The 119,298-nt window shown below is 46.9% G+C and overlaps 1 protein-coding gene across 3 annotated transcripts; it reads right to left on the bottom strand.

Annotated features, from left to right (window-relative positions):
- Positions 1-18,558: 18,558 nt before the first annotated feature.
- On the bottom strand, positions 18,559-101,292 carry SERTAD2 (SERTA domain containing 2). Of its 3 annotated transcripts, XM_034060470.1 has the most exons (3): positions 101,227-101,287; positions 41,589-41,745; positions 18,559-24,025 (listed from the first exon to the last, which is right to left on the bottom strand). In XM_034060470.1, the coding sequence occupies exon 3, from the start codon at positions 24,019-24,021 to the stop codon at positions 23,077-23,079; it is 945 nt and encodes a 314-aa protein (XP_033916361.1). In that variant the 5' UTR covers positions 24,022-24,025; positions 41,589-41,745; positions 101,227-101,287; the 3' UTR covers positions 18,559-23,076. The 3 variants fall into 3 exon arrangements, with proteins under 3 accessions (XP_033916361.1, XP_033916362.1, XP_005147498.1); XM_034060471.1 differs by lacking the exon at positions 41,589-41,745 and having other exon boundaries at positions 101,227-101,292; XM_005147441.3 differs by lacking the exons at positions 41,589-41,745; positions 101,227-101,287 and adding an exon at positions 40,899-41,211.
- Between the last annotated feature and the right edge of the window lie 18,006 nt (positions 101,293-119,298).

Raw genomic sequence — 119,298 nt, 5'->3', positions numbered from 1 at the left:
AGAAACACAGATAATGGTGAGGTGAGAGGACAGCTGCATTTGCCTGTGTCTTAGCTAGAACCATAGCATTCACTTGATTTTCCCAGCATGTTAGCTTGCACTGAGCTTTTTCAGCAGCAGTCTCTTCAGGGTCTCTCAGTTAACTGTCTGCAGGTAAGGCATGCTCTGGGGGCTGATACTCAAGGTGTTTTGCATGGGCATAGACTCTCCCATGTCTAACCTTACTGTGTGCACAGCTCTTTACGTGCTCAGTAGTCACCACCAGTTCATCACTTGTAGTTCTGAGAAATCTCTGGTGCATTTTCTTACCTCTTCATTGAGGTTTTTATCATCTGACTATGCTCTGGTCAGAAGAGTTAACATTCAGTTTGGTGTCATTAGCTGACAAGCTGAAACGTCCATGCAGAAGGAGGCTCACTCCTTTCTGAAATACCTTTGAGAGGTGAGCACTGGAGTTTCATCTTTGTGAACACAGGAGTTTCTGTGAGTGGTGGCTACTCAGAATTGAAAGAGCAGCTCCTACAGTTGTGATAAAGTTAATTTGCAAAGGCTAAATTGGCCCCTTTACCCTCTAATTAGTATTGCAGTGTACAATGCTGCGGTACCAAAACTGCACCCTGTTGTAGCTGAAAAGGTTGATGAAAAAGCCATCTGCTTTACTGCATCACCCCAAAACACTTCTGTTTGCTGCTTCTGCAGATTGTCATTACAGTATTGACTTCATGCCTGTTACATGTCAAAATCAGCTTTGCTAATCTCACAGGTTAAGCACTGTATTCTGTAGTGCATGCTTATGATATCACTCCATTCTGGTGCTGGGCTGCTGTAGGTTAAAACCAGGCCTTTTGTTTCCATAGCCGTGGCGTGTCCCCCGGAGCCGGAGCAGTGGTATAGCTGCAGCAGAGAGCTATAGCTATTGTTTCAAGGAGAATATGTTTAGGAGCTGACTCATGATCCTTGTCTGGCAGCAAGTGGACTGAAGTATTAAGGAGAGGTGGGGGTGGAAGTGCCAGCTGCAAGTTGATCTTTAGTCTCCTCACAATTGCCTCTAGAGGCAGCTGCCCATTTGTCTTGCAGTCTCCAAGTGCAGTACTGGTGGCCTGCTGTAGAAGGGGGAGGGGGAAGAAATGGCAGGGGGGAAAGGAGATTTCTATTGTGACTGATGTACCAATCTGAAACTTGGTGAAACCTGGCACTACCGAGTGTGTTTATGGGATTTTTAATGCTCTTTTTGCCTCCCCCAAAAAAGCAAATTACATCCCACAGGCCTTTTGTGCTGCTGAAAGACATAAATCTTCCATCTACATCAGCCTTTTTCAGGTGGATGCTGGTTGCCTTAAAACATAGCATTGCTTTTTGTTTCCTGCCTTAAGCCCCCTTCTTTCCTGTTGATTGTGGGGTGGACAGGCAGGCTCTTCTGCCTCTCTCCTCCTCTCTTCTACAGGCAGCTTTGCTCTTATGCAGTAGTTGTGTTTAGCAGATCCAGCCACATCAGGGTTGTCTTTCCATGCGGTTCCCATTGACACAACATGCCTTATCTAGTTTGATCTTGCCAGGAGGTTTATGGGCAGGACTGCAATTGATACTTTCTGCACGTTCCTGTTGCTGTGCATTGTCATCAGATGTGTCAATGTGTATCACATTCACCCGAGAACTCGTGTCATTTAATAGCGAGGCATTTATGTGCCCTGTCCAACAGAAGCAGCAGAGGATGCTTGGTTCAGATGTAATTGCCAGAGCTGGAACGTGGCCATGAAGCAAAGTCCAAAACTCCCACTGTGAAGCGAGCTGCAGGCCCCTGAATGACTGCTAGGAAGAGCTGGGCTCTGCTTGTGTTGTTATCCAAAAGGCTGCACTCTGATGCTCAGTGGTTCAGCACTGACTTATCGGGAGCTTTACCACCTGCTGCAGGTGTTAGCAGTGCTGCACTTCCTGCAGCACTTGAAATGTGAAGACCTTCTCAGAATATCATTAGCATGACACGCTCATTTTGAGAGGCCAGAAATAAAGCTTACGAATAATGCACGTAGATACCCTCAAATGCAATGAGCATGTACTGAAGTTAACCCTTCATCACACTGGGTTGTTGCACAGGATTTTACCTGGCAATGAAACCAGCATGTGGAAAGGTTTGTTGTTGGACTGCTGCACTTGGGCTGAATATCTGGTAGCCTTTATAGAATGTGAGGGAGGCTTAGCTCAGTGTGTTTGAGATGGATCAGCCTTGATCCAACCACTTGCATCTAGATGCATAATTATCTATTCCATTTCAGAGCAGTCTGAAAATACAGGATAGCAGCAAAATACACTTGAAGATAATTTATAAAAGCATATGGCATCTAATATAATTGCATAGCATCTGCTAGGAATTCCTGATACAAAAGCAGAGAAGCTTTTCATAATCTGGCCTCTGTACTGAAGAGCACAGCCTCTCAAGGCAGCAAGCAGCCTTGTCTGCTCCCTTAGGTGAACCTGGTACATAAAGGGAGATGGGAAGAAACAATACAGTCAAATTCAGAGGACTAAAAACAAGGTAAGAGGGAGCTGGAGAAAAATACAAAGCAAGAACTCAGGAGAAGCTCTGAGTGGGGGAGATAAGAAGGTGAAGCAGGAGTCGGAGTGCAGGCAGCTGGGATAGCTATAGGAAGAGCAGGTGGTGGAGAAAGTGGGATTACAAGCATGAGGAGCAGGGGCATTTGGAGAGGGGAGAAAGCCTGGGATGGATTACAGGTGCACACACTGTGTCCACTGGCTGCTCTTCTCCAGAACCTGGAACTGAGCCTCAGAGCCCCAAGTCTCTGTTACTGTGCTGCAGAGAAAATATGTCAGACCCATCGGGTGAGTGTAAGCTGCATGTGTCACAACAGCTTGCCATTGCTATCAATTACTTTTGGGAGGGAGCTGGACTGCAGACATAAGGGGTTTAAATGCAGCTGCTGGTGCCTGTTTCAGCATTGATTCAAGCCCAGATGTTAAAAGACTTGTTTTAGAAACCATCTTTAAATAAGGAGGTACATTACAAGTCCAGACTGCAGGTATAAAATCAAACCCTCAAAAGCTAAGCTCCGCTGCTGTGATTTGGAGCTGCAGCTTCAGCCCTGTCATGCACCTGCAATGTGACACTCATTACTAACATATCATCCTGTCTTCACTCCTTGCCTCGTGCCCTGCATGGATGTGTTCCCTGAATCAGTGTAGTGCAGCAAAACTCTGCAGGGCCCCAGCTTCTTATACCTGAAGAGAAAGGATGGCCTTATGTGGAGAAGGCACAGCAGAGTGTGATGCTCTCCTGGTTTGGAGCAGCCGGCCACAGCAGCTCTCCTGCAGGTCACTTGTGCAGTTCTGGTGCCCAGCAGGAGTTGCTTGATTGGGATGTGTGGAAATGCTAATTTCTCCAGGATGTAGCTTAAGCAGTGTGGAACTTTGCTCATTTGATCCACAATCAAGGCTCTGCGACACCAGGGATCAGGTGCATGTGCTGAGAACCCGAAACTGCTGGAGCTCTCGTTTTCACATTGTCAGCCTGTTCTTAAACCTGAATTATATGTTGTTATCCTCGTTACAGCAGGGTTGCAAAGATCAACTCTGAAACACCATGCTCCTCCTGGTAGTTTGTCAGTGATATCTGAGAAGGGCTCAGCTGATAGAGGCATCGCACACATCCCAAAGGCACAGGGGAAGCTCGCTGTTTCACATCTAGATTCACTACATGGTCCCCCACTTCCTAGTTTAAGGCTCCGAGTCTTCCTCTGCAGATCTGCTGATTTTGTCTTATTGTGCTTACCTAACATCAAGGCATACACCTGAAGAGGTTCCTAACACTGTACTCCATACAGGACCTGGGATTCTGTGCCTTAAATAAGGCTTGGCACTACTTGTACAATGGGATGGGGCAAAAAAAGGCTTCTCATTGAACTAACAGATACAGTGGTCCTATGGAAAACAAAGTAATGAGACTCTAACTGAAGACTAATTTGAAGGTGAGGGAAATTAAGGTGTATTTTTGAGTGTTTGCTTAAGCTGACTTACGATCCTTCTGGCATGGATTTCCTCATGCTTAATGATCTCTTTGGCTCAGTTTTGTATGTTTAGGACATGCACCCATGTGTGCAATAAGCTGAACTGAAATAAAGCTGACCCTCTCAGGCTGTATGTCCTAAGATGCTCTGCTGAGCTCCTAGCCAGGTCCTTGCTGTTTGTGTGACCAGGGTGGCACTGGCTGCTGACCTGCTCCACCTTGTGCCAGCTAAGCTGTTGAGACTGATCCTTACTCGTTAGGGCTGGATCATCAGGGGCTATCAGTACCTATGCATGTGCAGTCCTATGCTGTGAGCGTTTGTGTGGTTGACTCCAGGTCTAGCAAGCAAATCCCCCCAGAATACACATAAGTTTCCTGTTGGGATTGTTGTCATTGTGTGAGCCTCACCTCCTGCATTTAAAGCACTGGAGCTATTAAATGGGCAGGGAGGGGCAGCAGAGGGGCAGTCCCAGCTCAGCCCTGTCTGTGCCTTTGTCTCTGCTTTTCCAATGAAACGTGTCCCAATTGTTTTTCAATCTTTAAGCGATAAAACACTCGGTGTTTGTTTCCCTCCGACAGGGAAGAACTGCAGTGAGGGCAGCGAAGCCAAGTGGGGTTGTCAAGACAGCCCTGACCTTATAAATGGCAGGAAGCATGTGGCCTGAGCTGGTCTTCAGAAGGCATTGCACAAGGGGCGAAAAGCAAGTTCTTTGGATCAGACCTTACTCTGTTGACTGGAGGATGCCTTGTAGAAGAGATGCCCAGCACACCTCAGCCTAGTGCCATAATGCAGACAGCACTGCACACCTTGTGGTACAAACCCTGTGGTGTTCATCTCTGTCCTGATGAGCTGCACAGTGTCAGAGCTAGCCCGGCTCTGGACCTTTTGGACTCAAGAGAACAAGCTCTCCCATCCCATCCCAACCTCTTTGTGGCACCTTGTGCCTCTTTGGGGAATATATCTGTAACAGAGCCCAACTTTAGTAGTAAAAAAGGCAAACTAACTTCTGTGCCAGTGATATTTCTGATTGTTAACTGCAGCCTGTTCATGTAAATACCCAAGAGAACGTGCTAGTCAGGATCTGCCCTATTGCTTGGGATAGCCACAAGCCTTGGCCACAGTGACACAGGGAAGGGGAGGGCAGTCCTGCTGCTCCTGCCACACAGCTTCATCCCAGTGTGCTTTCCCCAAGCCAGCACACAGCTCTGTGGTCAGAGGAGCAGGTTATGTGTGGTGGGATGTGCAGAACACGTGTGTGTGTGTGTGTGTATGTGTGGTTGTGGCAGAGTTGGCTCTGTCTAGTGTCTATTCTGGTGTCCCCTCAGGCTGTCTCTCCTGTCTGCAGAGCTTGTGCTGGTGACTGAATGGTAATTGTTGATGTGGTCAGAGCTGGTTTTTCAGGTCTTTTTTGGCTGGGGAGAAGAAGGGTGTGAAGACACGGCCTGGAAAGGACAAGGGAAGGCTGGCACCCGTGTGCACACACTTCACACATAGCTGGACTGCTGATTTCCCTGTTCCTTTATGCTCGCCAGTGCAAGGAGCTTACAGAAGACGAGGCAACAAGTGCTGCTGGATCTCTTCCTAGGGCCTTTCAACTCCCCATGGCAGCCTTGGAGAAGAGTCTGGGAGCAGCTTCCACAGGAGTTCAGTGTAGGGTGGGAAGCATCCAACAGGCTCTCTCAATGCAAAGCCTGGCTTTGTCCATGGGGCCTTTTCGGGTCGTATTTTGGCTTTATACCTACAGGGAGCTTGAGCACAAATACACAGGAAGGCTGGTTTGGAAACAAACCGAAAACACACAGAGTGCCCCCCACACACCCCTCTAAACCCTCTCTTTCCCTGCCCAGCCCCAAATCTCACCAAAGTCTATCCCAATTTCAGCAGCTTAGACCTGAAACTGTTTGCACAAGAGTCCTGCTACCAAAAAGGGGTTTTGTCTTGGCTGTGTTATTTCACTGGGAGCAGGGGCTGTGTTTTCATTGGGAGCACTAAAGCCTTTTGTCACTTAGTTAATGCTGAGGCGAGTTAAGAATCAACATGCAGCTGGCAATGGGTGTTCTGCAGCTGTTAGGACTATTGCAGGTTCCTCCACTTTCTCTTGGACGGAGCTGCCTCCCTCTGACAATGGCAAAATGAGCAGTTGTATGGCTGCTTTGTGCTCTTAAGGGTACAATTTTCCCTCCTTTTCCATTTAGGAGGGGTGTCTCTCCCTTCCTCTCCATCCTTGGCCACCTCAATGAAGTCTGTTCTGGCAACTTTCCTCCTCTGTTAGCCAGGGAGGAGGAAGCAGGGTGGAAAGGGGGGAACAAACAGCTGTCCTTTAGGTTTAAATCAATGCAGGTCCTTAGCAGGCTGGCAATGTGAGCTCAGTCATTAGGAAAGCTGCTCTTTCATTCAGGGGGCAGCCTGAGCCAATTCTCCCGCAGTCCAGGACCAAGGAGGTAAGGAGCGTGGGCCTTTCCAGCTTGTAGCACCATTGCAGCTGGCACATCCTGCTGTTGCTGGTGCTTCATTCATGCAGTGCACTGGAGGACCGTGTTGGCACTTTGGATGTTAGCCTGTCACAGGGAACCACTGCAGTGCTGCAGCGTGTGTGCTTGAATTCCCATCTCCTCGTGAGAGGCACCTTCCCTGGAGACCGGATGTGGGAGATGTGGATTTTGCCATTGAGCTGCTCAGGTTAAACCTCTGAGTTGAGTAGGTTTTAAGAAAGTGAAATGGATGTGGTCAGCCCCTTGCATGCTGGAGCTGCCCTTCGCCTGCATTGGGGTCCTGTGTGTATGGATAGTGATAGTGAATTCCTGAAGCTCCAGAGTGATTCTGCAGGGCTTGCAGGTCTCACCTCAATCCTGGCAAGAAAGGCAGCATCACTTTTGGCTTCCAAAATATAGGGGCTTGTTGTAAACTGCATGTGGGTCGTGGCTCTGCTCAGCTGATGCGTATTTGGTTGTATTGAATCACAGAATAGTTAGGGTTGGAAAGGACCTTAAGATCATCCAGTTCATCTTGTTATTGTGTCATTTACATGTGCTGGAAAACACTCTGAACCCCCAGGAAAAGATAGACCAGAGCTGGACTGATGCACACATAGATTAGAACCAACCTAGCACTGCCCAGCCCATCCTAACGGTGCTGCAGCTTGGAGGCGATAGTTGAGGACCTGATACCAACCTGTTTCTGAGCTGTTCTGCTCTCTGAAGTGTGTTTTGATCTCAGGGATGTCAGTGGGGAGGATCGCAGCTGAAATCTCATTAGCAAATAATAGCCTTGTGTGCAGAAACCTGCCTCGCTGGCATCTTGATCTTATTCCGCCACTTTCTGATCAGCAGGGTTGAAATCCATTCTGGTTTTGCAATGTCACTGGCGTGGTTTACAGGTGACGGTGGGAAGAGCTGTGGTGTGCAGTGGCAATGGGGATTTTAGCATGTTTAGAGGAGGTATTTTACAGGTTTCCCAGTGAGGGAAGCTCATTTTTGAGGGGTACAGAAAGTGCTGTCTACAACTATAGGATTTGAAAGATAAAGGTGCCTGTAATGAAGCAGCAAATCTCATTCAGAAAGGTTCCTTAGTGGAAGAAGTACATCTTCCTCAGGTGCTCCATTGTTTTCTCCATGGATGGGGGTGTCTGATGCCTTTCTGCCACCTGACATGCTGCAAAGGGTGCCCTGCATCAGTAATGGTCCTCAAATCTGCGAGCTCGTGGGGTGATGACATCCCGACTGGCAACAGATGCAAAATGAAGTAATGCAACAGCACACCACACTGCCCCAGATTGAATAGTTCCACCTTCAAAAGAATAGCCCTGCTCTCCTTAAAGAAACCTTTCCAGGTACTGTCATGCTGCAGTCAGGGATGTATCTGTGGTGTGTTCCAGCAGCACGAGGAACTAGGGACTGCACCTTAGCGCATGTATCCTCAGTGGAATGTGGGAGGAGAAGCTGCACAGCCATGGGATTGCATTGCATTATATAGGGGCACATGATATAGGGGCCTGCGAAGCCTCCTGGTCTTCTGTGCTTGGGAAGGCAGTTACCGGTGGTGCCATTAGCACCAGGTAGGCTTTCCTTGCATTTGGAGGGCTGTAAGTGCAGATGGGCTTTGCAGAGGCTGAGATTAGCAGCACAGTTCTGATTGTGAGGATCTCCCGTCAGCAGCTCTCCAGTTCTGTGAAAAGAAAGCAGAAAAGGACAAAGAAAATGAAAAGGGGGGGGGGGGGGTGAAGCCTGTTTATTCCTCTGCAAGGGCTGAGTCGGCTGTGCAGTGACAACAGGGTGACAGAATACAGCCCAGATGCACTGAAGGTTTCTCTTTGCTGCTTCCCTGCAGTGAGCCCAGCACTGACTTCTCGGAGCAGAAGCATCAGGGTAAAGCTGAAGCACTGGGCGGTGGGCGAAGACTTTGATGTATGCCCTGGTAGGGGCTGTTTAATCTTGGGTCTGCCTCCTTCTCTCATTTTCTGTGTGCGTTGCTTATTCCCATCTCCCTGGGTACCTCTCCCAAGACTTCTTAGCTCATTTGTGTTTAATCTTCCCGATTTGTCTCCTTTGCCGGCTGCTCTAATCTCTGCAGGTCACTGTGCAGTTGGTGTGTTTGTTACTCGTCGGCTGTTTGCTGCCATCAGCACATTGGATCGTGGCTGAGTTTACATCAAAGAGACACCTGACAAAGAAGCAGGTCTGATAATAGGCTCTGGTTTCTTCTCGGCAACCCAAACAGGTAGAGGCGGACGAGGGAGCGCTGGCAGGACCACAGGGGACCTGGTGCTCTACTTTCAATGCGGTGTGCTTCCATCAGACCCCACTGCTGCTGTGGGCTCCCAGGAGCGCAGCTGCTGCTGGAACAGAGGAAAACAAGGCAGAGGAAGGCTCTTCTGCTGCAAAACAGGCCCACACGTGGGGAAGTCTGACTAGGGACAGGGAGGGAGCTGCTCTGCTGCGGCTGCTGTTGTAGCTGCACAAGCACAGCTCCCAAATCCCTGCAAGGAGAGTTGGCTCAAATGCCAGGTTCAAGAGAGATGCTACAGTCACAGTGATTGTTTCCTGAGTTGGTCAAGGAAGAGGCTTCTTAGCAAAGACTTCTCTAGCAAGACACTTCAATTTCAGCATCTAAATAGGGATTTTGCCTTTGCTTTGGTTTGTATCATTTATGCTGCCCAGACCATTTTCACAGTATAGAGTTTGCTGTTGGAGCTGATTTTATATAACGATCATATATAGTTACATACGGTTCCACATAGAGATAGACACATGTGACATTTGGTGCAGCTGGGACTATTCTGTGCAATACTGGATGCTGTTTAGGTTGGTGGCAGGGTCCGGTTTGGGGGTGTCTCATGGGTGCCTTGCTCAGGGTTTTGCAGCACACAGGAGATGTTCATCCTCAGTGTTGTGGTGGTGTTTGGGATGCTTACAGAACCCCAGCCCTTTGTCCTCTGCTGAAAGAAAGCCGGTGGCACCACATCACCTCTCCTGTAGGCTTCCTCTTATGGTGTTCAGGAGCTGGTACCCTCAAGCCACTGTACAAAACCTGGGTGTTTGGGGGGTGCTGTAAACTGGAGGGGAGAAGGGATGAGATCCTCTGGTCTGGCTGAGCTCCCTGGTGCTGGGGCTCCCTGGGGTTCCCCTCTGAATGTGTAGGGTTAAAAGCAGTGTTCATCTGGGGCCAGGTCCACAGGAGGGATGTGGAGCTGTTGGAGCAAGTCCAGAGAAGGCCATAGAGATGCTCTGGGGGCTGGAGCAGCTCTGCTATGGAGCCAGGCTGAGAGAGCTGGGCTGGGGCAGCCTGGAGAAGAGAAGGCTCCTGAAGGGGAGACCTGAGAGCAGCTCCAGTGCCTAAAGGGGCTGATGAGAAATCTGGAGAGGGGCTTTGTGCATGTGCATACATGAGACAGGACAAGGGGGAAAGGCTTTAAACTGAAAGGGGAGATTGAGATCAGACATTAGGAGTAAATTCTTCCCTGTGAGGGTGCTGAGGCACTGTCACAGGGTGCCCAGAGAAGCTGTGGCTGCCCCATCCCTGGCAGTGTTCAAGGCCAGGTTGGATGGGGCTTGGAGCAACCTGATCTAGTGGAAGGTGTCCCTGCCCGTGGCAGGGGTTGGAACTGGATGAGCTTTAAGGTCCCTTCCAACCCAAACCAGTCTGGGATTTCCTTTGGAAGGGCTTCCAAGCTCCTTCCATTGGAGCAGGGCTGGAGACAGCTGCTGTGTCCCTGGTGCGAATGGATGAGGATGGACAAGCAGGACAGCCCTTTGCACCTCACATGCCAGAAGCACCATTGCCCCCCAGAGCAGAGGTGCTGTGCTGGCTGCTGTGGTGCTGGTAGCCAGCCATGTGGGGATTAAAGCTGCTGTTTAGTTAGGAGAAGACAATAATAAATCAAACCTGCCTGCAGTACTGCAGGGACTCCAGCATCCGAATGAACTCATGATAAATGGAAGTATTGGCTCATCAAGCATTGCTTTGGAGTTCGCCCTTGGGAAGGCTCTGGTTTCACAGTGTGGTTGTGATTGACATGGTCCAAGCTCTGCTTTGTTTTGGGTTTGTTTTGGTGTTTTCTCTTTGTCCCAAGGCCCGCTCTGGCTTCAAAGCCACTCTCAGTTGTGAGCTGTTAAAAGCATCTCCAGCAAACTGTCACTGCCCATCCCTGCCTGTTTATGGAGTAGGAAAACCACTTGTGGTTTGTTTTCTACTGTTTTAGACCCAGGCCTGGGTGTGACGTTTGGAATATCTGCTCTTTGCTCCCAACCGTTCCCACTGAGGAGCGTGGAGGGATGTCTGGAAGCTGTGGATTTACAAAGAGAAGCTGTGCTAACATGAAGCAATGGTATTCTGAATGGAAACATGGATAGATGGGATTTATCCAGATGTATTTCTCTGGCCCATGTGTAGTGCACTGATTCTGTCCCATATGTGGCCCCCAGGACATCAGAGCCTTCCAGCAGCCATTAAACTCCCACAAAAGAAGGGTGATGAGGCCATCCCACCTTCTGGAAGTACATATGGATGGATTCCATTTCTTCCTCTGTATCCCAAGGATTTAACCCCTGGCTGCCCTGGGTCTTAACATTTACCTGCTGTATAGATGCATGCAGCTATGGGGCACAAGGAAGCAGAGGCTTCCAATGAAACAAAACAGGGAATGAAACTGGAATCTCACTGTGATGTTAAGTCCTCAAATTGCATTAGTCTGAGTGGGAAGTCAGCATCCTGCATCCTGCGATTAAACATAACACCACTGCCTTCATGGGAGCAGCAGGAATGCTGCTAATGGTTGGGTTAGAGGAGAAGAGCAGGAGCAGGCTGCGGAGCTGGCTCACAATAGCAGCGGCTGTGCCATCATCTCCCGGCTCCTTTCTTGCCTTGCTAATAAAGAGTAAAACTAATTCACTGTTCACAACATCCCAGACCTGTGGCTGTTCAATTCGGAGCCTTAGTAAGGTTCTGCTGCCGAGCCAGGCAAAGCTCAGTGGTTCTCAGCTCACTTTCTTCTCTGGGTTTCAGTGCTGGGACACTTGTGCAGTGCCTGAGCCCTGTTTCTTTGGGAAGCCTGTATTCCTTCGGGATCCCTGAGGTCTGTGTTGAAGCTACCAGAGGTGTGAATTGGTTGGGCTGGGGCTGGGGAAAGTCTTGAGCAAATAAAAGGGAATTTTGGCAAAACGGAAGCATTTTGGGAGTCGTTTTGATTTGCCAAAGCTTTTTTCATGCGGAGAAATGGGACAAAAAGAAACTCCTATTTTGTTTCCAACGAAAGTCTTTGAGTGCTTTCCCTTTGAAGCAACTTTTCCCTTTGAGTGATCTCCAGAGCTCTCTTCTGTAAGGGGCTGCAGAGTCAACACAAAGTGTTTGTTTCACTCGACCCCAAACGGATTCCCCCTTTGTCAGCATTGCCAGCGAACCGAGAAATCAGTTATTCACCCATCTTTGTACCCCCATACACAGATAGAGCCTTGGAGCACCCCAGTGACCGCTCGTGGTGTGCAGCTGCCGCTAAGCCCTCCATTTATGTGTTGGTGAATTACTATGCTCCTCAGGGCTGTGTGAGATGTAAAGCATCAGCAAGCGCCCGGTTTCCTGCCTTGGGTTAAGAAGGAGGTGATGCTGCACCAGATCATAGAATCCCAAGGGTTGGAAGGGACCTCAAAAGATCATCCAGTCCAACCCCCCTGCAAGAGCAGGGTAACCTAGAGTACATCACACAGGAACTTGTCCAGGTGGGCCTTGAATATCTCCAACGTAGGAGACTCCACAACCCCCCTGGGCAACCTGTTCCAGTGCTCTGTCACTCTTACAATAAAGAAGTTCTTCCTGATGTTAATGTGGAACCTCCTATGCTCCAGTTTACACCCATTGCCCCTTGTCCTGTCACTGGATATCACTGAAAAAAGCCTAGCTCCATCATCCTGACACCCACCCTTTACATATTTGTAAACACTGATGAGGTCACCCCTCAGTCTCCTCTTCTCCAAGCTAAAGAGACCCAGCTCCCTCAGCCTCTCCTCATAAGGGAGATGTTCCACTCCCTTAATCATCTTTGTGGCTCTGCACTGGACTCTTTCAAGCAATTCCCTGTCCTTGAACTGAGGGGCCCAGAACTGGATGCAATATTCCAGATGCAGCCTCACCAAGGCAGAGTAGAGGAGGAGGAGAACCTCTCATGAATACACTCCTCACTTGGCTCCCGTTATTAACTTTGGGCCCATGTGCAGTTGCAGGACCTGTTTGATGCAGAAGGTGCGTGTTAACCTCTATGGAGACTTGGCTGCAGTAGGAGAAGGCATCACGGTAGGAGCTGGTGTGAAGCAGAGGGGTTGAGCTCGGCTTTGGGGGGAGCTGCACTTCAAATAGAGGAGAGCAATAACCAAGATCAAGTGCCTCGTTTCGGGGTTAACCACAGTCAAACAGCACAGTTAAAATGTGCTTTTCCTATGGTTACTTGGATAGATTATGCAGAACATGAAGCTATTTATGTAAAACAGGTTGGTTTAGCCCTTTTCGGCAGGGTGTGTTTTCCCTGTATGGAACAGTTGCTTGCTTTCTGGAGCAGGTTCCCTGGTGTTACTGCAGCTGATGGAAAAGAAGTGCGGATTGATCCCTGCAGAACAGAACCAGGATATGGTCCTGCTGGCCCAGCACAGATTGCAGTGTGCTGGGGAGAAAGGAGTCAGGCCAAATAGGTTTGTTCCTGCTGTTTGTCTGGAATCTGAATTTAAGCTTGAAATATCAAGGGCCTTCAGCTGCGAGGCCTCAGCATTTCAGGCAGCACAAAGCAGGCTCCGTGTGTGAAGCGCTCCTGAGGTTGGAGCTTTCCCTTTGTGCCACTGTCCCACTGAGGACTGAGCAGGGTAAAGCTGGGTTTGCATGGGTGCAGATGCTGGGAGGGCTGGAGGCATCAATGATGCTCTATGAGGCATCATTCCTGCTCTGTCAGGCTGGTGAGCAGGGCCAGGAAGGCACTGGCTGGGCTGGGATGACCTGGAGAGGGGTGTGCTGTGGTTTTAAATCTATTTCCTTCTATCCCCACCTCTGGAGAGCTCTGACAAGGCATGAAATGAAGTTAGAGCCAAGCAGATTCACTATGGCCCAGGAGCTCCTGTGGACTCTGGAAGGGTCAGATCTTCTCCCATCCCTTCTGTGGACAATTCGGTTGAGCAAGTCCTGTGTCTTTGAACACTTTCTCCTTCCCCAGAATCATTCACTTCATCCCCTGCATCTCCACTCCCCACAGGTCCTGTTTTCCAGGCTCCTGTTTGATCTGATCCGACATTAGGAGGTAATTGTTCACAATTAGGGTGCTGAGGCCCTGGCACAGGGTGCCCATTGAAGCTGTGGCTGCCCCATCCCTGGCAGTGTTCAAGGCCAGGTTGGACACAGGGGCCTGGAGCAACCTGGTCTAGTGTGATGTGTCCCTGCCCATGGCAGGGGTTGGAACTGGATGACCTCAAGGTCCATCCAACCCAAACCATTCTATGGATCTATGGCCTTGCACATCCCTGCTGTGTACCCGCGGCAGCAGCGGTGCAGGATGACGGCAGCAGCACCTCTGTGAAGCCGGATGCTGCTGACAGACACTGGGGAACAAGCGAGGGCCGAACCACGTCCGTGAATCCCCTGCCACGAATGGATCCAACCGCTGAAGTCCCGCACAGAGCGCAGGGACAGCCCCGGGGCTGTGCAGCCCCAGGGACCGGGGTGGGGAGGAAGGCTCTGGGCAGGAGGGACGGCTCCGCCGTGCGGCCCCGGGGTGCGCTCGGAAGGCTGCAGGTCCCGGCTTGCTCCCGGCTGCGGAGACTGATCCTGCCTCCCTCCCACGCTCCGTGCTCCTGCTGCGACCTCCCTCCTGGCACGGCTCTGGGCAGCCGCTCCCTGCAGCACCCGGAGAGCAGGGAATGGGTTGGGTTGAAGGGACCTTAAAGCTCATCCAGTTCCACCCCCTCTGCCATGGGCAGGGACACCTTCCACTAGACCAGGTTGCTCCAAGCCCCATCCAACCTGGCCTTGAACACTGCCAGGGATGGGGCAGCCACAGCTTCTCTGGGCACCCTGTGCCAGGGCCTCGGCATTCTCACAGGGAAGTTTTTTCCTAATACCTATCCCACACGTAACCCCTAAAGGCTTCCAAGATCCTGGAGCTGCTCCTGTCCCCACCCCCAGAGCCCCTCCTTGGACTAAAGCTCCAAGCCAGTATCAGGTGTTGCTGCTGGAGCTGGGCTCTCTCTGGGCTGCTCTGGCCAGCCCCCTGTGTGGTTTGGGGGCATCACCACTGCCTCCATTGGTACCTGTTTCCCCTGGAGAACGTGGTCTGGGTCCAGACCCTGCTCTTCCTTTCCCCCAGTGAAAGCTGAGGTCTGGCAGTGAGACCTTCCTCGCAGGTAGCTGAAGGCTGTATCCTTGCAGCCATATCCACAGAGGGGAATAAGCTGCTGTGGTGCACCTGCACCTGACCATCTGCTTCCAGAACGGAGCTGCACGGGACAGGTGGGAATGGGCGCTCCTTGCACTGAAATGGGAGCATTCACCCGTGTGCCTCCCATAGCCGGGGGCAGCCATCAGGGACCCTCAGCCCCGTTCGGGGCGGCAGAAACAGCTTCATCCCTGTGCTGGGCACCGGAGCTGTGAGGGAACAGGGCTCGGAGCCACCCCAGCCCCAGCGCTGGTTCCTCTCCTGCCCTTGTCCCGGCTTAGTCTGAGGCTGTGCTGGGCTGCCCCAGCGAGCAGGGCAGCGGGGGGAGATGCGGAGCTCGGTGCGACGGTGCTGGGGGCTCAGGAGGAAGCCAGGGACTGACCCAGGGGCTGCCATGGTGTTAACCCCTGGCAAGCCAGAGGCAGGAAGAAGGCAGTGATAAGAGATGACATTGGAGCAGAGGGAAGGGGGGGTTGTCCCTATGGGCATTCCACCGGTGCAGACCCCATAGCAGGCAGCGTACATATACAATAAACTCCAGTTGGAGCAGCCTGAATGATCCATCCCTTCCTGTGTGAGCTGTGCAGGGAAAGCGAAGCTGAGGTTACCCTGACCAAGCATTGTTTCCTAGCAAACTTCCAGGGGTTCACGGCTTTTTCCTCCCACTTATGAATAGAGGCACAGGATCCATGGCATCCCCGCTCGCACCAGCAAGGGAGATGTGAAGGCAGCAAGAAACGGAGGCTGTAGGCTGAACAAAAGGGAGAGAAAGCAAGGGGAGGAACAGGGGGAGGAAGCCCAGTGAATAGGGGGAAAAGGAGAGGAAACGGGAGAGGAAATAGTCCCGGGGAGAGCAGCACGAGGTGGGCACGGCAGGGCCAGAAGAATGGAAGGAAATCCTTGCAGAAATGGGGGATTTGAAGCCTGTTCCCTCTGTGCCCGCGATGTGCGTTCCCTGGAGCTGGGGAGGAACGGGCTGGGCTGGGAAACAGAGAGGGAAGGAGGGCGAGGAGGAGCCCGTGACCCCGGAGCACCCGGCTTCACCTGGGTCACCCATCCTAGAGGATGGGTTCTGGGGGGTGACCCCAGCCCAGTGCCACACACACACAGATCCCACAGCGCACCAGGGATCACGGCTCTGCGCATCCCAGTGCTCAGAGGAGGAGCAGGGCTGCCAGCGACTACGGCAGGAGGGAGAGGAGCTGCGGGAGGAGGGAGCTGGTGATGCACAAAGGGACCAGGGCAGAGAGGAGCCCACAGCCCCCAGTGATGGAGGCAAGTGGGGCCCTGGGCACAGTGGGAGCGGAGGGGAAGGAGCCAGGAGGGAAGGGGTGAAGTGGAAAAGGGGGAGGACAAGGGAGCAGAGGCTCCTGGCACAGCTCAGCTGTGGATGCAGCATCCCCATGGACCTGCCGCAGCTGATGGGTTAGCGCTGGTTCAGAGCAGTGCTAGGGAGCATTGCCTGTGACTGGAGGGGGGTTATCCCCGATGGCTTTTCCCTGCTGTGTAGACAGCGGATGTGTGTGACCCAGGGATGCTGTGCCAGGAGCTGGGCTCGCTCTGGTTGCTGGTGCTGGAACACGCACCCCTCCAGGCCCGGGTCAGATGTGCAGAGGTTGGAAGCATTATCCCTCGCTGGTGGGGACGGACAAGGTGCCTTCTGCCGTCCCACCCTTGCATCAGTGCCGTGTTTGAGTGTGTTTCTACCCACATGGGGAGGGGTCTGTGAACACTGATGGTGACCTGGGCACAACACTGAATCCTACAACTGCTTGCCCCAGGTTAGGGCATGGTGGCCATTGTCAGCTGCTCGTGGTGACAGGGGCAGCAGTAGGGCTGGATGCAGCCCTTCACCGGCTCCAGGGCATCGCTGCTGGCAAGGAGCAGGGGCTCAGCACTGCGGCTCCTTTGCTTAAACCCTGCTCCTGAGGCATCTGAGGTCCTTCAGCCCTGAGGGCACCCAGGCTCCCATCACCTCTATCTGCTGTGCTGTGGTGTCAGTGGAGGTACCTCAGACCTGAGCCTTGCCCACCACAGCTCAGTACCGGTGCTGAGCCCCAGTCCTGCTCCCCATGGAAGCAAGCTCCAGCAAGGGCTGCCTGCTGCCCTCAGGCCAGGGCAAGCACCAGAGGTGCAGCGCCCTGCATGGGTAACCCCATTTTAAAAGCCCAAAGCATTGCTTTGGCCTTGCTTAGCTGGAGGTTGGAGCAGGTGGGAAGCTTCCACTCATATAGGGAAAGGGTGAGCAGGGCTCTGTGCATGGCCCGGATGCTCTGGGCTGGAGGCATCTCTCACTAACAAGTCCCAGGTGAGGAAACAAGCTCTTCAGAGGTGGCAACAACACCGGGGCAGCTTTGGGAGCACAACAGCAGCATCTGCATGTGTGCTGCATCAGCAGGGAAAGGTCTGCACCGTCTGCCAGCACTTACCATAGCCTGGGAGGGAGCAGAGCCCTTGGGAGAGGGTTCACACCATTGTGCTGGGTACGTTCCACCCCTGCTGAGCAGGCAGGATCCAACCCCCGAGGGGTTCAATTCTCCCTTTGTGTTTCTGGTGTCCCCACAGCCATTGCTTCCCAAGCAAGCAGCAGTTGATGGTCAGGGTCCTGCACTGCTGTGCTGCCTCCTGCGCCAGCAATGCAGGCCAGCTCCTTGCCCTTGCACTGGGATGTGTGGCACGTCGGGATGGGGAAACTGCTGCTTTTGTCCTGGTTTGGGTCGCTGTAAATGCAAACTGGAGCAGTTCTGTCTCTGTGGGTGTAGGAGGGCAGGAGAAGTGTGTGGGGATGGAGACTCGCTGTCCAAAGGGCACTGCTGGCCTGCACACAGATGACCTTAAGGTCCTTTCCAACCCTAACTGTTCTATGATCTATGGCCACAACAGGCTGGAGCCAAAGACAGGGTGAGATCTCCCTCCTGGCTGGCCCTGAAAGCAAACAGCAGTCACCTGGGAGGGGGATAAAAGGAAATAATCGGGCACTGACAAATGAAGCAATGGATTAAGGTTATCAGATGTTTCCTGCTGGGATTTAATGCCCTAAAGGGCTAGTGCATTATATGTATTAAAAGTGGATAGGTTCTGCTCTCACCTAAGCGGCACCCCGGTAACTAACACACAGAGCTGCAGATTGTACTGCATCAGGGCTGAGCATCCCTTGGCACACATCATCCATAAAGGGTGGCAGGACATGGCCACTGAGGGCACCTCTGTGTGCAGAACAGGCGTCACACAAGGTGACCTGTTGTACACGGGGAGGGAGGGGGTGACAGAGAGCAGACTGTCCCTCCTTGTGTGCTCCTGACTCTTTACAAGCAATAGGAGAAGGGGGAATCGCTCTAAACTGATGGGAGATCCAGATCAGACATTAGGCAGAAGTTCTTCCCTGTGAGGGTGCTGAGGTGCTGAGAGCTGTGGCTGCCCCATCCCTGCCAGTGTTCAAGGCCAGGTTGGATGGGGCTTGGAGCAACCTGGTCTAATGGAAGGTGTCTGCCCATGGCAAGGGCTTGGAACTGGATGAGCTTTAAGGTCCCTTCAACCCAAACCATTCTATGATTCCAGACACCCTGTGGTAGATGAGGCCCATGGGCTCTGTCTCCCCCTTCCCATCCCCTTTTGTTGCGGAACAAATCAAAGCCAGGGTTTATTTTAATTGTTTATTGTATAATATAAAACTACAAAAGTAAGACTGCTCATTTCCATGTACATTTGTCCAATTGTTTTTTGATTACAGCCCATACCTACATGTGAATACAGTAATCTGGTTTCAGATGTATATGTCTGTAATATTGCATAGAAAAGGCACAGCTCTAAGGTCTGTGGGAGGGGAAGGGGAAATACAGCCTTTTTTCTTTTTTTTATATATTTTTCTCTTTTTTTTGACAATAACAAGCCCTGTTCAAAAATCCATGCACTGAACATGTCACACTATTTACACTTTATCCAGAATCCTGGCCCCTCCAGGCGCTCGTACGGATAACGCTCAGAACTAGATGGGAGTTGAGGTTGGGATTTTATCTGCAATTGGTGTGTGTCAAGAGGTTCCGGAACTTGCTTTGTTTTCAGGGGGAAAAAGAAATCATCAAGAAAAGGAAAAGTGCTTAAAAAAGAACGAATTTCTTCAACACTGTTCAGTCTCATTCATTAACAGAAGCACTGAAAGCAACTTGCACAGAAGCAGGATCCTGAAACCTGATGGGGGGAGAAAACAAAACCAAACCCAAACCGAAAGAAACCCTGTAACAAGAACAAGAAGTTCACAATGTGCTGGGGTGAATGAAACCGTTTGTCAGACAGGACCCGTTGCGATTGACTCAATTTAATGGTGATAAAAGCACAAACTCCAGGGTTCAAACCCTGGTTTTCAAACAACCCAGGCTGTCACCACACAGCATCGAGGACAAACCAAACTACCTTTCACAAGGTCCAGATTTACTCTCGCAGTGATTGCTTCAGACTGTGGCTCTACCGCGATGCTCTCCTCGCTGCCCGCAAGGAAGGTGCCACTGGTGCAGTTCTCTGTGACACTGCTCTTCAAGAGGGACGTTCCCCTTCCTTTGCATACGGGGCTGTGGTGTCCAAGGACGGGCTGGTCGGACGCACGGGGCAGTGCAGGTGGCTTGAACCCTCTGCCACACGTGCACAGCGCGGTCCTGCCTTCGTGCCTGGCCTCACCTTCTGGCATTGAGGTGGTTGTGGCTCCGTCACCGCTTCTAGGGCTGAAGGGGACATCCTGGGATGCTCTCCAGCCCCAGGACTGTAGCTGGGCTTCCCGTGGGTGACAGAGAGATTCCCCTTTGTCAAACATCAACCAGGCCAGCGCGACGGGGACGATGCGTTAGCTCCTGCCTCCTGCTGTGGACGCCACCAGCGGGGACAGGGTAGGAGCCTGATTAGGATGAATTTTGAACCTAAAACTGTCCCTCATCCATACCTTTTTTTGCATATTTCAAACAACCAGACCCATATTAGAAAAGGAGTGGGGGGAGTTACAAAAATACTCGCGTTGAACCATGCGTATCCTGACTGGAACTCAATTCATGTTCTCTGAATCTGGCTCCCACACCCTTTTCCATAGAGATTTACATTCCTACAAGAGGATACATTCCTACCATACATTCTGTACATGTTACAATCCAGATGTTGTTAGCTTCACAATAAAATAAATATATTTACAGAAGGAAACAAAAGAATAAATAATTTATGAAAAAAAATCACTTCAAATCCAAAGCTCTTTTATTCTGCTCCCACCTTGTCACTTCATTGCACATCAATGTCAATGTCCATCCCTGCTGTGGAGAAATTCCACACGTGGCTGCTGTTCTGCTGTTAGGACCATGGCAAAGGCCACACTAGAGACAGTAAGTGACTGCATGGGGACAAAGCCACAGCTGAGCCTTTCCCGCTGTAGCATGCACTACCTTGCTAACCTTTTGCCCAGTCCCATAGGTTATATCCTATGGGATTCCTCTATGGATTCTGCTACAGGACATGTGCTTCAGCACCAAGGATACACAGACATCATCTTCTGTGTGGAAGAGTGGATTCAGAGATTGGCTCCTGCCCTCTGGATACAAAAGCTGCAACTAACCCCACTTGACAGCACAGCTCTCCAAAATGGGATTGATGTCAACTTTTGCCTGGCATATGATATTTGCTTAAATGCATAAGGAATCCCAAAACCAGGCAGCTCCAGCACGCTGCAGATCAGTTTTTAACCATGGTAAGGCAAGTGCTTACCAAGTTACCATGGGAAACTTGGTAGCATTGAGAGCACTGCCCATGTTTTCCCAGATACTCCAGCTCCAGGAGGTGCAGAATCCAACAGGGCTCTTTGTTTTCCTACAGGGGCTGCAGCTGAGCAAGGCCTAGAGGCTGCTGGGTGTGAGATGGAACTGCCACCCCACCTCCCACCCCACATTTCTGATGGTCCCTAAAGCTACACTTGGTCAATGGTGTTCTGGTTGAAACAATAACTTACTATTTTAAGTCTATGTAAGGAAACTACTTCAAATCCATTGCTCCACTGAGTTCAGCTTGGGAAAAAGAAGAAAGCAAACCCACCCCCTTAGTTATTTCCCACAGCCCCACATCTCACCCTGGCAGATGAATTAGGAGCCAGAAGCACGTTTTGTACTTGTAGATGACGCATTTCCATTAGGAGTTCCTTCATTGCAAACCGTACTTGCTCTCATACTGTGTCTGTGCACACATCCAAGTTACATCTATCTAGATACTAATAAATACATATGGCCTGGTTTAAAGTGCCAATCTATAAAAAGCCGCCTCCTCACAAGGCAGGCGAGACCCAATTTCATCCATGACAAGAAGGGAGCAGAATGGACTGAATATTGCCAAATGACGTAAAACATAATTTAAAATTTCTTAAATAAATAGAAAAGTTATTCCTAAAGAAGCCATAGGCATGTCAACAATATAGGTTGTAACCGGCACTCAACAGCTAAAGTACCATTGGAAAACTAAAATGCCATAGCAACTTCAGCAATAGGCATGATACATTGCAAACATAGGTTCTTAAATTAAATGTACACCACAAGGAACTTAAAAAATGCTATTGGTGCAGTAATGAGAAGACTTCTCAGGTGTTGGGGGGAACGGGACCATGCATAGAAAGCTGTGTCTGTATATTTCTTGTAAAACGGGTCTATAAAGTGTAAAGCAGGTAACACAGTTGATACAAGAAACCAACCCTACGCGAGATGCCAAGTGATGCAACACGACTGGCTCCAGTTTCAACAGCAATGGATATTAAAGCAAGTCCATCCAGTGCAGGTTAAGAGATGAGCTTCACTGCAGTAATACTGAAGTTGCCTTTTTCAGCACTTAGCACAGTGAGGTGGGGAGAGGGAAGGAGAAATGCTCCAAGAAAGGGCGAGTGGATGCTGTCAATGCCAGTCTTCTGCCCGCTCCGCTCAAACGCCCGTCGGTCACGAAGGTTGAGAGCTGGCTCTCGGTGGGCAACGGGCACGTTCCCCCTCAAAACCATTCATTCCCAGGAGTGAGGAATTCCTCACCTTCAGGTGAGGAAGTGCTGATCTGCCGCTGTGTTAAGGCGCTCCACATCACAAGGGACAGACTGGATGCGATGCCCCAGCAAGGGGACACCGGAGCGGGGAGGCTGGAGCCGCGGTGGTGGTGCTCAGGACCTCTCCGGGTGAAGTTCCACAACTGTTTCCTGCCAACTGCTTCACATACGTGTTGGAAAAGGACATGGCTCTAAGTTTCAGGAATCACAGTAGTGCGCAGTGGGTACAGCAGGGAGCAAACACTTGTGAAACTCCGACAGAAGCAGCTCCCAGCCCTTTCTTAAAGCACTTGGTTGGTTGGTTGTTTGCATTCAGGGAAACCGACTGCAGGCTTATTTGATCCAATTTTCTCTTTGCACCATACACATATAAAACATTACAACTCTGTATAAAAGTACAAGTGGTTCTTGTACATCTGAATTATGCAGGAACTATGTGAGCAAATCCTATCAAAATAGCTATTTTTTGTGTGTATAAACAGCATTTGTTTTTTAGAAAAAACAATATCATAAACTGCAGAATCTGTACAAAAATATAAAATAAATTTGGGCAGCAGTTTCTAAACAGCCATGTAAATGCAACACTTAAAGAGGAGCAGGTTAATGCCTCCGAAAGGCTGAATTGCTAAGTCAACCTAGACAGGGCTAAAATGGTATTGAGATTATCTAAATAATAAAATCTTCTTTACCTCTTGCAATAAAACTTATAGAAAAAATAGACAAATATGCACATGCAATTTACAGCTTTCCCCAACATAATCCTTGTGCTTAGCTTTGACATAGTTTTTTTCCCATTTTTTTCTCTCTTTTTTATTTTTTTTGTAGTAACATCCCATTGTCTACAATACATATTCTTCCCTATCCCAGGATATTCGGTCTTCCTTGAGGAACCACTTTAACAAAAATACATTAGAAGTGGTCAGACATGGATGAAGGCACTCCAACTCTGCTTGAAGCAAAAACTAGTGTGATCCTTTTCTCTTCCAAAAAGGCAAGCAAGGACGCATGCACAGTGCTGTGAATTGGGGGTGGGACTATGGAAATACTACCGAGTGTATATATTGGTACTTAAAATAATTAAAACAACAAAAAAAAATTTGCTATATTTCTATGCTTTAAGACCCAACGAGCACCTCCATGATGTGATCCAGTTCTGTGAGGTCCATTTTGAAAGGCTGATTTGGAGTTACTGGTTGACTGCTGTACGGAGCAAGTGTTTTTAGGAGCTCATCTGCTGAGACAGGAGCCATTTTTGAGGCAGCCCCCGTGGCAGACGTGCAGGGGTCAAAATCATACATGGACGTATCAATGTCAGCGAACAGGATATCATCCAGGGTCAAGTCCGTGAGGAACCCTGTGGAAGCTGTTATCTCAAAGTTGCCAGGTAGGGAGTCCATGAGTTTGGATTCAGCCGTTCTGCTCTCCGGGAGGCCCTCAGGCTTTTGGACACTGGACTCGCTGGGGTGATCTTTAGAGTCATCGGCTGCTGCTTGGGCTGCTACTGCCTCTGCGGAGGTAGGTGCTGGACAAAGCTCCTCGATTTCATCCAGGGCTGAGGAGAAGCTGTCCTTTACTGGTTGGAGAGCAGGAGGTGGTGGTTTCGAGGGACCATCGTGCTGGACAGTTGGGGAAGTGCAAAAAGTGTCATCCTCGAGCAAAGAGGCTGGGGTGAGGCAGGACTCCAGGGGCATAGTGCTTACGAAGTCAGTGGGGAGAAGGGGCTGGGAGGCCAGGTGGCTGAACGCCGGCTGTGCCTCGCGGAAGTTGTCGCTGAGAGGGTCGGCAGGCTGCGAAGCGGTCACGAACACGGGCCTTAAGCTGCCTTCTTGTTTGAGTTCTTCCTGGATTCGCCTCAACATGTTGTTAATTAAAACTGTCTTTTGCAAGCTTGGCTCAGTTAATGGCCTGTGGTTATAAAGTTTCATAAGGGAAATGTTGAAGATAGTCTGACGCTGTAAGGTGTAAGACACCTTAGAGGGACCGTCAGTAGGAGATACCACTTTGCCTTCCAACCCATCTTCATGCTCGTCAAACTTCCGCTTTCCTCCTTTCCCCAACATATATCTGAAAGGAAAAGAGTAAAGACTGATGAAGCCAGCAAAGCCTGAAGCCTGTTCTTCCTGCCCAAGTCACTATCCCAATCCAACTACTCCCTTGCACAAGCACTATGGACAGATTGACCACTCCGTCCCCTCCTTACTTACCCCTAATAACAAGGGGAAATCGGTCCACATGAATAACTGACAGCAGACACCTCAACACCATGCTCTGGTCCACCATGGTTCAGCACCACTACACTGGTAAATCACAAGCAGGAATTCAAACAGCATCTATAAAACTCAAACCCTTGCACTCTTGGCAGCAAATTTCCCCCTTGAATATGTTAAATGTATGGTCCCCAATATCCATACACCGGTGCACATGCTACAGATGGTATATAGAACATTTAAATTTCCTGACTGATGCAGTACTATGCTTGGGAACACAAACCTAATAGACCAAAGTTCCTGCAATGCATTTCAATTGTCATTCAAAAGCATGTTCACAGGGCGAAAGGGAGCAAAGCTCAAGCAGTCGTATACTGAGAGAAACCTCCCTGGTGAGGTCAGGATACTGAACCCTTCAGCACACCAAAGCTATATGCATATGACCTTGTGGGTTTATTTACCTGATTGCCTAAGGACTTAACTACAGAAGCAGAAAATGCAGTTGGTACACTCAGAATTAGATAAATTACAGATGAAGATGATGATCCATCAGGTCTTTCAGTCTAATCCCCAAGACCATTCTCCACACTACTCTCTGCTGCTGCAACCAGGGCCTTCAATCCCGACAGTGCCTGGGTACCAGTTGGAGGACAGGGGCATCTGCCTCACAAAGCTTCAGATGATTTTGGCATCTCCTGAACCTCTGAGCATCCCCCTCCAGGGTCCAGACTCTAGGAGCACCCCATGTCCCACATTGTGAATCCATATGGGAGCGCGGACCTGCCTGCACCTTGCACTGGGGTGATGTGCTGCATCCCCACCTGCACGTGAAGCAATGGCAGCTCTGACAGAGGGCTGTGCTCTCAGCCCCTGCTCTTCTGGTTATGGGAAGCATTTTCACATGATGGTGTTTGAAAACCCCAGCTTCTGCCTGGCTAAGGCAATGCCAGCAGCCTTTGCTTCCTCTGGCAAGACTCTCAGGAGCTTGCTAGCCACACACAGAATAGCTTTTGCACCAGAGCAATGATGCATCATTCCGGATGCACCATTTGTCTTTGCTTCCCCCCATCAAAGTGTGTTTCTCACTCAGGGCTACATCCATGTCAGGTTTCACTTGAGAACAAAAGAATGATGGAGGGATTTTTAAGGAACAAAAATCAGCATAAATGTGTGTGCTTCTCTCCTGCTCAAATGGCAGGTTTTGAAGAAGGAAACAATGGGAATTTTACCAAACTTGTCCCTGTATCATAAATAACTGCTGAGCCAGGAGTAAGTAGGGGAGTTCAACCCCTGGTGCTCTCTCTTCCAGGATGTTTCCAGGCGCCTGGAAATGCTCCTCTACACAGCAGTCCCAGCCTCATTTTGTCACCGTTATTTTTGTGACATGAAGATCCCCCCAAACACCAATGAATGAAACAATTGCTGTGCTGTGACAGAAGCACAACCTAATAGTATACACCTGTAGAGGAAGGTGTTAGGGGCAGAAACCCTCTGCCCCACACCACCACTCATCTCCAGTAAGGAGCCAGGGTTTGTTGTGGTGAAACAGCCGCAATCACATAGGTGAAACAGCACAGGCCTTGGGACAGGGACTTCAGTCAGTGCTGGTGAGATGGCAGCTTGCCTCCAACTCTCCCCCCAACTACCTGCATGGGCCCAGTTTCACAATGAAGCTGGTTTATCACACCTACATCAAACTAGAAGGAGCAAAGGCCGTTACTACACTTCACCTGCCCATCCCATAGGCTACATCAGATCGGCCAAGGAAAAGCCCTGCACAAACAGGGGTAGGACTGCAGGCACTGCAGGGCAGCACCCTGGCTGTGCCTGCTTCCATGTCTTAGGGCAAACATTCGGCTTTCCGCATGTCCCCAGGTAGAGCAGTGAGATGCTGGAGCATTAACCCAGCTGCCCTTTCACTGGCACCCCAGACGGCTCCCTGTTCATCCCTGCATCTCTCCCTCCATTTAACAAAACGTTAATGCAATAGCATGAAGATTTCTCTCTCGTTTTAAAGAAGGAAATAAAATGGAAGATGCTTTCCAGCCCCAGCTACCCAGAGAGAAGTTGCAACAGGCACATAGATTTTTAACCCCAAATCTGACTCCTCTCATACAAGCTTTATTACCCAGTTATTGCCTAGCTATCATTCAGGAGACAAAATTTGCCTTCCTTATTTGAGTACAATTCCCAATTCCCCTAAAATGATCTGCACCAAGCAGGCCTGACACCAGTTCAATCATTACAGACTGGTTCTGCAGACAGTCAAAGTGGCTAAGGACTTGCAAACCTCCCCAGGAATGGCTGACAGACATTTAAAAGCAAAGAGCCCTTGAGAAGCAGGAGAAAGGGGCAAAAGAAGTCAGGGTCTCAATGCAGAAAAGGGCTTCAGAAAGCATTTGCTGGCTGTTCAATCCAAAAGGACTGGATGAAATGAGCCTCTTCTGGTCTAAAATAAGTCCCAAATCCAGATCATTTTCTAGCATATTATGCAATTAAAGAAAGAAAGGCAGGGGGGAGGGAACAAGCTGAGCGAGCTGAGGAACAGGTAGGCTGCCATCCAAGCTCCTTGGCCAGCTACCAGCGATCCCCGCGCCTGGAATCTCGGGTGAACAAAACCTCTCACTGCTGCCGAAGCCTGGTTTTTCTCTGCTCCCTAGTGTCGCTTCCATGGACTACTCCAGAGCTGTGCATGTGGGCTTGGGGTGCGAGGGGGGGCTTTGCTGTTCATGATGGACATGCACCCTCTCACTTCAGACGGAGCAAGGAAGGGAGCACCAGGCTTCCAAGAATCAAAACCCCTGCCCAAGTCCAGCAATGGGTAGGAGAGCTAGGAGCTTTCTGTCCCTTCCTCCTACCTCCTCCCCTGAAAGAAGGCAGACTCTGTCCTAAAGACATAGCAATGCTCTTTCCGCAGTGCTCTATTTAAAGGAGACGTCTTTGAATTGCTTGGGGACTATCAGAGCTTCGAAGGTTGTCAGGCTCTGCCAGGAATGCATTAAAATATTCACTCTACAAAGCAAGCCTTTTTCCCCCGATAAAGGAAACAGCCCATCTGGGTGGCCACGCTCCGCTCCCCGGGCTCAGCTATTTGTTAGTATTATCAGTTATTATTACTATTCATCAGCAAGCATTCTGGATGAACCCAACTGAATCCACTTGCATCCAAGGTTGAGGTGCTGGTAGTGAAGACGCTGTTTAAGCTGATCAGTCAGAGCTATGGGATCATCATTAGTAAACACAATGACAGCCCCTCACTACGTCATTTTCCAGGAAGCTTAGAAATGATTCAAGGTTTCCTGTATGTATGACTATGAAGCTTCCACATCTTACTCAGTCTTCACATAACTTGGTTCAGGGCTTGTCCTTTCAAAGGATAAAATAGATCAGGCAACTCCCAATGTTACCTATGAGCTTTTGAGCACAGCTTTCAGTTTCCTTTTCCCCAGTAATGCTCTCTGAAGCGGGTCTAACCATTAAAGGAGCAAAGCAGGATGCCAGCCTAAGCAAGGGGGTTTTATTCCCCCACAGAGGGGGCTCAAATGAGCACGACCAGACTCTCCGCTTTATAAAGTTTCATTTTATTCCCTTCTCCTCCAGCATGCAAAGGGGAATTGTGAAAACATTTTCCCCCAGTTTCCATAAATCCCTTTATTCATTCTAGCAAGGAGGTGGTATCTTTTAGACCAACTGATAGAGCTGGTAAAAACAGACATGCTTTCAGACTTGCAAGCCTTTCTCTGGGTTTCCATAAAGGAGTTTTATAGCTTCTGACCACCAGAGCTTAAGACAACTTTGCTTGTTTGCTCTTTACAGGTCAAATCATCTCTTTTCTCCTTCAATCAGCAGTTTCATGCATACATTTAAGAGATCAGTGTTGTACTTCTTAAGATCTTAAGATACTGAATAACGTTACAAAGTCAGGCTGTACCATGCCAGCATTTGATCTAGCCGAGGTCTGTTCATCTCAAACTTTGTTCCTAGCCTTTTCAGCTGAAGTTCCTGCTGGGAAAAGGAAAACACCAAACTTAACAGATCAGGCTGGCCAAAGATCAGTACAAAAGGAGACAGACCCACACCTTCCCAAGTGGCAGAAGACAGAGTTGGCCTACCAAGTCCTATGGCCATAATGGGACAGTCAGCCAACAACAAGCCACCAAAACAGGAGACTGGACAGGCAGTGACAGACGGTCATGTCCATGGAGGGTCTTCCGGGCATCCATTTTGGCTGAGCAGCAGTCCCAGCCAGATGTATTTCTGCTGTATTTCCATCTGTCTGCCAGCAAGCATCATTTTGGGGCCAAGCGCTAAGAGTTGAGATGGGATGTCACTCTGTTGTTGTTTTAATAAAGGGTGTTGCAGGGTTTTGGTATGCAAGTTAGTTTTCAATGTTACTGAGTTATGTGGAACCAGAAAGCTATTGAAAGGCAACAGAAAAACTGCATTTAGCCAGGGATTGGAAGGGGGGGAGTTGCTTGGAGATCTTCCCCAGTATTACCCACCAGCTGGCTCCAGGTCTGGCAGACCCAGACCCAAAAGCTGAACCACTGCTGCTGCGAAAGCTTCAACTTGCTTTTTTGCCCATTTAGGGCGATTGCACGCGCCTCAGAGCCAGCAAAACCCTAGCATTGTCTGGAAGTTGGCTTTTCTTAATTGAAAAACAAAAGTTAATATATATTTGTATGTCATTTAGCTGCCTGTTATTGGCTCTGCATCCTCTTCAGACAGAGCTGGGGGAAAAAAGTACAGCTGGGGTTCAACAGAAGAGATAATCAGCCTGGAGCGGGTGGTTCTCTGGAGTCACCCATCATAGATTAAACACAGCAAAGCTTGTGCAATGCCTGACTATGACTCTGAGCCCACTCAGTGATGAATCCTTCACTCTCCAGAGGACAGAGGTACACACACACTGTGAGAGAAGTAACGTGTTTATCAGTTGTACTTAGGACATTATACCTTGTCTCTGTTGGACTGTTTCTGAAGTCTTTAATAATTGGGAATTTGCCATAGAGAAGCACTAGGTGTGTAAAAATGAAGGATAAAAGTGATTTGGTTATCTTGCCAATAATAAAAATACCCTTTAATGTAAATTCTCAAAGGCTTTTAATAGTTTAGTTTGCCTCTCAAGACTGAGGGCTTTTCTTGGAACTCAATTCCACAACCCACTAGTCCCTCCCCACTCATCAAGGCAGGCAGGAAGGGGAAAAAAGAAAGAGGAACTGAACACCAAGAGGGACAGCAGCAGAAAAGGGGGTTTAGTAAGTCCTATCACCTGGTCTAGAGGATGAACAGCAGTACAGGGGGGTCAGTTTTAGAATGAACGCCACATTGCTCAAAAACGTAAAAGCATCAAGCCTCAGAGGCCACAGGTCACTATTGCCCCCATCACAGCCCAGTGCTGACAGGCAGACATGAACAGGATGGGCTTGTGTGAGAAATGGAGTTTAAAGCAGGACCAGTTACTTTCCATAATCCTGGGTAATTAAAACAGAAGCGGGGAGACAGAGGACATATACAAGAGTTGACAGAATGTAAGTAAAATACTGCTTCACACACACGTGCACAGGAAAAATGAAACACAAAAGACCCCATAAAAGCCTCCTGAACCACAAACGAAGTACTGAATTTGCACATTTCATTCCCAAAACAAAGTTTCCCAAACCTCAGGTGCAAATGAACCTCACCAGGGTTTAGTAGAGTCTCTAGCCAGTAAATTAAGCACTTTCTGTGTCACTTCTGGCACATGAAGTATTATTTTCCTCTCCTCCATCCCTCACTCCTCATCCTTGAGGGTTGCACTGGCTGTATCCTGGCCCAACCATAGTCAATGAGTGTTCTGTTACTGACTTCAGCAGGATCAGGATTTGGCATAGGTAGCTGCAGGACCAAAATTAAAAGGCCTTTTGTGCCAACTTGGTTCAACCTGCAAGTTGAGAGCTGGATTCTTTCAGGTAGCAAAGGCAGGTTGGGCCTGCCATAGGACATTTCAGTGCTGCCAGAGCCTAAGGGACCACCTGCACTTGTAACCAGCCCTTATGACTTCAAAGTATCTGCTCCCTAGAACTAGGGAGGCAAACCTCTCTCTCCCTGTGCCTGTTTCCACTTCCCCAAGGCCATGGCAGAGTGGCTGGCATCTCAGATAGACCCCCTTGGAGCAGGACCACAGGCTTACCCACCTCAGCACGATGCTCTTTAGCCTGTAGGATCCTGGCAAAGCAGAGCAAACCTGCCCTGGCAGCTGGGAGCTGGCCTGCCCTCCGAGAGCACAGGCATCCTCCTCCCATTCAACACTGGAAAGGAAGAGAAACAGCGGAGGGGAACGCCAGGATAAATCTGGCACCCTCTCCCAGCCTCGCCTAGCACAAGGAAAGCTGAACAGCCCAGGTGCCGAGCTTTTAACTGCAGGCCTGGAGGGAAAGAATCAGCAGCGTGGACTTTGGGAGGCGACAGCCACAGCGTGATGAAAACCCCCATCCCTGAAGATCTCCTCTGTTGACACTGGGGTCTTTAAATCCTGGCTCGGCAGCATCCCTGGGAGCCAGGACAGTGTGTACCACATACAGCTACACTCGCGGTGCTGCAGCTGGCTCGCAGCACGCGCTGATGGATGCTGTGGGGTTTGCTCCTGCCTCTTTTTCCCCCTCTCATTTCTTTTTCCAAGGCTGCTCCTCAGGATCTGATGCAGATTTGACTTGCTCGAGTACAACGCATCCATATTGCCTGGCTGGAGACGACTCCTGGCAGCCACTGCCTGGTAAGAACTGGGTCTCGTGTCACACGTGAGTTAGGAAACAACACCCCAAAACAAGAGGAATGGAGCTGTGATGAGGTTTGTGTCCTCTCCACACCCAGAGCTCAGACATTCCCCATTTAAAAGGTTTGTTTTCCCCAACACTTACATTTTATACTCGCTCTGGCTGCCTTCTTTCTTTCTTTTTTTTCTAACCAAGTGAGGTTTAATAAGCACTTACAAAAGTCTCCTTTACAGCTATATCAAAAAATTGGCCTCCTGGGTAGCTCTGTGCTTCCAGAGAGTACAGGGAATTGTTTTTATGTTCACAAACCCTCACTGCAAGGCTGCTGGTGCCAGCAGTAACTGTAAGCGGCAGGAATTTCTCACATGTATTTTATAGGGACCTAACTCTTCCCATCTCCTGTGGTGGATGGGTGGACCTTGGCTCTTCCAGAAGAAGCAGAGAGGCAAGCAAAGCTGCTCAACACCCCACTGCTGCATTTAGCAAGAAAGGCAGCTTCCCTCTCCCTGTGGAAGCAGAGCCTTTAGGCATTCACAAGTGAAGACTGGGGGAGAGCAATCAGCAAGCTGAGTGTCCTAGGTCTTCTCTAGCCTTGAATTAAAAACCAAAGGAGGAAACCATAGTGAGTGACTTTCAGAGGCCAATCTAAGCAGGAATTAGTTAGGGACTGTGCAAGGAAACCTCCTGGACACATCAGAGGAAGCTCAGACTCTTATCTGAGGAGCATCTAAAGTCACGCAGCTCTCAATAGGGGTTGACTTTGGTGCTCGGAGCCTGGAATCCCCAAGTCCCCGAAGGAGTGTCCATGTTAATGAGGCAGTAAGGTGAAGCCTCCGCTAGCAAATAAGCAATGCAATTATAAAGCCAGTCAATAGTGTAACGCCAGCCAACGTGTTCCAGCGATATTTTGAAACTGTAATCTGATCCTACTGTTTCCATCCTCGTGCCTTGCCTGCTCTCCCTTGTTGCATACTGTACTATTTGAGGCCCAGAGGGCAAAGCAAGCGCTGGCTGTTTGTTAATGATCAGAAACTGCGTTCCGAGCGAGAGGCTGCCTGCGCCGCCCACTGCACTTTCTTGATAGTTCCTTCAACTCGCAGCCTGCACAAGCCCTGTAGAAGGCTTCTCTGCACAACAAAAGTGAGCAAAACAACCCCAAAACACGACTACAAACTCCACTTCTGCCTTCGGTTTCCAGCTCCCTTTTACCGCGCTAAAAAAAGGCAAAGCCGCAGTCTAAGGCAATCTCCAACTCTGCAGTGTGTTAAGTCTTGCAGGAAACATATGCTTCTATTAAATTGGAAACAGCTTCTAATGCTGTCAGTTTGCTAAATGTAACACGTTCCCTTGGAAGAAGTGGAGCAGTTTTAATGTTTTTGACTAACTGCACACACCAAACAGAGTATGTCTGATAAAGCTGGAATGGGCTCCAATAAATATAGCTTAGAATAAATTACTGCCTCATTAAGTAATTGTTTGGAAAAAGGAGAGCAGGTTTTCCAGATTATAGCTGTGTTATTAAGGGTGTTTATAATATTAGGAATTCTATCAGGGTAGCAGAACATAATGCAAGTTTAAATCAGACGAGCACTTGTTAGCTTGTTAAACCATTAAAGCCTACCCTGGCAGAATGAGAAGGCGAACAAGACAGCACAGGTCCTGTGCATGGAAAGCTAGGCAGGCACACTGCAAACCAGCAGTGAGGCTGAGGAGCAGGCTCTGAGCAACTCTTGACAACGTATTTTCTGTACAAAGCAAGGGGGGATGCAGCTTTGTAACGTACCTGGGCTAGAAAACATTTATCCAAAACAGGGTTTATTCATGTACAGGAAGGCAGTTGTCTTTACTGGAAGAAAAGAACAGGTTTGGATTGCCCAGACCTTTCTACCTCAGAGGTCTCACACAGCCAAAATGTCATTCTCACATGTCCTGCTTCAGACAGGACTTCTCATCAGCATCTTTACAATAGCAGCCATCAGATGCAAACAAGACCCCAGGCCATTTTTTTTTGTCTTTTCCTTAACTGGAAGCTTTATGAAACAAGCCTTCTACAACTGCTAATGCCACCTCAGCCCTTCGCAGGCCTAGTGCAGATGCAGTCCCGTTGACCACCAACTACAGCAGTACCTGCTTTGAGCCAGACTGGGGTGCAGGATTCCCCCTTCCCACTCCCAGGAGCTGTTTTATTAGGGTTCATCATTGGGGGGAAGAGAGGTTTATGGTAGGATGGCAAAGCTGCCCTCTCCTTGGGTCACCTTTGTGCCCAGTCCTCTTTGTACCCTTGCCCAGGATGACTGCATGCACCAACAGTGCCCGTGTCACCACAACAGCCTGGCTGATGCTGAGAGGTTCTTCAGAGAACCACCCAAATGAGCTGGGCTATTGTGAAGTTTGGGTCTCCACATGGCAACCTGCTGAGCATGGATCAAATTGTCCTGTGCTGTGTACACACAGGGGGCTAAGCAACTCTGCTGGCCAGTATCAAAAGCTCAAGGACCAGAAGGAGCTGCATTACACACCTGGGCATCAGGAGTAGGAAATCAGAGCTGCAGTAAAGAAAACCAGGCACAGCACTAGGCCAGATCCTGTGACTTTACTACATGATTAGTCGATTATTCAGCAGACTCTGCTTGTTGTCACCCGAAAAATATGTGAGGGCTTCTATGCACAAGCCTCCCTGGATCAGGCAGGAAGCTCCCCCTGCTCCATTATCATGGTTTCTTTCCACAAGTCCAGCACCCTGGGCTTCCTTGCACAGGAGTAGGAGACGCCGGTCCCGCAAGCAGGATCACAGCACAATGAGGTTTCCCCACCAGCAGGCAAGGAGCCACGCCAGAGCCGGTGCACACAGCTCCATGCTGGAAGAACCAGAGCCATAATCTCTTCAAGCAGTGGAGCAGCAGCAATTAAGATGACTGTGTACTGCTCCAGGGCCCAATTCAGCCAAGGGCTGCCTGCCTTCCATTGCTTCCCACTGCAGAGCCAGCAGGCATCAGTGCAGCAAAAGCGGTGGCTAAAAAGAGGCACCTTACTTGTAAATTAAATTCAGAACAATGTGAAAGAGCCACAGAGACACTGGTAAGTGACACAGGCTAGCAAACACACGCTCCCTTTTCACTGCTAAAATTACACGCCTGTAATGACAAGATGCTACTGGTCAGACTCTAAGGGAGAATGATGAAATAGCAACACCGGCTACGCACCCCTCCTCCCCTGCACCGTCGCCCTGAACAATAGATTACAGCAACACTGTGTTGTATTGTACAAGACATCTCTATTGGCACACGCATGTCACCGTCTAGCTGGTATGCTTAGTGGATGGAGGGACTGAGTACTGTAGGCCCATCTTCCCTGGATGTGTATAATTCCTACAAAGGTTAATGAGAATTGTGTGTGCATCCAAGAGAGATGAGACCCCTTTGTGTATAATAAGAGTTTCTTTCACATGTGTATAATTACTTGGATTGAGTCCTTGCTTTCAAGTGTATCTTTTCCCCAAAGATACCTTGTTTTTCCCCTTTGTCACAGACCCTTAACAAACACATGAGGGGGGGAAAAATACCCATGCTACTGTGGAAAGAATTGAATGGTTTGCCAAAAAGTAGGTTATTGCTCTGAAAACAGTGCTGAATAAATTATCACAGTCAAACTGAAAAGCAACGAATGGCAGGGGGAAGAAGAGGAGAGGAAAAAACCACCTCTATAAAGAAATGTATACTGCAAAACACAACACACATCCCAGCAATGACAAGTCATTTTAGCTTCTGGGCTGCAGATTTTATTTGCTAACCAGTTTCTTGCCACTGAGAGTTAAAAGTAGAGAAAAGGAAGGTGTTTCCCTGGCATATTTATAATGCAACTATACAGTATATGAGTTGTTTTCAATGTTTTTGCTTAAACGAAGTGAAAGCAGCCCTGCAAAAAAGTATATTCTGTGAGAAAGCACCCACTGAAAACAAAACACACACAAAGAAGGCAGTCAAAGTTTGACAAGGAAGTTTGCTAAGATGGTGTCAAGTGCTGTTGGACAAGATGGTAACTGCTGGCCCTTCAGTCCAGCACAGGCGCTTGCTGGAATACAGCATGTTTTCCACATCCTGCAAAGGAGCCTTCTGAAAACTGATAAAGGGAACTTTGGCCAGCCTTGAGCCATTCTCAACCTGCAACAGCTACAAGTTAAGAGATGAAAGAGGTCCCATTTTTCATGGCACCTGCTTGATTTCACAATAAAAACTACTACACCAAAGCCATACCCTAAAAAAACAGCACCATGGGATCAACCTTTAATGTGTAGCAATTTAAACATGCTCAAATAAATCTTTTAAACTTATATGGGGGCACCCTTTTAAATGGCATTTTTTAACAGCATATGTATTAAATCTGTATTTCAAAGCAGGCTTTATACAGGTCAATTAACATTAAACAAACGAAGTCTTTGGAAATGGAAAGTGGAAAATACAGAGGAGAAGAGATCAGGAAACTGAAACTAAATGTCCTAAACTTCGTTTCATATTCAGTCAGGCACAACCCATTCAGCTCACCCAAGATAGTATTACACTGATTTTCCCCACAATTAAGACCCGCCTCATAGTACATATGTATCATGTATGTTCCACTGCCAGAGAGGGGAAGCACAGCAGCAACAGGAAGCTTTACACTGCACATTACACACACAGAAAATATTCTCTCTCTTCCACTCATTCACAAGTTATTTGTGGAATACTTTAGTTAGAGGAGGAAAGGGGAAGGGTTGTTTAGAAGAGCCGATTCTGCCAAACAGATGGAGTAGGAGGGTAAGGGAGAGTGTGAGCTGGATCACAGAAGGGTAACCTAAGCAGGTTATTGTACCCCTGGGACAGCCAGCAGAGTACCCTGCTCAAAATCCCTTTGACCACAGCACAGAGTAATAAAGTGTAAGTCACTCCTCCTACACAGGGATGGGTGAAGGCACAAGAACAACCAGCCACAAATCATTCTATGCCAAAAAAGCTTAAATAGAGTGGCTTCTCTCTCACATGCACACACAGACAGCGGTAAGAAAGCAAAACGTTACCACTGTTTAAAGAAAAAAAAAGACCTTGTGGTTTGCGCATGAACGCCAGCCTCCTATCTTGATGAAATTTGTATTTAAAATCTATGCAAATGATATGCATGCACGTGTACATGTATCCATTAAATGCTTCTTCCAAGGGGGAAACGGTGCCTGTAAAAACACATGAAAAGTAAAGAGTTTGTGGAGGCACCGGAAGATGATGATGATGTATTTCTGCATTAGGTTTTAAAACTTCATTTCGCAGCTACCTGAAGTTAAGACAAAGCTGCCTTTAGGCATCTCAAACTAGTCAGACCTGCTGTAGCAGTTGCACAGTCTGCTTCAAATATGCCCTCCACGCTCCTTTCAACCTCCACCCCAACATATATCCGCATAGTTTACCTCCAATCATGGGTGGTTCTTTCTATAGCGCAGTTCACTCAAGCTTATTGCCTGGCATGACAGGAGAGTTTTACAGAGTAATGTTACGGGCTGCTATAAGAAACTGTATGAAAACAGCTGACAATTGTCACGTTTCCATTAGAGGCAAGCATGGCTCACACAGCACAAGGGTTTTCCAGGGGGATGGAAAAATCTAGGATCAAGAAAACAGCCTAATTTGTTACAGATCATCCAAGCAAGTTTTAGGGCGAGTTTAGCTCTTTCCACCACCTCTGGGTTCCTTTGAAAAGGGAACTTCTTTCTTCTGCTACTCCCATATACTGCCCAGTTTTAAAAATAACATTAAAAGGAAGCAACGCACATTTGCACTTTAGTCTTTGTATTCTGCCTTATTAAGAATACAATTTTTCTTCTAACTTCACTAGAAAAAGAAGCTGTCAGATGAAATCCAACACATCTTACTGGTGTGAAAACTAAGTAAACAGGCTTTGGCTGCTAATAATTACACAGACTTGAGACTCGTGTCATTCAACGCCACTTAAAATTCAATTCCAGGAGGAATATTAACAAGAAATTCCTCTTTAAGCCCCCTGCTCCTCAAAACACTGATCATGTCATAGAGGTTGGGAACTTCAGATGTTCTATGGCAACACCTATAGTTTTATGTACCAGGCAGCATACTGAACCCAGCCCCTTATTTGGAAGAATAATGGTCTGAGCTTGCCTAACGCAGGACTCTGAGCACGGGTTTTATATCACTGTAGCAGCCTGAATCCACACTCACTCTGATGTGGAGGTAGCTGCTGTCTCACTTGAGCTTGCAGAGTCCCTGCCCTCAAAGAAGGGACACGTGAAAACTAAAATCTTGCTGTTTGGTGACGTGACAGCTCCTCCTGTCCTTTCAAGTCATCTTACTCCTCCATCACCATGTAAAGCTGCTTCTGAAGACCAATGAGGCTGTACCACCAGCTACCCAATGCCCCTGCAGACTGCCCCAACTCTCCCGTGGAAATGCCCCTCAAAACAGCTCTTCCCCACTCAGGAATTCCCCTCCGTGCAGGAGGAATCTCCCAACCGCAGGTTTAGTGCCTCTTCACAGCTCCTTCTGGCCACTTCGAAATGACACCGAGCATCTGACACGTTCATCAGGAGCCATCAGTGCAGCAAAGGTCACTGTGCAGTTTCTATTCTACACAATGACACACCATTTCACTCCCATGCAGCACCAAGACTGAGGGTAGGGACCCTGCTGGGATGGATGCTGTACAGCCACAGCACACACAGGCTCGTTGCTTCCACAAAACCTCTGCCACACGTTTCTGGGTTCTGTTTTGCTTGACTTCAGCTCATCCAACACCAAAAGTGAGCCCTGCATTTGCAGGGCTTTCCTTCCCCACTTGTGGTGAACACTCAGCATTGTTATCTTATTTTTTGTTATAGTGTTTGCATTGGTAATGCTGAGCAAACCTGAAGCCTCCACTACAGCAAACACAAAAAATAAGACTTTGTTTAGAGAAGAATTAAAGAACTAACACATGTTGGGGGGGGGGCTCTCCATTTACAGAAAACAGGCACTTACTCCTCACAGCACAGTTGCCCTGCCTGATCGAATTTAGAAATGCAACCAATGGCACAAAACATGCAATTATAACCCCCTGAAGCAAATGAGTGCTGTTCTGAGATTGGCAAATGCCATTTTCTACAAGCCATTAATTAGCAGGAGATTCATCTACGCTAAAGATCTGTGCTTATTGCCAACCTGCTTGCATTTAAGCTGGACCTTGCTCTCTCCTTTGGAACACTCCTGATCTTTGGACTTGGTAGCTGAGAGTTGCCTTTTCTGGCACTGATTTGGGTGCCTGTTATAAGGAACTGTTGCAACTGGAGCTGTCTCTTCATGAACTCGTTACACATATAAAGTGGAGTAAAAAGACAGTGCCTCTCCTGCTATCCAGCCCTTATAAAAGTAGATCAGCAGAAGACTACTTACACTTTCAAAGTACTGCATTCCCCTTGCTTGACAGATTACACTTTAAGATGTTACATAAAAGCAAAAATAGTCACAAGTATTTTGGATCACCTGTCTAGTGTTAGCACTGCTGGAGACGAACTGTGCCAGGAGTGGTTTACATCAGCGTGAAAAAAGAAGTCAGAGTTCCTAAAAAAATTCTTTTTCTCCATGAATTATTTATTGGAAAAATAAAAGCAGCTTCTGTAAATGATGGCAAAATCCCCTTCAAAACAGATATTGCATAAGATCTGTTGTACTTCATGGAAGCCAGGAAAAAATACAAGACTATGAAATTTGATGTTTTCCTTGATATTAGGACATTATTTCAAACTCCTCAATGCCTCTCAGGCAGACAGTTCGAGTGCTTGGATTATTTACATTATTACTTCCACCAAAACACAGAGAAACTCCTTATTTCATCTTTCCCATTAAAAAGAACAGGTGTGTAAAGGAATACAATTACAATCCTTTATAAATCAGCACCTACAGACACATTTAATGCTCTTTTTAAGACTGCTGCTCCTACAGACAAAACCTGAAGTACCTACGGCTAGCAAGTTTTCTTTCTGTTTGTTTTAACCAGCTTCAGAGAATAAGAAATCAGCTTGACAGGAAAATCAAAGCAGCGTTTTAACATGCACAAAGTCTAGCTTCATTCGTTAGCAGTCCAATCCAGTTCCTGCAGGAAAGGAGTGGGTGGTTTTTGCTACCAACTTAAATGGAAGTAGGATCAGTCACGAAAGGAGGAAGAGCCATAGCTGTTACGTTAGATGCTGCAATACTTGCCTGGACAATGGAAGGATTCCCTAGGACACATTCTGGGATACCTGTCTGGCAGCACAAACGGCAAATCTTCCTCCCATCTCCTACTACCACCACCACTAGCTCATTATGGTAAATCAGATTCCAGAGATACCATCTTATTATGTAAAAAACGTATGCATTTTAACTTCAAGCAGAAAGGGCTACTTTCAGTTTACCTTGCTTAATCGACTGCTTCATTTCTACAGCAATTTAAGCGCAAGCAGCAGCAACTTTTAAGAAAGCAGTTAATTCCTACAGTTCTTTTTATCACTTGAAAGCTTCCCGTGCACTTAGGTGGAAAATGAGGTGCTTCAGTCAATTTCGTACCCTGCGAGAAGCCCGTAAGACACAGACACCTTCATCATCCGTGCAGCTGAAAACCCCAAAAGACATCAGAATAAAGAGGTAGGAAGCGTTATTTCAACTCGCACAAACAGAACTGTTTATTCCATTCGAGAGACACGAGCATAAAACTGTTGTTAGGGGGCAGCCAAGCCCTCTACCACCATTGTTTGAGCAATAGCGTGCTCTCCGGTGGCCAGATCCAGCACCCACACTGACGGCAGCGAGAGCCACCCCGCTGACTTCACCGGGCGCTAGCTGAATCTGCCTGGACTTTTCCTGATCCCGGGAGCTTTGGGCTTGTCTGGACACAGACTGACACACGCAACAGCTCTGGTGTGCTGCGTTGAAGTTGGGGTGAAGGGGATGACAGTCTTCCTTCCCCCCCACCCCCGATGGAGATGAATTGGGCAGATTCGCTTTCTTTTACACGGGCAGCTGACCCATAGCTGTAAATCAGCCACCAAGGGGTCCCAGGGGGCAGCAGGCAAACCTCTCCCGAGATTCCCAACGCAAGCGGCTCTGGGTTTCCCAGTTGTGCCTCACAAAACGCAAGGAATGACAGCAGGTAACCGCACTCCTCTTTTCACGCTTAAACAGAACGTACCTTCCCAGATCCTGACACACTGACACGAATAAAAGGAGCAAACGCTTCTAAATGAAAGCGGCACCGCAAAAGGACCTTTTCCAAGTATTCCCCCATCCTGAAGGAAATCCCAATGAACGGGGGGGGAAGATTGCCATTGCTTCTAAAAGCACCCTAAACGCCTGTTTCTCCGTTTTGGCGGTGCTCCCAAGGAGGAGGGCACAGCCACGCTAATTCCTGCCCTGCTGCCGCCCCAACACCAACCCTGGAAGGGTCCGGCCAGCGGGGCCATATGTCAGCTTCGCTCCCGCGGAGTCGCAGCCTCCCCCCCCAGGCCCTTCTAGCCCTCCCGGCCCCACAGCACGCACTTTTAGGGGTACCCCGAAGCCCCCGCTGCTCTTGCTGGGTAAAGGGAGCACGGCTGCAGCTCCGAGGCGCACCCGTTCACTTACCGGGGTAAGGCTTCGAGTCGGGTGTAGCACGGCTCTTCCGAGCACAACCTCCCGCACTACCGGGGCCGGCACAGCAGCCCCGATCAAAAGTATATTCCAACTCCACGCACGCACCTGCTCCAGCCCCGGGATCCCCGCACATCGGCGGGGGAAGGAGGAAGGGGGATGTAGTATTTTAAGGATCAGCTCTCCCTCCTCTGCTCATCTCAGCACGGAGGAGAGGGGGAGGACGCCCGCCCGGGCACGGATTTGAAGGTAGAGATAAAACCAGCCCCGATGACTCGCAAAGCCGAGGTGGGGGTCGCGGCCCCCCGCTCCCCCCTTGCCGCCCCCCGGCCCTACTCACCACATGCAGCTCCACCTGAGAACTAACGCATGGAGGGGAGGGGAGGTCGCAAACTCTCGCCCTAGAGCAGCTCCATATGTCGCTCCCTCGCCGCGCCGCTCCGGGGAGGGGCCGGGTGGGATGCGGAGGAGAACGAGGAGGAGGAGGAGGAGGAGGAGAAGAAGGAGGCAAAGGAGGAGGTGGCAGGCGCAGGCGGCGTGAGGATTTAAGCCTCCGCTCTGCCCCGGCGGCTGCGATCACGCAGCATTATACAATGGAGGAGGAGGAGAGGGAGGAGGCACCAGCCCCGGCTCCCAGCACTTGCCGCCAGCACTGACGACAGGGGCGGCTCCGGCGAGCTCCTCGCCCTCCGGCCCGCGTTAAAGCCCCGCCTCGGCCCCGGCCTTCCTCCCCCCGCATCCCCCGCTGCTGCTGCTCCTCCTCCTCCCGGCTCCCTGCGCTGCCCATCCGTGCCCCGGCCGCGGGGGTTCCCGGGGAGGGCCGGCCCGGCACAAAGGCGGGTGCCAGCGCGCCCCGACCGCAAATATGACAAGTATCCCTGCGATCCCCGGCCAGGACCCCGGCGCTGGCCCCCGGGTCGGACCGGTCATACCCCCCTTCCCCAGCCATCGCCCGGTCGGTCCAAGCGGAGCGGGGAGGGATGCAGGAAAGCCGGGGCGCTGCCGGCCGCCCCCCGCCCCGGGAGCTCACCTGGGAGCCGAGGGAGGCGGCGCCCCCCTCCGCGGGATCCTCGGTGCTAATTTGGGCTGTGCAGGCACCACCGAAGCACAAAAATGAGGCCAAACGGAGATGCTGGAGCGCACGAAGCCTTGGGGGAAGGGAGTGAGAGCTCGGCACCAGGCGCTGTCTGGAAAGAAGATGATTATTTTAAGTTACCTCCGATGATTGTGTTTGGAAAGGGGCTGTAATCCCAGCCGGCGATGCGAACACCTTCCAGTTTTGGCTGCAGCCCCAAAGGCATCTCGGATCATTACCAGCCTTTGATGTCCCACTAAAGCGGTTGTATTTCGGGACAATAAAGCTTTAAGACCTAACATAAAGGCGATTATTAGTCATTAATATCACGACTCGTTTAGGTATTATGCTCAAAATGGCCTGTAACGATTCGCGATCAATCAAGCTGATGTTCTTGTTCGAAATTAAGTTCCATTTTCAGCTAGAAAACTGAAAAGGAAAAGATACTTTTAGAGGGAAGATTTCCTTAACCTGGAAATTGTATCTGTCAAAAATCCCCAACGGGGAAAAAAAAACCCTAGTGAATCTGACAAAACAGGAAGAGATAAAGTGATGATTTTATGGATTCTTAAAATGACAATTGAAAAGACCCCATCTAAGTTGAGTTTTAAACACCAAGACTGCTATTTCACATAATACTCTGCTGAAGTCACTGCGATGGGATGAAAGAGTATCACATCTAAAACCCACCCTTTGACTTGGCCACTTCTGAAGGCCTGGGCACCCCTTTCTCTTCCACTCCTGCTATCAGCCATTCCTTTGAGGAGATCCAAATTCTCTCAGCCTCCCTTTGCCTGCAGTAAAGAGGGAGCCCGGAACCAGATCTGCAAAGCAATTCACGAACCATTTACTGCCTTTTGACGAGTGACTTACGAATTGCTCTGGAGCTGGCAAAAATTAAAACCAGAATTTCCCCCGGCTGGATGCTTTCCAGCAGCAAGGCTCTGAAATGTGGTCCTTCTACTCAAGGAAACAAACCTCTTGAAATTACAAGAGTCATACTAAAAATTACTAAATCGAAGGAAAAGATTCCTTTTGTTTCAGGCCTGACCGGTGCCTGTTCAGTGGGCTCCAGCCTACTCAAAAGCCACCCAGAGTATTTGTAATACCTGTACATGTTTAGTGATAGGAGGAAGAGGAATAGCTCTAAAATGAAGGAGATTTAGGTTAGACATCAGACCCCGTGAGGGTGCTGAGGCCCTGGCACAGGGTGCCCATTGAAGCTGTGGCTGCCCCATCCCTGGCAGTGTTCAAAGCCAGGTTGGACACAGGGGCTTGGAGCAACCTGGTCTAGTAGAAGGTGATCCTGCCAGTGGCAAGGGGTGGAACTGGAGGAGCTTTAAGGTCCCTTCAACCCAAACTATTCTATGGTTTTTGGCAGGGGTTTTTCTTTCTGCATGCTGGATCAATTGAATTTCAGGGCCACATTCTGCCCTGCTTCACACCAGATTTGTAAGACAGCAGGATCTGGCATTGCGTAACCACTCTATGGATGCACCCAGCTGAACCTTCCGGAGCTCAAAGTCCGCAGCAGGTTTGCAGTCCCAGTGCCTGGGTGTGTGCACACTATCACCAGCACCATAGGCACAACCACAAACATTTGCTAAATAAGCAGCTGGGCTCCAGTCCGATATCCATGGCCCTGATCTTGCCATGTTACACTCAGCAGTAAAAAGCCTGAGCCTGCATCGTCTGTTTTAAATGCTTCTGACTTTGTTCGGTTGCTCCAATTTTACATGAGCATAAGAGAAAACTCACCGCCCCTTCTGTTTCCTACTGTAACTCCCCTGGGCCTTTCTTGGCAGGAGTTTATAGTCACGCTGTAACTTGGATTATTCCTGCGAACACAACTAGTACAACCTGCATCCACACTGAAGCACTCTCAGCTGAGCATAGGTCACAATACTGATCAATACGAGTAGAGCTCCTTCCTCTGTCTCGCACACAGCAGAGGCTCCATCGTGGCGGGATGAGGTTAGGCTATGCAAGGTGAATAATCCTACAACTGCCTGATTGCCTCCTACCCGATTTAACGAGACCTTTCTGGCCACAAAACTCTGTTCTTGGGGATGATCTTAAGGTCCTTTCCAACCCTAACAATTCTATGATTCTGTGATTCTGCAGCTCCAGAGTGATCTGACCAGAAGGTATCTGCAAGGCCCAAATACAGTTTGCTCAAACACGTTAGTAAGCACAGAGATAGAGCCTGCAACTGAGCCACGAAACGCTGTACAAGGAAGTGTGTTGGCAGAGGAAAGAGCCTGCAGGAGAGGGGAAAAAGTCTGAGTGTCTGCGAGGAAGAGCTACCCAAAAGGTATCCCGTTTGGAACGGTGCTTCCTGATGAGCAGTAGCACAGATGTAATTTTGCAGTCATAGCCTTGACACAGGCCCTCGCCTGTGAAGGCCACACACTGAAAGAGAAGGAGCCTGACTGCATTTTTCTACAGTGGTACTGACCTGATATGGGGCACAAGCAGTCTAAGCACAGCCTTGTCTGTGAGCTAGGATAGTCAAAGCTTGCCTGATTAAGGCCATGTTGTCTCCTGTACATCATCCCAAAACCCTTCTGTGTTAAAGATAAACAAATGAAATAACAAAGACTGGAAAGACTTGGAGGGGGGAAACAAGCACCAGACTTCATAGGGCAGTTCATCAGAACTGCTCTGGACTTTTAGGTAATCTCTGCCTATCAACACGTGTGCTAATTAGGAAAGAGCAGCAACATTTGGTGTGCTGGAACGTCGACATCTCTCATGTTTTTCAAGTAAAGAGGCAGTGAACTGCTTCCTATGTTTCTAATTGTATCCTTGGCCTTTTTCTTTCTAATTGCAGTACACATTAACACTGAGATTTCATCGGGTAATTGTATAACACATCTTCATTTTCTCCCTGGATGTTTTTGCTGCAGTGCATGCAGGAGCTGGCAGGCAAATACCCAGTATTGCCCCCAGAGCACACAACTGTTTGTAGATAAAGACCCCACCATCACCTGTAACTTGTGGCCAGGAGAGCCAATAGTACCCTGGGGTGTACTGGGAGTAGTGTGGCCAGCAGGTTGAAGGAGATGATCCTCACCCTCTACTTGACCCTGGTGAGACCACATCTGGAGTTCTCTCTCCTCAGTACAAGAAAAACAAGGAGCTACTGGAGAGGGTCCAGCCAAGGGCCACAAGGATGCTCAAGAGTCTGGGGCATCTTTCTCATGAGGACAGATTGCAGGAGCTGGGCTTGTTTAGTCTGGAGAAGACTGAGAGGGGATTTCATTAATGCACATAAGTATCTCAAAGGCAGGTGACAGTAGGATGGTGCCAGATTCCTCTCCGTGGTGTCCAGTGACATGATGAGGAGCAATGGCCATAAACTACAACACAAGAGGCTCTACCTCAACACAAGGAAGAACTTCTTTATGTTGAGGGTAGCAGAGCACGGGAATAGGCTACCCAGGGAGGTTGTGGAGAACCCGCCTGGACACGTTCCTGTGTAACCTGCTCTGGGTGGCCCTGCCTTAGCAGGGGGTTGGACCTGATGATCTCCAGAGGTCCCTTCCAACCCTAATGATCCTGTGATTCTATGAAAAGCAAAACAAAGGGCCTACATACAGCCAAGGATGCTCCTTCCACCAGATCCCCACTGAGCAACAGGGGTCTTAGAGATAAGAGGAAAGCACACTACAAGCAAAGGCGTGTAGACATCAAAACCTTGTGCCATCTCCGTTCAGGCCAGCTCTGGAGTCAATACTGACCTTCTAGAGCAGGGCCCTTCTCATGCAAGGCTCAGACACAGATAAGAGCAAGGCCCTCAACAAAAACAAACTGGGGTACTGCATTACTGCAATCTGCACCTATATGTTAGCAGGGAGGAAGCTGAACCTTGAGATTTCAATTGCCTTTTTGCCTTTTTTCACTGGTGCAACTGTCCCACTGTAACAAGGCTGCCCCACACATCCCAATGCAGAGGACTCAGGTAAAAGCAAAGGAAGAAAAGCTTCCCCTTTCCCACTTCAATTTTAGCTCATTTTTTCTCCCTTTCATTTTCTGTGTTCGTTCATGTTTTTCTCCTTTAATGTTTTTGTGGCAGTAGGAAAAACACCGTTCCCTAGAATGCATAATATGCTTAATTATCATTCTCCGTTAGTTCTCTAGGAAGAGAAAAAAAACCATACAGGAGAAATCAGTTTAATTAATGAGTATGACCAAATGCAGCCTTAGTTCTAATGCAGTATCATATATTATACGTCCAGTTGGGCAGTTGATCTTACTTGGGTAAAATGAACAGAGATGCAGAAAACCAGGGAGCTCATGAATCAATATTCTCAGTGCAACTAACCCCTTTTGTACAGTTATTCTAAGCCTTCCTACAGATTTTGATGCCAGCGTCTGTTCCCAAATACTGCTTTTGGCTTCAGTAACGCAGGATCGGGCTCGTACAGTCTAGTAATAGAAAGCTGTTGCTTGGCAGTACCAAGGGTTGTGCCACATGGTAAATTCATTAAGGAATTAAGAGAAAAAAACACAACAACCTGAGCTCCAAGATAGGTCTGAAGTAGTCAAATACCCAGTAAGAGTCCCCAGTGTGTGTCAAGGACAAGGGTGGCAAGGTTTCATCTGAAAATAAGACTTGGTGTTTTAGATGCTTTTCAAAAGGGCTACTCCTCACATACTAAATTATTAAGGAAATATTATGGAACAGGATTATCAGGAAAGAGGGAAAAAAAAAAGAAGCAGTGTGCATTAGCTGGCTTAGTCAGAGGAGGTTTTGCTGCATTCCTCATGTACGGAGATGACTCCCTCCCTCTGTAATTCCCTGTGCACTCCCAGTCCTCTGGAGACTGCTGGTGTGCATCATCCTCACTCCAGCTGAAACATTCTGTCCTGACAGAGGTTCAGGCTGCCTACCATTGCTGTTTATCTTCTTACATCTTTTTGCCTCCTCTAAATAGCTGTGTTCTTTGCCCAAATCCCATTCATGCTGTACCACCTGCAAGACGTACTTCAGTTCTGACCCAGGCCAGACTGTTCACACCGATGCCATTTGTACAGCACACAGGCTTCTCTGCAGTCTCCCCTTTCCACTCATGCTTCTCGAGACAGTGGATTGTACTTTGCATTGAGCTGAGTTTTAAACAATTTTAGGCTGCTTTTCATTCCCTTTCAGATTTTGCTCTGCAGTCTCTAGCAACAGCACAAGTCATTCTTTTCTGGAACACTCGGTTACTTTTTTTGCAGAGATGCTACATCCTGATATTCATCTCTCACAGGGACCAGTGAAGTTAAGAGGAGAACAGAACTATCTGCACACAAAACCAAAGGCTCTGTTTTACAGTCAAGGGGAGAACAGTTTTAATGAAGAAAAAACATAGAAATGGTGGGGGCAAATGCAGAGATGGCCAGTCTTCAGCCCAGTTAGCCACTGGTAGAAACAGATGTCGATGCAAGCTCTGAGCACAAACCCAACATGAGCCTGGAAATCTTAGCAACACCGGGCTCTCAAACCTGCCACAAACATACTTAATACAAAGGATGTCACCATCTTCCTTATACAGATGGAATATCTGCTCCTTGTTCACCAGGGAGAGCAGCTCTCCTGATACAGCTTACACCGTGCGCTACACATACTACAGCTCTTTTCTGAAGCAAAGCTACTCCAACAGAGCTCCATATGGAGCCATAAGCTTCTGAAGCACTGATCCCCCCCCCCCCCCCCCCCCATATAAGCACTCCTGAAACTTGGAAGATGCCTGATGCAGAGGCAAGTTGGAATATGTTTAGCACTGCTCAACCCTACTGAGATGCCAAAGGCTTGAAACACCAAACAGGGCCACCAGTGGGGTGAGTAGAGGCTTCTAGACCTGGATGTTCCTGCTCAGATTTGTTGCACTGAAGCACTGTACAACAGTAGCAACATGTTTGAGGCTTGGAGAGCAAAACCAAACCGGTGGTGTGGCTACCAGGTGGATGGAGGGTGTTACATAGTTTCACAATACCTTATGTAGGACTTAGAACCATGTCACTGTTCAACATACTCATGCTCTGATGCATTACCAAAAGAATCCCTAAAAACTATTCCAATCCTTATTTACATGAAAACATAAGTTAATACATCAACATCCAAATGAATGCACCCACCGCTAGCTGCTTCTGCTGCTGGCTGGAATGCAACCTGTAGAGCATATTAACACTCCTACACCGTTTCGGGGTTTGGGGCACTTTGTTTGAGACTAGTTTCTGCATCTTCTTAGAGCCACTAGATTCAAGGAACACTTATCAAGGAGACACAGGCATTTTTTCAAGGGAATTCCAATCTGCAATAATAAATCTTTCCTCTGACTGTCCCAGGTGCAAAATTCATTAGAGACAATGTTTATGTGTACTCTTTTCAGACAGGGGTTTCTGGGGGTCTCATTTTAAGTAAACAGTGAGTTGTCCTACACCACCCCTTAAAAACACCCAGCAAAACAACCAACAAACCCCAATAAAACAGAAGTTGAAGCTGCACAGCTAAATTTAGAAAAGAGGAAAAAAAGGAGAGCTGGCAAAAAAACCTAGCACGAGAACATCAAATGTAGCATAAACTCCCACTGCCATTCTGTTCCACTACAAATAAATGGAGATCATATAGAACTGAACTCATTGAGCCAATGCAGTGAATGCACAAGTCGTTCTGGTTTAACCCTTCACAAAATGCATGATATTCCTGGTTGTGTGCAAAGAGGAGATTAAAAAGACTGAATGAGTACATCAGATGCTCTTACTGACTGTGCCTGTGGTAATGATTCATTTTACCTCCCTACATTCCCTCCTGCAAGCACGACTAAGAGTCAGCAAAAGCTCAGGCAGGTAAACAGGCTGTGGGTGAAGTCTGTGTTTCTTTACCTAAAACCACCCCTGTAACGGTCAGAAATCCATTTCAGCTTTCTGAAGAAAAAGGGAACTGCACAAATTCATTTAGGTTCTGTTCTCCTCTCGCCTTTTTTTCTTTTGCTCTCTCACTTTAAAGGAAGCTGTTCATTTATAGTGACCATTAGCCAAAGGCTAAAAGAGGTTTACACCTAATTGGTATTCCCAAGCAAAGATGAAACACTAAATCACTGCAAACCCACCCAGTATTTAGGATCTATCACCAGCACAAGAGAAAAGCTGAGAATCCACCACTTATCATAACAGTCCATCCTCCCTTCCTTTCACACCTCTAATGCTCCCTTTCTTCCTCCCACAGTGGCTTTGGGGTGCTAATGACCTTGAAATGTGGCAGGGGTCTGGAAGAGGGCGAGGCAGCTCTGTCAGGTCACTGCCATCTCACACAGTACGTGACAGAATCAACCGGGGATGGGGGGGGGGAAAGGAATTGGGAGGGAAGGGAAACTAAAAGAAATAATGAAAATGAATGAAAACACCGAGCCCTGTGGCGGGCAGGGTGGCAGGGAGCTAGGGGAAGCAGATGCTGCATGTGGCATACTGCTCCCTAAAGCCAGCAGTGGCTTTTTGAGACAGCCGTAAGCTGCTCTCTCCAACAGTAATATTTCTCCCTTTTAATTTTAGCTTTAGTGGGAGGGCAAAGAGGAGACATGATGGGAGGATGGAGAGGAACAAGCCAAGGAAAAGGAGCAGACTCAAGAAAACAGGGAGGAGGAGCTGCATCCCCATCGATGGTGCTGCTACAGAGTTGGGGCATTCTCTGGTTTGACCTTTGGACAGCAGGATAAGAAAATACAATGAGGAGTATCACTAAGGCTCTCCTTGCTTCTCCCAACCTCGGACTTTCCCAGCGCAAAAGGATGGGCAGAAGGCTCCCAAAGCCCTCTCTTTCACAGAAAGATCATCTTCCCATAAAGATTCAGCTTTGCAAGCAGGCTTCTCTCAGGTTTTCTTGCAGAACGGCTGTCTTCAGCCATAACCAAGAGTTTCATAACCAGCACAAGAGCAGCCAGATACTTCACAGAAAGCCACCAACCTATTTGCAATAGCTGGGCAGAAACAAGCAGCCTTATCAGGAGGCTCACAGCCAGGGGCCAGCCAAGTCCAGGAGGGATGACTGTCCCATGCCCCAGAGCATTTACTTATCACTCACATCCAGAGGGCATTCTTATTGTGATTCCTGCTAGAGCAAAAACCTCATAATTAACTCCATTTGCTTGCTTACCTACTCCTATAGCACAATAGCACTAACCTTAAGGTTAAATAGATTTTTCCACCCCCAACCTTCTCTTCTGCTAACTTTCCTTTGCTCTTAACCGGGTGTTCAGCCCCTGCCATAACAGCAAAAGTCAAGCAGATGCCAAAGTGCTGATAATTTGACTTCACACACATACCCCAAGACTGTTCCCATGCAATTCAGCAGACAGAAACCTCTTTTTGCTGTCGGTGCTTTTCAAATGAAACTTTCTCATCTGAGCAAGCTGGGAAAGTGCAAGTGCCCACTCCTACTCTAGTTGTGGGGTTCGTAGAAAGACTTGCTACCCAAGAACAGCAGTGTGGAGGCCTGGCATTTGACAGGGTTGAAAACCCAAGAGCAACCTAAACCAAACCACCTCTATCAGAGAACCACTGTCTTCCACGAGATGTTCAGGTGAAAGACCTCAGGCTCTCCACAATGTATTTTGCTAGCTGTCGCTGGCGATGACGGTGAAAGGAGAAGGAAATGCATTTGTTGTTTTGAACTTCTTTCTCCCATTTAGCAAAGATTCCCCTTAAATAAATGGAAGCGCGGAGATCTTGAAATAAGCCCTAACAAGTTTTAATCACACTTTTTCTTCTTGTGAGCGAGCCATCATTCAGTAGCTAGGTGGTTCTAAATAAAGAACTCTAGTCAACAACAGGAAATAACTCCCACAGAAAAAAAAAGGGCAGAATACAAACTCTCAGCAACTCTAGTACATAGCTCACAACGGCCTTTTGTTCCATGCACATGAAGTCCAAAATCTTTACTTTTCAGAACATGTTCTTGCTCTAATTAAAACTTTATTTTTCCTTGTCGCAAGTATGGATCCTTTCCTTGCCTTTCTCCCGAAACAGTCACATTGAGGAGTTGGAAAATCACAAGCTATTCCCATTTCATTATCAGTAAGGACATTCTAGGAACACCACAGGACAACCAGGATCTTTTAAAGTTATTTATGGTGGGTTTTTCTCTTTCATTTTTCCTTTTCCTTTCTTTTTTCTTCTTTTTTTTGGGGGGAGGTGCACTGCTGTGTCCTCAGCTGTGAACAGTTTACATCCTTCTCAACGTTCAGAAACCACTTTGTGTTCAGCAAATACAGAGCACCTGGTCTGCACTTTGTGGGGAGGGGGATAAAGGAGAAACACATCTCTAGCCACTTCATAAAAACTCAGGTTAGTGCTTAGAATCATCAGCTTTTACATTAAACAAGACATCACAGGCCAAAGACTGAGCACAGGCACTGAGCACAACATCCCAAATGAACAACCAAAATCCCTGGAAGAATACACTGGTTGACTCCATCTGGCTTTGAGAAGATGTGGTTTTGGTTGTGCTGGGGGTGGGGATATTAAAATGGCTGCTGCTTGTTAGCTGCCATGGATAGATCTCTGCAGGAGGTGGGAAAGCTTCCTTAGGAATATTGCTATCCTTTGTGACAAGTATCTTCTGGCGTACAAACATGTACACAGCAGATTTTAGTGGTCAGCTGATCCAGGCAGCTCTCCATCAAATCAAATGTGGCTCTGTCACATTACAGCCTAACTGTAAAACCGATTTCCATTTTAGAACTAAGCCCTATTTGAACTAGGCAGCTGCAAGAATCAAGGTTACGGATCCAGACTGGATTTTTGTAATTGGAATATATGAAGCAGCTCAGCATGCACATGTGTATACCTGTGTGTCTGTGTGCACATGCACCATCAAAAGTCTACAGGAAGAGCAAATCAAATTTGCTTCCTAAAGCAAAATAAACACTGAGGATGAGGCATCTTCACATTCAAATCTAACCCAGAATAAGTCTTGGTTGGCTGTGTTATAAAGTCCTTGAAAGTGGGTTCAAACCTGAACTTGCAATTACAGCCTTTTCTGGTTTAGAAAACAGATGGGATTGCTGAGCAGTCCAGACTCTGCTTGAACTTTCAGAAAGGCAGAAAAATCGATGTATCAAAGTATCCTGGAGCAGCTGTCCCACCATTTCCCAGCTCTCACCCATTAGGTTAAATACTACAGCGATTTCAGTGGGACCAGCACACTTTAAAAGATGCAGTCTCTGTCTTTTTCTCTCTCTCTCTCACTGAATGATATTTCTGCCCACATGCACTGACACATACAGTGTCTAACAAGGCTGTGATTCATTTTCAGTTCTAGTCATGCTCACAAGTGATGTAGCACGCTTGCTGTGCCTTCAGGATCTGCGTAATTTAGCTTCATTTTCTCTGCCCCCACCCTGCATTAAGTGAAGTTCCAACAAAGCCAAGTCATCTCCCACCAACTCACCCTCCCACCTGCCTGGGGGATGTGTACAGCAGGAGTCTGAATAATAATAAAATTAAATTAATTTAAAAATATATATATATATAAAAAAGAAAGAGAGAAGGAGATGAGGGCTTGAGAGATACCGTGAATTGTTAGAAAGCTTTCTAACATCTACAGGGAGTGAAGAATAATAATAATGGGATGTATACTACCAGATAGCTGAAAAGCTGTATCAATCCTGAATCATCTCCCCTAACGTGTTAAAAGCAGTGATGTGTCTTGCATCCTACCGTGCACGTTCATGCTAATGAATGACTGATGGTAAATCTGAATCCCTGATTTATAAACACCTCCTCAGCCTCTCCCACTGTAACCTCGCAGTGACCATTCACTTGTCCTCTGTCCTGCTGCAATGACTTTGACCAAGTGCTAATGTCAGCAAAAGCTGTTAGCACGTCCCAACTGCGAACCTCTGGTATCCAGTGGCTACCATCCATCATGAATTACACACGGTGCTTTTGTGATACAAATTACAAGCCGCTTCCGAGCTAAACTCCATGTATTTGAGGCATGAGGCCAAGCTTGAACAAAGTGAAAGACGGGCTTTTTATTTGATAAATCTCATTATCTTGCTGGCATTCAAAATTCATCTCACAGAAACGCATCACAGAGTAGTTCTCCAGTTACTTGGAAGAGCCAAGATGCTTTAACATGCAAGTTAAAAGGTGGTTACACCCCCATCACACTAACTTTTCTAGCTCTCCCCCACCTTCAACCTCGAACTGTGTTTTGATGGCACAGAAATCTCCATTTGCAAGAGAAAAACAAGTCGACTGCATTTCTTCAGTACATGTCCCCAGACACAACTGAGTCACTGCAGACTCAGATCTGTGATCTGTATGATGTCCTTAACCCCTAAACCAGTGACACAGGGAAAGAAGAACACCAAAAACTAGAAGGTAATTCAATATTACAGATAAAATACTGAGAGAGTTGCTGTCACCACAAAGCTACACAAGACATATGTCATCTTTCTTCCTTTGCATGAAACACATATGCAAAGGCTCCCTGCCACTGACCCTTCTGCTGCCCCAGCTAGGCAGCCTCTCCTGTTGCTGAGCACCATTCATGCCTACATGAGCAAGCCAGAACTTAAATTCCCTACTTGCTGTAGCAGCTCATCTCCTTTTCCTCATCCACTGAACACACAGTTTGCCCAGACATTTATTAGCATGTCCCCAGTTCGGGCACACTTAACCATCCCAGAAAGGCAGAGGCAAAGGAGACACCAGAGTTTTGGGCCACCCCCAGGCTTGTCCATGCCTAAGGGTTGGGGGAGGTGGAATGTTGATCTCTGCCTCCTCACTAACATCCTCAGGAGCTGAAGAAATGCATTTCCTCCTGGTCATTTGTTCCAGATCCCTTCTCCTCCTCAGCAGCTCTCAACTCTGTCACAGAAATGGAGCAGTGACCGCAGGCAGAGAAGGGCTGATGTACAGATCTGATTTATACCACACATAACTAGGAAGGAAATGGATCAATCCATGAGGCTGGTATCATGGAGGGTTCTAGGAGCTCTGAAACATTTGGAGAAGGCTAGGCTCCTGTGGCTGGATGCTGGCTGGGAGTAACGGGTCAGCAGAGCAGCGGACTGTCACTGCAGCAGATGGCAACTGCCTCATTTTGCAAATTGAAGAAATGAAGCACAGGGAAACTACAGGATGGCTCTTTGTGGAAATGAAAGTCGAGGCCATGTGTTATGATTTCCAGAGCACTCAACCCAAGTCCAGCCTTCCCCATCCACGAAGTCACTTTGTAAACATCCTCAGGGCAGGGCCTGCACCTCTCATTTGCTTTACGTCTGTGGCTTCCAATCTTTCCTGGTTTGCAGATCCCTTCATGCTTTCCAATAGGGCTGTGCATTCAAACCTGCTGACGACAGGCTTGCTTTCCCTGGCTTTCCTGCACATCTTGCACGTAGCCTGTGGATCCTCCAGAGCAAAAACCACAGGATGTTCTCTGCAGCCCCTTCTCCAAATTCCCATGTATCCCTCTTCCTACTGATCCCTACCCACCACAAGAGCCAGGAGCAGGCATTTCCAAAGTAGCCCGAACTCAATCTAGTTGCCCTAATTCAAGACAAAAGCACAGAGCTTCCCTGTCATTTCAGCGTTTCCCATCTCAAGGTATGGGAGCTGTTGATCTCCCACATGAAAATGCATTATGCTGTCAGCCCAGCCTAAGGGCTGTTATTTAATTTACTTGAGGAGGTAAGTGAAAGCCCCTTCATGCAAATGCTTACAATGTGATCTGGAAAACAGCAGGCGTAATTAGATAAAATGGCAGCAAAGCCCACCAGGGAAATAATGTTAATTCATGAGGATTTTCCTCTCCACCTCCCTCTCAGCAAGGTTGGAAGCCAAGGAGGGAAAAAAAGGGAAAAAGAAAAAAAATCAGAATGCACCTCAATGATCTATCTTTTGGTGAAGTAGAAAAAGAACAGCCACCAGTGGGGTCATGTACAAGATGCCCCAGCGCAGCACCTCTGGATTGGCAGCCCATCCATGCTCCTAAGTCATGAAGCACTCATTGAAAGCAAAACTTGCTCTGTAACTGTCACAAGTTATTCTGAGCCAACATCCTTAAACTTCCCATGGACTCCTGACCAAGGTCTAAGGAGGCAATAGAGATCTGTCACATGATAACATTGTCACTGCAACCCCCTACCCCCACAGTAGTAACAATAAAACCAGAGCTCTTGCAAGCTTGGAGAGCAGATCATAGAATCATGGAATGGTTTGGGTTGGAAGGGACCTTAAACCTCATCCAGTTTCAACCCCTGTCACGGGCAGGGACACCTTCCACTAAACCAGGTTGCTCCAAGACCCGTCCAACCTGACCTTGAACACTGCCAGGGATGGAGCAGCCACAGCTTCAATGGGCACCCTGTGCCAGGGCCTCAGCACCCTCACAGGGAAGAATTATCTCCTAATGTCTAATCTAAAGCCCTGTTCTTTCCCTCCTAAACGAATTCCCCACCAATATGAATAGCAGCACTGCTCTGTTACCTCAGGAAGCTGTAGCTCTGTGTTTTAGCTCCTGCTGGCTTCTCCCTCCCACCTAGAATCCAGCCAGGAAAGTCACCTCCTGATTGCTGACCTGCCACTACCAAAATGGATTCCAATTAGCCAATTCACTCACAGCTATTAGGAAAGAGAGACATTTTTTGTTGTTGAGTAATTACTCCTCATGAAATGGCTTACATCCCTAGCTGATTAGGTCACAACACACTGTGAACAAACTGATGTAACAGAGATATCTTTAACCTGATAAATTAAGGCATACTTTCTCGATATAGAAAGCTTAATTGAAGCCATGCACGGGGTACTTACCAAAGGCATCTAGACACAGAACTGTAACATTCACAAACAATCGTTGAGATCAAAAGACAACCCATACACTTCTAACTTGCATATTAATTGGGGGGGGGGGAAAAAGCTGGTTTGTTTGCTTGCTGTGAGGATAGTAAATGACTCAAAGCGAACAGAGTAGTTTGACATCAGCAGTTAAATATGTAATGGCAATATTCAGGTGGTGCACATGGAAAAAGAGATCTGTTTGTTTCTGTATATACTCTCCTCCAACTAACACAGGGAAAACCTCTTTTTCTAGTCAGGAATTCACTTGGTAAAGCAAGTTTACACAAAGCCCAAATAACCACCCAGTAAGGGTGCCAGTGCCAAGGGTTCCCAAAACACAGCCCATGCAGCCCCCCTAGAAGAACCTTTAGCTATAGGGTTGCATTGCAAATAAGTCTGATTACATTTTCTGTCCCTCCACAACATCCCAACCTTCAGTGTCCCTCCACAAAGAAAACTTCAGCTGCCTGGAGAACAGCAGCTCCACCACCATTTCTATCAAGCCATCCATCATAATACTCTGGGGTTTACTTAAAACCATACCCAATTCCCCAAGCCCGTAAACACCGATGACTTCCTGATTTTGGGACTTGCCCAACTATTAAAAAGGAAGCCGTTCGCTTCCCAGCCCGTGGCCCTAATCTTTCAAACAGTTACTCCTGTGCTTCGCAGGAGCACGCGAGCACTTCAGTCCAATGTAAGCATTTGTCGAAGCGAGGCCAATATTTCCTGTTGCAGTTAAAAACACATTATACAGTTAGGATGGAAAAATATGACTGCGACAAAATCAACCCTTCTCTTCCCATTTCAGGGCTGGGGTGAGGGGGGGGGGGTTCAGGAAGCACTTGCAACATAAATATATGTGACAAGGGCTTGGGCAGAGTGAGTGCCATGAACAGCTTTATACCGTGTTGGCTTTCTAAGTCGGGAAACCAACTGGGTGTCATTTAATCTCCTAGATTAAAATCACTTAGCGAATATTGTATTGTTTCCCTGCTCTCGCTGTCATTTCGGCGCGCGGGGCCTCGCCGGAGCTCTGCTGCTGGCTAACTCGCCGCTAATGAAACCTCGCGCAGGAGCAGCTGCCGGAATCTGTGTCAAACTGCATCTGGCACCCATCTATCTTCCAGCCATCTAAATTCACCTCTGAAATCATACAAAAGCAGCCGCAGAGCTCCCTGCAGCCACTCCAACACACCAGTCTTTGTCTCATCAAGCCTGTTAAGCAATTTAAAGCAATTTATGTTTTTTAATTCGCCTCGTATTTTACAGCAGCAGCTTTTTCAAAAGGAGTGAAGAAGTTAAGAAATAAATGGGGGGGAGAAGGGCAAAATGTGCCTTTGTTCCCCCCCACCCCCCCATGTTTTTTTTTTTAAAGCCTGTCAAGCTCTCAGTAGACTATCATTAAACCAGTTTTGGCTGAAACTGTATGTTTAGGGGTTTTCCAATGGAGACACTCTGGTGCCTGCAACACTCAGACAGGGAGGGGAGGCTGCTATACAATTGTTGAATTGTTGTCATGGCTATTAAATATGCTGTAGCACAAATGCCCAACAGGGCTGAAGGTTTGCAGTGTATTGGCTCTAGAGAGGTATCAAAACCCCTGGTATTAACTAGCAGATAACTAGAGTTACACAAACACTGAATAAAAGATTAAGTCAGAAGTTTTAAAAGGTTTAACAACTTCGCTCCAATCCCTCCCTCCCCTTTCCTCCTCCTTGCCCCTCACTTGGGGCTTAAAGCACCCTGTAAATTCAAGATATTTGGCATTTACTGTAGTGTTAATCTGACCGAGTCTCCTCTAATGTTTGGGGTAAAACTGCCTCTTCTCTCTTTGCATTTTCTGCAGAGAACAGGAGTTTTGCTCCACCATCTCGGTTAGACTTATGAGCGGCAGCCTGGGAGAGGGGCACAGTAAAGCCACGACTTGCTGACTAAAACAGGTTAATGAAAAACAGGCTAGTGACTGAAATTGAAACTTCTCATTTCTCTCAAGAAAAGGGTGTATTGTCAAGATAAAGTAGAGCTTGGTGTGTCTATGAAGCAACTTTCAGAGAAGCACAGCTCCAAACAGCAGCACCGCAAGTGCCACAGCCAAGAGGAGGGGACGTGGCCCCCGGCACAGGCACAGCTCTAGCACTGGGAGAGACGCTGTCCTCCCCATGCCAAAACCCAGCCAGCTGACAGCAAGAAGCACTAAAGAACATGGTGTGTGGAGGGCACGGGATGTGCTGGGCTCCCCTCCCAGGCTGAAGTTGTCCATCCAGCCAAACAGGTCATGAGCCAGGTCTCTCTGACATCCAGCCGCACGGCATGTAGGACTCTAGGTGAGTGTGCCAGGTCTACCGTAAGGGCACTGGTGGGCGAATCCAGGAGGCGTTTCCTAGACTGAACGCTGCAAACTGTGGAAGGAGCAGGAGAAACAGGATCTGTCAACCCATCTAATTAAGGTGCATTTTCCCCACGCAGACTCAACACGTCTCTCCAGGCTATAGGGCCCTCGTTTCTTGCCTCAACCCAAAACAGACTGAGTGTATTTTGCGCTTCTATGACAATTTGTCCTCAGCACTTCTCAAAGAGAAGCACAACCTATGTGTCCTAAGAAAGTCTTTGCAAGCTCAAAGATACTTCTGTTTTCTGCTGCTAACTGTACTGTGTCCATCCCTTTTGCAGCTAATCTGTCACAGCCACTGGCCCTGTTACTCCACCCTAATTCTATCTGAATAAAAATAAGAAATTAAAGAAAAAGCATGTTTTTGTCCTGTGAGCTTCCCAAAGTAACCACGCAGACAAGAAACAGGGTTCTTGTGCAAAGGCTGCTGGCATAGTTGCTCTCCTACACACCAAGTAAAAAGAGATTTGGTTATGCCCTGCATAGGATCACATTATAAGGCTGCCTAAAAAGAAATTACCAGTGCTGAGAGGCTGAGTGACTATCCCAGGCCCTCCAGCCCCCAGTTAAGCTCTGCACTAGGCCTGATGACAGCCCCAGTGCTGTGGCCACTGGGAAAAGCAACATAGATCAACAACTTGTTTTTTACAGGCCAGTGGGCCGACCTCTGGGCAGCACTGAAACGAGTCAGCATAAAGGTGACAAAGCTCTGTACACCATTATAAATCATCCCAACCAGCCAGCAGAAAATCTGTGCACTGATGGAGCTGGCTTACACCTTCCTCTTCTTTCTCCTTTGTACACAGTTCTCTCCCCTTCATCTCTGAGCACCCATCTGGCAGGTAGCATGAGGGGCGTTCGCACATCCCGCTCTGTGAGCAGGCTGGTCCTGCTCACCAAGCGCTCATGCAGCACGCTGCATCTCACCACACGTCACACCAGCAGATGATGCAAGCAATGCCTGTTGTCTAGGTGGTAGTCTGTGACCTGTTTCTGGGCTACAGAGGTTTCGTTTGGGAGGAATGTGCAAGTGATAGGGGGAGGAGTGATAGTGAATCACTGTCAGAAAGTCAGGAATGAATCCCAAATCCTACATACTGGCTCTGTGATTTCAGAGGGAAGTGAGAGGCCAAAACAAAAGCACAGTGTCACAGCCTCAGGATACCACCATCAATCTAGAGTGGAAGTATCAGGGAGAAAGCATCCCTGCTGTGGGAAGTAGAAACTTTGGCTGCTTACAGAACTCAAGTCCCCACAATCTGGTCTCCTTAAAGGCACATGGCATCAAGAAGGAGAAATACTTCAAAGATACATAAGCAATTCCTTCCTCCCCTGCCTTCCAGCAAGCCCATTCACTCAAAAACAATCTGCGTCCCTGCCTGACCATCAACAGCCAGCACCTGCCCAGCACCACTACCAGATACCTCGGGTTTTATGCACATAGAAGCTGCCCTGTAACTGGCAGAAATGTATTCTCTGTTCATCTGTCAAGTGGAATATTTCTTCAGTCATCCCTCTCTCACATAATAGACACAACCAAATGAGCTCCGTAGCAACAGGGTAAATTTTCACAGCTAACTCTCTCTCTTGCAGGATTCTCTGTGGTGGGTTTGTACTATGTGGCATGTGCACACTGCTTATCCAGAAAATAACTTGACAAAAACCCTCTCCAAAACACCCCATTCCCTCTACTGATTATGGAAGCCTCCCCAGTTCCAGTTACTCCTGGGAAAGCAGGCAAGCCTTTGTGCCTACATCCCTCACAATGCCACTTGAAGAAAATTGTTTCAATAATAAAGGGAAGCCTTTTTTGATGTGGAAAACCAGAAAACTGAATATAGCTGGTTTTGTACCAGATGCTGCGTTCATTTGATGAGCTTTTCTGTAGTGCAATAATTTTCATAACAGGGCAGCCAAGAATTCCCTTCTTGTTATCTATAAATCAGGGTTGCAGAGAGAAGAAACAGTCCCAGAGTGTGATATGCATCAGTCTGAGCAATCACTCCAGCAAGTCATACAGGTAAACAGCCACACAGCCTCAATTATCACAAAAAAGGGTCATCTATAGACAAGGGTACAGAAAAACAAAGCTAACTCTGCCAACCAGCCAGGCTTATCTGTTTAAAGAGGGGGAAAAAATGCAGCTACCTCCCACCCCAGCAGACACTGCCCAAAGCAAGCAGAGAGACCAGGTTCCACTTCTCGGAGTTTCTATTGCAGTAAGACCACCAGACACAGGGACAAAACCATTTAGCAAGGCAGTCATCGTGTCCTGACAGCACTTCTCCATGAGCCATGTAGAAGCTCTGGGTGAGAGGCAGAGGGGCAGCCTTAGGCTGCTTAATGGTGTGCTTGAGCCATACCTCAGATGGTAGGGCTCACTAGATGAGGGCACTGAGATCAGAGCACAGAGCAAGATGGAGAGAGCAAGGGAGGAAAGCACCTCAATAGAGGGGGGAATAAGAGCTAGAAACTGGGCAAGAGGCTTGCAGGCAAATATGAAATAAAATAAACATAGACATACACAGCTGCAAACTGGCACAGGATTTGCTCCAGAGCAAGGAGGTAAAGGCAAAGGGAAGAGGGAGACCCAGACCTGACTGCAGCAGCAGGAAAGAGTTTTGGACCTTCCTCCATGCCCTTCATTTGGAAATAAGGACTGAGGAGGTGTGAGCCCAAGTGGCCAAGGATGGGAACTAGAAGCAAAAGATGACCCAGTTTGGACAAGAGCTTTAAGCAGAGGGAAATCAAGAGGAGAGATGGAAGTTTGGAAACTTGTGTAGAGAAGATAACAGCAGGATTTAGCAACCATAAGGAATGGGAAGGGGGATGGGTAAGGAGAGGGGAGTTAAAGCCAGCAGAGTTGCAAGCTATGTTTCATGGCACTAATTCAACAAAGAAACAGCCTCAAATGGATGTAAACAATGGACTATTCATTAGGGGTTCCATTCCCTGCAACCCAGCAAACTATTGTCTACAAGTTTTAAATACTCCCTTCACACACACACACACACACACTAAATTACAGAAAATGGGAAACATCAGATAATCTCAACAACTTGCCTCAAAACCGCTGCCCTCCAGCATGCACTGTGCTCGGCAGGGTCTGCTTCAGACCATCTGCCAGCACGTGTAGGAAAATAAACCATGAGGACCCCAATGCAGCAGTTCCATAGGGGTCTGAAAGTACAAACCGCTCCGCAAACATCTGAACAATGCACATCATGTTTGTGAAGCTTAAAATGCAGTTCTGCTCTTGTCTGCTCCTGTCATTCTCTCACATTTGAAGTGGGAGGTGGTGTTCTGTGTGTCTTATCCAATAGCCACAACACCAGCAGCAATCTTGGTAGGGCCATTGCTGGTCAGGTTCCTACATCTGTGCCCTGCCTGCCCTGGTGCCAATCTCCAGCACAGGTAATCAGTCTCTTAAATGCTATGCTTTGCTTTCACACCACCTGAGACATTGGAGCCACCAGAGAGCAAATCCTGGCCTGCAGAGCCTAGAAGCCAGGCTCAGAGCTAGGGAAAGATGCTGCTGCACTTGGCGGGTGGGTGCTTATAGCAGCCTACACTGTGCAAGTCATTAGGATCAGGGTTTCAAGCCTATAAGCCAAGTAGTGCTGGTGCAGAAATCACCAAGAGGTAGCACAGAGGAAATCTGATTGTGCTATTTCCATTTGGCTGTGACAGGGCAAGCCTTACACAGCTGGGATGAGACTGCAAGCTACAGCAGCCCAAACTGAAACCCATGCACAGCTCTGCAGCAGTGAAGAATGGGCACTGACTGACAGCAGGGACAGATGAGCTCTTGGGGACTTCAGCTGTCCGACCCCCAGCATCCTTCCCACCTTGCAGCAGAGCCCCCCACACTGATGAAGATGATGCACACCTGTGTCTCACACAGCCCATCATATACAGAAGCTAAACTAGCAATTCAAAGTTTGCGGCTACAGTCTCAGTTCCAGAAGGTACAGATGCACATTTTCCTTCTAATGCCTCAATTACAGTAAGGGGCACCCTGGATAGCTAGAAAATAGGTTTAACATCTGTATTTGCTCATCTGAATTTTGTTTGTTAGAGCTCTCGAGTAATATCCCTTCCTGAGCAACCAGAGTGCATGACAGGGCATGCCAGTATCATCCATACATCCTGCTCTTCTCTGAGGTGACTTGGTTCTTCAGGCTGCCTAAGTGCAAGCACTCACTGCTTCTGATCCACAGGCCCCTGGAGGGAAGGCTCTCGTGCTTCCCAGTGAAGGGCTAGCAACCATGGGACACATTTGCAAGGCAAGATGGAAGAAGAGGCAGGTTACTTAAGCTTTGTTTTTCCTCCCCTATATGAAGGCACCTGCATAAAGGACTTTCCATAACGCGTCCTTCCCGTATTAATGGGCAAAGGCTCAAAGGACCTATCTAGTCTGCAGACCTGCAGAGCACAGGCTGTACAGCCTCACTCAGTGTCTCTCGTGTCTGGCAGGATATGACCTGTCTTTCAGGAATACAGCCAGCCCGTCTGGAGGACTGCAGGGAAAAGCTCCTGACAAGAGGCTGTCTCACAGCATTTCTTCCTCTTCCTCAGGTCCAGAGTTGCATGAGTGCTGTGCCTCTGCTCAGGGCTACGTCACATCACTCCCACCATGAATTCCAGACACATAAGAACAACCTGGGGCTCCCCTGAGGTTTTCACTCAACTTCTTCAAACTCTGGCTCCTTGTGCTGAAGGTCTATGGAGAGGCAGGAGAGGAGAGACCACAAGTCTTCTCTTATCCTTAGTTCTGCTTTGTCTGTTATCCAGAAGTGTTGCACGTTTCATTGAGCCCAGGAAGCATGCAAGCAACACAGCCCACACAGGAAAAAATAACAGCCTGGAAAAGTGGCAGGAGGAGGGGAAGAGCACTACAGTTTTAATTTGTGTCTTTTATATTGCATGGATGCTCTTTGTCCATGTTACACAGTGCACAAGTGGCACAAACAACAAAGCATTGTCCACTATAGTGGAAAAAATAAAGACAAATAGGCTGAAAATAGGTAGATCCATTTACACTTACCCTCATCTCAGCATGTTTCTATGCATCTGATTTACATTTAGGGTTCACACAGTGAACAATCACTGACAACTACTGTGGTTTAGGGACACCTTCACAACTGCCACGTCACCAGCAGGAAGCAAAATGCCTGTGTACAACACTGAAATTCCCCTTTTCACCCCTCTGAAAAGCCTCTGAGCTGGGTATAAGACAGCCTTTGGGGCTGTAGAAGATGAGCCCCAGAGCTTCTGCAGCTCTGTGTTTTAATTTTAGCCTAAGCTTTCAGTGTGAAAGGGAACACAATTTCTACCTCTTTCCATGGTGAAGATAACCACCAAAATTGGAGGCTGGGCTGAAAAACTGAGGAAGCGCAGAGCGGCTGTTGTCAGTCACATGTGGTCTCCAGCATATGGGTAACAGTCACACTTAAATAAGGAAATCAAATGTCAGTCCACTACTACCCTTTCCAAAATGAACCTCTCTACTGACTCCCAAGAATATCCAGCTTCAAAGGCTGAGTGCCTGCTTGCAGGAACAGGCAGACAGTCTAAAACACACACTGACAGAACCTGAGTTTGCTCTGCTCCTCTCTTCAAAACCTTTTCATTAAGCGTTTTTTCTTCATCACAGAACTGTACAAGAGAAGCAGGAGAGGAAGGGGCTGGTGGGAGGAGGGAAGGGGGAAATACGGCATTTCCCATCAGCTCTACCGGAGGAAAGGCATGGTGGGGAAACGGTAGCGGAGCTGGCTGCAGACCTCATCCAGCCAGACAAGTGCAACCGAGGAATGAAAAGGAGAACAGAATGGAAATCAGGGAAGGGAAAACCAGCACACAGGGGAAAGACCAAGAGAATATGTAGGAAAGGAAAAGAGAGCAAGGAGGCTGTTTTGGTGGGACTGAGGAAACAGCCAAATACATAAAAGTAGGTTAAGAATCAAAGAGAAACAGATGAAGGTTTGAAGCATCCAAACACAGAAGAGAACAGGCTCTGTCTGAGTGTCCTGGGTTCAGCAGTAGCAGTCAGTTTTCTCTTTCTCAGTAGCTGGTGCAGTGCTGTGGTTTTGACTTTCAGCCTGGGAACAGCGCTGATAACACCAGTGTTTTTTGTTGTTGCTAAGAAATGTTTACTCTGACCAAGGACTTCTGAGTCTCATGTTCTGAGTTACCGGCTGGGCTTAAGCCACAACAGTTCTTTGTGGCGCCAAACACGGGGCTCGAAGGGCTGACATAACAACAGATCTGACCAGAGTGTGCCTAATCATATGTGTGATAAGCATTCATTGTTTTGGATTAATAGTCACTCATCACAATTCTGATTTATTGTCTCTCAAAGTTGTTGCTCTTGATCTCACAGTTTCAGCATGTTGTACCTTACTTATAGCCGGTATTTGCTGTTTTAGTGTTTATTGGCTGGGGGGCCTGGGCTAAGGTTCTTGTTTTGCTGTACGTTATGGTAATGACTTGTAATACAACAGACTCACTGATCATGATGATCGGGCTTGCGTTCCCACTGTGGTCACCACCTCTATACTTTGGGAGGTATATAATAGAAGTGTATAGCATTTACACATCTTTCTTCCCCTCCTCGGGTGGTCAGCCTATGAAGGAGATATATCCTTACATTCCCAGCACCCCCACCAGACTATTTACAACACCATTTGAGAGTTCTGAAGGTTCTGAATGGCCTTTGGGTACCCTTGAGACCTGCCAGCTAATTGTGATGGGGATCACCATGTTGTCACACATACAGAGTGTGTTTTACCCATGCCATCAAAATGACTGGAGACCAACATGACTGGAAAACACCAACAAGAAAAGAAATGCTAGCAAGGAGGTGGGGAAAAAAAGGTAACAAGAAGGTTAAAAAGCAGCATACAGAGGTTTGGCTTTCTTTTATACACTGAAATCTTCACTCAAGTTTGTGCCTAAGTTCAAGTCTCAAATCTCAATTTCAGCAGAAAAGCCTCAAGTCTGAATTAGCCTATAAGGGCTGTTTTGCCACACATCTAATTAGGCCCCTGTCACCAAAGGACATGCCAAATATCTGAAGTAGATTTTGTTTAAGAGCTAAACCAGTACCAGTAATAGTAACAATTCCTGGCTGAGTCACATTTTCATTTTAAGCTCCACACATTACCCATTCAAAGGGTTTTATTTGAAAATTGTTATTGTTGAAACTTGTTGGATTTTTTTATAGTATCTCAGATGAGTAGGAACAACATTTCCTGTACTACGGATGAGATGCTGCTTTGAACATCACAGGGTTTTTCCTTCCTCCTTTTCCCAGCCCTCACACACCTCTATCGGTGGGAACTTTCCTTGCAGACACTGTCCTTCCCACGGACAGACTTGGAGAAAAGGCAATTCCCTTACACAGGTTTAATACCGACCTGGGGATGATGAAAATGGTCGTTTGGGTGTAGTCTGTGAGCCCATGGAGCCGCAACCAAATGTCTTCACTCTTCCTCTTGTAATCTGATACCTGGCTTTAGCCATCCCTGCAGCTCTTGAATTAGGAATGGAAAATATGAGAGCTCTGTTTCACAGCAAAGGTTCAGACACAGGGGAAGGAAAAGAGACATCTCGGGGCTATTTGCAAACGGTGTTTGCTTTATGCTGGACTTTAACACCTGACAGCAACAACACATGTAAGCTCTGTGTACCCACACATACCTACAGCCACGTTACAAAGCACTGTCAGCTAGTAGTCAGAAGCCTGAACCCAAATCAGGCCTGAAGTCTGATTTCTAGCCATTCCCTTCACTTTGTACCTCTCTGCTCCAGCTGCTTTGGGTGCAAATAATGACATTTAAAAGCAAACAGCTACCGCTAGCTGCTGATGGAATGAGACATTAAAGATGCCAATAGCTGCTTTCTGCATTACTGCAGTTTGTCGCAAGAGTAGAACAGGATGCTGGGCTGAAGGCTTTGTAACAGCGTCGTCCCTAATCATCATGCTCATCTTCCAAGTCCTCTGACAAACGTTTTTAAAGCATCTCTCTAGTTATGCGTGCTCTCAGCCACACAACCAGCACATTTCAAATCCCAAAGCACAGTACAAGAGCCCCCTCTCAACACAGCGCTCGGGCACTCCGCAGCACAGCCAGCAATCCCAGGCTGCCCTCGTGCACCACGGAAGGGGATGATGCATCTGCAGGCTCACAAGGCAAAACCTTCTCCCTGAGCACTGTGGCTCAGCCATTTCAGTGACACAATCACAGCGTTTGCCAAGCAGCTTGCATCATGTAACATGCTGTGAGGCTTTCCACGGCAGCACGGCTCGTGAGCTTCCCTTCAGGGGCCCATCCCCAAAAGCCCTGCTGCAAAGTGCTGCAACTCCCGTGAGCTTCCCTCCTACTTCTGCCTCAACAGGAGCAAGAATCCTGCTCCTCTTCTGCTCCCTTCTGCAGGAGGGTGAGCCCTGCTGAGCTCAGTTTGACACCAGCTCCCAGGGTTTACAGGGAAGGATAGCTGTCACCTTTCAGAACATCACCAGAGCCATCTTCACAAGAAGGTTTTCCTGTAAAGCAGGTGGGAAAGCGACAGGGAACCAGCAAAAACACTTCTGTTACCTCCTCAGGAATATGAATTTGTGGTACCACAGAGGTCAGATTTTAGTTAATGCAGGATTAAATCCCGTCCTTAGAGCCATATGATGATCCTGGCAGGTAATCCAGGTGAAGATCCATGTGGAAACAAAGCCTAACTTTGCCTTCTTCCACTACAGCACAAAAGCATTCATTTTTTACAGACTGGCTACAAGACTTCTGAACCAACACACTACAGCTATGAGATGACATATCAATAAAGCTATAGCTTTGTCAGGATAGTGAGAAACAAGCAGGGTGTAGTGCAAACTAAACAGTACAAAAACACAGCGAACTAAGCAGTTGGTTCCTGAGCTGAGGTTTGTAGAGATCTGGTGAGCTGCAGGATATTGGCTCTCCATCTTGCTTCCAGCTGCTTCTACAGATGTCCGGGCTCCTCATTGCCAAGAAGAGCTAGGAGGCTAGTGAAAGCAGCTGGAAGAGAAGGAGGTGGAGGAGGAGTCGGGCTCGCTGCCTCTGGGGACGGCACAAAGAGGAGGGGAAGGAAGCAGGCACTGCCCACACATGCTCCACAACTTCGGCCGAAGGTGCTGACCACAAGGAAAAGGCACAATGTCCAGGGAGAGGGCAGTGAGGTACTGGACACTTTGCAGTGGGGTTTTCCCCCCCTTTTTTCCTTCTGTTTTCCATTTTTAAAGGGAGCTGGGGGAGAGAATCAAATTCTTGGGTAGCATCTCTGCAAGAAGGTGGGAACAAGGAGGGCAGAGACTCAAAAGCCAAGGAGGGGGAGAGCCAGAGCCAGAAATAAAGTGATCAGATATTAGTGGTGTATGCAAGAGCGAGAGAATCACGGAGCAGATGGGAGGAGGGAAGAAGAAATGATTAATAGAGAGTGTGAGGCCCTTCCCCCTCCCTCAAGCAGGACTAATCACGTGGAAGACAGCTAAAATGTTACTTCCTAATATTGCTCTGCTGCGGTAGCTGCCACATGACAGCCAGAGTGAGCCTGTCCCCAAGGCAGAGATCTCCCTAAGAGATGGGAACAGACACCTCACAGCAGCGTGACCCCCATCTTTAGGCTGCTGGTGCTCAGGGGTCATCTGTCAGGATGTGCCTGTCACATCCCACATCCCAGGAGCTTACGTGTAGTGCTCCTACAGGACCACCGAGTCCTGCGGCAAGTCTGAAGCAGCATTCCCTCACCCTGCTCACCTTTATGCTCCCAGTGCGAGCCAAACGCCAGTGTTCAACTTCCCTGCATCAGGAGCCAAAAGTCTGATGGGCTGATGTCAGAGCATACCTCTGACCACGCATCTGTGGAGCCACACCTGGATACTAATCCGCTGCCTCCTCAGCACGAAAGCATGGGGTGAGCTCTGCCATTACATGTATTGATCAGAGGGGCAGGTCAGCTCTGGAGCAGGCTGCTCTCCCCAGCCTTTGGGATGAGACAAGAAGCACAGGCTCCCTTTGCTCCACATGTTTCTCAGGCTGTCCACTGTGGAACAGGAGATAAGGGACATTGCCAAAGAAACACAGACACTAATAAGTACATTTGCTACAAAACAGAGAGGCTCCTCTGTGTTTCTGGTGACAGTGTGTCACCGGGACTGCTCTACACAGCTCCCATGAGACACAGGTACACAGCCCTGTTCCCCAGGTACATGGAAAACAGTTTATTCCTTCCTACATTTTACAGGTGCTGCCGCATCCATCCACCACCTCCACTGTTTAATTTCTATGGACTGAACAACACCAATACCTTCATTTTCCCCTCACAGGTCATGCCTGCTCCATCACCAATTCATGCTCTTTTCCTCCCTGTCCCACTTTTGAGTTGTTTTGCTGTTTCTGAAGGCTGTGAACAGGAAACTGGTTCATGACTCCAGCTGAGACCCCACCAAGCTGAGTTGCATTGAAAGATCACTACACCCTCTCACTTGTAAACCCCAGCTTGCCTTTTCACAACTGTATGAGCCTGGTGACTCATGGTCAGCATGGAATCCACCACCAAATCCAGCCCCTTTCCACAGTGCTGCTGGGGCATCTCCCATTTTGTATCTATCTGGGCAGCCCTTTATTCTCACCTAAGCTTACAACTTTGTGCTCATCCTTTTCTGGATCACCTCTTGCCTGGTCCTAGTGCACCCATGGCATTGCACCCCACAATGGCAAGTCCCTGGAATTTCTCCTGTAAGTAACCCGAGAGCCCTGATGAAGTGTGGAAGATAAAGGTGTCATGGTTATCATGTAAATATCCTCTGCTCATGATGGAGCACCATGCTATGCCACAGGACATAATAAAACCAATTCAGATCAACTGCCATGCTGCAATTCAATCCAGTGTGAGTGCCACAGTTGATTTAAAACCCAAGGTGCAAAAGCCTCAGTAAGACAAAACTAAAAGGAGCCTTTGCCTGATGATGATGGTGGAGCTCCCAGAAGAACCAACTGATGTTCCCTGCCAAGAAACACGCAGGGTACCCTAAAACCTTTCATCCGTAAGCATCACTTCTTTTGCAGTATTCATCAAAACCACTTAAATCCACACAAGACATCTTTTCCATGAGGTTCTGCTTCTCTCCAGGGCTTTGACACTACACTATGACAGCAGGTATCTTTAGACTATAGAAAGTGAGCAAAAATTCCACTGTGACTAAAGGCAAGAAGGCAGAAGGGGTGGCTATGTCTGCATCAGACAACTGATCTGAAGAAAGGACCTGAGGGCATTTCACACACCAGTTACCCCCCTCAGCTTCCCTGTGAAAGAGCAGCAAACACACTCTGGGCTGCAGGAGCTCCTGGTCACCATCCACGCCTCATGGGTAACATGGCAGAAGGGCACTTTGATCCCAAAGCAGTGTTTCAGGGCAGCAAATTGCAGGTGTCCTACAGGACACTGCTTATTAATCCCACAGAACACAGTACTGAGCTATAAATTCCATCAATTGCCCACTGTTTAAATAAATTAGTTTTCTTAAGAACAGGACAGGCTGGGACCAGTTATAAACACATCTGACTCAAACCCATCCTATTCCTCCCCCAGTTATGCAGCTGGAAGGACTTCTGACTTTACACTGGGAAAAGCAATGCTCAAAATGTGACACGTCCTTTTATTCCCTGTATCCATGCTTAACTGAAAAGCAAAGAACAAAACCCAGCCTGTGTCTACTTTTATGATTTGAATAACGAGGCACGTGGGACAAGCCTGAATGCCAGGGAAGTAAGGAAATCCCAGACCTGAGGGACTTACAGCACAGAAGTATCTGGTCAAAATGCCAGTGGAGGCTCCAACGCTTCCTTAGGAATAAAAAGCCTCCTTTAGGGTGGTATATGGCATTAAGATTGCCAAGAGATTACCATAATCACAAGCACTGTAAACCTTGCCATTGGACTGCTTCAGCCCCAGAATGACCAAATCCCAGCTCTGAGGCCAGACACTGTAACCACTAGTGAACTAAACAGTGCCTGTGGTGTTTTACAAGATGATGATGGCAGTCTAGAAAGGCACTGTGGGTGGACCACTTAAAGCAAATAGAATGCATTTTATTTATTCCTTTATGCCAGATCCTTTAAAAATTGCTGCAGGAGATTGCAGTAGAGACAAACTGAGATTTTTATCTGTTTCTACTTTGGGGAAAGCTGCCTCATCAAATGAGGTTCACACAGTATGGGAACCAGAAAGAAAGAAGGGAAAGAAGAAATTCCATCCTCTTCACCATTTCATTGGGATCTCTCTCCTAAGCTCAACAAAGCTTTGCAGCTTTTCTAGCTCTGTACACTGCACGAGTGCCCTGATCAGCAAGATTTACTGCTTTCGGAAGTCCTGGGTGGAGTGCTCCAGCAGAACTGGACCACTGCTACGGCAGGATTCAAAGTGATGTCAGGAAATGGGTGGGGGCAGGGAAGGGGAGCACAGCAAATGACATAGCCCATGATCAGGAAACTCACTTGGCAGGATTTGTGGAAAACCGGAGGTATAAAGGAGTAAAGCCCCATAAAGCAGTGCTCGGGCTTCTCCCACCTCTAATCTGTTCCCGTTATCAGAGCTCAAAGAAAAGAGGACACTTGCCAGCTCTGGAGAATTGGGAATGGTGCCAGCTGATGACACGCTGTGACAGGCAGCCGCTCGGGTCTGGGTGAGGCCTGCTATCATGTGATGTGTGCTTGATAGCTAGGGAACAGGGGAGGAAAGCACCAGAGATAGGAAGCACCGACTCTCTAGTTACTGAACAAAGGTAAGAAGGATGCAGCAGGGAGGAGGAAAAGAAAGCATCCTGCAGCTCTAGGTCAGATACAGCAGATTACACAGGTAGTTTTACCAGGGATGGCAAAAGCAGGAGGCTTCACAGCAACACACATATTAGGCAATGCCACTCTTAGCCAGATGCAGCTGCAGTGCTATAGGGGGAAATCAGTTGAGACAGAAGCAAAGCAGGAAAGCCTTTTAACACCTGCAGACAGGCCAGCAAAGCCCCTAAACCTCACCAGGAAAGGAGTGACAGCAAAGTCACCCCAGTGGGTCTGGTTAGCAGAGGCCAGGCTCCTGGATAACCAGCACTGCACCTTCCCAGATGGCATCTGAGATAGGGCTGAAGCACCTCGGGGAAGGAGAGGACAGGATGTGGTGGGATACTCCTAGGAGGTTATATGTGCTGCAGCAACTTGCAGAGGAGTGTGGCTTTCTTGTTCCTGCACTGAGGAGTTACCTAGAGACAAGTGACCTCAAATATGGGAGCTGTACTCGATGGGAATATAATCACAGCTGTCCTCTCCCTGCGCTGGGAGATTCACTGGGGTCCTGCTCTGCACATACATCCATGCCTGGACACAGAATTCTGTGCCACACATCTTGGAAGCTAAACAGATATGTCAGAGGGATGGGGAAAAGTAGTATGATCATCAGGAGTTAAGCACAGCAAGGGGAACAGCCAACACAATGTAGTAAAGTGAATGTTTCCTGAGTTGCCCTCACAGTTCTGCACACTCCCTGTTCTCCTCTCCTGTATTCCAGTCTTCTGGAAGACATCTGTTTTGGGAGGATTTAAAAAGAAAATCAATATTCTGCAAAGCACCTACACTACTGGTAGGTTAAGTATTAACCAGAAGATTTTCCCCTCTAAGGAAACCAGTAAACCCAAATGAAAAAGCAACACAAGCCAGCTCTGGAAGCCAAAAAAAGTAATCAGGACAAATTTGGAGCAACAGGGATAAGATGGAAGTACACATAACAGGTAAGAGTTAAAGCAAACACATCCAAAAAGAGGATAAATCAAAGGGATGAAGGTCTCTGAAGTCATCAATATTCTTCCAACAGTTTGTAGTCATAAAACATTAGGTACCAAACAGTAAAAGTTAGGTGTTTCATCTAAGAGCGCCTCAGACTGCAGAGATACTTGGGTGGGCACCAACTGGATTTTGATGAACAGGAGTGCAAGACACAAACAGCTCTATGTCACACGCAGAGACTCACAGCTACGAGTGAGCAGGTCTAAGAGCTCAACCAGGTTAGGAGCAAGGGAATCACAGATGGAAATTTTACCTACAGTAGGTCTGGCTTTTCACCAAGGATCATATTAAAGAAAAAAGGGCACTAAGATTATGCATCCCTTGGAGCACTCTGTTGTTGTGTTTCACATGCACAGTACCCCCAAAATTTAATGTTTTCATTACTTCATTTCACTACTAAGTAGTTACCCACTGAAAACACAGAGTTGAGCCTCCTTACCTTATTCTGCTAAACAAAATACATTCTGCTGCTCCCTTCCTCCATTATACTCACCCAGAGAATGAGAAGTTTTACTTTCCGTAGCTGTTTTTTCTCATACACTCACACACACATGCACATCTAAGAAGTGAGGGCCCAATTAACACTTAGATGCAAGTACTTTCTGATAAGCCTTAGAAATTTCCCCTTCCAAACCAGCCATCCTAGGCAACCATCCAGCGCTCTCACAGGCCTGCACATTCATGACAGATACCACTTAAGGTCTGGCAGCTTGATGTCATGGAGGCAGATGATTTAACACCACATATCTGACTTTCCAAGAGACAGAAACTACTTGGATATTCTTAGTAAAGACACAGCTAACACCGAGATTGTCTTCTTTTTGAGCCTGTTTAATTAGGCCATGAGTCACACATGATACAACAACTCACAATGCAGTTTGGAGAGGACCAGGTTACTTGCAACTGCAAGATACTGGGGTTTAGCCCCTTGGCCTAGAGGAATCTGGTTTTCCCACTGATCAAAAGAAGTCAAAATTAGAGGCACAAAATCAATCCATTGTGGCTGCCTGCGTGGTACTTGGAAAGCTGTTACTGGCACTATAACCTAACACTCCCTTGTGCACGCTGTCTCTGTCATGTGAAACCAGTACAGTCACTACCTAAACTAGAATCACCAGTTTGGTTTAATTTCATATGTCTAGTTATTGGTAATTCTCTCTCTCTTCAGGTGTCTGTGCTCCTGCTTAATTACCCCAAGTCTCTGCCTCTGGGCAGCTCTTACAGTCACACACCCATATCTCCAGTTATGTGAAGGAAACTATCTTCTACCCCTTTATGCAGTGAGTCTAAAAGCAGTCAGTTACACTGACTCCATTGCAGTCAGTAGCGGCTATTTTCCAGGGCCCAAGTTTTACACCAACTGTTCAGCTGATTTCCACAACCTTATTATCATGTCCTTGGATTAATTCACATGTTTTAATAGCTGGTGGCTTCAAAAGCTGCACTAACTTCTAGCAGCATGAGAAGTACCAGACTTTCTTTCTGCCTTGCTTTGCAATTTCGGCTGTCTTTAGATCTGAAAACAAAGCTTCTCAGTTTTGCTTGGTTCAGTTTTGAAATCATGCACAGATAGTGAATTTTGTGACATTAGGCCTAACTTCTGTCCCAGGCTCATTTAGATCACTGCTGAATTTGCTCAATTCACCCCAGGAAGTGTTAAGGTAATGGAAAATTCATGAAAAAGAAAACGTGAAGTCAAACAGATCTTTGACCAGTCAGTTTCTGGAACAGAAAGAGGAGGAAAACAGAAGAGAAAGTGGTTTTGGTGTATGCAACCAAACAAAACCAGTGCTTTAAGAAAAGCACTTTGAACAGGAACACATCACTAAAAATATTGCAGTGCTCATGTATATCTAAACATAAAAGACCACATCATACCTTGAGTTATACCCCATAACCAGCCCTATTAAACCCACCAGCACTGCCTGATCATGGCGAAGGATAAAATTTGACCAGTTGTGCAAAATGAAATCAACTGAAAGCAAGCTGAAATGTGAACTTTCTGCCCACGAGTGGCAGCTCCAAGGACCAGACTGACACTACACACTGACGCCCAAGCTGAAATAACCAAAAGCTAAAGAAATAATCTTCTCCTTGGAACATACAGAGCTTCCCTTTCATTTATTCATAGGCAGTTTTTGTCCCTGCAAACTTTCTGGTACATCACCTACCAGAACTCTTGCAAGCAGCATAAAAATCATCAGTGACCATGGCAAGAAAACATTCTGAGCTTCAGCTCCCTGCATCCCTCCAGAATGAGGTCACTTCAATTTAAGGCTGAATGGTCTTGTAAGAAAACCATGAGGGTATTCTGCCCATGCTTATGCCCATCCAGAATAAGAAACATGCTTTGGAAATGGCTTAATTAAGGGATTTTGCCCTTTTTTTTTATCCTGTAGTTCTCAAGCATCTGTTAAATATGCTCTACTGATAATAGATGAAAAGAGAAATGCATGAATGCTTTGGCTTCATCATTCGTTAAGAACACACAGAGCAGTATAAGGCTTCCTGCTCATTGATACAATCAGTGTCAGGCCTCACACTTTTATGCCTAGAGCCATACCACCTTTAGCTGTGATCTAGGCAGTTCCTGCAAGGCAAGCAGGGTCAGGTTGGGTTAATACGCAAAGGAGAGGCCCCCAGGGAGAGATCCAAGTGCTGCAGATACTAGAAGCCGTAGTGATGTAGCTCTTCTCTCACGGACTGCCTACCCCCAGGGAAGCTGCCATACAGTCACCTGGCTGCCTATCTGCAGCACAGTATCTTACAGCCTAACAACTCTCTGTGTAGATATCGAAGATGTCAGGTGCCCTTTTGCAACACAGATAACTCCACTCTCAAAGCAGATACCACACTATCCATATAGGAGGGAATAAGGCAGAGCGTCTTGTGCATCGCCTTGCATAACCCATGCTCACTGACTGCCCTATAACCAAACTTGGAGTAAAGTTGAACCAAAACATAGGTCTTCATACCTCAGGGGAAAAAATAAAACAAAAAACCCCATCAAACCAAGAGTCCACACTTTGCAGAGAAATAAAACTTTCTCAGTCAGCCAACTGTTAAACAATCATGTCCCAGTCAGCTTCCATTCTGGGATACGTTAAATTCTCTCCACTTTCTATAGGACACAGTTCTCCTACTTCTTGTCCCAGTACTTCATGGTCTGTCATGCTGTCAAACAGTTGCTGTGTTCCACCTCATGCCAAGGAGAGAGAATAGTTCCCATCTTCAAGTATGTATCTGCTTGCAAAGTGCATTAGGCTCTCTTCTGTGATTAAGCCCATTTAGAAATACGCACTGTGGAGTTACTTTTGTTAGCATTATAATGCAACACAGGGAAAGAGGTGTCTGAAAAGCACAGAAACTCTTCTTCAGCATTTATGTGTGAACAAGCGCTAAAACCCTTTGGAAAAGTTCATGGGGATCTTTATTATCAGTCAGTAACACGACTGGGTTTATACACCTCGAGTACATGGGGTAATTCCTGCCACCCCAGTCAATTTGACCTGACTGGAGAAGATATAAGCTGAGGGATGTGCTTTGCAAAGAACTTTGTGATCATTGCAATGAAAAGAAGCTGTAAGAGTCAGATGAGGAAAACCCCCAGAACTCTCAAGTATCTATCCTTCAGAGTCAAGGTGATTTAATAGTCACGCAGCTTTAATAATGGGACTTCCTCAGGGACACAGTATTAAACCATTTGGAGGAAGCAGTTGAAGAGAAACTACATTATCAACTTGATTTCTAATCTTTTCACTTTAAGACACTTAAGAGATATTTCAGGGTTGTTCCTAAACAATGTAAAGTGACTATCACTGACATTCTTTGTGGGGCAGGGTTGGGTACTCACCTTCTCTCTCACTAATACTTCCTACAGATAAAGTTCAGATTTTCATTTTTACCAATTGACATCTTTAATTTCCCAGTCCACTAATTGTTTTTTTTTAATATTCAGACCAGTACCTTTGATAAAACACTACATGAAAACCAAAAGGACTAACAAAAGAAGCCCCAAAACATGGTTTCACTTTCCACTGATCCTGCAGTAAGTAGCCCATCAGAAACTCAGCCTTCTAAAACACATATGTGAAAATGGAGGGGACAGGAAGAGAAAGCAAAAGCAAACCACTAGAACCCTTTTCTACTGCCGCTGCCTGCAGAGTCCAGGATCATCACTGAAGGAAGAAACAACCGGATTACTGTACACGACTCATTTGAGTGAAGTACAGGATAATACAACTCCAGGCTGCCTCGTGACGTTGTTTGAGGAAAACCTCCACATAAATCATTACGGGAGTCATTGATAAAACCTCTCACATCAGGAAAACGCATGTAAAATAACCTTAGGAACTCCTCTCCCCAGAACAAAACAAATCTGAAGGACAGCATCACATCACTGCCTATTTTTCCCCTGTATATCAAGGGGCACTGTACAACCAAAGAGCAAGCAGTGAGATCACTACTTGTTAAGGGTTGACAAGTCTGAGATAAATTTTACTCTTGGATGCACATCACCTTTTTTTTCCCCACTGATTTCACTTATGACATTAAATAGACCAAATCTCCACGTACTCCTTTATGTATTAAATTTGTTTTAATCTGATGAAAGAGTTAAACAGCCAGCTAGTCTTAAGAGGCAGCAGAGAAACCTATGCCTTGCTTTAAAAAAAGCAAGGCAAACCAAACCACTTTTTGCCCCTTCCATCCAAAGGGAGACCTAGCCAACTCTGCATCTTCCTTTAGTCTGCTCCTCTTCTTGTGACTTTACAGATGCCATGTCTCTGTTAAAATATATACAGATATACCTTTCCTTTGAGTTGCTCTGGAAAATACTGCCACCATCAAGGAAACCTGTCAGAGCAAAGGAATAAAAACCAAACTAATGACTCACAAAGCATTTTTCAAAGGCAGAAACAAGTTAAAGAATGGGTTGTGAAAGAAAAGTCTTCTCTGATATCTGCCACTTACAGTAACTTTCTAAGTCAAAGCTAATAGAAAAATGCTTGCAGATTCACACGGTGCTCTGTTTATCCCCTTTTGGCTATTTTGCTTAAAATAACATTCATTATTCATAAAGCAAAACCCAAAACCCACGTTGTTTGTGAGAGTTGGGGCCTAAGAAACTACCACGAGATAAGCAGAGTCCTGCCGGTCGTGCCGAGCCTGTGCTGCTGCTGTCACAGAGGCAGCTCTGCTCAAGGCTGTGGTTGGCGAAGGCACACTGTGTGCTTGGCACGGGGCACCCACGGCTCCTGGCTCCTCCACGGCACCCTGCCAGGGAGCAGCGGCACAGGAGGAAGCGGGCTCGGGCCAGCAGATGTTACGAACACTTATGCCCGTCACAGACATAAAGGACAAGGGAAATCTTCAAGAGGCAGCAACTTGTTTTCTTCATCAAGAACTGGGAGATGGGGCTGGGGAGGAGGGAGCAGGATGGCACCCCTCAGGACTGCTACTCACAGCCTTTGTCGGTGTGCCACTGCTTGGCCATTATTGCTACCAAAGAGAAAAGAAAATCCGTGTTATAATTAAAGGTCTTCTGCCATTTTAATTCTGCACATTATTGTAGGAATGAGAAAATAAAGTTTTTAGTGGTAGAAATGGGCATTTCAGCTGCACATCTTTTCCTGCTTTTGGCTGGGTTTTGTTTTTGTTGGTTTGGTTTGTTTGGGATTTTTAACCATACTGGTTTACTCAGGGTGAAAAAAACACAGAGACAAAACTGGGGGGCCTCAGCAGGGAGCAGCAGTACCATGCTGCTGAGCTCTGTACTTTACCTGAATGTCCAAACAGCAGACAGATACCTGTTTTGCTCTGTGCTGATCTACAAAAGTCAAAAACCTCCTGCTCCCCACCACCCTTCTGCTCTGGTTTTCTTCATTTCTTCCTCCCTGTTGGGCTTTCTTGGCATTGCCAGTGAGAGGAAATCAGGTAAGGTGTTTTGTGCTTGTGTTTGGCTTAAAGGGCCAAACGAGAAGAACTTTTCCAGTCTGAGAAATAGGAGGAGCTTTGGGATCCCTCTGGGTGGGACTGGTCTCCTGTTCAGTGAGATAGGAGTAATAATTGATGAGAAAAATAAAAGGAAGGAGCAGGCCACAGGGGCTATCTCTATGTTACGCAACAGGATCACTGTGGCTCCCTTCCTTTGAGCTCTTGCTGATCTCCTTCAGCTGAAAACCCAGACTCTATGCCAGTAAGTTATGAGGACCTAGCTACGGTATGAAACCAAGCCTGCAACTTGTTCTTGGGTTCTTGAATTTAGGTAGAGCCGATGCAAGTTGCGGAGTTCTCCTGCTCCTTCACTTCCTAGCAGTGTCATAAAACAAACAAGAAAAGCCCAAATCCCCACCATTTACGGGGGACTGTCCTCCACCTTACTAACCTCGCTGATGTATGTGCTTCAGCAGAACAGATCAGAGAGCAGCTCTTGCCTTATGAAGCAGCAAAGCTCCAGTGGCAAATGCTGGTATGAATCCTTCCTCCCTCAGTATTGCCTGCTCCCATCTCATGTTGCAATCATGTATAGGGAAAGGCCATTCTTTACCCCTCAGAAAAGTTGTAACCATTATGGAAGCAGAAGGGGCAAAGGCAGGGACATGCAGTGTTGCAACAGCTGAGAAGTGATTAAATAACTTCAGCTTTACTCTGTTTCTTTTGGTTTTTAGTCCTCACGTTATGCAGAAATCTTGAAAGTATCAACCTGCAAGGATCAAAAAAATCATCTAAGAACAAAACTAAGTACTCAGCACCACTTCTTTAGAGGCCTTGCAACATGACTTTGAAGGGGCTGACCACAAGATTCTTCTGAATCTTTGAGGAAGGGTAATTCCTTTTAGGAAGCATGACAAAAATCATACCAAAATTACATCTTGATAGCAGACCAGCCTATTTAGGAGCCTTTTTAGGATTATCTCCATAAAACCAAAAGCAAAATCCAGGTTTTTTTACAACTGGTTAAAATTCCATATTGTTGGATCCCTGGCCACATTAAAGCTAAACTTAATGCTTCACTCAACGCAAAGTGAACCATAACCTCAACAACCATCCAGTAAACTTTGTTGCATGAAGAAGAGAGCCAAGCAGGGCTGGCTATCCAAGAGGCCATCCTGTAGGCTCCCAGCAAGAGGAAACATGCCACATCATGTCTCTGACTTGTGGTTTAGGTCGAGGCCAGTGTGAGCAGTTCTGGCTTACTCCTACCACTGGCAGCAAATGCAGATGTTACCCAGTTGGAGGCAGAGGCACAGTGCACAGGCCTTTGCCACCAGCTCATCTCCTACTTTAAAGCAGTAGCAGGCTGGTAGGACAAGACGAGAGACAGCAAAGGAAGGGGGGAAAAAAAGGAACATGAAGGAACTTTCCCCTACTGTATGTCTCCTCCCATTCATGCCATAACAGATCTTCAGCAGGGCTGCAGCTGAGAGATTAACTGTGTTTGCTAGTTGCTGGTATGGTTTTTGGAAGGGGAAGTTCTGCTGGAGGTTGTGACAAGCCCTGTGTGACGCACAGTGCTGCTGAAGTGACCTAGGATGAGATCCCTGCTTAGCTAAGTCTGCTGGAAGGAGTTTTGCAGTCTTACAAGTCACAATTCCACCCTCCCCAGGCACAAGCCAGACCCCAGAAAAGGGAGGCAGGCTGGAAGGGAAGGCATGGACAATGAAAGAGATGATAAACAGACCTAAGGCAGCCTGCTCCAGGCTTTGTCCACAGGTTAACACTGTCACACCCGCAGCTGAAGAGGCTTGCCTTTCTCTTACACACTGGCAAGTTCACATTCACATGAGGCCAAAGTCGTGATGCTGGAATCGCCCACGGGCCTTGAAGTGTAAGAAGTCTGCAGTTGGGAAAGGTCACCTTGCCACACTGATGCTGCTCCAGGGCCTCACCACCCACTTCACAAGTCTCCTGTGCTGCAGCAGAGCTCTGGCTCTGCCCACAGCCAGTCTTCAGCTCACCCATGGCCTGCCTGGCTCTTCAGCCTGAGATTTTAGGTTTTACTCCAGCCAGCTCCTCTTGAACAAGCTCCTTACCTGAGCTGTCAACTCTTGTGCTACTGCAGGCTCTCAAGCACAAGCTTGCCAGTGGCTTGGCTCCTAACACAGTCCTGGGCTTTTCTCATAAATCAAGAGCCATCAGACCCTGTAACATGCAGCCCTCGTGGGGAGCAGGATGTCAAGCAGCCACACCAGTCTCCAAGGACATTCAGACTCACAGAGAGCCTGGATTTTCCTGGTTTTGAAAGAGCTGCTGTTCACTCTTCCCTTCTCCTCACACAGCAATCCCAGTCCAATCGTCCTCTTGACGAGATGCACAGATCACACCTGCTTTTGTTCTCCAGGAATTCACTGGGCTCAGACAGATCCTCACTTTCTTGCCCACTTTCTCTGGGATGTGAATCTCTGAGACTTGTGCATCTGCACCAGATACGGTCAAAAGGTTTAAAAGCCACTAACAGGACAGACACCATCTTAGACAAACTCCAGTTTTTCTTTCCCTCTCCCATTCTTGTCTCTCCCTACTGCAGCAGTTTTTATGATTAACCCAGTCTGAATATACCCCAAAAGCAGATGTAAAAATTAGAAAACGTTTAATATTGGCAGTTATTCACATTCCCTTCCAGGATTTCACAAAACTGTGTGAATCCCTCGTGACGGGACCTAAATGGAATATGAGCTTTTTGCTATCTTTGCAGCAGTACAAGAAACAACGCAGAAGCCCGTGCACTGTTCTTTATATCCTTGAAATATTTGCTTGGAAGTGTCATTGGTTCAAGAATAGCCCATCAAATAGTTATTCTGGTAGCTTTATCAACCTTTAATTTTAACATTCCTATTTTCTGTCACACAACACAATGATTTTCATGTTTGTTTTGTCCTGTTACCAGAGCAAACCATTCATTTTTAACTGTTGGTTTTGGCATAAGAGCACTGTAAGTTCATAATGGAAATGTGTTTTCAGCGGTAGTACTGAACAATAGAGAAGTCTCTTTCAACTGTGGGGTTATGAGGAGAACCATCTGTTATTAAATTTAAGTCACAGTGGCTCTGTTTCAGAAATGCAGCAGAGGCTCCGCTAACTTTGCAGTCAAGGCGTTTGTAGCATTGCAGGGAAACAGCTACTTTGCTAGAGGCCTTATCTGGAACCAGCACCACAAAATGGTACTTTCATTCTAGCCTAATTTGATAATTATGAAGACCCAATAATGATGAAGAACCAAGTATCATTCAAGTAAACCTTCTCTGGGTGTTGTGGTCACGATTTAGGGCCTCTATGATTTATATACTCGGATCCTAGTAATAGAAACTGAATATACAGAAACTAGTAAAAATCTCAGCATCACCAGACTCAGTTCTTTGAGCTGTATCTACAACTGAATAAAGCAAACATCAGGAATTAAAATCATAATGAAAGTGCTTAATTCAACACAATAGCAAAGTCAAATTTCATCATCTGCTTGATTGACTGTTAGATGGCACTTTAATTGTTCTCCGATTTCCAACATGGAACAAATGTGAATTCTACAGAGCAGCCAAGATTTCAGAACCTGGAATAACACTGGAGAGAACAACTGCAGCCAACGAGGTGGGAATCAAAAGACCCTTTGGTGCAAGACTTAAAACTCACCTCTCCAGCCCAGATGAAGTTATCAGGAATTGCTCTATTATTTCTGTCATTAACCATCATTTCTCTCCCCCACCTCTGCACCAGTTCCTCTCAAGTGCAGCCAGAGATTATCAAACCCAGCGATAGCCTTTCAACAGCTTGGCCAGTTCAAAAATCTCTCAAGTTATACTGCTATCACTGCTGCGTAAGCTGACGTCAGGCTGTTGTTTACTGCAGATGGGATGCTGCCAATTTCCACTGAGCTGAAGACAGCCCTATCCAGCCTCTTTTGGCTCTGCACAAGCAAGAACAAACTCCTTGTGTGTGTTTGCATGCGTGCGCACATGTGGGAGAGAAAGACTGTGTGTCTAGTTGTGGGCACACACAAATGTGGGGGAAAAGCAACTTGCTTTTATTTTCTACTGCAAAAAGAAGTAAAAGCAACAAAAAAAAATGCAACATTCCATCTTCTCTGAGAAACTGCAAAGGAAAGGGAAACACTGACAGCTTTCTTGCAAGAACTATCACAGCATAGATGAAATCATCATGAAAGTACCGTGGAGTAAAAGAAAGCTTGGGATACCCCTGAAATCCCCACAAAGAAGCTTACACAGTTAAACAGTTTAAAAAGCAATGCCTAGCCATCAATAAACAGACTTAGGTGAAAGTTTGAATGCTTGACGGCATCGAAGAAATAGCTATGTTTTACTAGGACTATTCAAGTTTTCAGAGTAACTGCATTCCCCTTCTCTTCTAAGACTAGGAAAGCCTCAGGTTGATGTTAAGTAAATTCAATTCAAATTTGTTATATGAGAATATGCTAAAACATAGTAACAGTCCAGAGGGAAAAAAAATGCAGCAAAGTCTGACTTTTTCATAACATTTATCAACTTATTCCTTGTAAAGGGGAAGCCTATTTGTGTGTGAATGTGTGCAGATGGGAAGGGACGGAAGATACAAGTCCTGTTTTCAAGCACAACTTTTACACATTACAAATATAATTTTCTCTGTGGCTGTAAGGATCCATTTGAAGTTTTCAGTGTTACATTATAATTTCTGCCTGCAAAAACACCCCAGCATATTTGAATTTGAGGAGTAAAAATGCAATTGTTTGCCCCTCAAGTGAAGTTTCCAGTATCTGCCTCCAAGCACAGACCGCCGCTGTCATCTGAGTGAAAGAAGTAACTGCACTGAAGATTTTGGGTTCCACTTGACGGCTTCTTCCCCTCAGCACCTAAATACACACTCCTCTGCCTTCTTACTTCCCACAAATGCATCACAAGAGGATCTTCATATGCACACCAACTCGCTCTCCTCATGATTTTAACTCCCTCTTACCCATCTTCTCATGGAGCTTCCAAGTTTAAACAGTTTCTCAGAAGTTTCTATTGAGTCAATTACCTGAAGAGGTTTTACAGACCATTAATACTGCTCCGTAGGTTAACCACAAACAACATAAATAATTGTTTTCCTCCTCATTTAGGGAACTATTGAGTTTGAGATCCCCCTTCTCAACATCAGTGACCCAGTACACACACAAAATATGCAAAACTGATGGGGGAACTTAATTTGAACTACTGAAAATAGTGAATTTAACCCCTTAGGTCCAATGTTTTATGTATACATTTATCAAGTCAGCTCGGAATCAGGACATCCATCCCAACCCCCAAGACAGCTAAGACATGAAAGAAGTTAAATATTTAACCTTAACATAAAAGGTACAAAGAAGGCACATTGGTTACAGCATACAAGTTAGTCAAGACTAACAGACTGCCTTCACAAGAACACTTCGCATCACTGCTGGCCAGTGGTATTCATTGATACACTATCAGACAATAAAAGATACGTTCTTTTCTAGTCTGTGACAAAGTTTGAGGGCTGGTGACAGTTTTCAATATGAAAGTTTGGAACTTTTACTCTGAAATGACAAGTGGCATCTCCTTATGTTACTGTTTCCTCTCAGTCAATTATTTCTCCTCCACGCAGGCTCAAAGACACCAGACAGGATATCACCACCTAAAACAAAACTGAGAACTGGCATTTTGAAGTCTAGACATGATTTCCTCTTTTGGAAGTCTTCTCATCTCTGTACCTTCCTCATGTAACCACACTGGGGTAAAGAGTTCTCAAGGTAGGCTCAATTAGATGTTTTGTATACAGACAGCAATTCAAATAGCATTTACTTCTTAAACCAGAATCATATGATAATAAGTTGGTCGGTAACTACATTGAATCAAAAATTACACTTTCACCTCTTGTTTCATATCTCAGGGTCAAGGGGACGCAATATGGGTTATACACGCTATTGGGTTGCAAGGACCTGTACCAGAAACCTCTTTAATACACTCTTTCTTGAAATGCTTCTTGTATTCAAGAACGCTGCTCAGCACATACATTTGTACAACTGCATTTGCAGAGCGCTTCCAATCAGGCTTATGTGCCTTTCTATTCCATAGCAAAGCACTACTGAATGGTACTGAACTACAATACAGACATGCCAGCACAGGCTTTGCCACATGGGCTGATCTTGTGCCCAGCAGGTGAACCTGAGGGGGCTTATTTTTTCACTTTTATAAGGCTGGCACCAGTCCTTTCTGCATTTGTTTGCCTGAAATTTCCCTGCACCCAGCTCCAGCACCTATCTGGAAATTCATTTTCTGTGAAATTGCTTGCCAATGCATTGTAGAGCTTTAAAGGGTTGCTTCAAACAAAGTGACCCCCAGGATCACTGTTTCTGTGGTGATCTTGGTATTATGCTCTCCAGCTATGTCCTTTTGAACTCCTGCATGCATTCTGTGCTTTGCAATTTGTTCTGATGACAGGCTTTCAGAAGGTATCATCGCATATATTATCTACATATATGTGTGTTATCTATGCATGCTAATATCCCCTGGGTTGGCCACCTTTTTATACTGCAGTTTTATACTGCACTCCATATGTACTGCAAATAGGTTCAGCCTCTGTCTGCATCTGGTCCACACAGTTTGACCTTTGTTTAGCTCTTTTACTGCTTTTTCATTAGGGAATCATTTTCTCTTGCCTTCCACATGCACACTGCTCTTTGGAAAAAAAACCTCAGCTCTATTTCTCACTGTGACTGACTTCCAGTTTCATCTGTTACAGATGGTGGGAAGTTTTTTGGTCTGGAGAACTATTTCAAGGGCACAGTGATGTTCTGAATAAAGGAGGTGAACAGTTGAGATTACACTCCCATCATATAGGAGAGACTATGAGTGTTAATGAGCAGCTGGGGCAACTACAGCTCCCTTTCCCTCTGCAGGTGAATCTGTCCCATGTTATTTATGTTCAGCAAAATGTGGATTCAGGAGGACTGAAATAAATGTTAATTCAATGAACATCCCTTAAGATTCCTATTTCTCTGAAACTAGAAAACTGTTTTCAATCACTCTTCAACCTAAAGGAGTTCAGACAATCCAAAATACTTGGGTTTAAGATTACCCAAAATCTTAATTTTTCATGTCAGCAGAAGATTTTCATCTTTTGAGTTCAAACCAACCCACATTTTTGGTTCAGCCACAAAGTCAAAAGCACCGCAGTTAATCATGGCTCTGATCACTTCTATCACTACTCCCTAATCTGCTAAATATTCAAAAATAAAAATCTCATGATTGAGTTTTACGCTACTATGTAATAATGCTCAGGCAAATTGTCTCAGCTGATCTTTAGCTCCTTCTAAAGAAGGAGGAATACTCCTTTCCTAGGTGGTGTTCCTCATCCAAGTACACACAGCATTCAAACAACCTTCTGGGAGTTTGTAATCCTCTCGATTTCTCCCCCTGGAGCCTACAGATTATCACATATGCTGGATTCAGAACCAACACAGAGGATTTCAGCCTCTCCAATTCCCCAGGCACTACTCCACTGAGGCCAGGAGGATGTGCAGTGCTGCAGCCAGCATCTCCTCTGCCAGGCACTGTTCTGCACATCAAACTCTAGCGTCATTTACTCAGTGTTTTTCCTGGTCTACGACACAGTTTATTCCCAGCTCCAGTCCCTGAATGTCAGTCCCTTAGGTGCACACAGGGGATTGTTTCCTGCCTCTTGACACCTGACATGCTATTCCCTCTTCTCTGTGCCAAGGAGAAAGGAGGCAAGCCAGCAGCAAACGAAAACCCACCCTTGTGCAATGTGTGAACATTAGAGATCACAGCCAATTACCACAAGAGCTTTGATCATACACTCAAGCCAATTCAGTTACAGATTTTCAGCATATCCCTTTTACTTCTTCCAGTGAAACAAACTATTTCTTTCTTTCCAAGCCCCCTCCCTTTCTTTTGGTAAGAAGAGGCTGGCAAACTTCAGTATGAGAAATCCAGCTCCTGATCTCCGAAGTCTCAAGAGACACAGATCACGGCTGTGATCTTGTTTGTCAGGGGGCCTTGATGCTGCCAAAGATGCAGTTTCCCCACTTGGTCGTCTTCGAGATTCCAAGTTTGAGATTCACAGGTTTTGTTTTATTTTGTCTGGCAGAACATACTTGAGAATGGCTTCTAGCAATATCAAGGGAACAAAACAAACACTTTTGGTAGGTGAGCATACCAGCTGTATCCACTGATACACAAGCAGCATACAAAAGCATGGAGCCCTCAGCGCTGGGTGAGAATACAGTACATCAAAGTCTATACTAGTGCTCCACACAGAGCTATATAAAAATTGACAGCCAAGTAAGCCTGAGGAGAAGGCAGACCTCAGATCTCAGCTACTGACCTTCGAATTCAACCAGGAGATCCCATGGAAGGTTAGGGTCTACTTTGATACTATAGAAATCTCTTTCAAAGGACCCAAGACACGAGGCAAAGACCACTGGCTGCATTCTCCAGCCTGCACACTGCCTCGGCATCATTCCAGGTCAAGAAAGCAGACTTTTTTTATCACAGTCAGCAACACAAGCAAGAAAATGACTCCCACTGCCAACTTCTTTTTGCACAGGCAAAGCACCAAGGGGCTCTGTGGACTTACTGACTGTTAAGCCAGAAGCTTGTCAGGACTTCCTGGAAGGGGGAGGACATGGAGGAGCTCTGCACCTTCAGTGGTTCTTGTCTAAGTCAGAAACACACGTCACGAGCATGCTGTGGTGAGTTACACAATCAGATTAAATGCTGCACCTAGTACCCAGTCTCCTTCTCCCTACCATGCCCCCCTCCCCACATACACAGTGGGAAAACCCACTCCAACCAGTCCCAAAGATCCCTCAGTAACCCAAGAGTTTGGTTCTCTGTTAAAACAGAAAGGTTTTTATTTGTGCTACTCCCTATCTTCAGGGACAAAAGGCTCAAGAAAGGCTTTTATTTGGGCTACTCCCTATCTTCAGGGACAAAAAGCTCCAGGTTGTTGCAGGCTCAAGGCCTCCAGTCAGAAGAACAGCACAACTTGTCTTTTTCCAAGGACCAGCCTTCTCTGTGCACTGTGGTCATGTTAGAAGGACACACAGGCAGAGCAGGGCTGTCAGAAGCATCATGCTCTGCACACAGACGTGGCACTGACCACACACAGCTTCTGCTGCCTGTGCCTGTGAAGGTGCCAGGGCTGGATGCAGTCAAACACCCCAGGGTGAGGGGAAAGCCCCAGTGATTTTCAAGCCACAGCTGCTATGCCATTTGTACGGTGGAGAAAAGCCCTAGTAGGTAGAGAGGCACAGAAGGAGCTGGCAAAACACTGCAAGTTTTGCTTTGCTGTCCCTTTTCTAAGCAGTGGCAGATGATTTTGCTGTAGAGTCTCAGGTGTCCTGAACAATAGCTATGGAGCCATTCCCTATTTTGATGGTAGAAAAGAAACTGGCATTCTGGGGAGAGACACAGACAAGTCAAGCCAGTTCCAGACTGTCATTTTTCCTACTGTCTCATTCTGCTCAAATCACAAGCTGGAAAAACTGGAAAGGTAAGCAGTCCAAATTAATGGGAACATCAAGTGAACTGGTTTGTTTATGTATTGGTTTAACTGGAACAGGGAGCACAATTCCAGCTTTGGGCACCAGCTCTGTAGACATTCCCTTTGCTTACCTTCTACCTGAGAAAGCCATATGCAGGCCTGAATTATTCCTGGTCTGTCCTCAGAACACATCACCATCTCTTGAAGCTTCATGCTTGCATGGCACCCATGGCCACAACTTATTATGGGATGGCAACACTCATATCCTACCAGCTCATTCTCCCAACTCCACATAATTAGGAAGTTAAAAAAAAACAAGATGAGAAACACCACAGAGCAGGAAGTTGTGTTTTTCCTCACACTGCTCCTTATACATTATTATTGCCACCATATCCTTTGCCCACCAAACTGATATATTTCTCATGGAAGGAGAAAATGCAGGTTTTAGGAGTCTTACGACTGGTAGAAAATAATCAATTTAAGCCTAATGATTTAAAAATCCCCAGGTACGTATTTATAGTTAATTTCTACCATAGTGCAGGCTTCACCAGATGCTCAATTGCATTTCATCCTTAAGAGCAAACAAGGGCTCCTGCAGATCAGACCTTTCCAGCAGAGCTGCTGCAGATGGGCAGCTCGTGGTGTCCTGCTAACTATCACCGAGACCACAGCAGTACAATGATTCTACTTACTGGAAGCAATAAGTTCAAGTAAGTACTACAAAGGGAAGAAAAGTGGCATGGATCTTGCACATCACTTCTCTTAAAATTCTTTATAAACTGTAGGATGGACCCATATTCTGCAGATGGGGAAATTCAAGAGTAGTAGCTCTGTTACAAAACTCAGTGCCTGATACCCCTGTACACCAGGGCTGGTCATCCTTACCTCCAGCCCATAGGATAAGTAATCCCAGAAACCAGTTTCTTGTGTGTGCATGTTAAAAGCCTGAGTGAGAACATAAACGAGTCAGACTGCCTTGCACAGTTTAAAACTACAGCATGACATAACTGCAAGTCATTGCCATTAAGTTAAAAAAGGAAAGTCCACACCTGCCAAATACAGCTCCATTGTCCACTGCTGAGTTTTAATGACAACTGCTGCCTCTTGGAAAGCTGTTCACTAATAGGGTATTACATTTCCCCTGCAGAACCAGAAATCAGGTACTGTCGCTTATCTACATAAATGGCTCACATAGGAAAATATACCGCAGCCGTGTTGCTCATGCAGCAGTCAAAACCTTGGACACCCTCTGCACACAGAAATCTGCTCTTATCACAATAATATTCCAGTTGGTCAGCATGCTAAAAGCTCCACTCGAGATTTCTGGCTTTTCCAATTAAACTTTATAGACAAAAAGTCTTTTTTTCCTTTAATGACATTGCCGTCTATTGCAAAGCTATGATGAGTTCTTATCTCCTTCGTGATGCCCCATGGTAACTCATTATTCACTGAACTTCACTTTTTCATGTATGAGGGAAAGCAACATATACTTAAATAGCTCTATTTAAAATGGGCCTATAGTTGAAACAAGTCATTCCAAGAACAGCACTGTATTACAGACAGAACTGTTCAAAAGCTTAGGATGTGATATTCTTCAGTATTCACAGAGCTTAAAATCTTCAAACAGGAATTACTCAAACTGATGTACCTCTCATTATTATTAAGTCAAAGTTCTTCCAAAAGAGAAGAGGATGATTGATAGTCAGAGATTATCAGGGCCAGTGCAGTGAGAGATCACACTCTTTATGGCCACACGCAAGCCTGGGAGGGCTCAGTTCCCCCACAGCCAAACACGCTGGGAATGCTGCAAAGCACCCCCAGCACCCCATGTCTGAGAGCCCAAGCATCTTCCTCATTCAACACCACATCTCTCTGGTGCTGACAGAACACAGCCTAGTCCTTCCAGGCCACAGGTGCATGCAAGCATTCAGACTTAAAAAGAGAAAAAACAAAAGAACCCACAAAACCAGCAAGGAAAACAACCCAAAGGCAGAAAACAGCATGTGCACTATCATAGCTCCAGGCCTTTCCCCCACCCCTCTGGTTACCCTCCTGAAGGTAAACGCTGTGAGATGTCAGGAACTTTCCAGGAATAAGCAGCTTGGATCAGGTTCTCTGCTTACCTAACACCGATGGGATCAACTTGAGAATTCAAATTGGACCTGGGTTAGAGGTGGCAAGTGCAGTTCAGTATGCCTAGAAACACTCTGGGAAGTGGAAATACTGCCAGTGGCCTGGACCATTCACTATTAGCTTCCCATGTTTGATGCTTATGGCACACTGGTATCACAGGAGAGGAGGAGCCAGATTCACATGCTCTAAATTGCACCTAAGTCCCTGTATCTTTTATTTCCTCCCAGCTGACTCCTGGCCTTCAAGCACAGAGCATTAGGTGGAATTTAGGTCAGGAGAACCTAGCCTTCAGCCTCTCAGCAAGTGGAAATACCCACCGCTTACTCAGACTGGAAGATATTGAACACATTACAGCAGAAAATATACCTGCTGAGCGTACACATACGAACAGCAATGCAATTCTTCTGCCTCAGGGGTCCCCAGACTTTGAACTCTGACCTGTCACACAAAATAATAAGAGCTGAATTTATATATATGGAGCGTATGCTGCAACTGGACACTGCAGGTGAAGCGTGCAGTGGAACAACCTCTGCATGCTGACCATGCTCTGCAGCATCCAGATGCCAGTTTTCAAAGCAAGAGACTACATATCACCCCTCACCCCTACTACAACCGTATTACTTATCAAAGTCAAGCTACTGAAATGCTTCCAAGAGCATCAAGATTGTTATTTCCATAGCTGTTACATATCAGGAAAGATCATAAGCAGACTATCTCAGGCACAGGTAAGAAAGATGGCAGAATTAACATATCCAGATCTTTTTCACACAAAAGCACACACCCTGAAATAAGCCAGAAATAGCAATTGTGTTTATTATACTATAGTATAAACAGCAATCATGAAGCTAAAGAAAGTAACAAAGCACCCCTGCCTGAAGGGCCTTCTCCAGACTATAAGGTATCAGAGGAAAGATAAAAGCAGAAGCTTAAGACACAGTAGAAGAAAAGCTCTCCCCAGATACAAAGTCCAGCACTGAGCCCTAATATGCAGAAGCATTTCACTCCCCACAGCACTGTCTTTCTATGACATGGTTTCACATCCCAGCTCCAAAGTGTCCTTCCAAAAGCACTCTGGGAGGAAGCAGACAGATACAGTCTCTGACTATCTGTTCAGCCTCAGCAGCGAAGGAGGGTTTTGCAGTCCCTGCCTGCAGTCACAACAGCTCCAAAGGAAAGGGGCACATGTATTCCCACCTCAGAACAGGAACTCTGCTGCTGAAAGCCTACAAACGCCATCTGCTACCTCCTTCTCCCCCAGAACCAATACATACTAGGGAACAGGCCAGTACTTCACACCCCTGAGCTCAGAACGTTGCTGCCTGCAGAATCATCCAACAAAAGATGTTAAGAACAGGGCTGCATCTTAAACTCAGACATTACAAAGAAGCAGAAAGGATGTTCCTCCATCCATGCACAAAGATAGGAACCTGTCGTTCAAAAAGCCAAAGTTCCTCACTTCGTATACAAGGCACTAGCATAAGTGCCCCCAAGCCTGTATCCTCCATGCAGCAGAGTAGAACTTAGCTACCCCAAGTTGAGGTAGACTTATGTTTCCCTCGCTTCCATTCCCATCCCAATAAGGGCTGAGGTCTTGCAGGAGCAGTGCCCTAAACTTCCAGACTACCCTGTGCAAGATGGAGAGATGACTTTTGTTCCTGCAGAAGAAGTAAGCCTGCCTCGCAGAACAGACCCTGGTTAAAATGCAGAGCAGGAACAGGGAGCAGAGAGGGTTCCTATTCCCTCAGCACTCCCCAGATAGAGCCACTGGTCCCAGCTCTGAGAACAACTGGTCCAAACACCAGCTCATTAAATGCACCAAAGACCCTGAGGGCTGGCAGCAAATCCTCAACTCTCCTCTACCTCATCTCCAACTGTCCAGAAGAAGGAAGCAGCAAAGACACATCCAATCCCATGGGCATGTGTTTGGTGGGTTTCAAGACTGCCTCAAGGAGCTTCAGAAGAACATCCAGCTTCTACAATTAGATTCGAACTGCACATTGAGCTGATCACTGCTGCAAGATGAGGACATTTTCTTCCACGCTCAGCAACAAAGATTAGCAGATTTGCAAGAACAGAGTACTGAGAGTAAGGGGCCCTTTTTTCCTACTGCCCATTCTGACACCACATTAAACACTCCTCTACAAAAAGAAGGGAAGTTAATACAAAATTCTTTCTTGACATCACAGGAACACCTGGGACTAAGTTAGTTGAGGCAGGGCCTCAGTATTCTTGCAAATCAAGTGAAGGATAGAATATACACAAGGTGCTCAAGTTTACATGAACAATGTATGACATTTAAAAAACCAGACCTTTTTTCCTGTACACTCAATACTACTAAATGCTGCCTTGTCCTTTGCAAAGCATACAAGGTTAGAAGCAAAACAAGGTCTTCACCCACACTTGGTGTTACACTGGCAGCACCAGATGCCTTGCTGCTCCTCTTCCCACACCTGGGGATATTCCACGAATACCCCACTGCTTCCATCCATTCCATGTCACACTCTAATAAAGAAAACCAGTTCAGTGCTGTTACTCCCACTTCCCAGTGCTTGGGCCACCAAGGAGGCACCACAAACGAGAGCGAACAACATGCAACTGCTCTGTTTGCATGTCCTGAGGACTGGCTCTGCACACTGGTGCCTGAAGAAGCAGCACATTGCAAAAGCATTATTTTTCCAGTGGCAAGCTGGATGGGAAAAGTGCCAGCCACTAGCTGTAACCCTTTTGTCATGCCAATTGCTGGCTGCTATGAGGATGTAAGTTAGATACCTCCACAGAAAAGATCTCTGCATCTCATCCTTCCAGATGGAGGAGGAATGATTCATACACACATAAGCAATGCTAGGATGATGGCTGAAAACATTTTCTTTCTGTTTTCTGTTTTGTATTACAGACATGCTCAGGGGCCTTCATTGCAGCAAAAACTGAACTGAAGATGATGACACTTTATGCCCCAAGGAATGCACGTGTAAAACCCCAGTGCTACTTCTCCCTGGTCTTGTCAAGGGTCATGTTGCATGCACACACCTCATGTGCCTCATTCCCCTGCATTCCCATTTCCACAGCATTTCTCTGCACAGAACATGACAGAATAACTGCACTTACACAGCTGTCACATCACACAATGACAAATACAGGGGAAGGCATCCAAGAGATGGATCAGGTGTCGAGAGCTCTAAACTGACCAAGGACTGACTTGTAATGCAGAAGCAAAGCAAAGGATCTCTTTTCTTTCCAGACACACCAGGGACCAAAACTCACACATTTATTAGGTCTAGATGGCTGATAAATGCAGAATGGATGGAAGGCTCAGCAGTCAGAGCATTTGCCTGCATGATGCCTGTTTTCACCTTTGAGGCCACTTCAGGTATCCTCCTCCCCACCTCACCTGCACAACACCTTTGCCACACACTCGCACTCCTCTCAAGGGCCCTGCACCCTGTGAATGTCATTCTGTATCTCAGTACTAACCTGTAAATTCAAACCTATTTACTTTCCTCCGGCCTCTCTCATATTTGTGTAGTCCTTGGAGCAGAGATTATCCATAAGAACCTGGAATATCCTGAGTCCTACTGCAAGTAAACAAACAGCAATGCATAAGCATGCAATATGTATATTAAGCCAAGCACACAGCAGTCATCTCTGACAACAAAAGTGAGGGCAGCAGCTTCTTCCCCTACAGTGACAGAAAATCTGCACTTTGGGGTACATCCACTGACCAGGAAAACCTTCAGATTTGCCTTCTCTGGCATCCACTTCCTCCTTCCCCCAGCACATTATCCATTTCTGAAATCCATGCCCCACTTTTTATTATAAATTATTCTAATGGGTTTTGTGGCATGGCAGAAATCCAGCACAGCCTTCAGAAATACGCATGCACACACTGGCTATGCAACAACTTCATTTTATAGGGCTTTCACAACAGCCTGGTGCAAAGTCTATTGGGATTTGGCAACCTTTCCTAGCAGCAGCCCCGTGGTGGTGACCCTTTCCTAAAGAGTGCTAGATGCATTCACCTGCAGTATTCCTCTCTTTGTAGAAGAGGGATTTTTCCTTAATCCCTCATTAAAGACAGGAAAAAGTGTTCAAGTGGGAATTTTCCCTCCCCTGTTTTTCAGGTTGAAGAAGTGAGACTTGGGGGTGATGAAAGGGTGAGAGAAAACATCTGCAGTCCAATGCAGACCTTCTTTCCTTCCTTACCTTCTTCCAAATGGAAAGATGTAAGATAGGCTGGGTTATTGCTCCAGCTCCTTCAGAAACAGGGCTCGAGCAGGGAGGAAAGGGAAAATGAAACCACAGAAAAGCCCCAGAGATAATAAGGATTTTCAGCTTTTTGGGGTAGCACAGGCTACTTCTTTAGCTTTTGAAAGAAGCCCTATGCAGTTTGTTTACTCACCCTCTATCAGCTTCAGAAGGAGCTATGGCTTTCCCATAAAACTAGTAAGAAGATCTGATCCCCACAGTGAGGAAGGAGAATAAAAAGAGCCCACAACAACAAGCAATTTAAACACAGAGCACTACCATCTTGTTAAATAATAAGTTAAGAGCTCATCTGCAAGCCTGTCTTGGCCAATGAGGGACATAAATCAGGAAGATACAGTAATACTCACTAGCATGCAATTAGTCACTGCTGTTAGCATTTTAACTCTGGATTTCTTGGATTAAAACATTTCAAACACTGTTGTTTTATAGGAGTGATAGGATAGCTGTCCAAGCACCACAATCAAATTATGCCACCAGGACATTCGAGCAATGGATTATCACAGCAAAGGAAATGGATTATCACAGCTTTTATTCTGAACAAGGGAAGAGTATCTCATTTTGAACATGGCAGAAAGGAGAATAGAAGACTATACCTGAGGGGTTTTAATTTTATTCACTGCCCCTTTTGGACTTTCTGAGGTGGGAATGCCACAAAAATCTGCCAACGTGAAAAGACAGACAATGCCTTTCCCTAGAATTTGCACTGAAATATATGAAAAGAGGGAATAAATCAGCCTCTTTGGATTGTCTGAATGCTGGAAGGATGCCCTATTCCTGGGCATTTTCCCATTGCATATCTGGCTGCTACCTCTTCCACTTTCTATCAGGCAACAATCATCACCATCACAAGGCCTAGAGACTTGGGCTCTGTTCAGGAACTTTACTATCACGTATGTTCATTCTCACAGGAAGGAGGGCTGCTCACCTTCAAATTAGCAGGTTCAGCAAAGATTTGGTGTGTTCCTTTAAAAATGTTTAATAGTTTGAAGGTTTTCTTAAAAAGGTTGCACCTTTTATCTTTAAATCACCACAGAAAACCCATCTCATTTTATCCCTTAGTTCTCACACTGCATCACAAACCAAATGTTAGCTTTTTTAACACCACAAATCTTGTTTATTTGAGATTTTTTTTTAAAGAGTATTTTGGTACCTTCAGCACATACAGACATACTTTTTGGTGCATGGTACTCAAGAAGCCCTGATTCTGACTTCAATTTCTTTGGCAACAGCCAAACATCCAGGCAGGATGAGGGAGAATCCAATAAGTCTTTATAACATCCCTGCGATGCAGTCTGAGAGGTCACTAGTAGCCAAGACATACTGAAGACAAGAAAAGACTAAAACAAAGAAGATACACAAAAAATAGAACAAGAAGAACATATATATATATATATATATAAAAAATTGAGCTCTGCAAAGCATAGAATCAGCAAACCTCCTGCTTTGCTACAGCAACAGGGCACGTGCTTGAAGCTGATGACACCTGGGTATTATTTCTGGCTGTGGTCCTGACTCCTTCAGGATGACTGCTCCAACTCATGTCACACCTCCAACAGGCTCTCCCTTCACATTTTCCTTCTGGACTATGGGTCAGCAGTGATGAACCTTTTCTTTGCCAAGGGCAAAGAACACTAAATATTACTGGCATCTCATACCTCAACATGTGCCTTAGCACTGCATGACAGCAGCACGACCACTCACCATACCAAAACCAAGAAGTGTGGGCCACAAAAATCAGGAGCTGGATCCCCCAGGTTTCACATACCCACTGTAGCTTTTTAAGGAATGATTGGTTGCTATTTATTTGTACCCTGCATAGGGAAGTGTTATTTGGAGCTGTTAATGTGATTCTATAAGCAAGCAGCAACACTGGTAGTTGATTAAAACTGGAAAGAACAATAAATGGGGAGAAAATTGGCTGGAAAGAAGTGGAGAAAATCAAAACTAACAGAAAAGGAATTCAGTAGGACAGAAAGAAGGAAAGCAGATGATTAAAAGATTATTAGAAAAAAGAAAACCAAACAGGATAACCAAGAGTGACAATGGCATCCACAGGAGTATCTGTTGAAATACTTCATTTCAACAAAAACCAGGGTGCATTTTGTTTTGGTGGTTGTTTTCTTTTTTAAAATGAGAATGTTGAATTTGGATAATCGAACAGCAGTATTTTATTTTGCCCCACAGAAAGACAGGAATATAGGCTTTTAAATCTTGAAGAGGATGAAATCAAGCTCTCAACACACTTGTTCTCAAAACTAATGCTTTAACCACATCAGTAACAGCTTAGGAAAGGACAGCAAAGTGACTACAATGCCTTCTCTATCTAGGAGCTGTTTTTTCAGAGTCACCATTACTGCAGTAATTTTGTAATTATGAAAGACCTTATCCTCGTCATTTCTTGGGACCTTCCTCCCTGTTTCACACAACAGGAGCTGAAAAGGGCTTGTGTTCAGCTGAGATCTCTTCATCTCCTTGTTTCCTTCTACCCCCCCCCCCCCCCCCAACTCCCACTCCCCCCATGTTCCTAAACTGTCCTTAACTGGACACCCACAGCAATGCCAAGATAGAAAGCAGTGTGGATCACTACAACTAGAGGCAAGTATTTTAGAGAATCAGGAATTCACTTGCACACTACATTACTCCAACTCCCCCACCCTTCCTGTGACTTCACCTGCTCATAATCATTAGAAAGTGGAATGTCATTTCCAAGCTGTAGCTGAGCACTAAAAGCTTAGAGGCTGGCCTTCGCTGGCTCTATTTCATTAGAGATTAACAGAAACAATAAGGCATAGGGAAAACATATACATAATTTTGCCAGTCTCTCAGTAAAAAAGGTTTGGGTTACCAAAGAGATAAGAGGGAGGCTGTCCATTTTATCTGTGCGGCCGGAGCAGCGAGTTTACATTCACTGGAACCACACCCCCATCAGAATTCCCTCTGAAATGTCAACACGAGCCATATTATTAATTTTCCAAGTTGCTGACCTTTACTGTTGCTTGCATCATAAATCCAGCATTCTGAACTGTTTCTATTAATACAAGAACATGCTCCGCACGCCTCACTGTATCTGCACTCTGTGCATACGCAGCTCACATGTCACAAAACAGATGCTCGCTGCAGCCTCCCTGGAGAAGCTGCTGAGTTGGACCTTCCTAGTTCCATAAAGTCCACTGGACTGCCATTAGTTATGCTGCTACCTAAACTAAGCCAGACAGGTTTCCCCAAAGCTCTTAGTGTATCTTTACTTGAATAAAATGTTTCAGAGTATTTTATCAAGGGTCATAGCATACAGATGTATTAACACAAAAGAATTTTATTATGAACTGAAGTTTCATTTCAGTGAGGAAGAAGAAAAAACAAAGTCCTTAGGTTAGATAACAGCCATTCCCATTTACTGTTCCTCCCAATTAAAATGTTTTATATAAATGATCAAAACTTAATGCATCATGCATGTTACACAGTACTCAACATAAGGCTGTCTATATGTCATTTCTTTGTAGGCACTTAATGTGATGAACGATCTGGTTACTTGTCTTTCTGGTATAAAAGCAGGAGAAGCTTTGAGACAAAGAAATAAAGGCCAATGGATATTACAGATCTTACAGTGATTAATATCAGCCCTCCTGACTCACATCTCTGAAAACAGTTAAGGTCACTATTTCTCTTTCATTTTTTTTTACCGTGGATTTCAGTGCATCTCATCAGAACCCTCCAAACACTTGAGGTAATCTAATTTAAAGCAGAAGCAGGGATGTCAGGAACATACAGCATTAGGGCTACAACAATGCCACACCAGCATGTCATAAGAAAAAATAAGTGACCTTCACTCTTGCCTCTGCTGACAAACAGATACAGTTGAAGCCACTTACAGGCCAGGATGTTAGTGTGATTTCTGGAAGACAATCTAATAAATAAGGATTTAAAAGAGCTAAAAAAACCAACTGACTACTTACTGTCTGAACTGAAAAACCTGCCTTTCCAAATCAACTAATGGTTTGGCAAGCCTACATGAAAAGCAGACAAACAAATAGCATCTTTTCCTTCTAACATGGAATCTGCAATAAGAAAAAGAAATCAGCATTTTATTGATTTCCATAATACCATCTCTACAGCTTAACAAACTCACTCAGCTGCTAATGCTAATTCACTGATGCTATGGAGTCTTCCGTATAATTATACACCCTCCACTCCGCTGAGCCCCAGGGCACTGTTTCTAACTTTCCGGAGGACCACTGCACTGAAAGCAGAAACAAAAAACCCCCTTTCATTACCCAAAGCAAACTGCACACCAAATTTTGCTTATTTAAATGGGAAATTAGAGACACTTCATTTTTAAGACAGGGAATAATCTGCAAGTCTGCATCTATTTTTGGATTCAATATCGTGACAGCAAATTCTCATTTAAACGCTCCCCACCCCTGTTTTTTTCTTCCCCAGACTATGCAACAACATAGTGTATAAATATTGCAACAATTACAGTTTCTAGTAAGAGATTCTAAGGTCCTTCTCAGCTCACAGTTGTTTCAAGGGGGCGATTCCAAATCAGTCATGGAGACTTTTGTGAATGTCACTATAACTGACATTACAAAATAATTACAAAATGTTACCATTACTATAGGGAATATGTATATTTCAGAAATTTTTCAATAGGTTTGTCTTTAAAAAAACCAAACAACAAAAACACCTGGAACACCTTTTAAATCAAGTTAAAGGAAGATATCTTCTCCAGTCTAGAATCTGAAATGTTGTGAATAATTAATGACAAACACTGCTATTTTTCTCCATTTCTCAACCATATTCAGCAGTCCGCAACCAAGCAGACAGCTCCAGCATACTTCAGTGAGAGTTTAGCTCAATCAGGGACTGCAGAATCTGGCCCAATTAATCTAGTACTGCCTATTTGGAAAGAATGTGGTGGAACTCTGCAGTGTAAACACCCTCCCCAAATGGCTGTACCTAATTCTCATTCTTGCTCCCCATTTACCCTGCCTTAATGTTTCAGATCCAACTGTACTGTATTCACCATCTCTATCAAGAGTCAATGCACCATTTGAGCTAAAACAGTTAAATTTTGCTATGTTTTCCCATGCGTGTATTAATTTGGAAGTGGTTAATCTATTTTGTCTGAGAATGGTGAAATGTCTGGATTTTTGTTCACTAAACAAGTAGACAGTATCAATATGGATTTAGAGAGGCTCTAAAAACAATTTGGTTTTCATAATTAATGTTAATTACAATAACATCTCAATCAGTGACACAAAAGCTTAGCTATGAACACAGTCATAGGAGGAAGTGAAAACATGAAACAAACATGAAAGAATTGTGTCTTGCTCTGGAAGAGCATCAAGCAAACTTTCAAGAGATTTATAAATAAGAACATGAAGGCAGAAGGCAGCTATGCTTTGTTAGACATATTTTCTTTACAGGCTGCTTAGTTCAGAGCTTTCTTCTGACACTGTAATGAGACAGTGGACCTGAGCTGTGGACACACCAGGTAATATTATCATTTTACAACATCACATCCAAGCCATTATCAACTGCTGTAAAGAAAACCAACTGAGGGCCTGATCCTGCTGCCAGTGATTTCAATAGCAAACATTTAAGAAATTCAATGTGAATTGTTTGGGGGGTTCTAGAAAAGGAGGGGAATTAAAAAAACCCAAAACAACTCCAAGTCAAACACAACATGTAGGTATGGATTCCCTCAGGCACAGAGGAATTTCAGGACAAGAATGAGTTTTTCAACTATTTTTTTCCTACTTTCCATAGCAACAAGGAAAAGCTAAACACACAGAAAACTTACCTGTTTCACTGGTAGCAAAGAAGCCTTAAACAGGGAGGGGTTTGGTACAGTCACTTAACAGAGCAGCTTTACATTTAGTCCTCAGAAGTTTTCTTCACCACCCAAGAAAAATAGTTATCCAAGATACTCTTATTTCAAGGGAAGGGGGAAAATAGAAAAGAGTTATGAAAAAATAAGCACCACTCTACCTCACCCGGACCGGTACTGTTGTACACAAGTAGTCATACAAGCATCGCAGGGAGTACTTGCGCAGTAAAGTACCACTCAGCATGAGTAAGGGTGGCGTAATTGGGTCTGATGAGAGAAGGAATCAGAGCTTGTCACGTCACTACTATAGGGGCCTTCTAAAATCATGGGTTTCTTGATTACTTTTCACATTAATGCAAATTCACTCCATTAAAGTTAATGAAGTTACACCGGTGCTAAACCAGTACTAGAGGAGAAAGCAGGCCCACTTCTTATTGATTTAAGAGACCACAGCTCAAGGACATCCCCCCCCCAAAAAAAAAAGGCAAAATAACAATTTAATAAATTTTCAGGTTATATTGACCAAGTTACTCTGGGATAAGGGCTGATTTTCTGTTTGGTATCAATCTCTGGGCTGATGTTTTTTTGTTTCCCTCCCTCTCTTTGTAGATAGAAGACGAGATTTAAAGACTTCATTTCCTCTAGAAATTTGCTGATCTTAAGCATACTTAAGACTAGACTTAAGTAGTCACTGACTAAAGCCATATTTACTACTTCTTATTTACAAGAGTGCTTGCCTTAAAAAAAGAAACTCTATGTGGAGGATTCTCAGAACGATGTTGGCCTTTCCTCTTAACAAAAGTTCAGTAGATCTGTTTTTCAGATAACCGAGAAAGATGATTTTTGGAGCGCTGTGAGGTTTGGTAAGCCTTCAATTCAGCAATTAGTTTCCATATGATATGAATTACAAAAGATCGAGCAATTAATATTAATAACTAAACCAAGCAAAGTGCTGAGGCTTCAGACGCACTGTGTATGGAAACGTTGCTGGGGTTTTCCACGTATCTACTGTATTTTTGCTACTCCAAACGTATGGCACACGATGAACGCACACCCCGTTCACGTTGCTAAAAATACATTAAGGAGGGGGAAAAAGAAATAAAAATCGATAGCAATGAAACAGAGACATAACCATTTTACATTGAGCTCTCCCCGCACCAACCCAAGCCACCAAAACTGAGGATTTCACCCTACAACACAGGCATTTTCCTGCCACGCCAAGTCAAGCCCAGGTAACAGCGAAACCTCCAGGCACGGCAGGGTGGGGAGGAGGATGGTGCACCTGGAATAAGGAAGGTGGGTTTCCCTGGTTTTCCATTAGGGCAGCAGCCAGAGCCTGGGCTGGAGGGATCTGCTCGACCCGGGCAGCTTTCGGGAGCCCCTTACCCCTCATATCAACCTTTGCCACAGCCTCAACCGCGGTTTCAAGCAGGAAAAGAAGGAATAAAATAGAAATTACAGACAAACGTGTCACCGGCAGCATGACATGCATTTGTAGTTGGCAACAACGCCTGGTTTTATATATATATATTTAATTTCCCCTTTTTCCCTCAGTCCGAGGAGGTAAGTGCCTCCGCGGCCACTGCCAGGCTGCGCTGAGGCGAATGCCCCCAACTTTCAAACAGTTGGCAGCCAGCGGAGACACCCGGCCCGCAACCTTGCTCCCCCCGCCCCGCACAACCGGGGGCTGCCCCGGCCCCTCGCCCACCCCTTACCCCCGCTTCCCTCCCATCCCGGCAGGCAGAAAGGAGCGAGCCCGGGAAGGCCGTGCCCGGCACTCACCCGCTCCGGGGGGCTCCGCGGCGAGCGCCGTTGAGGACCGTTGAGGGAGGCGGTGAGGGGACCGGGGGGCGGCCGGGGGTCAGAGGTGGGGGGGAACGCACGGGTGAGGAATGTGAACCGGAGAGGAGGGAATCAGTTTAAAACGAGCGTGCGGCGAGGCGCCGGGCTGCGCGACGGAGGCGGCGGCCAGGCGCTGAGGCGGCTGTGTTCTATCCCATGCCGCTGCGGTGGCCCCGGGCGGCGGCGGCAGCCGAGCTAGGGGGGAAGTTGGGGCCGCGGCCGGTGGGGAGGATGTGACACCGTGACAAGTATGGCCCGACAGCCGTGTACCGGGGGAGGAAGCGGGGGAGGCGGCCACCCGCACGCAGGGGGCCGGGGCAGCCCAGGCAGCGCCGCCCGCCCGCACACGGCATTTAACGGCGCTGACGGGCCGCGCCGTGACTCACACACGGGAGTTAGTCACAGGGCGGGACCACGGAGGATGGCGAGGGAGGGAAGGAGGCCATCCTAGCCCCGCCCCCCGGGCGCCCGCCAGCCTATGGGGAGCGGCGGTTAGGCAGATTGACACAGTGTCTGGCCAATGGGCGAGCGGATCTGCTGCCAGCGCTGGAGCGGCCCTTTCGGCCCAATGAGTCTTCTGAGGACACTGCCGCGAAGTGCTGGGGAGGGCTGGAGGGACTCCCACGGGGCGGGAGCTGTGGCCTGGCCTGCCGCCGTGACCAATCAGCATTGAGGCTCGCGTTGATGGGCGGTTCGGCCAGACCAATCAGAAGCGTGTGGGCTACGGGGAGGGAGGGGGAGAAGCTCCTGCTCCCACCCCCTCCCGGAGATGGTCACGCAGGGAGCGGAGGGCGGGGGAGGGAGCGTGACTGGAGCCGGCGGGCGGGCGGCCCGGCACGGCCCGGGGGCGGGGCGCGGGCATGGAGCCGGCCCGGAGGCACCGGTGTGAGGGTGTGGGCGGGGGTTACCTCAGCGAGCGGCGGGGGGGGAACACCGGGCTGGCCGAGGCGGGGGTTACCTCAGCGAGGGGGACACCGAGGCCTGGGTTACCTCAGCGAGGGGGGACACCGGGCTGGCCGAGGCGGGGGTTACCTCAGCGAGGGGGGACACCGGGCTGGCCGAGGCGGGGTTACCTCAGCCAGGGAGGACACCGAGGCGAGGGTTGCCTCAGCGAGCGAGGCGGGGTGGAGGGAGTGGGCCCGGCGCCTCCGAGACCCCGGGGAGGGGAAGGGCTCGCCCATGGGCCGCCGGTGGAGCGGGGAGGTCGGGCGGGAGATGTCCGGGGCGGAGAGGGGCTCGCCCCCGTGCAGCGCTGCGCGGCCAAGGTCGTTTCCCGCGGGAGGAAGGAGATGGGAGCTGGGGCCTGCTCCAGGGGAAGCCGGGGAGGCCCCGCTGGCACCGGGCGGGGAAGGGCTGGCCGGGTGCCGGGTGGGAGGTGAAGAGCCGGGAGGGGACAGGGAAGGGGGGATCTGGATGCAGCCAACTCACTGTGAAAGCCTCGGCTTCCCCAGAGCAGCCCGGGCTTTGGAAGGGGGAAGTTGGGTTTTGGTAGTGTTTGACAGGTGGCATGGCTCAAAGTCTGAATATTGCCACTTCCTTCCCCCATCTTTTCTTATTTCTTTATTCTGACACATTTTTAGAGAACAAAGTGCATCTCGGGTTCAGGCGTGTTGTCAGAATTTGACCAGATGAATGAAAGAATAAAAGTAACAGCTCTGACAGCCACCTTAGAAAGCACAATTGCTCTTGTGCTGCTGGGGGCAATTGACAGGAACGGTATCAGTGGTGTGAAAAAGCAACGCTGTTTTCACGAATGATTAATATTGGATGGATTTATTTTGGGTAGAGTGAGGAAGCAGTGCCCACTAGGAGTTTCCAACAAATACTGGAGCCTTACCAAAAACTTAATCCCGGTGAAGGAAATGAGATGATCAAATTGTGTTTCACCCCTTCATCTCTACACACAAGCTAAGACCTGTGGGGTTTTGGGTTGGGTTTTTTTTTTTTAGTAAAGGCATAAAATACCTGATAAACTGATGTAAGATAATGAGGCAGCACTATCAGAATAAGGGACTACATTGGCATTCTCCCAGGCTCCAAAAATAAAACAGTTTTGTTTGCTTTGAAAACTTGTTCCCTGGGCAGAGTGCTATAAATACAGATTTTTCTTACTTTGGCATCCACAGTAATTGAAGAGCTGAAAAACTACAACCTGCAGTAATTTGTTCTTGGGTTTCTCTTTAGAAATAATGGGGCTAATTGTCATTTTTTTCTTGCTTGCTTTTATCGAGATCCAGGTTGCTGAAGAGAAGATTTCAGTTACTCATTTGAAGCAGGAATGGTAAATCACACACCAAAAAAAAAAACCCTTCAGAGTTGTCTCTTGGCATCTAAGGCATCATCCTTCCAGCTGCCCTATAGTCTGTAGCATCTTGCAAGAAAGCCAGGATGGGCACTACTCAAATTGATCCAATACGAAAGAGGAAGAAAAGTAAGACCAGCAAGGCTATCATGTAAGGAGGAAAAGGAAGGTTAAAAAGCCCCAAACATAAAGTGGTGGCAGACAGATTTAGTAGGGTTGGAGTGGGTTATTTCTTTCATCAAAGAGCAGAAGGGGGAGGGGGGTCCTTACTTTTCTTGAACATCTCACACTGGCATACAGTGAATGTTAAGAAATTAGCTGCAATATGTTACAGTTTTACCTCTGACCACTGTGAAAGATACCTGGCTTAATGCCTTGGGGTTTCTCCTGCCTTCATTGTGTGGAGGGTCCAGGAAGTTTCTTACATGCAGAATTCCTTGGGCAGGGGACTGTTGTCCAACAGCTTCATAAAGCTATTAATCCTACATATCTAAGATAAAACTGAGAAAATAAAGTCACTTAATTACCTCATCTTCCCTGTTTCTTCAGTCTGCTTCAGAAGCATCTGAAGCCTTCTCCACCCTGACTGCCAAGTTCAGAAAACTTCAAGGATTTGTTGACTAACATTTCCTTTCCTGTTGGAATCTGCTGAGCTCTGCTATTGCAAATGCTGCTTCTTTAACTGCACTTGGATGAGAATAAACCCAATCCACTCTATTGTTCTTCTGTTGCTTTTTTACACATACTGCGTTTTGCTGCTCTTCTGAGTGATTGGCAGTGTGCATGAAAATGTATGAATACGAACATGCATTTTGTTTGCCACATACTGTTTCTGTTGAAACCCAAGACTGTTACCTTGGCATAAGGGACTCATTTCAGCTAATCATTGGGAATAATGAAGGACTTTTGTAAGTGATCTCCATATTTGAATTGATAGCAAGTGCAGAGAATTTAAGATCTGTCGTTGTTAAGTAAGAGGTTAAAATTCTTGCAAGGTTCTGCAGCCCTCAGCAGTGCTCACATGCTGATTTGTGCTTGGTGACTTCTGAATGCTGCACAAATGAGGGATCTGCATCACATTCTGGGCAATTTGGCAAATAAAATAAAGAGCAGAGTGTTTACCATTCAATGGTAGAGACATAGACACACATATATATGTATATACCTTTAAAGTACTGAGAGGGGTGGGAATTTCCAGGACAGATGATTGTCTTTCTGTAGTTGTATCTTTTTTAACAGCAATATTCTGACGGAATTGAGACAGGAATCAAGCTCATGAATTTGGGCACGATTGCTTCTGGAGGGTGAAAGTCTATAAGCAATCATCCTGCTCTGCTGCTACAACCTACTACAGGGGCTTCACGCGCACGCTCCCCGAGACAGCGGCCAAGGTAATATTTCATATCATTGCAGTGCTGCAGCTTTCCCAATATACAGCAGTTTTTCTTCAGGGCCAGTGCTGGCAAGGAAGCAATTATATGAAGATCTTGGCTTTTACATTTAAAATCTCAATTTTGCAGTTACAGAGAGAAGTTTGAAAACACAGCCACTGCCGAAGGTGATTTCTGTCCGAGGTGGTTTATTTTAGGGTTTTGCAAGTTGGGTTCTTTAAGGTCGTTTGTTTAGGAGCGTGTTTCCTTCAGTTGAGCTGAGCCAAGCTAGTCCTCAGTTAGGTGAGGTTTAGAAATTACAGCATTTCGACTGAACTGCTTACAATTAAACTAGTGCTGCTTAGATAGGGATCAGCTCAGCAGGCATATGTGTTGTCCCCGGCTTGGAAATTCGGTAGCTCACCTCTGTAATTTGTGTGTGTTACAAAACTCTGAAGAAAGGTTGCACATCTTGGCTTTGGCTCTGGCTTTACCTGAAGGTTTCCACAGATGCTGCTACAGTAGTTATTAGAAAGAACCAAACCAAAAAATCCAAAGTAGAAGGAGCTCTGGCAACCACGTCTGCTCAAGGTGCACACTGTACATGTAGACAAGGTGGGTCCTGGAAGCCTGATGCCCCTCTTTCACCCTTGTAAATGTGGAGTAATTCCCCCAGAGCCCAAGAACTTGAGGTTTCAAAGCCCAAATGAAATCAGGGTGTGGCAAGAGGAGCCTGATTATTCTCTATTGCATGCACATCTCAAGCAGTCAGAAGTCTCTGATCCCCCTGCAGGTACCCTGGTGACACAAACTTTACTTTCAGCTACGTCTTCCAGGGAACATCGGTGCGGTGTATCATGTTGAAAAACTCGCTAAAAATACTTGTTCTTTTGAGCATTATTGTGATGATTTGGCAGATAGTTTCACACGAAGACCTCCAAGCCTGACTTCCTTACTGCGCCATAGCTGTTTACAAAATAAGGTTGTTTAGTTAGTTATTGACCTCGGGGAATACCTCTAAAAACCTGCAAATACTCACTTATATGTGAATAAAAGCAGTGAATTTCCTTCAGCTGTGTTTGCTTTCTGAAAACATTCCAGTCAATTAGATTAGCGGCTAGAAATGTTTATGGAAAGAATTTTAAGCCCATTTTAGAGGGTATTCATGGAAAGCAAAGTTTTATCTCAAAAACACAGTCATCTTACCGGGTGTTAATTTATGTTCATTGACTTTGGGAATGGAAACCAGTGGTAGATGTCTGTTTTGTTCAGGTCCTGTGCCTCTCCTGTTTATCCAGTCTTTTTCTGCCTTGCTGCTCCCTATTCCTCTGCTGCGCCAGAGATGGAAAATGTAACATTTTATTTGTTCGCTTCACACCTTCTGCATTTCCCTCTGAACAGAGGGCTCCTTTCTTGAGCAACAGTGAAAGTAAACCGCTATCACAAAGCAAACTTGGGGCCCTGCAATATAAAACCGCTCCCTGCAATATTTAAATTCCTTTGAAAACCATCCTCTGCCATATGTCTATAAACACTGTCCAGCTGCAACGAGCTTATAGATTCTTGGAGACCATCTGAATTCAGCAGAGAAATAACAATACCGTGTGCTGAGATGGAGTCAATTGCCATTTTAAACATGTCACTTAGAACTTCAGATACTTTTTATTCTTTCCCTGTTGGCAGTGGTTAGGTAGAACTGGAACAAAGGTATTACCAGTGTCATATACTTATTTTTCTCAAATGAGGTTCAGCTTTCTAAATAGTTATATTGAAATTATTTGTTTTATTACAGGACATACAGTATAACTGTGCAGTTTAAAAGACTGAGGTTTGAGTTTAATGTCATTACTGCCATCACACAGGCAGGCTAATGTGTGTGCTCCAGCAGTTTAGCATCATGTTCCTGATCCCTTTACTTCACAAGTGACCAAGAGAGAAGATCCAGAGCTCTTGTTGCAAGCAAACAGACCCCTCTTACCTAAAGGAAAAAATAAATCTCTGTAATGGTTTTTATTGCTGAAGTATGCCACTGACACGTGTGTTTGTAAGCTGCTCCTACACCTTTCACCACGCTGCTTCCCTTGGCTGTCCGGTGTCACTGTCCCTGCACAGCACTGCCAAACACCAGTTTTCGTGTAATTTAAAAACTGAAATTACTTCCCTAATACCTTGTAAGCACTCCTGCTCAAACAGCTTTACTGCCTGGTTTACACACATTTCTGATCTAATACCTGAATGGATAATGTGCTGAGTTGCTGGTCTTACTCTATTACCGGAAACCATGCGATATTTGTTGTATTAAAATACAACACGGAACACTCTTAAGTCTAAAGTCCAAACCACAGTTTAAACATGTGAATTTATTTATTTTGTTCCTACATTTATTGTCAAAACTAGCAGAACTTTTACACAGGCCTCTCAAATGCCTAAGGGGTATTTGCAAACTGCCACAGCCGAGTGTGCTGGAAGCTTTAAGATGACCTGCAGCACCTCAGTACTGCCAGTTGTCATGTGAGTGCAGGCGATGCAGGCCAAAGCTGTAGGGATTCTCCTGCTTAGGAATGAAGTGGCAGAACTGGAACACTGAGAAAAAAGCAATAAATAATAGCAATGAACCAAGCACAGTTCCTCTGTCAAATGCCAAGTGTCAGGTTCTTGTAGCAGGGATGTTTTTGTGTGGTCCTTGTGAACAAGGTTTAGTTGTAGGGAATACCTAGGGAGAACGGCAGGAGATGTCTCCAGCACCTGCAAGTTCAAAGAGATAAGCATGGAGCAGGGTGCCACATGAAAACAGAGGGGCAAAGTGATTTACTTAAAGGTAAGACTCATCTTTCCCAAGGAAACACCCCTACTCCTTGATTGCTTTATGTTTGCAGTGCTGATGGGGCTGCAAGGAATGGAGTCTCCCAGGCAGGACAGTGGTTAATTCAATGAGAAAGCAGAAGGAAAACATCTTGTGACAGATTTAATTCCCGCAGTTGTCCTCTCTTACCCGTGTTGTAAGCCCAAGGGCCTGCATGCAGGCAGGAGTGCTTCTGTTAGAAATGCTCCTGACAATAAATACTGTGAAAATCAGCATTGTTTTGTTAAAAAAAAAGGATGTGCACCTCCAGTGACCTCTATTTTTCACTTCACTGAAGTGATTGTAAATGGCTTTACTTCTCCATCAGTGCCTTTGCTGTGGACACTATTCATGGGTTTTACCTCGCTGCCTGTATCCAGGTGTACAGATTTTTTCACTCATGTTTCCAAACGCTGCCTTTGCCCCGAGCTGGGGCAGACTGTGCTCCTGCAACAGCGACCCCAAACTTACTGCTGTGGTTGTCCATGCTGAAGGGTCACCTGGGATTGATACATGGGTGCCGTTTCCATCCTTGGCTCAGCTTGGTCCTCATCAACTCACCTACAGGCACAGGTACAAGGCAGGGGCTGGATAGACGTGTCAGTGACAAGGGTACTGACCTTCAGTGAGTGACCAGAGAGCTATAGTGTGGCCCTGCAGTCAGGAGAGCACCAGAAGATGATGTGTGCCAGAATAAGGGTCAGGGCTCAGCCTGCCTGTTGGGAAGAGACACACAGGGAAGCGCTTGGCAGGAGATGGGGACATTTGTTAAGCTCAATAGAGAGGTCTCCCCCGCTCTGGGCTTCATCCAGCCCTGCTGAGGAATAGCCAAGTCAATGCCAGGAACTGGAAAGTGAAACTGCGCAAAAATGGAGAGGGAAAAGAGGGGAAAAAAAGAAGGGGAGGGGGGGAGATGGAGAAAGAGAGAAAGAAATCCAGGCTGAAAAGCTGGAGGGGAGAACACCAGAGCAATAAGCTGGCATGCTAGAAATGGTTGTTCAGACTGAATGTGCCTGGTGATGTGAATAACAGAGGGGCAGAAACTTTACTGTGCTCGGGAATGTCGCGCTTGGACCCATTGGTTTATTTGCAGCATTTCTTTGCTCCCCCTCCTGCGCTGAGCTAAAGCCAGTGAGCAAGGGGGAGAAGGAGGGAGGGGGAAAAAGAGAGGCCGAGAGCATTCTGCGGTCGGCGGGGGCCTATAAATAGCCGGTGAAGTCTTCTAATACCAATCGGGTGCGTCATTATGGCCCTCCCCGGCTCCGCTCGGCAGCAGCCGTGCCAGCAGGAGCGGGAGCTGCAGCAGCACCCGGAGCCGAGCAGCTGGGCTTGGCACGGACCGAGCGGGGAGAGGGAGGCCGGGAGGTGCAAAGGGGGCTGCACGCTGCCTGCCGCAGTCTGCCTCGGGGAGGAAAGGGAAGGGAAGGGAGCCACACGTCCTGAGGAGCCGCCTCGCCTGGCCCCGGCACCGCAAAGCCTGTTCTGGTTCTTGCTCTTGTGGCTGCCCCGGTTGGCACCGGGAAGTGTCTCTTACCGGAATAAATGGGCATCCCAGGTCTGCGTCTCTGCCTGACCTGGATGTTGGGGGGATTTCAGTCCTGCTGTGCTGTTCGCTCCCACACTTCCCTCCTCCTCACTCCATAGTAAGGGTCAGAGGAGGAACAAGAGAGGCTGGAGTAAGTTGGCAGGTTCAGGCTGGTTCAGTGCCACCAGCCAGGGATCCCTTCCCCATAGGTTTAAATATTGTTCTCAAATGGGACTAAAGGCAAAGATCTGGGGGTGGTAGAGAGGATTTCAAGCCCAGATTTCCCATCCCTGCTACCACCACCCCTCACCACTGCAGATAACCCTCTTGTAAATAAGGCTGCTGCTCCTGCCTGGTCTTTTAAGACTGTTGCTGTCTTAATCCACATTTCAGGGCTGTTTGAGGACCTTGTGCTTTCTTTTCTGAGCCCCCACTGTCAGCCCCAAAGCAGCAAGCTATGGTAAAGCACTTCCTGCAAAGAACCTGTATCTAAGACAGTATAAAGTGCTTGCATAAATACAGGGAGGACTGCTTATACTAATTAAAATGAGAGTCATTTTCTTTTTTTGCAACACTGCTATATTTTCTGAGCACCCTGACCTGCTTCCTATCAGCCATTTCTTCATCTGCTTTGTATTCCTTCATTGCTCTTTGGGAGGGTTTGCAAATTCAGATGCAATCTGATGTACATTTGCAGGAGCACAGTTAATGGAGATCTGCTTATCAGACACCAGTTTCAGTGCCTTATGATAAAAGCATGAGGATGGATTGGCCAAATCTCATTGGTTTCAACTGTCTTCCAAAAGAAAACTTCCACTATGGAGTGTTGTGGAAATTGCTCACCTCAATCCGATGGGAAGAAGTGGAGTAAACCACTGGCAAATTCTTCCTGTCTATCTGGGTCAATCTGCTTAAAAATCCACTGGTTAAACAAGAAGATGCCAGGCTGACACAGGCAGGTCTCTGCCAAGCCAATGCCATGCAGCTTTTCAAGGAAGATGGTAGTTTCTCCCAATATGGGGATCTCCATGGGGTCCACCAGCACCACATCAGTGCCAGGCAGAGGAACCATCTCACTGTGAGATCGCAACACATCCAGCAGCTGGAGACCCCTCCAGGCATCCTGATTTCCTGAATCCCCCTAAGATGCTCAAGCTCTGGTGCTGCTTGGGGTTGGATAAGAGGTTGGATCCTCTGCCAGAGGAGTCGCAGCTCTCTGTGGAAGCTGGAACACCCAGCACAGAGAGAGGAGGAGGAGGAGGAGGGTTAATCTGTTTCTCTATCAGCAGTGGTCACTGGCACTTAATGAACAACCCGTGGTGGGCTCTGCTGGGTCATAGAACACTGCAGTGCTCATGGCAAGTGATTAAATGCCACTTAGAGGAGTGGGACCATCCCACGTAGGAAATACTCCCTCCCAAACTGTTTGACTCCAAGCATCACTGTTTTCTCAGTGTCTGAAAAATGTAAGCTTCAAAACACTTGGTTTTGTGAGCATTTTGGAAGGATGGGTGCAAAAAGAACTAACAATCCTGCCTTCCCCTCAAAAAACCCACCCCAAAATCCAGTGAATAAAAATCTTGATGTGAAACTTGTGTCTAGGCTGACTTTTAAGAGGAGACAGTGGGTTTGGGAATAATCAGTAAGTTATCTTAATAATGATATCTTTATATACCATATAAAATGTTATAAATTGAACTCTGATTGTAGGAGCCAGGCTCCCCCTCTGATGCGCTCTTCTGACTCCCTTTGCAGCCAAAGGGAGTTACAGGTTGCAGTGTACAGGTTGCAGGATACTGGGACAGAGGTGGTCATGCCTTCTCCCTCTATCCTCTGCACCAGGTAAGTCCCACTCACAAGGATGTGATGTCTTGGGTGCCTATGTCCCATAGGACACTTGCATTTCTCCATCATGCTGGAAACATCCCCATGATGCTGATTTGGTCCCAGGCTCTACTCTCAGCAAAACACAACCAGAGCAAGAGCAGCTTCCTAGGCAGACCTGCCTCAGTCCCGGGGAAACCTCAAACTCTGTTTCCCCATCAACCAGCAGCTTCTTCCATGTCCTTGTTAATCCGAATAGATTTGGGTATGTCTGTCTTTGCACAGGGAAGAATAAGAGACGTGACTTAAAAGAGGTTCCAAACATAGAATCATAGAAACAGAATAGTTGGGGTTGGAAAGGACCTTAAGATCATCCAGTTCCAACCCCCCTGCCATGGGCAGGGACACCTCACACTAAACCATGTCACCCAAGGCTTCATCCAACCTGGCCTTGAACACTGCCAGGGATGGAGCAACCTCCCTGGGCAACCCATTCCAGTACCTCACCACCCTAACAGTAAAGATTTCTTCCTTATATCCAACCTAAACTTCCCCTGTTTAAGTTTGAACCCATTACCCCTTGTCCTGTCACTACAGTCCCTAATGAATAGTCCCTCTCCAGCATCCCTGTAGGCCCCTTTCAGATACTGGAAGCTGCTATGAGGTCTCCACGCAGCCTTCTCTTCTCCAGGCTGAACAGCCCCAACTTTCTCAGCCTGTCTTCATACAGGAGGTGCTCCAGTCCCTGATCATCCTCGTGGCCTCCTCTGGACTTGTTCCAACAGTTCCATGTCCTTGTTATGTTGAGGACACCAGAACTGCACACAATGCTCCAGGTGAGGTCTCACGAGGTCTCATGACATCTTTTTTCCTAACAGTGAGGTCCATGCTGACAGACTTGATATGAGCTGGGATCTACCTTTCTGTACTGAAATCATGAGGGTTACTCACATCTTTAAAAATAAGTCCATGTTGAAATTCCCTTGTTGGATTAAGACCTAAACCCTGCAATTGTCACGCTTCCCACCAGAGGAAAGTGCCAGTGGCTTAACTAAATATACCATCCCCACTGCTGCCTGACGTTCCCAGATTGTTTCTCTTTCCCCATTCACTGGAACTCCTCCATATTTCTCTAAGTTTATTTTACTTTTTGGTTGGCTTGCTTTTTCCCCCCAATCCATCACTTTTCCTGCTGCATCCCTTCCCCTGAGCTATTTGCAATCTCTCATCCTGCCCTTTCCATTTCTTCCCCAACTTTCTCGTTTGCCACCCATTGCTTCAAACTCAGGAGAAACTACCCAAAGTATGCACTTCTGCAAGCAGTGGGAAAAATAAGGCCAAATACATCCCGAATTTGTGTCTCTTCCATGCAAGAGCTGTTAAAAGTTTTTCCGGGGTTGGGGAAACTTGCTGATAGGGACTCCCTGATGTCTAGTAAGAGTTATGCTGACACAGAGCCATCACCAGGTGGTATGCTGTCTTTGGGTGGGATGACTCTGATGCAAAAAGTGGACTCAAGGTTTTGTTATACATGAAGAAAGAGCAAGAACAAGGAAAAGGCAAGGATTTCATGGGAATCTACTGTTTTACTCTGCACTTACTTTGCTTTGAAACAAAAAGTGTTCATGAAGAGCTTTTAAAGCATTTTGGTTTCTGTTTATTCGCCTGGTTTGGCCTCTCTTTCCCTTTGCAGTTTTCTGTGATGAAAACGAAAAGAAGATGCTAAATTAAAAAAAAAAATAAAAAAGGAAGGAAAACAAATTACTTTTGAGAAAAGCTTCACAGTAACCCAGAATAATTCCATTCCACTGGAAGCATAGCATGGACCAACACCCCTGCTTCCATGCACAAGCTGAATACCCCCATGGTGTGCTCTGCCTGTGGGCTTTGCTGAGGGACTTGGCCGGACCCAGCTACTTCACTCCAGCCCTTGCCATCCTTGGAATTGCTCAGCCTGGAGCAGTGCTGAAGGCAGCTTTCCCCCTGGTTGCCAGCCAGCCCTTGGCTTGCCAGCCTGATTTCAAGGGGCTTGGGGAGCTCATGCGCTGCCTGGGTGCTGGGTTGCTCCCTCGAATGCAGCTCTGCTGGCTGAGCCAAGGCTGCCCATGTGCCCACAGCTGCCACTTGGAGCTTGTTTAGGCTGTGATGGGGCTGAAAATGCAGCAGTAGAAGTATGCAGCATTGTGCTCATCACTTAAGCCACCAGCACAGGAAAAGCCCAGCTGTACCCGAGCCACTCCTAATGCAGGCAATACCATGACTCCATGGGACTCCCCTAGGAGAAAGGAAGATATCGGCTCATTACTCTTCCCTCAATGGGGCTTTTCTACCCAAAACCTTGGGGAAAAGCTTTTTCTGTGTATTCATCTGACACACTGATAAATAAGAGAGCCAGGAAGCAGCCCCAAAGCTGAACACCAGGCTCACTGTGTGTTCCCTGTGCAGCACCCCATACAGTGCAAAGTCATTCTTGCTATTTTGGTTGTTTTTTTTCAGTGTTTAAAATAGCATCAGCTCTCTGCTGCAGCCTGCCAACAAGAGGTGTTCATGGTGTGGTGGGGAAGGGGTTGTGCATGCTCCAGGGGGTGGCATGAGGGTGTTTGGGTGCAGAACCTCACAGGATAACATGGGAAGATGGAGGCCAGCGGTGCCAGAGCTGAGACACAGACACAGCCTTTGGGTCCCCTGGAGGCACAGGGCTGAAGGGGGAGAGAGGAGGATGCCAGGAGAGAGTCACAATAGAGGACTGAAGGAATGCCTTCATGACTGACCCCAGAGGTGGATTGAAGTGTTTCAGCTGACTTCACCACTCTGATTTACAAGGCATATCCTTCCCTAGCACTCTCACCCACTCCCATCTATAAGGTAAGCCCTTAGGGGCAGTAAAACAGCCTGCTTACTTACTGATACCAGCTCTGATACTAGCACTGTTAGTGCTTCTTAGCTCCCATTGATTGCCATCAGCAGCTCCCTCAGCCTGTCCCTCTCCACCAGCAGCCTTTCAGCCTAGCATAGAGCAGGAAGCAGGCCAGGGCTCTCACACTGGTCAGACATACATGATTATACAGGAACCGGATCTGTCCTGCACCCCAAAGGGTTGATTTTACCCGTGTCAGGTCATGATGTTAATTCCAAGACATGCTGTTTATTTTTGCTGGAACCAAGAGGTCATAGCCGTGCCTGGCAATTCCCTGAGAACCTGCACTCTCAGTCCCCCCACATCAGCTATCTACAAAGCAAAGAGGTCTTTGTGTTAATAACCCTGGTGTTTTGGTAGCTCAGTCAATATTTTGGTAGCTTTAGGCAGCACCTATAAATCTTGACGGTTGTGCCGATGCGATAGACTGCTCTCCTTAGCTGCTGAGAGCCAGCTAATGAAACAAGGTGAGGTTTCATTCCTTTCTGACCATCTCTTTCCACAGCCTGCTTGTAAGGGCTTCATTTTTCCATCATCACAGCCCAATCAACCACTGAAACACTATAGTGATGACTGTGATTTAATTGCTTCTCCAGTTCAGTGACACCAGCTCTGTTAGATGCCCAGAGTTTAATGACATATGGGGTACTTAGCCATGTGCAAGGAGGATGTTAAATGCTCTTGAAGCACAATTACCACCTTGCTTCGGTGCAAATCCACCAGCTATGGTCTTGGATGGGCAAAGTGAAGACACAAGCATCATTTCTCATAATACAGTGTAAGCTACCCCCATCCGTGTTTACAATAAAAAGCCATCTCTTGATGGAGGGAAGTAATTTCCCCCCCTTTTTTTCCTCCTGGGCTTCCTGGCTACTGTATTGATCAGTGTCTCAAAGATATCTTAATTCAAGTGGTTTCCTAATGCACAATGTGTCCGAGATTAAGCTTTTTCCAAGGATTTGCTGGTACAAAGAAATGTATTTCACAATGAGGAGAACAATTGCCATTATAAATATCAAAGCACGATGATACCCACTTTGTAGCTACATTCCAAAGGACACTTTTTATTCAAATTCCCTTTTTTCAGGAGCTTCCCCTTCTGAATTTTCTCGCTGTCGATGAGTAGCCCAAAAGGGGATTTTGTTTGTCTGTGTGTGTGTGCTTGGCATAATTCAGTCAGGATGTTGTGGTAATAGGGTTATGCTAAGCATGAAACAAAATAATTTTCATGCCTTTTGGAAGCTGTTCTCCTGTTTGCTTAATATCAAATCATTTCCCTTTTGACGGGTTACTCCTGTACGCTGCGGCTAATGCGATGCCGCATATCCCAAACAGCAGGGCAGGACTGATCCTGACATGGGCACCGGGCTCTTCTCCATCACCTGGGATAAATCCCATCAGTGTGAGCAGGAGACATGTATAGAGCCAAGGAGAAACCACGGCCCCTGGCCTCCTTGCTTGTGCCTCCCAGCAAGCTCACTCCATAGCCTGGAGGTCTGATGTCAGCCCCCACAATAGATAGGGATATCCTGCAGATTTGGAGGTGCTGGAAGCAATCATTCCAGGCTTGCTCCCTCACTGGGCTGGGTGAGCTGTGATTCAGGGAACATACTCAGATCCTTGTCTCCCCACCAAAAAGAGGAGGCAAGCAGCCAGTACTGGTCTGATCTTACGAGGGACACATCTTCCACTGTATCCCACTTCCCCACATCATTAGACCCCATTAACCATGGGGTAGATGCTTTGAGTGTATTTAGCAGCCTGGAAATCTAAGTAGATGTTTAAAGTCCCACTGACAGCACAGGGAGTTAGATGCTGAACTGGCTTAGACACTTTTAGACCTCCCCATCCTATAGCAAACTCCTGGTTTGCTCTTTGCTGTATCTTTAGGGATGAAATGGAAGTTTGACCCATGAGCACACACATTATACACACGTGCTTTGCTGATTTAGAGTGAGGGGGCTAAGCCTTTGAAATGCTTTACCTCAATTTGAGAATACTATGATTAACAACTGATTTCTACCGTGTCCCAGTCCTTCTTACTGTTATCCTGAAAGGATAATAGCAGCACGCATGATTATGACAATGATTTATAACACCTATAAACACTGCTACCATTGCAACTAAACCCTGCATCCCCCTCCCTCCCCAATGCACGTGATGCTGTTACTGTGGATGTATAAAACGCACGTGGCAAGTGAGAGTCAGGGATTTCGGGAGCCCAGACCCACCACGCTCCAGCGTGACGGCGCTGCCGGTTGTGCCAGGCAGAGGAGGGATGAAGCCTTGCCAATGGAGGCTTTATATCATCTGGGGGCTGCCCTGTGCTGCAGCTGGCAGGGGACCAGCGCAGCTCCTGGCATCCTTTCTTGCTGTCTCAGGGCAGCTCTGATTTATGCCTGGCTCCCATAGCCTGCCAAGGGCTGTCCCAGCCGGGGCACCGAGTGCTTCCCTTATCTCCTGGTCATCTCCCATCATTTCCACCCCAAGCCTGGTTTAGGGCAGCAAAACAAGGACTGCTATGCTTATGCTTGGTGTACCTTGAGATCCCAGCTATAGAAAAGGCTATAATCTTCATGGCAGACAAAATACTTGTTTGAAACACAAATTGATCAATAAAATCACTTTTTGGGGGTGGGACTGAGCATGTATTTCCCTGGCAGATGAGAAAGGGGCATTCCCAGCCCCTGAAGTTTACAGAATATGATCAAATACCACTGAAAATTCAATGCTGAGCTGTGAAATGACAACCAGGAGAAAGGCTTTTGTTTTCCCCCTCCTTTTTTTCTTGAACCGAACAGTACCTAACTGTTTAACTTGCAGCTAAGGATTATTTATGTAGGGCTCTTGTGTAGGTAAAGCACCACGTCCTTGGCCCGCTGCCCACGTAGCACAGCGCGGGATCTCTCGTTACAAATTGCAGCTGTATAACATAACAGGAAACGTGGGGCTTTAAGTTATTCCACTGGAAAGATTAATTATTTGGAAAATAGTTATGCAGCAGCTTTGTGTGTTTTTGGAGCAAAGGTGACCGGCACCATCTTAAATTTAGAGAAAGAAAAGGAAGAAAAAGAGGTGGTTTAGAGAGTGCAAGTGTTGTGGGACTGGTTTATTCTTAGTTTTTAAATCATATTTGAATACTCTGCTGTTATGGAAGGTGAGCTCCACAAAGAGCAGCCCCCAGCAGGGTGAGGGTAAGGGAGGGATGGGAGCTGCTGGGTTCCTTGAGCTTGATCCTCCAACCTAGTTGATTCGATAATGCTATTCTATGCCTCTATTCCCATTCAAAGCATCCACCTGCTTGAGGGGAAGATGCAGGAGTACTGCTGATGGGGGAGGCAGATGAGAAGAGAGCTTGGAGGCACAGGTTGTGGTGTCCTCAAGGTATGCTGCACACAGCCCATGGGTCCTGGGCAGCCTCTTCCCTCCAGGCAAACACTCCTGAAAAGACAAACACAATGTCTGGAAGGGATCTACTCCCATGGGGCAGAGGATGGGGTGACAAGTGATACCTCCTGCTCGTGTCATAGACACAGTGTGGCAGCAGGGTCAGGGCAATGATTGTCCCCATGTACTTTGCACTGGTGAGGCTGCACCTTGAATGCTGTGTTCAGTTCTGGGCCCTTCACTACAAGAAAGACATTGAGGTGCTGGAGTGTGTCCAAAGGAGGGCAATGAAGCTGGAGAAGGATCTAGAGAAGCATTGGAACAGGCTGCTCGGGGAAGTGGTGCAGTCACCATCCTTGGAGGTATTTAAAAGCTGTGTGCTTAGGGACATGGTTTAGTGGTGGAGTTGGCAGTGTTGGGTTAACAGTTGGACTCGATGATCTTAAAGCTCTTTTCCAACCAAAGCAATTCCATGATTCCGTGTCAGCCCATCCAGCCTTGTCTGCCGAGCTGTGAGCTTCTTTATATAGCTGAGTTCATGGGATTTTAATTTGCTCCTCTGCATGCGAGCGATCACCCCAATTAAAGAAAGCACTAAACCAGCAACCTCACTGCAGCAGTGCGTAGGCATGGGTGATGGCCAAGGTCTCCCCTCACCTCTGCAGATGCTACTCAGTGACTTCAGAGAGGTCTGTGGCCGAAGTGAAACGTCTCCCTGATTAGGATTCCTCTTCGCATCCAAATGTGCTTAAATGCCAGAGCTCTCCGGAGGGATGTGGTTTGGATAAAGAAGCAGGGGTTATTTTTAGGCAGCACAATGCACCTCTTAGTGAAGTTTTTCCACTCAGACACTTCACCCGCGGCCATTTCATGAGAGCAGCTATCCCACACCTAGCTTTGTGCTAACCTGGTCTCCCAGGCCTTTTTCCCCATGGATGTGTTAGGGAACTAGTGGTCCTTCACTGCTCAGCTAGAGCTGTTGCAGTGAAATCCCTGAGGGAGAAATGCTCCTCAAGGAGCCTCTCGGTGGATTTGGGGAGGAACAACGTGAAGACCATAATAATTATGCTCCTGGATTCCTCTTCTCCCCTGCAGGCAGGATGTGCCCCAGAAGCAACACGATGTGCATCCCAAACCATGTCCATCATCCCTCCCAAACCATGTCCGTCATCCCTCACAAACCATGTCCATCATCCCTCCCAAACCATGTCCACCGTCCCTCCTTCCATCAACACACAGGGGAAGCCTGTTTTCAAAGCAGCCACGTTTTCCCCACCTGTACTGGGAAAAGGACAATTAATAATATATTACTAGTAGCAATAGGCTGCATTCAAGGTGTAAATGTCTCATAATTGGTGCAGGATGGTCCATTATCTTTAATTCTTATGCTCCAGTTCCTGGCAAAGAGCAATGTCAGATTAAGGAGGAGCAAAAAGTTTCTTATAAACTCAAGAATGGCTCCTATGGAAGTAGCAAACCAGAGAGAGCAGTCTCTTAACTTTCCAAGCTTTTCATTTCTGCTCCATTTGCTGCTACCTCAGACTAACCAAAACTCCATGTTTGTCTAATAGAAAAACACTGTTTTCGCAAAACTCTTCCAGCCACAACAGTTGAGCTCTACCACAATAATTCACCACTTCTACTATAGCAAATGTTAATATATGAAAAACCTGCTGGGTATTGGGAAATAAATAAAAGAGGAGGAAATTACTTAATTTAATGCCTCTACATTTGATAGAAGACAGAAGGCAAAAAGTCGTGTTAGTGGAAGGTTACTTTCCTCACTGCTTTGCACCTCGTGTGGCTCTTGGCTCTTTTATGCCTGCAATGCATTCCCAAAGCAGA

Source organism: Melopsittacus undulatus, chromosome 3 (assembly GCF_012275295.1).
Source record: "Melopsittacus undulatus isolate bMelUnd1 chromosome 3, bMelUnd1.mat.Z, whole genome shotgun sequence".
Taxonomy (NCBI): Eukaryota; Metazoa; Chordata; class Aves; order Psittaciformes; family Psittaculidae; genus Melopsittacus; species Melopsittacus undulatus.
The sequence above is the reverse complement of the archived record's forward strand: the minus strand, read 5'-3'. Positions and strand labels throughout refer to the sequence as shown.

Excerpts from the sequence above, each read along its gene's own strand:
- SERTAD2 (XM_034060471.1), bottom strand. The coding sequence starts at position 24,021 with ATGTTGGGGAAAGGAGGAAAGCGGAAGTTTGACGAGCATGAAGATGGG.